At 37.9% G+C, this 144,179-nt stretch overlaps 3 protein-coding genes across 4 annotated transcripts in view; 1 reads left to right on the top strand and 2 right to left on the bottom strand.

Moving 5' to 3' along the window:
- The first annotated feature begins 22,680 nt into the window (after positions 1-22,680).
- Positions 22,681-97,562, top strand: LOC149278675 (exocyst complex component 2-like). Of its 2 annotated transcripts, none has more exons than XM_089501893.1 (27): positions 22,681-22,798; positions 26,489-26,665; positions 28,268-28,394; positions 37,665-37,778; positions 43,792-43,916; positions 49,491-49,571; positions 50,957-51,102; positions 51,970-52,051; positions 53,192-53,294; positions 54,260-54,410; positions 66,415-66,523; positions 66,982-67,106; positions 74,439-74,507; positions 75,051-75,208; positions 76,570-76,691; positions 77,321-77,382; positions 79,855-79,935; positions 80,969-81,028; positions 81,309-81,370; positions 81,853-81,919; positions 84,084-84,200; positions 85,763-85,904; positions 93,170-93,225; positions 93,453-93,575; positions 95,840-95,901; positions 96,886-96,945; positions 97,469-97,562. In XM_089501893.1, the coding sequence occupies exons 1-27, from the start codon at positions 22,681-22,683 to the stop codon at positions 97,560-97,562; spliced, it is 2,793 nt and encodes a 930-aa protein (XP_089358019.1). The 2 variants fall into 2 exon arrangements, with proteins under 2 accessions (XP_089358019.1, XP_089358020.1); XM_089501894.1 differs by having other exon boundaries at positions 54,260-54,378; positions 66,398-66,523.
- Positions 97,563-103,523: 5,961 nt separating this feature from the next.
- On the bottom strand, positions 103,524-111,602 carry LOC149278676 (interferon regulatory factor 4-like). The gene is made up of 8 exons (XM_089501896.1): positions 111,402-111,602; positions 109,549-109,735; positions 108,445-108,539; positions 107,539-107,680; positions 105,772-105,879; positions 104,893-105,246; positions 103,758-103,870; positions 103,524-103,667 (listed from the first exon to the last, which is right to left on the bottom strand). Exons 1-8 carry the CDS (start codon positions 111,600-111,602, stop codon positions 103,524-103,526), a joined length of 1,344 nt encoding a protein of 447 aa, XP_089358022.1.
- A 31,546-nt stretch (positions 111,603-143,148) lies between these two features.
- LOC149278677 (dual specificity protein phosphatase 22-like) overlaps positions 143,149-144,179 on the bottom strand; it is a 2,731-nt gene continuing 1,700 nt past the window's right edge. Inside the window, exon 2 of the mRNA XM_089501907.1 lies at positions 143,149-143,343. Coding sequence (XP_089358033.1) covers positions 143,149-143,343 — 195 coding nt within the window. The remainder of the gene's footprint in view (positions 143,344-144,179) is intronic.

Here is a 144,179-nt window from a genome sequence, read left to right on the forward strand (position 1 = left end):
CTATATGCATATTTCTTTCTGCATAATGTAAAAATCAAGAACTAACCTTGTAATATTGCAGCTGCAGAGCTGTTAAGGAATACCCCCCTCATGATTATTGCAATTCCCAACAGTTTTGTCTGCTGTGGAGGAAAGTGCGCTTATTCAAATGGGATCGTTAAATTAGTCTTATTTGACTCCCTGTAAACATACTAAATGTCTAGATAGTATTCTGAGGAATCCCTTTATTAATTTGGATTAAAAAACAATTGCCAGATACTATTCAGCTTTCATATGCACTAAAGTTTGAATAAATAATTTGTCACTTTAGAAAGTCCGGTGGCTATATTTGAGACTGCGCAGCCCCTCTTTCAGCCTCTCCCTGTCTATGGATGAATGCAATTACAAATGACCCAGGTAGGTTTATATACCTGTTGGCATAACCTATTCTATTTATAAATACCTCTTCTGGAAGCTTTGTTATTAGTAATAGTGTTAATGGTGAGGCATTCTCAAATGTACACATACAGACCACATTTTTTTTAACATTAAATTGAAACTCTTTTTTTCTATAAAAGGAATCAAAGCCAAAAAGCTGAAAGTTTGATTTAAACACTAGGGTTTATAAAATAGAATAAAATGTTTGGGTTTTTTACATTTCTGTAAACCAGTTATACATTATACTATATTACCCCACAGTAGTTACAGAAACTGCATTCTGCACAGTTCCCATGGAACATGTATGCCCAAGATGATCATGTATTTAACCCCTTAAGGACAATGGGCGGTCCTTAAACCCATTGAAAACAATGCATTTTGAGCGCGTACATGTACGGGATTTGTCATTAAGGGGTTAAATCAAACAGTAGAATGGTAGAATCCATCACCTAAACAGTGAGTGGAGGCACTACACATTAGGCAGATTAAGTGGTCGATAAGGGCCCTTAGTGGCTCAGTGAGTTAGAAAAATTTAAATTGACGGCAGATAAGTCTGCTTATTTTCCCTGACGTAAGGACTTTAATTAGTCCTTGGTTTAATCTTGGATTCAGGATCGCTTTATGTCTACCAAATGCCTATTTAAATTCCCTAACTTCCACTGGGAGGTTTTTACATTTATGTACCACCCTCTCAGTAAAGTAAAACTTTGAACTTGTATTTAAATGTTTCTATCACATGTAGCCCTCCTCTGAACTGTCTCCAAAATGTAAATATCCTCCTGTAGATGGGGTCTCCAGAACTATACACAGTACTCTAGGTGAGGTCTGACCAGAGATCTGCAAAGTGCGGCATGCTTGTGTGGCATGCATTTTTGTTAAACCTTTTTTTTAATTAGTGGATAATGAACACTTGCATTAACCAAAGTTTATGTTTGTTTTCTTGTGTGTGACTAAACTTTAAAATGAAGGAATATAAAGACACATTAAGCTAAGCTTTATTTAACAGTTCGATCAATATTTTAATCTAAGTGGAACAGAAACTTTAGTAGGATGACTTCTCTTGGGTACGGTGATTGTGGTCATGAAAGGTCCCCATGTGTTTTCCAGTTAATTACTGAAACACCAAACACTAAGGACTAATTCTGCATTCCTTTTTAGACCAATAAGTAATGTTAACTAGTTTTAGGTGGTCTTCAATGGATATTTGGATTATGCCATGGTTCAGAATAAACAACACAGCATGCTCAGATACAGGTACCATTATGCCATAAAGATTTCTTATTGTTTTACAAATTTATTATAACAATATAGCTCAGAAATATCATATGCATCTTTAAAGAACCAAAACCAATACATGTTTACAATCCATACATTTAGCATTTTCTTCTCTACAGTATGTTTGTGTGCCTCAGGGCTCCGTTCTGGGACCTCTGCATTGGCAACACATTAATCTTTTGTCTCCCTCTCTCATAATTTGACTTAAACTAGCTCTCTGAAGTTGCAGCCTGCGTGGCATCCCAGAACCTGAAGTTCAGCATCTCCAAAGACTATTCCCTCATCTTGACTAATTCCTGATATCTCCATCACAGTTAATGGAATCCACCCAACAGTCCAAATTTGCTGCCCTGGTGTTACACTTGACTCCACTCACAACTAAAATACAAATTAATTCCCTTGAGATATCTCCTCTGGACTATTTCAGCTCTCTACTAACTCAACTCCCTCTCTCCTGCCTTTCACCACTTCAGTTCATTCTTAATACCTCTGCAATACTAAATGTCTTTTCTCATCACACTTTATTATCCGCCTCACTGTATCAATCCCTGCACTGCACCCCATACCCTCTGGATTAAAAAAAAGATACAATTTTTCTACTTTATCTTCAGTTCCCATAAAACACTGCGTCGTCTATATACTGGCTATTATCTCCAAATATTCTCCTAATGGCCCGTTTACTCAGCCTGTGACCTGCTTTTCTCCTCAACGGTGATCAGTTCTCCCCACATGTACTGTATTGTATGGAATTCTCCACCTCATTGTGTCAGACTCTAATCTTCTTAATCTAACTTTAAGTATTCTGTGGTGTTCAGATAAGCATACCAACTAGCCTCTTAGTACCTACAATTTAAATTCTGAAAAAAAAAACTTTCTATCACTCCCCCATCTTTGGTATCTCTAGGCCACTAACATTCTCGCCCATGTAATTACTTATTTTCGGCCTAATTCCCTCTCGACCTCCTAAGCTACATGAGCTTCTGTACCAACATGTCTTACATGTTTGTATTATTGTTAATTTGAAATGTTGTCAATTTTAATGTTACGGTCAAGTTTGTATTCTCCCTACTCATAATAGCTCTACAGAATCCACTGGCATTTGCAAGGTTTTTAGATAAAATCGCTAAACAGTTGAACTGTACATATTAAACCTTAGTGTAATCTATCTATTTGCAAACAGTTTAGTAAGCTCAAAAACATGATGTTTTTGGAGGTGATGGCAAAAAATATGAGTATGTGTGATTTCGATTGACGTTCCTTAATTTCCATTTTTACCAATGTGATTTATGGGCGGCACATTTATTGTTAGGACAGTAAAAACAGACCGAGAATGAGCCGACATCAGAAACACCATAAGTGAAGCAAGAGCATTGTCGCAAATACAGATGCATTTTGCAATTTTTGGGACAATATGTGGCTTGCATAAATACTTCTAACTCCCATTTATATATCATTATAATGCATCATTTGTGACGCAATTGGTACAATATTACGATCTCTAAGGAGCTGTGAGAACTAGGTTTTGAAATAGCAGAGGACCATGGGTAGGTGAATACTCACTTGAAACATAGAAATAAATGATAAAGTTCAATATTCCTTACAACCATAAAGCATCAATGTATGGAGAGGGTTCCTCTTTAAGGACCTCATCATTTTGGTACGGTAGATGATATTGTGTTAAGCTTTCATATCAATAAAAATCTTACAGACATTTCCTTCTTATGTGCTCCGTCCTGAGGAATGACTTGTCAAATGGAATTCTGGTGGAGATTTCTAATACATTTGGGAGATACACCAACACTTTGAAAAGTAGAATCCACAGGTTCAGTAAGGGTTTAAAAAATAAAATATTTATTCTAAAAAAAAAAATGTTAAATGATCTGTTTAAAGTTTTAAGCAGAGAGATATCATTTTTATGTAATTTAATTTTTATTTAATGGTCCTTCATGCCGGTACATGAAATCACTGTTAAGCTTTAGGTCAGGAAGACATTAACTGTTGCATATCCCTTGTGCATTGAGAAAACTTCTCACGGGGACATATTAAAATACAAATGAGTTTCTCAAGCTTCAAGTTGTTGCTTATTCAGGTGGCTTCAAGAAATGTGCACAGTTTGTACTCTGAATGTTTAATAAGCTTAAAACACGAAATATCTAATGCGACTTGAACTTTCTGGTGTTATTTCATCACCAAAAAAGCAAAGTCTGAGAATCAGTCATTGCCTTAGTTTGGATGTGAATTCCAGTCTGTAATACCCAGGCTCGATGTTTCAGGAAATCAGTATTAACCTATTAGCATGCCGTTTTCCTTGGAGGAGAGCCATCTTCACACTGAGCCTGCTCCAAGTCTTCCTGTCACTGTTCCGTATCCTGGATCTAGCCTAAGGCAGCCTTTGACGGATCTCCAGCCATTTCCTGCATTCTCCACCAGCACTAATTGAATTTTTGGGTGGCCTTGATTATTTATTTTCATAAAACGCACCGGGTTATATTTTCATGGCACTTTCTCAGCAGTGCAGCATTTCATTCTCAAAATCCCTGTCAAAAAAGCAGAAGAATGAAAAAGGGACGATTGGAAAAGATACAATGGGAATACTTATCAGTCTTTTTGTAGTAAAAGGGGGGGCCAGTGCAGACCTTCTTTTGAATGATAGTAAACCATAGGCCATTCAAATTATTATGGTGAAAGGTGCTGAGAAAAATAATGCCAAAATTTTCCCAGCATTTTTTTAGGAGACAAATGTACTTTTCCAGCCAGTGTTAATTATCATGACTGGAAAATCTAAATTATGATTGGATGTGCTTCACTCAGTTTCGTTAACTTATCTATGCTCAAAACACTGCATGACACATTTTAAGGTGCTGTTCCACTAAAGCAAAACATTACTTGCATTCTCTAGTATGTTAAGGATGCTATTTTGCTTACCCATTGCAATCTCTTGCATGTCAAACGAATAAACTTTAGCAGACTTGTCATTATGCACTCTGAAGGTTTAAACATGTATAAAAACATAAAAAACTTTTTACGTGGGTTTTTTCAGTTTCTATGACAACACCCTATTGGCGCCGGCTTTTTATGTCACATGTCAATTAAGTGTTCCCAGCAAAATCATGTATGAGGCTAAATGTTACATGATTAATTAATTATTTCTCAGTCAGAGGTGCAAGTAAAGAGGTTTTTGAAGTTGCATTTAGTTATTAAAAACATGTACTCGCATCAGTGTAGAACTATGTTTCTAACTCTTGTTTGCTGTCTTGTTTGTTTTAATTAATAATTATGCAAATAATGATGTGTAGGTAAAATTACAGTACACTCTTTTAACATTAGAAGCAACTAAAAATAGTTAATGAAAAAAGTTGAGGTTTGTATTCAGGAATAGCTTAAAAATCAAACATAAATATATTGCATATATCAGCAAAAGTGTTTATCATGTGGACACATTTTTACGTTAATCTATTTAGAGTTAAATGATTTATTTGTAACATAGTTCTGAATGCAGTTATAAGAATTCATAGTTAAACATTGCTTAACATATGGAGATGCTATAGATAATATGTATTCATTAGCAGGGTGTAATTGTTATTTTTGCATTATTGCAATTATATAAATGCCAATTTGACAACATCTATTCTTTAAATTATTAAGGTTAAATTATTAGGTACCTTAAATTTATTTTTTTATTTTTTATTTTTTTGTATTTAATTTTAGCACTATAAAAGCCCTTAAAAAAACCATAATTTATAATAAGGATAAAAAAGAAACAAAAAAAATGTTTTCTTAATGTTTTAAGAATGCCAACCGGTTTTAGGGAAATGCAATGATAAATGTATCATGTAACATGTTTTTATTAGGAAAAAGTAACTTTAACTTTATACCAAGAAGTGCACAATGTAGTACTTTTTATGGTTAGAACTCTTTAACCATAAACTACTGGAGAAGTTATATATATATATATATATATATATATATATATATATATATATATATATATATATATAAAACCGTTATAAACAAAACGGTTTATATGAAGTGTGTATTAGATTTTCAATGACGTATTATTATCGAGTATTGAGATTGAAATTTAAATGTGTCTAATTGGAAAACAATATATAGTAATCAATTGTGGCATATTATATCATATGGTATTACTGATGAAAAGACCAATATTTGTACCATCATTCACATTTTAACAGTCACAAGAAACAGTTGTTGATTACATAATAGTGTCATTATAGTTAAAAGAAAAAAATTACAACCAAAATGTAGTAAATAAACTTAAATGTGTAAGATTTGTTGCAATACGCTTTCATTCCAACATATTTGCAGCACGTGATTTTATGATATAATTTACATTTTCTTTAACTTAATTTTTCCTGCCTCCCAAAGAAAAGCGTGCCTTTCACTAACCCCAAATACATTTTCAGGATTGCTTATTTTATGCAGAAGAACAACGAGAAAGTTTACAATAACAGATGTGTGGAGCTGCTAGTTAAATGTGATGATATACATTTACTGACATTCAAATGAATAACACCCTTTACAAATAGCATCTCTTTCCTTACTTTGGATCTACGAACAAAAAATACCCTTACAACCTTGAATGTGGGTTCTTAAATACGTTATTTAAATCAGAATTGTATTAAACTGTCGATGAATTGCAAACCATTATTTAGGCAACAAAATGAGAAAAAATTCTAGCGCTGGACCCCACATCTGTATATTCCTAATATACCGACATTCACAAAAAGTTTTCTAGTTAAACATTTTTATATAGTTTGCTTCACATACCAGCATCTCTGTTAGGATATCGTTACATAACTCTGAATCTATTTAAGAACGTTCATAAACAATCGTAATTACATATATTTCAAAATATATGATTCGTACTTTAGTGTAATGTTAAATTGTTAGGAACAATGGCAATAAATTATGCTATTGCATTTAAATTGTATAAGTGTTGTTGTTTTAGTCATAAAAGTGTTTTTTTAATATTTAATCTCTGTAAACATATCTTGATGGATATACTTTAGCAGTTGTTGGCAACATTTGGTAAAAATATGATAAATATATGGGGGGTTTTATTGCTTGAGCTACTTTCAATGAATGTTTTGAGACTAAGGTCTTCCTAATAAAGTTGCTAATTTAGAACTATCAAGAATTATTTTTTTTTACTAATCATGCATTTGCATAGTAATATTTTTTTTTTTAATTGCTTCTCAAAGCAGGTTAAAACACAATAAGGCGGTCACAGAATTATTTCCATATTTAGCACTGGTTTTGGTATGAGAATTATGCTGGTGTATTTTTAGAACTTAAATGGTGTATAATAACAGCATTACTAAGCAAGGGAAATTCACAAAATATGAATTGAATAAGTCAAAAAAAAAATCACACAACAAATATTAAAACATGAGTCTCACAAATTATTGTAGGCAGAAAAATGTAACGCCTAAATACAATACAGTTTAACTGCTCATATAAAAGTTAAACTTGTATATATTCATATTAAACATTATATATCTGGACAGTAGTCACTATTTAGTAGTCAGTTGAAGGACTCAATGATCAGTTGAAGGACTCAATGATTCTTGGATCAGATGTTTCAAAACAAAAAATAGTCTCCTGCCTACTTTTTTCATCACTTTTACCTTACCCTGAGTATACATATTCATTCCCTACAATGGCCTGCACAAAATTGGATATTAATTTAGGGGGGAAAAGCCTGAATATAAGACTACCCTAAAAGAAAACATTTTTACTAGTAAATATCAATTCACATGTAATCTATATTTTTCCTATTTAATAAAAACTATGATTAAGAAAAATGCATTTTTTGTTTTTATTTCATTTTATTTGCCAACCTGCCCTCAGTTATGTCCATCTGCCCCTGAGATATGCCTTATACCCACTTGTATGCCACACTCCCCCCGAAAAGCCTTATACCCCCCTATACACCATTCTGCTGCCAGATATGCCTTATACCCCTATATGCCACTCTGCCTCCCAGATATGCCTCTTGAACCCCTATTTGCTACTCTGCCTCCATGATATTGCTTTTAACCCCCTATATGCCACTCTGCCTCCCTGATATTCCTTTTAATTCCCTATATGCCACTCTGCCTCCCTGATATTCATTTAACCCCCTATATGCCACTCTTACCCTCCGCCGACTTACCAGTGCATCCCTAGACTTGTCTCCAGTGCTTCAGATTCCTTGGTGTCTAGTGGGGCAGCCAGAAGAGGTCTGCACAATGCGCGCAGACAACCTCCGCTGCTGCTGTCGGCACTTCCGCCGGGGTTTCTATGAATGAGCACCGAAAGGTCATGTGATGCAAGCACTCCGTCATAGAAGCCCCAGAGGAAGTGCCGGCAGCAGCACCGGCTGACAGAGAGCAGGATCCGGGTCCCCTGCAGCGCTGCGTGGGATCTGGATCTTAGTCTTATAGTCAGACCTCTATTTGCTCTTAAAAAAACCTTGTCTTATAATCGGGCAAATACGGTAGTTCATATGAGAGCTGGACATTTCATCTTCCTAGCAGGCATTTTAAAAAGCAAAACAAGCGTCTTATACAAGACTGAGCTGGTTCTTAATGATGCATAGTTAATGGGGAAATCTTGAGTAATCCCACCGATTTACTGTAACTATTTTTTTATTATAAAGGGCCCGTTCAGCCATTCTTGCATGAGAATCTTAGTTACTCATCAACCAAAAAAATACTAGATAATGCTGGACCCTGACCAGTGGTATTACTATTTGAGTGTCTAAATGGAATTTATATTTATTAGAAGTGTAATTGAAATAAAAAGCACAATTAGTCCCCCATGTTATAGGTCTTTAATATGATTAGTAAGGCTACAACATCTAATCAAAGTAGTATGATAGTTCAACTCTTGTCCTCTGTAGTAAGCTCTGGAGAAACACTGCGGTGGAAGTCATTCACTAGTGGGTAAATTACATTTGTTTGCTCAGTACTACTAAACTATTATTGAAACTATGTACTATTAGACATTCAGAAAAAAATATGAAATTCAGTTACCAATTAAAATTTGAAACATGCAGCGAATAAATTATGGAATGTACTTTTTCATCATCAAGATACCAAAATCAATGGGTCTACTCACTAAAGACGAACAGATAAAACTCAGTTTAATAAAAGCACTGATAGCACAGGGAGTGATTACATTCATGGGATGAACAGAGGAAATCTAATAAGCTGAAATAGAATATGAAGGCATGTTTGTAGTAAGTGTTATTTTATGCTCCCTGGATACTCTGAAGAAAGGCAGTTTGCTGGGGAGAACTGTCATTGTTCCCAACTCTTCCTGCACTGTTGACACAGTTGACTGAGTTGTAAGCTACAAAAATGGAATAACTGAATATTTTTAGTTGCAGAAAATAATGAATGTATTACTTTATTCCATGGAGAAAAAAAAGCAAAACAAAACAATGTCTCTGGGTCAGTAGTGCACAGACTTGCTGGATCTTCTTTTCCTAGCCAAGAAAGAGAGCAGTGAGAATTGTTGCAAGCTGAAGATTATTTAATAATACAAAACAATGAGTTTTGTTTTTGGTGCAGAGTACTGGACAGAATCTATTCAGGAAAAGAAATTTCACAAAAATGTGTGTCACATTGCTGGCTCTTATCCTGTGAAAGTATGGGAATGTACCACAATCTGGACAAATGATTTTATCAGTATTTTTTCAGTGTTCATATTGTGCTGTAAAGTTCTCTTAAAGGGATTGTAATTTTGCTTATAAATGAAAAAAATTGAATTGTTATTGGCCTGCATACACATATCTACCGATTAAAATATCCAATATATCAATGGAGCTAAACGACTCTTCCTGTCCAACTTTAACTAGATTATATCTTACAGCCCTGGTACAAAAAAATACCAAGGCAGATACTGTCATTTGCATGTACACCACCATCCACATTAACAATGAAGCCCCAGAAATGATTGTACCCCATAATTGGGTACTCTTTTATATTGGAGGATAGAGACCATGGATAGAGTTCAAAGAGCACATGCTCAAGAATAAAGGAAAACCCTACTTTCCATATGCCATGATTGATTAGTCTCTGGCCATCCAGGTGGGAGATGTATCATACCACTTCCGCACCGGTTTATCTGGTGGCCTGAATTAAAGAAGAATGCCAAAAATATGCCTGTAACAAGACATCTCAAGCCTTGCCTTGTTTGTTCATCAATCTTTCAATGTACTTTCTTGTGGATCTAGCCCCCTCTGGTCATAACACTACTACAATAATGTACTACAATAATGCTGGTAAATTACTATTCAAAACAGGCACATTTCATTCAGCTGCATAGACTACCTACTTGCAAGCAATTGAAATAGTGTCCGAGCAAGGCAGTCAGTTTATCTACAGATTTTGTAAAGCATCCAGTGCAGAAATGAGTAATACCCGGTTTTTCCATTGAGCATACCATCCACCAGGGGAGGCCTGGGGGCCAAGTCTAGTCAAGTGGCCCATTGTGTGTCCAAATCAGCCCACCGTCCATGCCCATCGTTTCCTGATTTTGTAACGGATATTTATGCGATGGGATTGGGAGTAATCAGTACATTAAAAAAAAAGTCATCATACATGGGACGCTTGAAGCCACAATTTAGTGCCACTAATCCTTTTTAATAAAATATGCAGATTGAAACAGAGTAAATAACAGAAATCCTTTACTTTTCCTCTCATTGATTTCTGGGCATAGAAAGTTTTATCCCTGGATAAGTAAAAACTACATAGTTCTATTTATTCCTTCAGTAAGTAAGGTACCAGGAAACAGATGACCAAATACACACCAGGACAGGTTCTGCCACACCGACACCCAAAAACACACACACCAGGACAGGCTCTGCCACACCGGCACCAAACACACACACACCAGGACAGGCTCTGCCACACCGGCACACCAAACACACACACACCAGGACAGGCGCTGCCACACTGGCACACCAAACACACACACCAGTACAGGCTCTGCCACACCGACACCCAAACACACACACCAGAATAGGCTCTGCCACACCGACACACCAAACACACACACCAGGACAGGCTCTGCCACATCAACACACCAAACACACACACTGCAGGACAGGCTCTGCCACACTGGCACATCACACACACACACCTGGACAGGCTCTGCCACACCGGGACACCAAACACACACACTGCAGGACAGGCTCTGCCACACCGGCACACCAAACACACACACCAGGACAGGCTTTGAGTTATCAAAGGCTCTGGCCTGGTGTGTTGGTCTGCCCAGACATCTGGACAGACAGACAGCAGCAGTGCTCCCATGACCGCCACAATTGTGGGGACGTTGCATTTTTTAGGCACGTCACAGAACCTATGAGCCAACTTTGGCATGACGTACGTCATTAGATTAATTTGGGTCAAGCTTCCGAACAGCATAGGGTCCATGCAGATGATAGAGCTGCTCCTACCTACACAGTGATAAAAGTATGATTGTTCCCTAGAAACACTTGAGAGTCCCCTCCATGAAGCCTGTTCTTTGGTCCCTTCTAGGTAGTCAGATGGGTGAGCCTAGTTGCAGATGGAAGATCTGTTGCTGGATGACACTTCGTTGTAATTTGGTTCATATTATCGATTATTTTCGCATGGCTTTGCTTTATTTCGCTAACTACATCGGTATGAAACAATCCTCTTATACGTTCCACCGTTAAAACATTTTGCATTCCCGTTCGGATGATTAAAATAAACAATTTAAACATATACATGACATCATTAAAGACAATGTATGAAGTTATAAAATACAGTTACATATAACCACAGCCGACTGTCAAATCCACACATACTAATGAGAGTACCGAATTCGATTACTTCAGTCTGCGGGAAGTCGTCTCTAGTCGCGGCTGTCAGCAGCCAGACATTACTGGTCGACTGGCCGAGAAACAGATGTCCAGGATCTCCGCCATCACCGGGAGGAGAAGACAGGATTACGTACAAAGTGCAAGAAAGGTACATTTAGAAAGATCTGGTGATTCGGTAAAGGCGTTGAGACAGCTTCCTGCTGCCAAATCATTGGTTATAGTGCAGAATTTATCATGATAAACGTGTGTACGAGTTGAACAGAAATAGCAAAACATACCGCAGCACAGTCATACAGTGTGTGTTTGTTTACATATGTATTGTGTCACAAGTTAATGTTATTGTAAATAAAACACAAATTACTAGGTGGTAAGTGGCCAAAAATAACCTGAGTGAAAATATTACCAGTTTGCTGTATGTATCACTTAATATTAATATTATTAATAACTTAATAACAAACACCAAAATGGGAATAGAACAGAGAATTCAAACCAAGGCATGTAGTGACTTTTAAAGTAGTTCTTTTAAATAAGATATATAGCTGCCAATTATTCCAGATTTCCTAGGACTATATTTCTCTTTTAGTTGCCATCTATTATGAATGTGTTTTATTTATACAGTGCCCCTAATCCTACAGCATTAATGATAACTGTAAGAATGACAATATACAAAATGAATAATAACGTGAACATATATTTTCCAACCTTACTGGCGCAGAGATTCAGGCCTCATTAGTGGGGTGTTTATGATCATCAGAAGCAAAGGGGCATTGGCCACAAACAAGCTTGAATGGAAATGGACACATGTAACTAAGTAAAACATTGGATATGTTGATAAAAACATGCATTGTATTTATATATATATATATATATATATATATATATATATATATATATATACACATACACACAAAAGTTTGGGGTTACTTAGATATTTCCTTGTTTTTGAAAGAAAACCAAAATGTGTCAATTAAAAGGTATGTATTAACTCCCTTTATCCCAACCGTTAGATCTGATCAGGTCCCTGGTCATTCTCTCTCTTATACCATCATTAACTCCCCCGGTCCCCTCAATAACCCCTTCCCAACCTCTGGTCTGCAAATTCAATGAATTCCCTTGCTCACACCCTTCTGTATGATCCGGTAGAGCCCTGTGCAGGACTGCTCCCACTGATTTTGTGACCCTTACCGCCCACCCCCGCAATTTGTGTGTTCCACTCCCGCAACATATGTGTCCAATCCCGCCCACCCCCGCAACATATGTGTCCAATCCCACCCGCTCCCACTACAGCGGAGTCAGGTGAAGTAACATAAATTCCCGTGACTCCACTGTGTTCCTGGGGGCGGAACAAGAGAAGAGACGCTGTAAGGGAGCAACGCAAAGGCAGCCTTGCGGGAGTGTGTGGGATTACTGGGACCCGCAGGTATATTGTCTGATCACCCGCAACACCAGAAAAACTGCCCGCGCCTGCAAGTTTTTTGGCATCCCAATGCAGTCCTCTATGATCCGGTCCCTAGTCTCTCTGTCATCCGCTCATCCTCTCATTAACCCCCTCCTATCCTCTGGTCTGCAAATATAATTAACTCCCTCCTTCCCTTCAGTCTGATCCAGTTCCCATTATTAACTTCCCTGTTCCCCTCAATAAACGCTTTAATAAATGATTATGAAAATAATTGTTAGTTGCAGTCCTAAAAACAGCTAAGTGACCCCAAACTTTTGAACAGCAGTGTATATCTTATAGCTCTGATATCGACCAAAGACAGGGAATTTCATCCAAAATGCCTTCTGTTTCCTCGGTGAAGAGTGTATTGAAGGCTTAATGAAAGCCCAAACAGGAAGTTAGGACACACTTCCTGTGTCTATTGTATGGTTTATGCAGACTGTGCATGAGCTAAATGTTTTGACAACCTCTTTTTTTACAATCTCTTAAGTGAACACAGCAGCAAGATGACATTTTTGCATACAGTGCAGCAGAAAATAACTGTGGTCATTTTTACACCGAGTAAAATGTGTATAGACATGATAATTATGATTTGCAATAATATGGAAAGTACCGTATTTGCTCGATTATAAGACGACCCCCCAAATCTGAATATTAATTTAGGGAAAAAAAAGAAAAAGCCTGAATATAAGACGACCCTATAGGAAAAAAGTTTTACCAGTAAATGTTAATTCATCTAAACAATTTTTTTTTAATAAAAGCTATGATTGAGAAAAATATTTTGGTTTTATTTCCTTCTATTTTCCAACCTGCCCCCCAGTTATGCACATCTGCCCCAGAAATGCCTTATACCCCCTATATGCCACTGTGCCCCATGATATGCTTTTAACCCTATATGCCACTGTGCCCCATGATATGCCTTTTGACCCCCTATGTGCCACTCTGCCTCCAGAAATGCCTTATACCCCTATATGCCACTCTGGCATTTAGAGGGTTAAAAGGCATATTATGGGGAAGAGTGGCATATAGGGAGGTTTAAGGCATTCAGGAGGCAGAGTGGCTTTAAGGGGGTTAAAAGGCATTTCACAGAGCACTCTGCCTCCAGAAATGATCTGAAAAATACCCCTCGTCTTATAATCGGGGTCGTCTTATAATCAGACCTCAAATAGGTCTGACTATGAGACGACTAAGATCCAGATCCTCCTGTCCCCCCCCCCACTTACCGGTACTTCTGAGTCCCCGGTGTGTAGCTGGGGCAACGTGTAGATGTCTACGCGATTCACGCAGACAACCCCCGCTGCTAGCCACGCCTCCTTCCTGCTGCAGAGGAAGTTGTCTACGTGAATCGCGTAGACATCTACACGCTGCCCCAGCTACACACCGGGGACTCAGAAGTACCGGTAAGTGGGGCGGGGGGACAGGAGGATCTGGATCTTAGTCGTCTCATAGTCAGACCTATTTGAGGTCTGATTATAAGACGACCCCGATTATAAGACGAGGGGTATTTTTCCGAGCATTTGCTCTGAAAAAAACCTCGTCTTTTAATCGAGCAAATACGGTAATAGGGGCGTGTAAACAATGTTCTATTTTCATTTTTTTTATTTTTAAAGGGTATTGCTTAAAAACGTCACTTGTGTGTACAGTACTGATGGAACTATATTCTAGGTTTCATGAAATTCTGTAGATGGGGTATATTGTTTTATGTGCTTAACAAATAAATAGATTAAAAAGTTTTTTTTTTTCTTGTATTAATCTTGTTTTTAATGCACGCATACACATTTTGTTGCCTCTGCCTTAGACAATGTTTGTGATGTTATACTGCTGTGACAGTGTATGTAGGAAGGAAGTGCTGACTAGTTTCCATGCTTCATTCCAAATGAATATCTGGTGCGCTATAAGAAAGCTGTAGAACATTTAAATATAGAGGCAATGCACATTTGCCCTATGGTGTATTACCTTATTTGGTTGCAGTATATATTTTTTGTTGCTGTATTTAAAACATTGTTTGTGAGAAGATCTTTGTATCCTTTTTACAGATGCATATACGATTAACCTAGAGTCTTTTTGAATCGTACAGTCGTGTGAAAAAGAAAGTACACCCTCTTTTAATTTTATGGTTAACAATCCTCTGTTCCTTAGCAGGTCTAAAAATTAGGTAAATGCAAGCTCAGATGAACAACAACACATGACATATTGCAATGTATCATGATTTATTCAACAAAAATAAAGCCAAAGTGGAGAAGCCATGTGTGAAAAACTAAGCACACCTTTACTACTTCCATAAGTAGTAAGAGTAGTAGACAGGTGATGCTAATCAAATGCGCATGATTAATTCATCATCAGCAAGTGTGACCACCTCTATAAAATCCAAAGTTTTAGCAGTTTGCTGGTTTGGAAGGCTTGCCAGGAGAAAGCCTCTTCTCTCCTAAAAGAACATTGCAGCATGTCTTAGGTTTGCAAAGTTACATCTGAACAAACCACTGGAACTTCTGGAACAATGTCCTTTGGACAATCGAGACCGAAATGGAGATGTTTGGTGACCGACCATGATCTCCTCTGTATGCCAAAGCATTCTACAGTTAAACGTGAAGCCGTCTCTCCGACAGCTAAAGCTTAGGGGAAATTGGGTCATGCGACAAGATCCCAAGCACACCAGCAAGAATCACTGAAAAAGAAGAGAATAAAGGTGTTGCAATGGCCAGGTTTAACCCAATTGAAATGCTGTGGCGAGATAAACAAATGCCCGCAAACCTCAATGATCTGAAGCAATGTTGTAATGAAGAGTGGGTCAAAATTCCTCCACAACGATGGGAGAGAACAGCTATTGAATCGTAATGTGTACTTAGTTTTTTGCACATTGCTTCTCCATTTTGGCTTTATTTTGTTGAATACATCATGACACAGTGTAATATGTCACATGTTGTTCATCTGAGGTTGTATTTACCGAATTTGTGGACCTGTTAAGGAACATTTGATTGATATCATGTCATGATATGTAAAACCATAAAATTCAAAGAGAGTATACACACGACTGTGTATTGCCTGTTGTGTTCTGTTTTCCTAGACCTGCATAAAAAAACGATCCTAGTATAATACCAAAGTTTTCATGGCAAATACTGCGCGTATTAAAATCCATGGATCGTCTACTTTATTATTTGTTACAGTGATTTTTTTTCCTGCACAAAGTATACATATTACAGTGCTTGAGAAATATTCTTTCACTTTTGGAGCAATAGATTCTTTGGTTTTATGCAGGTAGGAAGAAACCTGTAGTCTATACAGGCAAGAAAAATGTACCCATTACATCACGTAATCATGGTTAAGATCATGGAAATGACGTTGGAATTTCAAATGTAATATAACTGTGTGCAACGCCTCTTTCATGCATGTGGTAGCTGCCAATGGCAGTCTGTATATTTTACTAAAACCTTACTATGGACACTGTTTATGAAAAGCCACATTGATAAATACCATTCAAGTCTGCAACTGCCATCTAATATGATCACCCCACATTTAACTCTGCCTGCTCCCATGCACTTGCTGTATAGTGTGATTAGTAAGTATTATATATATAGTACAACTATTGAATAATACAGCCTTTACCTCTAACATAAAGTTTATTATGTGTAATAATTCTATTTAAGAAGGTAGAATGTGTTTTTTCTTTCCTTGTTTTTTTAATGGAGTTATTTCGTTTGTGGCATCTTCCTTAACTAATATTTCTGGTTAAATTGACTGACTGGCACTGTCAGACAGCTGCTATGGTTGATCTAAGTATAATTCATGAGGGGCATATTATAGCCCAACACTTAAAAGAACTGGTGGTGGGTTAGGTGGGATTCTCTGTGGAGGGACAGGAATGTGCTCAGGACTATGCTTGGGTCAAGCAGGTACAGGAGTGCTGATTACAGATGGTTGTTAGCTGCAGCCTGAGTCTACTTCTCTGGTACCATATACAGACACCGGACTGTGACAAGAACTGGCAGATGGCACGAGTCTAGGAACCGATAGACGTAAATGAGTTTAGGCTAGTTGAGGTCATAGACAATCAGGCCAAAATGCAGTACACGGGGATTAGGTAGAGGAATAAACTAAAAACAGTCCAAGGTCAATAAACATATAATAAAGGATCTGAACAAGGTGCCGAAAAAGTAAGACAAAAACGTAAACAGTGTCCGGAGCCAGAAGTTAAAAGCTAGAGTACAATCAGTATATTCAAACACCAGGAACTGAATCAGAGGCCAGAAAAACAATACTCCAGCAAAGGAAGCTGGGAGCAGCGCTGATTTATTAAGGCCCTTGATTACAGGATGAGCCACAGGTGTGTCAGAAATGGTTAAGGACGTCGGGTTCATAGGGAAGCAGAGGCTCCATCAACCTCATATACTTTAATGCAAATGATAGAGGAGTGGTTTTTTCAAATTTTTTTGTGGTCCGTGTTAGAAAATGCATTAGGTGGTTCTGTAGAAACCCCCATATGCATTTACCTCTCCTATCTACTTGCTGTACCGGAGATGTGTTCATCCTGTCGCGTCATACAGTATCGATGTGTATGGGTTTGCGGGGCAGTGCCTAATGGTTACCCCCTGGCTGAGCATGCACAGAAAGTGCACCCTTTGATTCGAATGGTAGTGCTTTCCTCCCACTGATTGGCTGCTTCAAGCAGCCATGCAATGGTGAATAATGCTGGACCATGAAGGTCCAGCATTATTCCATTAAGCTGCAGCTACTTCTAGAGGTAAGTTCTTTCATTTTTTTTTATTTTTATTTTTTAACATTTTTGAAGAACACTTATTAAAGTACTCAAAAAACACTTTATTAATCATTCTTGATTGCTGAGGCTCTCTGGGGCATTAGAATCTCCATTTTAATTGTTTGTTCACTTTTGGGTTGCTGAATAAATATGCCTCTTAAACAAGTTTGAAACAGTTGCAAAAAAAAGAAAAAAACGTGAACAATTTGGGATAATTTAATAACTGGCATGGGTATCAAAGAAGAAAAATTAACTTAAAGGCTTCTTTACAAATTCCATCAAAATCAGTGATAAAAAAAGAAGAAATGTTTTCAAAAATGCTGCCATAAAGTTAGATTTTTGGCTTATAATAAATGTATTGGACCTAAATATAAATAAAGTGCTCATATTAGACCCTTTCATTTTTAATTTTTGACATGTATAAAATCCCACCTTCTGCTGTTTTGACATGACCGATAAAAGGTTAATTTATGTTTTTAAAAGGGCACCCTCCAACCATTTATCAGCTATTAATTCATGTTGAATTGGACATGTGAGTCATTACAAGAAGGGGCCCGTGAAGAATGTGTTTTCTCTTCAATGTATATGTGTATCTTCATTTCCTCCCATTATGCTACGTCCTCCTGACCACAAGCCAGCTGCATTGATGTCTGTAGGAGGAGGAGGGCAGTTGTTCTGCCTGCACACACTCATCCTACCCTTCTGTGGAGTGACAGCTTCTGAGCTTTGCGTGCGAGTGTGTTCAGCTGGCTGATGTGTGGTCTGAGTGTGTGGTCCCCCAGCCTTTGGAGAGGCTGCTAACAGGGTAGACGAGTAAGAGCAACACTGTTTACATTGATTCCTTTTTGATTGCGGAACTGTGCCCAGTGCTACTCCTGAGCTTGAAGCCACACTTTCAATCCCTCACAGCTGCAGAGCGCTCAGATACATCAATTTCACCTCTGCTGGCGGTACACATGTATCACCAGAAGACTCACGTCTCATTTCTTAACTTTTTTCCCTTTCTGGGTAATATCGGCTCTTCAGCTCATATTGATACTCTGAAATTCTACTGCAATTCGGCTGAGATGGTTGTGTGTAATGGAGAGAAACTGTTGGGATGATGTTTAAGAAATCTAAACAGATGCCTCTTGTGATGCTATCTAAATAATGAGTTAGTAGGAGAGTTAAGACATAGCTAAATCAGTGAGGCTGGCTTTAATAATCCCTCTACAGTATCTATGCAATATGCATTTTTTTAAAATCAAGATGTAAGGATCTACCTCATAGCTCTCCTAACAGACCTAACCCAACTCAAAAGTAGTAAAAATAGGGTTTGTTCACTAAAGGGAGAGTTTAGTAAGAACTGTGTTTTTTTAACTCTCAGTTCATTATACATTACGTATGGCCAACTCTGGATCTTTTTTCCTGCAAGAAAAGCTTGTGTAAGGGGACTGAGGAAATGGCAATGATTAAACTCTACATTACGCAGGCCAGTAAAGCTCTTCTTGCCGCAGTAGAACATTGGGGTTGGCCATTTATAATTGATTATCACAATAAGTAATTATTACACAACAGCTGTTTTGGAATGTGCAAGTATTGTTGGGGCCATTTTTCTAGTATACCAAATTAGAAAACAAAATACATCTAGTATTTGGCTATAAATGCCGAGTATAGGTCTTTCTCATGGAAGGTAAATGAATATGTTTTAGGGGTTGACAATTAAGCACCCCTAACAGCTATAATACAGGATCAATGTATTGACCTGCAGATCAAGGTTGATCAACAGTTGGTTCAATTGCTCTAGTTCTATTAGACCAGTTGTGCTTCGTTAAATGAACTACCTGCTTGGCTAGTGGGTCTTCCCCATCAGCGTGGTTTTCCAGGATCCATGTAAATGACATGAATAAGGTGTCACTGAGTTCAGTGCTGAGTCAGCTTCCAAGAGGAAAAGCCATGCTTATACCTCTCTAGGTATTCCTCATGTGTATCGAAAAGTTGTCGATACATTTTAATCAAGGCAAATGCAACAAAGATGCATGTGATGCATTGCTAAAGCATGTGTGTATGTGCAACGGAGATCCCTTTAATACAAAAAAACTATTTGTTATTAATGCTTATATCACAGACGAGGCAGACATTTTGTTGCCTTCCAAAGAAGTACCAATTTTCACTTTATGAAATGATAGATATCTATATTTATGGTGGTCCAGCTTGAATTTGTTATTCTTTTGTAACAATAAAGATATGGCTTTGGTTCCAAATATGTTTTATTACAAGTGGCCCTGTAATATTGCAAAGATTTCATTTTTTTAACACCGTTTTTTTTTATCCAATCTGACAAGTTGACTTTTTATTGCTAGTAAAATAAACTTGTGACGGCTATAATATCGGTTGGAATTTCAGCATTGTTTAGCTTGTTCTCTTCTCAGTATTTTCTGGCAGAGATTGCAGGAGTAGGCTTGATGCTGTTGATGAGAAGTGTTGAAGACAATTTTGGACATTTTAATTCCCGAGGAAAGGTTAAGAGTTGTTAAAAAAATATATATATATATTATTAACCATTTGTGCAGTAAACATCCGCAGTGGCAACATCTTTGCATAGCGGCAACTATTTATTCTTTTACATGTCTGATTTTTACAATTTTACCAAAATTAAGGCTACAAATGTTGTCTAAAACACAAGCTATGCATGATACTGATGATATAAAAATGTGTATACATATTTATATAATAAATATGAAAACATAAAAAGGAGTCCAGATTAATTGGGACTATCATTTTTAAAATGACTTCATTTTGTGACAGCAATAGTTGTGTGTATGAATGCCTGACCCTGACGAGAGGAAACCAGTTTGAGAAGGTTTATTTACCTGTAGTGTGATCTAGAAATGATTGCATTCATTTTTAATATTGTTCTTTTTAGTAATGCATGTTACTCCAAAAAGATTCAATAACATCAAGTATTACAAGGATCATTGAATAAATGGAATTGTACGAAATATAAAGACTGAAGTATCGAAGATTGGGAAATGTCATTTTTATCGACACAAGGCTATAATAAAGTCTCAGTAGACTGTAAAGTATCCACCCAAAATGTTGTTTTTTTTTAATATTTCTACTAAGCCTGGAAGTCTTGTACTCATTGACAGAATTATGAACTTGGAATATATTCAAACTAGTGTATGTGCCCTTTTCCTCTCTTTCTTTCTCCTCCCTTTCCCCTCCATCTCCCTTGCACTTCTGTCTCCCTTGCGTTCTCTCTACCTTTTTCTTTCTTCACTTGTTCTATCCTTCCTTATTTCTGTCTCTCTCTATCCCCTATTTACTTCTCTCTTCCTACTCTCTGCACACAACATGATCTGGCAGCCTCTCTCCTACCTGCACACTGTAATAGCATGATCTGGCAGAGCCTTGGTGTAAATTCCCAGTTATGCTTTGTGGGGGAATACAGCAAAGGTCGAATCATAGTGCTCCTTTCTTTATGTCCAACTCAGCATAACGATCAAGCGTGTCAGCGTGACACCGCTTTTATATGTATAGATATGGAAATGAGGAAGAAATACCACTACACAGAAACATTGTATTTGATGGGAGATAAGATACACTTGGCATTGCAAGTTTGTTTGAGTAGGGACTTCTTCACCTGTCCAAATTGTTATCTAATGCGCTGTTATGTCCTGTTTACTAATTTTGCACAATAGGTTCACATATTAATCAATAAATAATATTATTCTAGTCCGCTCAATTGTGTTGTTACTGGAAACACTCCTGTGTGCCATGGCACATGTCATGAAATGTTAAGGATTTCACCCCAGGGCCTGAGCCCTGTTGAAATCGTATAGGTTATCATCAAAGCTAAATAGATTTATTTATGTGTTCATGAATGAATGCTGGGTCCCCTCCTCCCTCGATGTTAGCAAAGCCAGCACTAGTACTGAGTGGCAGTGAGTATATCACATGGAAAATAGCGCAGGGTGGGGAAATACATATGATGGGATACTGCAGAACTACAGATGAGGGGGCATGTTTACATAGCCAAAAAACACAAAATTTATATTTTATTATGACATACAAGGTATTGCGAGAAAACCAACTAATGCAAACTGCTGATGGTTTTATATTTTTAAGTTTCATTTGATCTATTTTCCAAGAAGTGTCCTCTTTGAGAGCTTATATATGTTCTAGAGTGACCTTATGATTATATTTTGTTAATTTTAAGAAACCCTCACTGTTGTAAAACAACGATGAAGTTAAAATGATGACATACTTTGATTTTTTTTTTCTTGTTACATTGGTGTTGGATAGCAGTTGGGGAGCACATATAATATTCTTCCGTTTTCTGGAAAGCCTGTGCCTTTTTCCATACTAAGCAGTGTATTGAACGCAGCATCTCGGGATAGGGCGTTAGTGTCTTACTTTTATGAATGAGCCAAGTGACCTCCTAGAGAAGCTGTCTCCATTCAGTATAAGTTTAAGCATATTTTTCATCATTTACCTAATCTGTCTGAATACACAAAACAAATTTTGAAAAAAGTACAACCTAATCTGGTTGTGTTATAGTTCACATCATATTCACTGTTGGGATCGATCACCATTGCAAACTACATAGATATTTTTTTTAAGCAACTTACAATAATAATGCGTGCTTTTCTACAAACATTCATCATAGATATTGCTAGCTAAACCCTATGATGACTAAATCATATACTTTGATTTTGTTAACTGTCATGTGTTTAATCTTTTTCTGAAAATAAAAATATATTTTTTAATTCTTGCTTAAGCAACCTGTAAACCTAGATTCTTGTATATAATTATATACATAAATATTCTTAGGCAAGTGTGAAAATGCTGTTCTATATTCTCTTCTAGTTGCATGAGCCTGAATAGTTTATGTTCAAGCATATACATATTCCAGAATTTTTTTCTGATCTGTTCTTTCTTTTAGATTGTGAAGATAACATGTCTCGGGCACGGCAGCCTCCGCTTGTTACTGGGATCTCACCTAAGGAAGGGACTTCTTGGACTAAGGTCACCATTAGAGGAGAAAACCTGGGTACCGGACCATCTGATCTTATAGGTAATATAAAGATAATATATTATTTTTATCATAGTAAGCAAAAGTTGTATTTATAATATTAATTGTACCTCTTTGGGGTGTATGACCAAAAAGGTTTATATTGCAGATGCACTGCTTTGTGCTTGATTGTAAAGTAGTATTATTATTGTGTATGGCAATCGCAGTACAGGGATTCAGAGTATATCTTCTGTTATGTAAAACCTCATTGTCTTAAATGTTTTTTTAATGGCAGCTATTGTTGTTTATATAACGCCAACAATTTACACAGCTCTTCTTACAGTACATAAATTAAAAGGGCATGACAAAACTACAATTGACAGACTAAGACAAATGATACATTCGGTAAAGATGGTCTTGCCCCCAAGCTTACAATCTAGATGTGCTTCCAGTGCATATACTACTTGTGGCCAATTTCAAGACTCTAGTGTCCACCTTTCCACCAGGTTAGAGTGGCAACTCTATGTAACTCTTATACAAAGCACTTGAAATATCAGGGATCTTAAATTATTTAGCTAATATACCATGTATTTTATCCTATAAATGTATTGTTATTTATTAAACATCAGTTTACACCGTATGAATAGGGGTATCGAGACTTGCACCCCTGGTTGATGTAACTCAATGAGTCATTGTGAAGGCCAAAGCAAGTGTATGAGGCTTGTGGTTTTTCTCCTTCAGAGGAGAATTTATTTATTTAAAATGTTTAAAATGGAAACTTGGTCCTAACTGGATTTCAGGGCTAGACGGTCCGGATATAGTCATGCAGTTGTGTTACAGGATAAGTCTCGTATACATGTGGCATTAGTGTGCTGACTGCATGTTGGGGGGGGTCACTCCACATGGACCACATGACATGTGATAGTCATATGTTTTCAAAAAATCTTCATAAAATGTGTTTAGCTTAATTTGCCATATGCCATTTATATATATATATATATATATATATTGAAATTGCCTAAATGTTTCTGATCTTACAAGATAAACGTACTTAGAAGCATTGCTGTCTCTGTAAATGATATCGTCCTACATCAGGCTCCTTACGTAGTTAGCTATGGCAATTAGATTTAAAATAGCGCATGTCGGTAATGGAAGCATAGAATCCCTGGCATCGTTTCAGTTATATAAAACAATAAATTTGTGTATCATTATCACCAGCTCCCAGAGTGATTTACACTTTTACACACACACATATATATATATATATGTGTATATTTTCTTCCAGTACAATCTTGGAATGTTTTCCGTCTTGCATTACACATGTGCTTTGTGCTCGTTGCAAATTCATTCAATAATCTCTCATCGGGCAGTGGAAAAGAGAAGTAATTTGACAACTATGGTGCTAACAAACCTTAAAGATTGAAACATTCATTTAATGACGGCATATAATGTCTGCTTATAGAGATGTGCTGAAAACTATATAGTAAAATGGGGACAGTGTAAAAGTGAAGCTGTCGTCTGAAAATAACTTTTAGTAATGCGATATGTATTTATTCTGTCTGTATGATGATTAAATGGAAGTTATTATTAAAAGTTGATATGTTTTCTTATGTAAATAACTGCACAGCACTCACACTGTTCAGTGCCCTTGGTTCAGAAAAGTTATTAGAAAGCTCTGGTTTCTGTTACTGTACCAGTATGCTAAACATCCATATTACGCCACATATTCACTCCACATTGCCCCCTGCTGATGAAGATTTGCTGCGAGTTAAGGTAGTTTTATATACCGTATTTGCTCGATTATAAGACGAGGTTTTTTTCAGAGCAAATGCTCTGAAAAATACCCCTCGTCTTATAATCGGGGTCGTCTTATAATCAGACCTCAAATAGGTCTGACTATGAGACGACTAAGATCCAGATCCCCTGCAGCTGCAGGGGACCTGGATCCTCCTGTCTCCCCCCCCCTCACCCGCCCCACTTACCGGCGCTTCTGAGTCCTCGGTGTGTAGCCGGGGCAGCTGCAGCTGGAAGGAGGTGTAGCGGGGGTTGTCTGCGTCCACCGCGCAGACCTTTCCGGCCGTCAGAGATCAGAGTGGGGAAGGTGGCAGGTGGGGAAGGTCTGCGCGATGGACGCAGACAACCCCCGCTACACCTCCTTCCGGCTGCAGCGTAAGTTCTACACGCTGCCCCGGCTACATGACAGGGGAGTCAGAAGCACCGGTAAGTTTGGAGGAGGGAGGGGAAGGGAGTGTTAAATGGGGGGCATAAGGCATTTCTGGAGGCAGAGTGCTCTGTGAAATGCCTTTTAACCCCCTTAATGCCACTCTGCCTCCAGAAATGCCTTTTTAACTCTCTATACGCCACTCTGCCTCCTGAAATGCCTTAAACCTCCCTATATGCCACTCTGCCCCATAATATGCCTTTTAACCCTCTAAGTGCCAGAGTGGCATATAGGGTTAAAAGGCATATCATGGGGCACAGTGGCATATAGGGTTAAAAGGCATATCATGGGGCACAGTGGCATTTAGAGGGTTAAAAGGCATATCATTGGGCACAGTGGCATATAGGGGGTATAAGGCATTTCTGGGGCAGATGTGCGTAACTGGGGGGCAGGTTGGAAAATAGAAGGAAATAAAACCAAAATATTTTTCTCAATCATAGCTTTTATTAAAAAATAGTTTACATGAATTAACTTTTACTGGTAAAACGTTTTTCCTATAGGGTCGTCTTATATTCAGGCTTTTTCTTTTTTTTTCTAAATTAATATTCAGATTTGGGGGGTCGTCTTATAATCGAGTAAATTGTTTAGATATTTTAATATTATTAATATTATCTTTTATTTATTTAGCGCCAACAATTTACGCAGCACTTCTTACAATACATATATTCAAGGGGTATGACAAGACTAGACAGACTAAGACAAACTGATACCTTAGGTGGGGAGAGCTTGGGGAGAGCCCGGGTCACAAGCTTGTTTTGTCTTATTGATTTATATAGCATCATCATAGGACTGTACAAACACGTACGCCATCAAGAGTTTTGTTGCTTCTTATTTACCCTTTGTCCACTGTAACTATTAACACTACTATGACACACTAAGTGACAATGAAGAAAGAGAGCAGGAGAAAAAAAAAAAGAAAAACAAGAACAAAAGTCACAGAGAAAGGGAGAAAGAAGAGGGATTTTGAGAAAAAGCATACTAGAGAAAATAATAGGGGTAAAGGAGGTAGAAAGTAAAGCAGAGAGAAAAGGGGGTGAGAGAACAAAGAGAGTGGGAGAGAGAGAGAAACAAAAGGGAGAGATGGAAAAAAGTACACATCATTTACTGAGAGGGTGGTAGGTAAGTGGAACAGCCTCCCAATGGTTCTTATCTGCTGTCAGAGTCTATGTTTTTATGATTCATTTTTAGGGTGGGGATATATTCCATATAAACAGCTCCAAAATCAAACCTAAGATACTCTACTTAGTTATTGCTATGTTTGTTTTGTCCTACATCTCATCTTGTTTTACTTGTGATCTCCTCAGTACATCACATACAAGCTTATATTGGCTTATAACATAGAATTAAAAATAGTTTTTTCCCCATTTCATCCATTGCTGTATAAATATAAAAATGTATAGTTTTGATGTGGTCCCGAGAACAAGTCCTAGATTCAAATATGGACGTGTCCAGGAATTGGCCCCTAAACATTCCACGTACCCTGGTCAAACCTACCCCCAACAGCTAATTTATACCCATTTTGTACTTCACAGGTTTAACCATTTGTGGACACAACTGCCTTCTAACAGCGGAGTGGATATCTGCCAGCAAAATCGTCTGCCGTGTTGGACAAGACAAAAACGACAAAGGGGATATTATAGTCACTACAAAATCTGGTGGGAAAGGAACCTCCACTGTTTTCTTCAAACTGCTTAAGCCAGAAAAAATTGGTAATTATTTTTTGTTTTTTTGTGTCTTATATGTCATAGTTTGCACAAGGTTATAGGCAGGAAATAGTGTAGAGCCCTTACATCATCTATTGGGAGCTAATGCCTGCTTCCTGGTGCACTGCAGGTGAGTGCAGGAGGATGAGTGATTATTCACAGGTATCCCGCTAATCGCATGATTACGGATGCAACCCTATCAAAAGTCATCCCCTCAGTGGCTCTTTGGACTGTTAACATAGACAAGCAGCTCACTGTGCGTTGCACACTTAAACAGAGAAAAGGGAGGCTTGGTTTGAATTGACTTGTTACAAGAACAAAAGTTGAAGTGACCGTTTCTTTAAGGAACGTAAGAGTTCCAGCTTTAATAAGGACTGGACTTTCATGCTGGGTTTGTCCTATCATACTCTTACAGGAGACCTAATTGTCATATATATATATATATGCAGAACGTTCTGGTGAACCATTCACATAAACAACTTTAAAACACATAGCGTATATTTGGTTAGTAGAAATAATATTTTGTGTTTAATATACATTAATATATTTTACAAAGGCAGTAAAGATGCATTTCTTTAGTAAATTAAGTTGTGTTTAGCCCCAATGATTTATGTTAACCTTATTTACAAAGATGAGCATGAGAATATTACAATTGTATATCTTTGCTATATTGCTGTTTTTCAAGATAATGTTTCTGGCACTGCAAGAAAACGAACATTCAATTGACAATTTGTTCAAGTCAAGCAACAGATTGAACGTAGCTACACAACCAAATTTCTTCTGGAGATTTATTCACAGAAAAACAAATGCTTCCAATTTTATCCACATGGAATTTTCAGAGATAATGCTGCTTTTTGAAAAAGCAGTTTTTGGTTTTCTGTACGGTTGCACTGAGCACACAAATAATTTATAGAGTTGCATATTCATTTCATGCAGAAACAGCCCACAAGTCAAGCCAACATTCCCTAGTCTTAAGGCTTGAGAAGCTGTGGATTTCAGCTTGTGCTTTGGAACGATGCTCTAGGTACATATTAGATGTTTTAGCGATGGAGCAAAAAAGATTAAACGTTCCGAATGTGTGTTGACCGAGAATCCCTTCGGGATTGTCATAGAAATGCACTGTCTCTCACAAATGTTTTATGCAGCATTTGGAAACGCATACTCTGCAGCGGTAATCTAAATATTTATCTCTCTACGGCAGTGGGTCAGTGTATCTTATACAGGACCGCACAGAAGTAAGCTGCGCTCCATTAACACTTTCAGGGCTGAGATAGAACTATACCTAAAACTTCATGTTCTTCATGTCCAGTAGTGCCATGTATATATATATATATATATATAGGTACGGAGACATTCAAATGGTTAGTAATATATTATATTTTTAGTTAGACAAAATGGGTGATGTAAGATTACAGAGCCATCTCTATCTCTTTGTTTCTATGTGTCGGACCTCGTAATGTAATAATTTCTTTTGCCCTCTTTCATACTGCATTCTTATTATTGAGGTGCTTTGCCCCCTATCACAGACTTACAGATGTTCTTTTCCAAAAATAATTTCATTTATTTGTAAGCTTCACGTTTTCACTGTATCGCTACTTGTTGCCATAGGTATCTTGGAACAATCTGCCGTGTGGGTGGATGAAATGAATTACTATGATATGCGAACAGATCGAAACAAAGGCTTATCCCCATTGTCTCAGCGGCCGGCCAATCCACTAGGTATCGATATAGACAGGTAAGAACTAGGCTGCATGTCGTATAGTCGTAAAAATGCAATGCCTAACCCAATAGTGTAGCGTATAAATGTTAGCACTGAGTAGGACCATCGTTTGGACATGTGCAGCTTATTACATGTTATTTGTTTTCTGAATGCATAAGCTGGTCCACAAGTGGAAGCCTTGAGACAAAGACTGATTGCTCACTCCAATGATCCATGTTGTGTTTACAATATTGGATAGTTGTAAACAATTTGAGTAAGTGTGATTTCTCTGCAACGCTGGTGGCATATGGGTTTTCACCGTAATAGAAAAGAAGCACTTTGTGTTACATGGCTTTGATGTCTAACAGAGACTACACTGTTGTAAATATGGCAGTTTATCTTAAGCAGTAAAAAGTATTTTTTTGTGTGTGTCCTTTTCCTTACGTGGCTAAACTAATTTCAAATGTTTGTTTGCTGTAAGACATATATGTAATTTCGGTTGTCAAGGTGCTTATGGTTAACAAAAAATTAAGGTTTAAGGTGCCGGCTTAACAATAACTGCTGGCCAATGAGTACTAATCTTTACCAATAGATTCTTGGAGAATATGCCAACACAATTTATATTACAGGATAATAGGAGTCCTTGCCACTAAAATAATTAGTTTTTGCATAGCATTCATACAGTAGGATCATAATAAAATATTTATTTAAAAGCTATACAGGTTGCTTAATACTTTGTTTAAAGAGTCTACGACGATATCGGTGTGTGATCCTTTTGTAGTTCTAACACACATTAAACGGCGTTGCAGTTGTGTATGTGATGGAGTTGTCATGAAGTATAGTACCAGGTCCCCAGCCATGTTGTCAAGATACTATATGTACAACATTATAAGACTTAAGGATCTCTTCAATACAGTGATTCCTCAGGAGATACCAAAGCGTGCGGAGGAGTGAACTCAAGAGCAGACAGTTGCTTTTGCTATGCGCTTACAATCTGTGTCTTCCCTTTCTACTATTTAGTGTGAAAAAATTATTTTTTAAATAAGTGTTTAAAATACTGAAATTTTTCCTTTTTTTTTTTTTTTGTATGCACATAATTATTATCGCTGATTTGAAGCCTGGCAAACTGATCACTAAAAGTTGTTTTTCCGAATGTTTATTATTATTTCATTTTTTTTCTTTATTCTTTGTGCCTCAGATTACCATAGCTTTAGACATGGCTTTTAACATGTCGTATGTGTAAAACAAATTCTTAATCCCTTTTTGATTTTGCTTACTCTGAACCAAATGGGAGAGCAGTCAGAAGGTCTATTTTCTCATTTCTTACTCCGAGACTGATGAATTGAAATAGTCTGAAAAGAAGTGTGGTTTCTCCCAATGACAGGGAGCATAATCAAATACACAGATATTCTTCTGATGAATGTCTTAAATGAAAGCCAAGGAAACGCCCTGCTGAAGGTAAAGAAGCATGTCTCAGTCATTTCAGGGGGGAATGTTTATATAAAGTGTCCCATAGCTGACTGATAGGAAATCCATTGGGAATTTAGGACAGTACATTTGCCTACTAACTGGGTGGCCCAAGTCTAGGGATCTCAAGTTTAACTCCTTCCAGAGCACTCCTCTGCTGAATGCTGTTCTAACAAATTACTCTTGCTGGCATGCTGCTCCTATTCCTCCATGGATATTTTTTACTTTTAACAAGTGCGAGCATATTCCCGTTAACACATTTATGCATTAGAGGTCTTTAAATAATAACACGTTTAATTTAAAAGCTGAAATATTATGTATTTGCCTAAAACAGACAGGCAGATACATACATCTATTTTTGACATTCCTTTGGCCATAATACGTTATGAAAATTAAGACACCATATTTTGTTCCAAATGCTAAAAGCCAAATGCTTCTTATCTAATTTCCAGTTTTTACTATTGACACAAACAATATTGCTTACTTTAAAGATATAAATGTATGTATAACTAAAATAAATAATAATAATTATGTTGTGTTATATAGCACCATCATATTCTACATGATATTTATAATGAAAAAAATACTCTGAAAAAAGTATAATAATTTATGTGAATAGCTCATAATGCGTCAGTTGCCTAGTGAGTTGTATAGTAATTATTTTTAAGCTTGAAGGTTGTGTTTCTACCGTGAATACACATGAAGGTCGTGTTCACACTTGCAGAAAAAGAATGGATGCTTGCAAGTCATAAATTGAAGTCTTCTAAAATATAATATCTATTAGTTAAGGTTCTGAGATCTCAGTGTGCTATTTTCCACCAAGCCCTTTATTTGCTTAGGGTTGGCAGTTATAGTATAATCATCCCACTGGAGACCATTAGCATGTATTAAATGTTATTAGGCGTAAATGGCATTAGTTATGTCCCATGTCGTCAACGGAAGATTTGTTTTGCTATTTCTTTCTACAGCTTCTAAAAAAATGTCAGGTCAGTAATTGGGCACTTCAAATTTATACATGCTTTCATTTTAAGTAAGAGGTACAAATTGATGCCAGTATCTGCTTTGTGGCAACGTAGATTAAATGAACACTAACTTTTTAAGTATTTTTTTTAAAGAAACAAGCTTTGGAGAGTAACTTCATATTAGCGAAACAATATTAAGTACCCAAGAATAGAGAATACATTTATATAATACATATTTCATAATTCCAGCAACTGATCTATATTAACTAATCTCTATTTTTAGTTAACATTGTTTTTTTTATTTAAATGTATTCATTTATATTTACACTTGGTATTGAGTACTTGTAACTTATGTTGTACTGTGTCCATTGTAACATAATGCTAATGCAGGCAGCTAATCACAACCACCCTAATCAATAAATATATTTTTTTAAACAGTAAAGTATTTGTGTGCATAATCATATTTATTAATCAATATATTATTTAGAAGGGACACAAGCAAAGTATTTTTGTGCTCTGCCTAGCAGTCTAAATGCCCGATTGAACTGTTGCGTTAATGAAACACAAATAGCAGTTTACTTTTTAATTTGTATATTTGAATTTTAAGAATAAACAATATCACCAAATGAAAATCACAATAATCATGAGTTAAAACAGAGTTAAAATAAAGAAATAAAATAACAATAGAGGAGCCATCAGGTAAAGCCTATGTTCCTTAGAGACACATACAAAACCGGCACAGAATTACTGCCAATTGGGGATACTAGGCTGTTCAGTTTACTGAATTGACTTTCATTGTAAATAACATTCATTTGTTAGTTTCTATTTTAAATGTATTCCCACAGTGCATGAATAAAAGTAAAACTGTTTGCTCAGGGGAACCCTTGCCTTTATGTTTTTGAGTTCCTGGGCATTTTACAACATAAATTTGTATATTGCCCAGCATGTCAAACACTTAATGAACAATTTATTCTTGATGCCATATTTTTGTCTTAAATATTTAATCTCACCGTTAGTTGTAGGAATGAGATCTTTAGTATATTTTCTTATAACCATTCATAAGAAATTCTTGCTATTCGATAAATAGGTTATTACTCAGTAATTCTGCTGGTTGTTAGTATTTCCACAGCTGATCCAAATATCTTAGTAGTTGTAAACTATTTATTTATGCAATGCTACATAACTTTTTTTTAACCTCTGTTTCTTATTCAACAAGGGGGGGTACAGAGTATTTCATGAATACATAACCTTAGAGAAACATTGGATTTCATTTTTTCTCTTTATTCCATGTATGTAAAAATGTGTGTTTCTGTGTTGTGTAATGCATGGAAACAGAATATAATGGGTTCTTTTTCGCTCTGTGATTAAACACTATCCTAATTTTCAGTGTTGCTTTGGAAAATACTTTGCGTTTTTTAAACAGCTGTGGAGTGTTGTTTGGAAAGTACACATTTTTTTTCCCTGCCAAATCAGGAAGATATAATCCCTAAGATCCAAAGCAACCCAACTACAACTCTCCCTTGCTGCACTGAGTGTGGTTAGACCTTCTTTCAAACCAAAGTTTGTTGTTTTGCATGCCGCAGTGGTTCATTACCAGAGATCAGTCGTTGAAATAAAAGCGAATACTGAAATATAAAACATGTTCCAAATCATTCAGCTGCAACCCACTTGGCTGCTTTTAGTAGGATCTTCCTATAGCCTGTTCGTTGCAATAGCCTGGAACGACACTGCCACCTGCTGGAGGCTTTTAAGTACTGCCTCTGAAGGAACAGATTTTATAAATATATAAAGACAGAGTACACGTAGAATTCTCTGTTAATAATTACATGTTTGATCATCAAATCTACTTATATTTCTAGTATTTTGCCTGTCTAAAACTGTTTATCTGCTTATATATTTTTTCGGGGATCATTTGAAAACATTCATCATATACAAAAAAAGATTCATTAATTAAAAAAAAAAATATATATATATATATATATATATATGGTCTGATGAATATTTGAGCTAGTTTTCATTTACAGAGATCAGTGTCCCAAAGAGGTCAGATTTACATGATAGCGCTGTATTTTAAAGTCTCACAGCACTTCTCAGCTGCTGAAATCATGATTTTTCTAGTGTTCTGTCAACAGTTCTTCTATTGCAGTCTACAAAACAGACCAGTCCATCATGGAAATGGCACACATGTAAATTGGAGTTAAAACTACCTTTCGTTGCATCTCCATGGCGAATGTACCTTTTTTTATTTCAACACCAAATTTAGTCATTAACTAAACATTATTCTACCATTTCTGTTTGTTTATGTATTCTATTGCGCCACAGGCATCAAAGCTATACTTAGCATACAAAAGCAACAATAATAAATAATGGATATTTTTTTTCGAGCCATTCACATTTGTAAGGTTTTGTCTCATGCATTTGTCAACCGGAAATGATGATGTGCAAGAAATCGTTGTTAGAAGCATTGTTATTCCCTTTGAAAAAGCATGCATCATTGAAATGAGGCTTAACTAGATGGGCGACAGTAGTCTATTCTGCAGAATCGCCACCGTTGCAACGGGAACACCATGTAAACTTAAAGGGACCTGTCAGCTATCATATGCATTAAACTATATATTACTTTAAGTTATTTAAGCTTCACATGTAAAGTTTCTTAAAACACTTTAACAGAGACACGTTAACCTTAAATAGACATCCTTCTGTAAGATTATACAACAGTGAACTTGATATATATATATATATATATATATATATATATATATATATATATATATATATAAGTGGGTAGTAGAAGCATTATGAAACACTCATCTACCGACACCAGACAAGCCAGAAATCTCATGGTGCTGCCACAACCACAAGGGATTCTGGGTAGGCACATGCAAATAAGGTCAACACTATTCACCTTTTGCCTCTATATCCACTTTATACATGGATCCTATATATATATATATATATATATATATATATATATATATATATATATATATATGTTCACTATGGTGGTACAGCTCTTCTTTTACTGACGTTCTGTTGGTTGCTTTACCTTTTCCCTGTTCTACTGAAAGATTTACAAGGCTTTGACAATTTAACTGCCTTGCTGTGATTTAAGTTTACAGAAAAAGCAAGAGCTGATTCACTCTGTGGATGATGTGTTGCTATGACACACTGTGTTCTATGACAGATCCCATGTATCTGCACAGTGGGTCACTTTAAATCTTTATACAAGTTGATAACTAGAAAGCTTTCATATTTTGACATTATTGCCTACAGATCAGATAAAACACGAGTGCTGTTTTTCCAAATACATTTGATTTACCTATATTTATATATTTGTATTTCTTAGTTTAACTGTTGAATGTAGGGGCTACGGAACATTTTTTTCTTATAGGAGACTTACAAGTTGCCTTCCTTTTTTAAATTGGTTAACCTTCTTGTTAATAACCTCGCCGACATATATATTAACTTTGTTCTAGCTGTGTATCGTTTCTAGAATAATATAGGCTACATATACATTATTTCTGAAAACAATAAGATTTCATCAAGATTATGCAAACACTGATGCATGCTTTATTTTCGTAATGTCTTCATTTTAAAAAATCCAGACCTTTACAAAGGAATAAAAAAACAAAACATTTTAATAAACATATAACTGCGTATTACACTAATGTATCAGAAAGAAATAAAAAGATTATTCTTGAAGGTAACAAAAGTTTAGTTAATCAAATTTGCTTAGATGGTTAGTAGAGGGCAAAATACTTCATGCCGTTTTATTTAATTCTTACTCATTCATAATTTTGCTCGGAACACCTAATGTGTAACACAAAAATAGTCACTGTTACATTACTACCACAGAAGCTGTCTAAATTCCCCGCATTGTTTTAATTGATTAAACCTTATGTGGTTGTTGACCATATTTTGGAAAGGCTTTCCTTAAATCTAGATATAGCTTGACTGCGGAGGCCTTACCTGTACGTAGTTGGGTGCATTCCTGGAGTTTATTCATAAAATACACTCTGCATACTTTAAAAGGGGCTGTGTCATCTACAAATACAGCACGTTCTGAGATTTTTTGGGAAAAAAGTCTTAGGGACTATATCATAAACATGCCTTCCTGTAAATGTTTAACCAACTATGTAGCCATTTCGGTTCTGTTTGTTTAGGCTAGTTTATAATGAGTGCGGTAATTAAAGTAATCTGGCAAAACGAGTTAAAAAAGGAAAAAAAGGCAAATGAGGTTTTAATCTGGGCGTAATTATGTCATTTAGGCTTCAGTTTGTTGTGCATTTGGTATGCAAATTTGGTCACACGACCATATATGGAAACCTCCACTAATTAGGCAGGCAGGTTTATGCTAGATCTTAAAGCTTATGCTGAAAATGTATCTTTAAGGATTCCCTATATACGGTAATATACACTATGGTCCATAAGGTCCATAAAGGCATGGCTGGATGAGTTTGGTGTGGAAAAACTTGACTGGCCCGCACAGAGCCCTGACCTCAACCTCATCGAACACCTTTGGGATGAACTGGAAAGGAGATTGTGAGCCAGGCCTTCTCACCAAGCAGTCATTGCTTGACCTCACAAAATGCTCTACTGGATAAATGGGAATAAAAATTCCCCCAGAAACACCAAAATCTTGTGGAAATCCTTCCCTGAAGAGTGGAAGCTGTTATAGCTGCAAAGGGGGACCAACTACAACTTAATGTCTATGTATTTAGAATGCAATTTCATCAAAGTCCATCTTAGTGTAATGGTCAGGTGTCCCAATTCTTTTGTCTATAAAGTGTATATTATAGTGAGGAATGGCTTTGTATCATAAAGAATGAAGTAACGGAAAAAAATATAAAATGTTGTAAGGTATTTAAGGATCATGCGTTACAAACATAAATATGAAACTTTTCTCTAGACTGTTACACAAGAATGTAAAGGAGTATCACTATGATAAATCCCTGCAGAATTGGTGATTCAAAAATAATAAAACCATACAAAGAACAATCCTGGCTTTGTATTTGCAATATCACTAAACTGGTTATCATTAGGGCAGACAATATATTCTTCTTTATCACAGGCAAAATGTTGGGAGGTATGAGAGCAGAAAAAAGGAGCACACGCTCATAGCATTCAACATTTCAGGTGATCAAATCAGGACACCTATGTTGGGGGTGATGGGGAGAAGCATATAGAGGTGGGCCAGAATCATGCAAGGGATGTGGCCATACCATGTCAAGACAAAACCACTAGTTTCTTTATCCCAACCTTTCTTTCAATTTTCCATAGCTGTCTCCTGGATTCTGTACAGATTGGTTGATATCAAATATATCCACCGGTGTGATCCATTCTCCATGTATTCCATAGTAGATGTTAAAAAATGTTTTGCTTATTAAACTGGATCTGCTATTTGTTTCAACTCCTACATTTTTCAGTTCTCTACATGTAAGTGTGCTTAGAGGAAAATAATATACATATATGCATTTAATAACAAAGGGAAATGGATCTTAATTTTATAAAAATCTACTTGATTATTCCTCGCCATTTTATTTCTGCTTTGTTTTGATTGGTTCATTCAGCCTTTGCAAGGATGGTTGAGGAGAATGGAGAGCACGTGAGAACGTGAAATTAATTATTGGGAAGCAGCCACAGGAAAAATAAAACATAACTTTTAGTTGAATTGCTTTTTAAAAAAAAACATACTAAAAATGGTGGGAAGCAATAGCCTGGATTGTAGCTGAAAACAGATTTTTTTGTATCGTAATATTTTATTACTCTTCTAAAGTAATGTCTCATTTTCCCCTAATGTTAAGATTGTTGCTTCCGTCAATTTAGTACATATTTTTTATTTCTAAGCAATTTAATTAAACATTAAGATTTTTTTTTCCTGTAGCTAATTCTGATCATTTTTGGAATCTATTTCCAACATCTATTTCCATCATCTTTTGGTACGTTCTGATTGGTGGCCTAATTTCTCAAACAATCTTGGTAGTGCCAAAACGATTGTAAAGATGGCAAATGGAAACGCACAAACTATTGGTAGTTTTAGTTAAATGGCTACTCCAGCCATAGTGTCACCTTAAACTTAAGTTTTTTGTTCTCCTGGTGGAGGTGCCTTGGGCTGAGCACTTCACCTGATTTCCAGTGCATATGCGCGGTATAATCACTCCAGCACTTGCTTGTACAAAAGTTCCAGGGGGTCCAACAAGACCACCCCAGGGTTTGCCTGCTAGAGATTGGCAAAAGGGGATGAAGCTCAGGCAGTGGAAGTCATTTTTTTCCCTTTGCAAGAAGTACAGAACTCATATTAAAATGCTTACTAGGTACATCTGTATACATTCTTCTTTGGTGGGGCTGTATGGGACATGTTACCTTCTTTTAAGCTGGAAGCTGTTGACAGGAACAGTTCCCATTTAAGCAAGTTGGTTCTGTAGTTCTCGGCAGAATTGCGCTCTACTGCCTTTCTTTTCTAAGTGTTACAGTTCTCAGAAAGGAATATGTCATCAGCAGGTAATGAAAACATGCATGTGTGGGGGGCCTGATCTCCTGCATATGTTGTCAGCCAGACAGATCTGGACTGTAATCCAGGTTACTTTCCTCCCGTTACAATTCCCCAGGCAAAATAAGAAATGGGAAAAGGTGGACATGTCTGTCTGTAACGCTTCAATCTCATTTCCTTCTTAAAGTAATACTGCAAAAACAGAAGGCCCTGTTCACAACATGCTAATGAAAATTCTGTAATAATATAAAATATGCTAATTATTATTATATGGTCCAAAGTTTATAACGAAAAAAAAAAATCCATTACCTATTTAAAACATACTTTTCTGAAACGCATACGTGCTGTATTTCTGTGCTATTTCTTATGTATTATTGTATTTTTCAGGGGGAAGGTTCCACATAAGAACATTGAGACCTTGTTTCCAGGGATGAGCTTTGATTTCAATAGTGAAAAGTTCTCTGCAACATGGTATCTCATTGAAAATCATTCCTCTGCAAGGTAAGGGGTCTGTCTTTTTTTCTGATTGTTTGGCAACCTAAGGTTCTTCTATGGTTAATTGATATAGTCTCTTTTTTTTTCATCACATGGTAGATGCAAAAGTATTTCCTGGCAAAAGCCATCAGATATCAAGATCCAATATAAATACTTGAAATGTTTGCCCCTAATGCCTCGCTAATACGCTCTGTTCAAGATGGCTCTTCTTCACTGCTTTTCGTAAGCTTATGGGGCCGCCTATGTTATTCTTCTTTTATGAATTGAAAATCTGCAAACCATATTCGTGTACCGGCTGTAACTAGTTTTATGGGGGGGTTTTATACCATAATATGGTAAAGTGTATTTGCTCTGTAGTAAGTATCATAATTTTATCATCTTCATTCACCCTGTTAGCACTTTATGTCTGAAAGCTTTATTAATCGACTGGAATGAAAATGATGTGAAACAAAGTGTTTCATTAGTTTTTCTAAGGGGTGTGTATATATATATATATATATATATATATATATATAGATAGATAGATAGATAGATAGATAGATAGATAGATAAGCACACAATCTTTTCAGTAGTGGCTCACCTGAGGAGCCATAAATGATATTGCACTTGTCGTCACTTGTGAATCTAACATGAAAGTGGAAAGAATACTGGTGGGTGGCCATGGCATGTATGCTGCCTGATGTGCAGAGAAAGGGGTGTATCAAGTATCACACCAATGTTGTAAATAGGCCTCTTGAAACCTGGAGCAGAGGCCCCCCACGTTAATGTCACATCAACCTCCGAAAGTGGAATGGAGAGCAGGTGCATTGACATCAGGAGGCACCTGTGGTACGTGCCCCTCTTGCCTCATGGAAGTTACGGCCCTGTATCATACACCTCTTCTCCAAGCATGTCAGTGGAGAACCAGAGAAACTGCACACAGATCTGGAGTCCTGGAGACATGGCGGAAAATATGGAGACTCTGGGTGGGTACAAATTTGGCATGTTCCCAGGCGTGTGTCTACCATAACTTGACAAAACCCAATTGCATACCTCAACCTGATTTAGTAAATTCAGAAAAAGAAAAAGACTTTGACAGACTAAAGTGTTTGTGTTTCATCTTGTATGCTATTGTTCTTTTCTGCAAACTATTCACTAGTATAAATCTATAAATAGAAAGTATAGCAACCTGATGTCTCCCAGTTATGAGGTATAGGCTTACCTAGACCCTTCTGGGTTCCAGCTACCCGGAGCCTACCCTTACGGGGCACAACCACGACTGCCCTCTGACGTCAGTAGGCGGCCCCGCTGTCATCGCAGGAAATACCCCCGCCAAACCGGGAGAGTATCCAGGTTTAACAGAGTTGTATATAAAAAAAATAAAATATGACTAAAGAATCTATAGTGTAATACTGTCTTCAATATATAATACCATTTGATTTAGTAATGCACTTATGTTTACCAAACAAACAAAAACCACTTCAGAATGTTATAGAGTGTTCTTCCCACCATACGACCCAGGGTAAACATAAATCATAGACATTATATATAAAAAGGAAGACAGGCATAATGTAATACTGTTTTCAATATATAATTATTTTAATTCAATAATGCACTTCCATTTGTAGGGTAAAAATAAAGATACAACAGAAAACTGTAGGATATTGTAGTCCACGGGTAGCTTCTGTATTCTCAAGAAATCTTTTGCAGTATCCCAAATAAACTCAACGAGTAATAAATAAATAAAAAAAATAATAATGAATAAAAAATAAAATAAACAAAAAATGGATCCAAAATAAAATATTAGCTCACACGCATAATTATTCAAATGGGCTTCTACCCGGCACTAAGGAAATTGTGTATTTTCTATGTATTAATGTTGTTTTCTGTTGGGTGGTTTCACTTATTGTCTTTAAGACAATTCAGCTTGTGTTTTCTGAATAATTTTCAGGTTGTTGAATTAGAGGATGTGTTTTTTCATCTCAATCTTTGCAATATAAGCATTCCTTTCTGGGGCCAGTTGAGTTAAATTTGGAAAGATTAAATATCCAGAATGCTAGGACACTAATAGTATAATGTTCAAGGGATTGTTTTGAAGCATTATTATTTTTAGTCCTCTCTTGTTTGCCTTTGTGCAAGTTAAAAATACATACATTCTTTTCTGTACTCAGCTCTTTTTCCTGAAAGTTAATTAGAAATTCAGCTAAAAAGGTTATTTTCAATGCTAGAAAAATATTACCGAGTTCAAGTAAATCATGCCAAACAGTCACAGGTGCTCCACACATGACCTTTTGGGAATGCAGAATATTTTGAAATTCATCCACTCAGGTTTTGGTGTCTCCAGTGGATTGGTAGGAATTTGAAAGCATGACTGCAGACAATATATGGTTCCCTGAGCCATCACTAAAATAGGACATGATCTAGTACTTAAAAATTGGAGTTATATTTGTTGTGTGCAGAGAAAGGTGCAGGAGTTGCGTCTCTGGGGATAAGGATGTACTTAGCAATATGTGCTACGTACATTATTCTGCCACAGTAGTGTGTGTTTTTTGGATTTTTTTCTCTCCCCATTTTCCTTTCCTTATATGGTACTGTTGTACTTTTTGATACAATTTAATGTACAAAAAAATAATAGGTATAAAGATTTTTTCCACATTAAGAACTAAGGATTTTTCTTACATTTGTGGATGATTCCTGCTTTCTAGGCAATACTGCTATGATCTTATGATTTGATTTTTTTTTTTCTGTTCAGCTGGATCAATGCAAGTAGAGACATCCTGAAATGGTTCAACTTGATTATCTTACTATAGAGTTGTGTTCATTTTGGCATTTTAAAAAGTGCTTGCATGTAACATATCCCCTTTCTGCCCTCTTATCCATTGTGTTTTATTGTTCTTGTTAGGTTAAGTATTTAATTATATCACCTAAACTTTATTGCTCTTGTGCACTTCGCTTAACCTAGGAAAGGGAAACCTGATGGTATTTTAAGTCCTTCTGTTTTGGTTAATATGAAATCTATTTTTTCCTTAAAGGAAACCTCTGGCTTCAAAATTTAAAGGCTACTTTCCTGACCCCAAAGTGATGTTGATTTTCTTATAGAAACAACTGATTTGCCTCTGCATCAGTTCTAGAGGTTGATGCAGCAGATACTTAACTCATAATTAACTCTTTGCCAACCATGTCCAAGCGTCCATCCATATTTTTTATATGTGGGCGCACTGTCCCTGTCCACAGGTTATTTAGGTAAAATGTATGCCAGGTAGAGTGTTGCCACCTAATTAGAAACACCAAGTAAACATTAGAAATAAAAGTAAATAATTTAATGGGTTTAAATGGGATCCTTTAGCCCCTTGATGACATGCTCATTACGAAAGTGCTAGAAATTTGTGACTATTGACGTGCTTGCCACGTCTTCGGTTTAAACAAGCTTAGAAAGTGATTTGCTCAGCAAGATGGCCACACCCAGTGAAAAGTAAAAGAGTGGACAGGTACTGCAATCAACCATGCAGTTCAATAGAGCCCATTTTGCTAATCTTTATGTGATTAGTAAAATATATATATTTATATACACACACGCACGCACTCACTCACCAGCCACTTTATTAGGTACACCTGTTCAATTGCTTGTTAACACAAATAGTTAATCAGCCAATCACATGGCAGCAACTCAATACATTTAGGCATGTGGATGTGGTCAAGACAACATGCTGAAATTCAAACCGAGCATCAGAATGGGGAAGAAAAGAGATTTAAGGGACTTTGAACATGGCATGGTTGTTGGTGCCAGACAGGCTGGTCTGAGTATTTCTGATCTATTGGGATTTTCCCGCACAACCATCTCTAGGGTTTACAGACAATGTTCCGAAAAAGAGAAAATATCCAGTGAACGGCAGTTGTGGACAAAAATGCCTTGTTGATGTCAGAGGTCAGAGAAGAATGGGCAGACTGGTTCGAGATGACAGAAAGGCAATAGTATCTCAACTAACCACTCATTACAACCAAGGTATGCAGAATACCATCTCTGAATGCACAACATGTTAAACCTTGAAGCAGATGGGCTACAGCAGCAGGAGACCATACCGGGTGCCACTCCTGTCAGCTAAGAACAGGAAACTGAGGCGACAATTCGCCCAGGCTCTCCAAAATTGGACAGTGGAAGAACGTTGCCTGGTCTGATGAGTCCCAATTCCAGCTGTGACATTCATCATGTCCATATGGACCAAAATCTCTGAGGAATGTCTCCAGCACCTTGTAGAAAGTACACCACGAAGATTGAAGGCAATTCTGAAGGGAAAGGGGGATCCAACCCGGTACTAGCAAGGTGTACCTAATAAAGTGGCCAATGAGTGTGTATATATTTAAAAATTAAAAAAGAAATAAAAATTTAGTAAGATTTAAAAATAATGCTCCAATGACGTCACTTTGACATTATACGCGAACCATTCAGTTCCAAGAAATCCAGGCACATAAAGTGTTAAAATACCAGCATTTCAATATATATGGTTTCATGGGATAAGTTGAATTGGCCGTCTTCAAAGATGTTGCAAATAGGGCATTGGCGCAGGATGACCAGATGTAAAAATTCTAATTTAAAAACTGGCCTTTTAGCTCCCAAACAACCCAACAAACCTATGCATAGGGGGTGTCACTGTACTTAGGAGATGTTGCTGAACACATATTGTGTCTGTTATCTTCATGTTAGGATTTGTTTTTAAAAAATGAGTATAAGGCTAGGTTTCCATTTGGGTTTTTTTTGCTAAAAACGCCTATAAAAACGCCAATAGCGCCACCTGGCGTTTTTTTTGTGAAAAACGGCTGCAGCCAGATGTTAGCTGTAATTCAATAGGAAATCGCAAAATGCCATTTCCACTTGGCGTTTTTCTGTTTGGCGTTTTTTCAGTCCTCTTTGGCGTTTTTCTGCTTTTTTGGGCTCTGTGGCAGTTTTTCAAAACTGCAGCATGTTCACACTCTGGCGTTTTTTGCAAGAAATCTTGGCTTTTTTTCTCCAATAGAAGTCTATGGGAGAGAAAAAACGCCATGAAAAAGCCATGTGGGTTTATTGCCTTGGCGTTTTTTATGGCGTTTTTTCCACAGTTACAATGCAGAGGATGGACCCAGTATCTGTGTGTCCTACGAGAAATAGGCTGAAAACAAACAGTTTCACACAAAACAAAGTCCTGGACTGGTTCATATTGAATTTTACACCATTTGGAACAAACATGCCATTACAAACAAACATACGCGACCGGATCCTGCGTGCCAAAAGCAACAGCAAACAATTTGCACCATCATTTGGGGCCAATCTTCCCAGAGGAGCAGACATTCGGAATAAAGCATGCCTTACAAACCACAGAAAAGTGACAAAAGGGTCTACCAAGTAAATGACATCAGGAGAGGGCAGATACTTGCCATTTATCCTAATCCCTTTTAGCTGGGTGAAACTTCTAACTTGTAAAGGCTGGAAAAACTGCCTAAGGTCAAAAAAAGCAATTTCCACAGAAAGGCTAAAACGCCAGAAAAAACTCCAGAAAAAAACGCCAAAACGCAGGAAAATGCAGTGGCAGTTTTCTTGGCGTTTTTCATCAAGAAAAAAAACGCCGGACAAAAACCCAAGTGGAAACCTAGCCTAACTGATGCTTTTGGAATAAGCATGTTTTCTGGTGTTTTGTACTCTGATAATGTACTTAGAAGGCCCAGTATGCACCAAAGTGATCATGTTTAAAGTACATGATAAAGTAAAGCATTCGTGCTCGTTTCTGTCAGGTGATATACTCTATATATAGTAGACACAAAATATGATACAAAAAACATCTATACACTACGCAACTACAGTTTCTGAACTATTTTCATAGTACTGATACAGAAATATCGAGTCTCCTTGAATTGTCTATTTCAGTAAAACTAAAGTGGACGCCCACAAATAGGAAAAGTACAAACATGTTGTCTGGACCACCAATATTTAATGTGTAGTATCATTGTCTGCACAATGAACCTCAAGAATCTCTGTAGTTGATTTTAAAGATTTTTTGCTCTTTTGCAGTTTCGAGCAGTTAAAAATAGCAGCCAACAACTTACGCAAACAGGCAAGCAAGAAGAATGAAGGAAACGTGGCTTACGTAAAGGGAGGACTTAGCACTTTCTTTGAGGCTCAGGACGCACTAGCAGGTAAAAGCTGTACTTGGCTGTGTTCGAATCATGACTCCAGAACACACTTATATGTATATTGTAAGGAGGAATATACAATAAATATATATTGAATATATTGATATTCAGTGTGTATCAAATTTATATGGAACCTAAACATTATTGAACATCTACTAAAGTGCTGTTTAGCTGTCAGAAGTATTCAGTGATTACCAAGGAGCTTTAAAGGACAAATTCACTTTACATTAGTAATCAGTTGTGCATATTTTTAATTGACTTATTGACAAAATATATTTAATATCTTTTGAGTAGTGTGGAAATTAGGGAAAGTCACGTGTGAACCATTGCTTAATGGATCCTTGAGGACTTAAAAAAAAAAAAAGGATTATTAGAAAATCTGATTAGAATAACAAATGGTAGAAATCATGAATTACAAATTTCATTTTTAGGTTAATAAAACAGATTACATTGAATGTCATGATATTGCAATTATATTCTTTTGGCTTCATTCTGTAATCTTTGGTATTTATTAGATATCTTAAAGCTCATGATGCTACTGTTAACCAAAACATGCCATTTAGAATGTTAATATTTAGTGTGGTAAAGTGTACTGATTATTTAAACTACCTATTTCTTCTCTCACTTGTGATATTTAATTTTTGTAAATAGGTTTTCTTAGATCTTTGGCCTTTAGGTATAATATGACTTAAATCCTGACAGTACAGAAAGCTCCTGTCCAGACTGGTGGCATATAAATTGGAGCATATAATTTGTATCATTTTAATGACGAGATTCTGACTAAATGTACAGAACCTCACTCCACTGTCCTACTAGTTTATACCCATGATTTTGTGTATTTAGCCAAGGTTTCATCATACCATCAATACAGTACAATGATTTTCTTTTTCCACTTAATGTGAGATGCCAAAACAAAGTAGTGTTTCAATTTTCTTTTTTTTAAAGAAGGCAGGGTTTGTGTTTTTACACGGGTCTTGTATGATAAGTGAGAGAGGACATAAGATGTGAATCCGGGTGGTGGTATCCTTGTATTAGGTTTTGCTGCTGCTTGACTCACCACCAAATCCTTTCCAGCATCACTGTTGAAGCAGGAACAAAATTTATTGAATCGCTGATCTTAGCGTGCTGTTTTGCTAGTTGTTTTATGCCTACATAAACGTATATTTCTACAGTTCTGATCTGTGAAAGACATATTAGGGTTTGTGTGCGATCATGTGATGTTGTGAAAAGCACTACTATCTCTCAGCTATATCATGCATTTGCAGGCTCTCTATTCAAACAAAAGCCAGTTGTTAAGGCTTTACCCATAGTGGTGTTTATATATCTTATATATCTAGAGAACTCCATACTCTAGGTCAGATTAAGGTTAAACTAGTCAGCTCTCAACCATCTTCCTGTAGAAAAAAATAATCACGTGAACAAGGTCGCTGTCAAACTGACAGGCAAGCTTACAAAGAGACAAGGTACATCTGATAAGACATTGATACTTGCCAGGAAATGAAACCAGCACTCTACATAACTGACCAACGTGACCTTTACATGTTCTGTAAACACTTCGAAGTTCCACAAGACAAATTACTTCTCTTGTACCAGCTAAGAGATTTACATCAGAATGATTGTAATCCGGATAAAATCACTGTTGGATAGTACTTTGTGTAGAATAGAGTATTGCTGCATGGTAGTATTAGAAACTGAAAAAGCGCAAGTAAATGCTTAGAATTGGATACAAGGAATACCAGAATTTGTAATCTTTTAAAGGAAAATTAACATTACTATGTACAAGAATACTCATTGGTTAGTGTAATGTTTTGTCATGGGAAAATATCTTTCGGTGGACTAAAGAAGTTAAGAAAGGCCCCTGATTTAGAACTAAAAAAAAGTTTCAGCCTACTTTCAGAAGAATACATTTTTATAGTGAGGACAGCAACCTTGTGAGGTGGATGCATTTACTGCAAAGGTACTTACATATATGCTTAAAGTTTATCACTTATAGATAACATTATATACATCAAGACTGATCCTTTCAGTCCTCTGATGGTTCAATCATTAAGATTTATCCATTGGACGGCGATTATTTCTTCATGTTTTGGTGTTTTACGTTCTACCTGAGGCTCTACGTCATAGTGTTTTTTTCTAAATTTACCAAAAAAAATCATGTCTTGGAAAGCTATAATATTACATTATAACCAGTAATTTCTTATTCCTTGGGAAGCCATTGTGGATGTTTTTGCCACAGTTTGTATATTTTGTATCTGGATCCAGGAGCCGCAATGACTGCCAATTTGTCTTGGAGAAATTATAACCCGCTGTGCCCTTAAAACATTCAATCAACAAAGTTTGCCATGGTAACAGTTGCTTTGGAATGTCTACATTCATAGAACACGTGAAATGCAAAATGTACATTAGCAGATGTGATTTGTTTTCCGCCCTTTTTGATGTGCCTGCTTTGTTTGAGATTGTATGTCATATTATTAATACAAAAATATATGCAATAATGTGACGAATAAGGAGAAAAGATGAAAAAGAACCCTTTGATTTAGTCTGTGGTGTATGTATTGTGAGGCTGCAGACCTGCCAAAATTCCCCTCTTTAATGCAAATAAACGAGGCACTGTTTCGACCAGTTTTTAATTTCATGTATATTTTATGATTTGAAGAATCAACAGTCCCCATCTATTATCGGTCTTCTCCTTTAACCAGTGTTAATTCCTTGCAGGAACGGTTTAATTAGATGCCACATTTGTGCCATATGCCGTATGAGATCTATTTATTTTAGTGGCAGTTCCTCCCAAATTAATTAAACTATGAACATCAGTAGGATTATATAATTGCATGTTTGACAGTCGAAATGTCGGATATAGCTGAAAGTTCTCAAGGGATTGGACAGGAACCTCTTAAATGGCAATTTAATGGTTTTATTATTAAAGTGGATCTGGATTTTCTCTTACCTCAAACTTCTGAAAAACACAACTAAAAGAAAACAAGTTTCCAGAATGGTTTCTTTCTTTCGTTTGGCAAGCTTTGGCAGGTAAACATGTTACAGTGAACTGATTGCAAATGGCTTTGTAAAGTATGTCAACGTGTGTGTTTTTTTACAAAATCTTTTTACAAAATAATAAAGGAATGGAGGTCTTGATGGCATGAAGCAGTTAAGCAATGTATTGCCGAAAAGCACCAGATATTTGAGGCAACAAAAGGAGGATCAGTGATTATAACTTTGTCGGTCATTGCTAACATGTAGCTACAATCAACATAAGGATAATAGGTTAAGCACACTATGTGATAAAAGGCAAACACTGACATGTTGCATTTAAGAGTGGTACCTGTTCATGTGCCAGGTCCCCAACTTTCTTATCATCCAAGAGGAGCAGGAGAAGTTAAATTGAAATGTCAGATTCTCTTTTTATTGGAATATCATTGGGTGAATTGAAGTGTGGTAGTGTAGGATGCCACCTTTGCAATAAGTCAGTTTGTGAAATGTCATCCCTACTAGATACTCCAGATAGGTCATCTGTAAGGGGTGTTATTGGAAAGCGAAAGCTTTTAGGAACAGCATGGACTCAGCCACTGCTGGGGTCACAGAGTGCTGACGCGCATAAAAGTTGCCAACTTCCACTAGCATTAACATCAGCACAAAAACACTGCAGCAGTAGCTTCATGGAATGGGTTTCCATGGCTGAGCAGCTGGGCGCAAGCCTTAACATCACCAAGTACAATGCCAAGCGTCGCATTAGTGGTGTAAAGCACGCCGTCACTGGACTCTGGAGTGAGGAATCACTGTGGAGTGAGGAATCACACTTCTCTGTTTGGCAGTCTGATGGGCGAGTCTGGGTTTGGTGGATTCAAGGAGAACGTTACCTGTCTGACTGTATTGTGCCGATGGTGGAGAAGGGATAATGGTACGAGGCTGTTTTTCAGCACACCAAGACATTTTGGACAATACCATGCTTCCAACTTTGTGGGAACAATTTGGAGAAGCACCTTTGGGATAAACTGGAATGGAGATTGCGAGCCAGGCCTTCTCATCCAACATCAGTGCCTGACCTCACAAATGCTCTACTTGATGCAAAAGTTTCCACATAAACACTCCAAAATCTTGTGGAAAGCTTTCCCCGAAGAGTGGAAGCTGTTATTGCGAAAGGGGGGACCAACTACATATTAATATCTATGTACTTAGAATGCAATGTCATAGAAGTCCCTATTGGAGTAATGGTCAGGTGTCCCAATATTTTTGTCCATATAGTTTGTGTGTGTGTGTATATGTGTGTGTATATATATATATATATATATATATATATATATATATAATCCAAGTGGAAGGGTATAATTTCACATTGATAGCATTGTTAGTTTACATTACTACATCTCTTGGTACAGATGAGGGCTAAGTAATTAGAATGTATTTGTTAATTAAAAGAGATCACTGCTGGAGTTCCTGTGTACTAGTGGGCAAAATGTCTTTTATGTATTAAACAAATGTTTGTTATTCTTTCTGTTGATAAGCAGTTTGTGCGGAGATGTTTGCCACTGATTGATGTATGTGATGATATTAAAAACCTGTTAAAAAAATTAATAAACGATATGCCAAAATATATTCCAACTTTGTAGAGTTCCTTACAATGTCAGTGTGCCCAGTCTCAGAAAGTTTCCACGCATAAATGTATAAGATTTGTTTCTATTATTCCATTTGGATATGTTCTTCTGTTACACGAAACAATAAACATATCGCTGTATACTCACAATGAAAAGTGCAGACGACAATTATTTTCGAGTGTGTTGCATGAATCAGGAACTGTAGCAGTGAAGCAACAAAGTTAATTGTAACCTTTTCTGGGACTTTGTTTTTTCCTTGATCTTTAACTTTGATCTTCAGTTGGAAGATAGATCTAAGTTATTGTTTACTACATAACTCAAATCAATTGCAAAAGTGGGAAAGTGCGGGTCACCTCAATGATGTCACAACATTTCATCATTTACCCAGAGCGGGATTTCATTAGAGGGAATATTTAAGGGAAAGTATTTTTACATTATGATTCATGCCAGATCTTTGTAGGCGAGCGGGCACAGAGTAGCTGCATACAGAAGCTTTAACTCCAAGTTAAAACAAGTCCGATATTGTATTCTCAATTAAAAGTTATGTTTTGTGACATAAGGTGCTCAGACGTTGTATTCAAATGTCTCTATTAAAATTGAGTCGGGCAATATTAAGTGTGTGGTGCCTTTCTGATTGAGAAGCAGATTATAAAGACAAGAAATACCTCTTAATGAGAGTTTTCCCTATCAATAAATCTCTTTACAGAGAATAAACACAGCACTCATACTTACTTTTAGCACTGGGCTACTTCTCTTAACCATACTTCTACATATTAAAACACAAATTCTGATATTTAGTTTTTAAAAAAAAATAATTAAAACAAACATGTAACCATGAGTAATCATTACATGCCGGTGAATGGTATTTTAGCTGGGTTGGAGGGGCATTACTCACCCTCCAGCTTTCCATGTAATGAAAATGCAGTGCAGAGAGTCTAAACTGTTAAACGCTGGTGTGCTCTTTCTAATGACATTTTCTTTCCAGCAATCCATCAAAAACTGGAGGTGGATGGAACGGAAAAAGTGGAAGGGTCAATGACGCAAAAATTGGAGAAGGTTCTAAAAAGTAAGTTTTAGATTCCTAAACAAAACATCTATTAACGGCTAAAATGCTTCCTTTCATCCCTGTCCCGCTAACATGATCAGACTTATTTCCTAAGACACATTAAATATACTGTTGGTCAATGCAAGTTTTGCACCCAAAGTCAAGGCTTTTGAGTATAAAGTGGAAAATAAAACATTTCATGTATTGCACATTAAAGTTTAATATTGCATGCAAACTAATGATTAATTAGCAACATAGGAAATTATATTTTACTGCAGTGTTACTGTACCCTATGATTCAGGTTAGGATGATCTTTCCCACGTTTATTGAAATAAGAGCCAGAGTGAAACATGCGTGTGGAAGCAAATCTCCTTTAAAATGATGCATATATATATATAAATCTTTTTTTCAAACAATACCTTTTTGCTAGAAGAATCATATCACAAAAACATGTTTTTTTTAATGAAAGTATATATATATTTGTTTTTTAATATGCCCTTACATTATATTTGCCTCTGATAATTTGTATAAATGTAAAAAAAAAATTGTTAAAATAGATATGTGTTGTCCTATCTTTTTTAGAGGTTGTGATCTACTTTGTGTTTTGGAAACATTAATGAAATTCACCCCCTTTCTCTGTAAATGTCCATAGTTTGTGCTGCAGATTGAAACAGCAGCTTTGCACAAGTTAAAGTCAGAACATCAGAACTGTAAAATGCCAGCAGTGTTTTCACATTATTTGTATTAAACAATTATTTTAGCTAGGCTGTGGGCCACCCACAGTGCTGACGAGAGAATATGGCATGCAAGCCACCCAGAGAGCCTGATGTAATTTCTTCATCTTTGCTTAAAGTATGGTCACTAGACCAGATAATGTAGAGACTTTCTGCTGGCAGTGATCAAAACGGCCCAAAACAGTTCCAGTTTTCCATCTTATTTTCTTTACATTTGAGTAAAGGAATAATTAAGATAATTCACGGGTAGAAAAATGTGAGCTATTTACAAGCTGCATAAATGGTCTCCTGTATAGTGTGATCACAATAGTACTTTTGTAACCTTAGATGCAGTCCGTGCTTTAGGAAATGTGCCTTGTGGGAGGTACAGATTCCTAGCAATCTATGTGGTGTAGGTACCGGTATAAGAAGATACTAAAGAACTAAGACTTAATTAATAAAAAGAGATCTTTTAGTTTGCGTTCCTCCTTTAAAGACACTCTGTATTTTCCAATGTATTTATAGACACTTCTAATATTATACTGATTATAGAATACTTTAAGGGAAAGACACGCAGGTGTAATACTTGTTTTTGTTTGTATGTATTTAGTACATTCCTTAATTTTGTTATATATGGTTTTTTTTTTTCTATATGTATGTTTTCATGTGTACATAATATCTGCATCCTGCCAGGTGCAAGCACTACAGCTGATACCTTATTCCAGGAAGTTCTGGGTCGAAAAGATAAAGCAGATTCTACGCGAAATGCCCTGAATGTCCTTCAGAGATTTAAATTCCTTTTTAACCTTCCACTCAACATTGAAAAAAATATTCAAAAGGTAAAAAAAAAAAAAGGTTCAACAACATGGTAGATGTAGTAATGGATGTAGTATTTTACGCGTAATTGATCTTGAGGGGATGACATTCCACCACTGTAATATCACCATGTCCATCATGGGGAGAAAATGTTATATGTCAAATGCTCCTGGAGAAATGCATCAAGCATTGACACGATTTAGTATAATAGCAATCCAGTCATACTCTGCAGACAGAAGTTACACCTCTGTTGAGTTTTGTTTTTTGCTGTTTTCAGTGCTAAACAGGACAGTGTTATCAGGACCCAACTCTTTCCTTAACCCCAACCAGGATTCCACAGCCTCACCCTTAACCTTTGCTGACAAACATAACATAACCCTAACCCTGTCTATCATCTCAACTTATCCTGTCAGTTTTGTCATGTGATGCACATACATTCATATACGCAAGACCGGGGGGGGGGGGGGGGGGGGGGGACGCTTATTCCTACAAGTCAGCAGAAAAAGTTACTAGCTTCTGCTATAAATTACCAGTTCTTACGTGTCTGGAAATTCAGACCATTTCTGCTCATCACTTAGATTATTTTACTGCTCACAGGCTAATGGGCTGTTGGCGCTTTCCAGTTCTGTATACAAATATGACAATTTTTATTTTAAAGAAAATAAACCAATTTGGCTGCATTTGGGAATTTTGGTAACAGTCCAATTATTGTAAACGAAGGTGGTCATGTGAGATTTCTGTTTTGACCTAACACATAAATTATGAAGGAATTATAAAACAAATAAATCTTTCTCTTATAAAGCACACTTCTTTGCTAATGCCAAAACAGTCTAATTAATGGGGATTACAATAATTAACTTGCGCTATTATTATTTTGTATTTATCTGAAGGGTGATTACGATGTGGTCATTAATGACTACGAAAAAGCGAAGTCCTTGTTTGGGAAGACTGAAGTCCAAGTGTTTAAGAAAGGTGAGTATTTATGTGCATGTGTGTGGTCTTACAGCTGTCTGTTAGAGCAAAATGTCATTTTTCTACCCTTTTTGGCTGAGGTCAGTGTACGCAAGAGAGCCCACGGGTGTGATAGGAATGAAACACCACTATGCAGGAGACTTAAGCAGGACAATTAATGTTATCAGATTAAACATATTGTAGTATTTGTGTAACGGAAAGGAGGTGTCCCTGCTAAATTTAACTTGCTATCGTAGCGCAACTGTTTCAAATCCCATAAATTTACCTAGTTTAATGCTAGAAAATATACATGTTTTCAGTTTAAACACGCACAAATAATATTTTTTTTACTGGTAAATGACTGGGATTTCCGATACGAATAGTTAATTTAAAAGACAGTGTTTTACACTTGAAATGATTATTAAATATAAGAATATTTCTGAACTGAAAACACATTTAGAAATGTATTGGTTCAAGAGGAGTGTAATTTAACAAATTTCAAAAGCAATAAAACGGGGTTATATATAAAATATATATATTATATTTAATATATTATACCGGTATATAAAATAACCCAATTTTTTGTCTATTTTTAGATATAGTTCTTAAATAATTCTGGATGGTGTTTTTTTTACTCCTTTTGTGTTTCTCATATTTTTTTTCCGCTTCACCCGTTTCACCCCAAACTGAGTTTAGGATATCATGTAGTTTTTTTTAAGTATCCCTTTTACTTCTCACAACATGATGTTATAATGATGAAATGACAATTTATGGGGCAAATGTCACTTTTTTTTAGTGCATTATGACATACAGTGATGACATTTGAATTTTTTTTTTATAACATATCTCAGGAGCTTTCCTGCGAACCTTTCACACAATTAGATATTCAAGTAGTCATAGAAAACAGCTTCTTTCTTTCTTTCTTTCTTTCTTTTCTTCATAATTGATAGTTGATGATGTTCCATATTATTAAAATTAATCTGATCCCACGAAGCAGCCCAGGCTCCTGGTGGTAATAGTAGGGATTTTCAGATCAGGTGCTGATCACCTTTCAGACTCCCTTTTTTTAAAAAATAATTCCATTTGCAGTTTCTTGGAATGGACATGATTTGTTTTGTAGGTGCTTTTTGTATACTTAAAACATGTGTTCTATTTCTTTAGTTTACTCTGAAGTGGAAACCCGAATTGAGGCTTTGAGGAAATTACTTTTGGACAAGTTACTAGAAACACCATCTACTTTGCATGACCAGAAACGCTACATCAGGTACCAATTACTACGCAAGTTTTCCTTTTGTTGACCTGCATCTGTGCAATATTTCCTTGCAATCATAATGCAACTAAATGTTGTAGAAGTCATAATGCATTTTTAATCTGGCGAGATCATCACATCCCAACTCGCTGTTTAGTGAATAAACCCAAATGCTGTGTAACATGAAGTTATTTGACCTAAATGAACTCTCTTTTGCTCATCGTGTGAACTTTGATGCAAAACATCTATTAACTGATTACTATTTCCGGTACGCTGTTTCGACATAGCCAGCTCCACCACTGAGATTTGAAGGGAGACCTAATGAGACAGTCCCCTCCCATATATGCACAGAAAGTTCTCCCTTTCAAATCAATGGGAGCGCTTTCCTGGCTCATCTAGCCTGCCCATCTTTTCTTTTCCCATTCAGCTTACTAAATAAACCTAATACCATTTATAGATTAAACTCAGATTTAAATGTATTAGAAATCAACCTTATGTTTTTATCATTAGAGCAGCCTTCTTAACAGACTGTTGTCTGGATCTGGACGAGCATTCCATCCTATTACCTTTTTGTCATGTTGTTAAAATCGACATTTTATGCCATGCCCCTATTTTGTCAATCTAAAGGCTGTCAGTGATAGCAGTGAATTTACAAAGGAGTTACTTTCTGTATGAATGTAATGTATGTTCGCTTCGGCACCTGTATAGTAGACCACATGTAATATCCCTCTCAGTATTACTGGCCTGCAGTCAAATCTTCAGTCTTGGGATTTGTCCATTCAGGACTGAATCTGGATTACTGTATTGCATTGTTTTCACATGAAATGTAAAAAAAATCAATCAACAATATAACCACAAATCACTGTAATACCCATTGAGACATTGAGAAGAAAGAAGCAAGCAGTGCTTTTGTGTCTTCTGCTCAGCTTTGTGGATGCAGCAAGAGGCTGACCTCTGTTCCTCTGTTGTTGTTTTTGCAGATATCTTTCCGATCTCCACGCTCCTGGTGACCCTGCTTGGCAATGTATTGGAGCACAGCACAAATGGATTGTTCAGCTTATGCACAGCTGCAAAGAGGACTATGTCAAAGAGCTTAAAGGCAAGGCCAGCTATATAAATATTTGTGTACATGTGCGTGCTTCTCTCACTCTCCGCTGCTACCTCCATGTTTTGTCTGCCCCATCGCTTTCTCCTTCTTTCTTCATTCTTTCTCTGTCCTCCCTAACGTCTCTCTTTCCCCTACCCTCTTTTTTTCTCTTTGCCCCTCTCTCTGTATTCCCCCCCGATCTATCTCTCTCTCGCTCCGTATCTCTCCCTCATTCAATTTCCTTCATTGTCTCTTTCTTCCTCCTCTCCTTCAATTCTCTTTCTCTCCCTACCTTTCCTCCTTCCACTTTCTCTCTCCCTTTCCTCCTTCCACTTTCTCTCTCCCTTCCTTGTCTCTTCCTCTACTCCTTCCATTTGCTCTTTCCCTCCCTTCTTTCCACTCTGCATTGTCTCTTCCTCACTTCTTTTCACTCTCTCTCCCTCCTCCATCTATCAATACCGCTCCTCCTTCTGTCTGGTCACTATCACCCAGCCACCATCTTCTCTTCAGATGTCACCACACACCTCAGGCTACAAAGCTCTTTGTCGTTCCTGAGGCTCTATGTGTTTGTGCCTGGGGAGCATAGCAATGTATACTGTCCAGGGAAGATATATATGGAAAAGCTGGGGGTCAACTTTTTAAACTGTGCTGTCTGTGTCAGTTGTCCCCAGGTAACACTGGCACACAAAGTCTCACACACACAATCTCACACTAACACAAACATACACACACTACTCTCGCACATACTCTCATTCTAACACACACTCTCGCTAACACGTGCTATCACTGATACACATATAGCCTCACACTAACATTCGCTCTTTCTAACAAACACACTTAAACACATACATTCATTCTAACATTCTAATTACATATACACACACTCATGCTAACGCAAACTCCCTATAACACACACTCATACCAACACACATACATACATACGTACTCTCTCCCTCCCTAAACCATTTACCCTCTTACTCCCTCATCGCCTCACCTTGTTCAGGGCCTATTTTTAATAGATGCTTTCACAGCTAGCAGGTGTGCTTTTACAGAATAAGGGTCTTTTACAGCAGGATAAGATTAAAGTTTTCTACATTTTATATGCATTGGGCAGAAATTGCCATTTTTTAAATGATTAATACTGTAGTAGACTGATTTTCTTTTTGCTTTACATGAGTCACGAGAGTATATGAAATTAAATAGGCCAATAGTTTTGAAAATCGAAAGGTCATGTAACAGGGCAGGGCAACTTAACCTGCTCTATTTCCCTAAATCCTCTCTGGCAGTTTGCCCTGGCAGACACAAACAGGCGCATGCACTGGATTATCAGTCCTAGTCCAGTCATGGGCATGTCATTTACACAAACATCTCTTATCTGTATCCTTCCAGTTTTATTGGACAGCCTAGTGATGGATTGCAGTGGCTAGAGGGGAGCAGTAATTCCAGACAGTGCTGAAATAGGCTTTATGAGATGCAAGGAGGGAGCTGTGACTTTAGTAGTGTGTGTGTCCATGGTCTGGGGGATACTCACCAAATTACAGAAAACCTGTGGTGGTCTGGGAAGGAGAACAAAGAAATGGAGAGTTTAGAAGTCAATCTGTTCAAACAAACAAAAGTACAATAAGGATGATGGTAGCAAGCTAGCGCTAAATGAGGAAAGAAACCACTTAGTGTGATTATTTAAAGGCGATTCTTTCAGCCATTGTATTAAATTTAAGAAATATATTGTACAACTTTGTTTTTCTGTAGCATTTTTTAGAATTTCACTCCTCTTCGAGAAAGAAGAAAGGGGACCATGTTCGAAATCAGAATGTTATTTTATTGAAGTGTCTGTTTCTAATTTAATACAAGGTTGCCAATCGCTACTATTATTATGCTATATTAATATTATTAGTATTACTTATTGATTTGCTTGTTCTGCAACACTTTGTAATGGGAAAACAAGACATAACAAGTAATGCATTGCATAACAATTTGTACTTGCATAAAGAAAAGCTTAGGAGGACCCTGCTCAATCGAGTTTAAAATCTAGAAAGAACGTAGACAAATAACATTTCTCCAGTTACGTGGCACTTCACCAGATAATATAGAATCTCTAAATATTAAATATAGAGACTTACAGATATCCTTACAGAGCTCACAAAGAACCCCCAGCTGAATACTATTAGGACCTAGTACCTTATTGATCTTTTCCCTGTTGTGTGTTGGCCTCCTGTTGGTATTATGACATTTTTTTCAGCTCCTTTTGCCAACAGGCATCGATGAGACTGGTGATATTTAACTAAGGTTGCTTTAATCAAAGATAAGTTACGTAATAATTGAAACATTTCCTTTTATGAAGTCCCCTCCACCTTAAAGGGCACTGCTTACAGAATATAGCTTGTTATATAAAATCCAGTATTTTACATAAATATTAAGACATGCTAAATATCAAGCTATGTATTTACAATGCATAATGTCTTACTAATCCCTTACACTACACAATTTAATACTAGTTATACAATCTTTGCTTTCTGATTCATAAGGCATTGTCCTAGCCGGTCTCTCCGCTCATCCAACGATCTCCTTCTGTCCTCTCCTCTGATTTCTAGCTCTCATGTCCGCTTACAAGATTTCTCAAGGGCTCCCCCGGTCTATCCGTCTCTCCCCCTGCCTTTATTCCTTCAAAAAATCCCTCAAGACCCACTTCTTTAAGGATGCTTATAACATTGCTACCCTTCCTACTCCCTCCCCTGCAATACTTTTACTAGCTTGGCTGGTCTATCCCCAACAGTGGCAATGGAGAAGGTGTTTTACTCCATCTCTGGAGCTGCAGCTTCTCCTAAGCATTTCTTTTTTTTTACCAATTACTTTAATAAGCATTGTTTGTGTGTGAGGCTAACTGGGTCACCAGACCGTCCCTTAAGTATGGTTCAACCTCTTCATGACGGAGGCATTTTTACAGTTGTGGATGACATCATTTTCAACATTTGCACAATGTCCTTGTTCAACTGTAATCTCCCTGTTTCTCATACCAACTATACAGTGTTTTGGGGGTTTTTTTCCAGGACAGCTAGGGCTTTCGTTTTAAGCCATGCTCATCTATATAATTCAGTATTTAGTATGAAAAACATATTTTTAAAAGGCCCCAAAACATTGTTTTACCGTGTTACCCATTATAAATTGTATATAGCTAGTACAAATGAGAAATTAAAACATATATTCATATACTGACCGTGGATATAAAGCAAACATGTAGGATTTTTATTTATTTTGGCAGTTATAGGGCAAATATTAAAAGATGCGCATATTTTTTCCAAATTGTAATATTTTAAAATTTGGTACTTCATTAGCGCTCACAAATCTCAAAACTGCCATACAAAATTTATGTGTCCATCAATCTCATTCAAAGATGGCGTCAAAGTCTGAAAGATTCTCCAAGAGAAGCACTTCTTCCCAGGTATACTGGGACTCTGTAGGTCATTCCATAGCATATGGGCAGCCCTTGAGAAATTTTGTATATTAGATTGAGAGGTGGACATTAGAGCAGAGGGCAGGCGAAGATCATCTGATGAGCAGAGTAGGTTTGTATTTAGAGGTACGTGAGAAGGAATATGCAGAGATGTGTAGGTGAGAGTCAGGGCTTTAAATTGATTCCTGAAATGTCCATGCAACCAGTGAAGAAACTGACAGAAGGGAGAGGTGTTAGTAGAACGATGTGTAAGAAAACAGAGCTATATGTTTGCCGTCATCTCTAAGCAATGAAAGTGAATTCATTTTACGCCGCAGGCAGCTAATGTTTTCTCACATGCACACATCTGTCTATCTGAGAGAGAATGAGATCTGTATTAAATATTTCATTTTGGCTTTTATTTCCACTTTCAGAAATATCTCCTAACATTCCTATGTCTTATGGTATAAACCTACCAATTGTTTTCCTTCTAGATTCTGGCATGCATTGTAGTCTGCTCCAGACATACAGTTCTCAAATATCCAGACCCCCCCACTACATTATGTTACATACATATTTATATATATATATATATATATATATATATATATATATATATATATATAGTAATTTATCAAATAACTTCCTGTTTCCTGTTCTGTTATCTCATACCTAAAAAAGCACACTTTTGTTTTGGGGGGATGCTAAGAGTGTGGCTAGGGGACAGAGCTTTACCTAGACATTTTTTGTTACCTTGATATATTTGAATATTTGATGCATTTATAAACAGAATATTGTGTTTTATTTACATAAATTACATGTCTGCTGTTCCTGTACACATATACACATTATTGCATACTTGTTAAGAAAATGTTCAAAAGAGGGGGAAGAAAAGTGCCCCCCCGCCCCCCAGCATTCAACTTTTAGACCATATCTAAAATTAGACCAAGGTCTCTGTTTCTTTCCTGCCAGGAAAAAGGTTCATGTTAACCCCTTACCAGCATCCGCCAGAAAGATTTCTTGTGAAAACTGTTCAGACTTCAACATTTCTAGAAATGTGAGATCACACTAAAAACAAAGAAACGATAAAACAGAAAATCATTTTACAGAAAATAAAATTACATTTTCTGGTTACATTGGTATACAGTAGCAGTCACATAAGCAGTCGGTAACACAGTAATTGCAGAAAATAAGTAAATAGTGCTATTTTGCGAACATAGCGGTAAAATTAAGTTGGCAATTCTAATTTATTGTTAATCCCCCTAAAAGGCCACATTTAGGCAAACATAGTAGTACATTATACCCAAATTGACAATTCTAATCTAATGTTAATCCGCCTAAAATAAATTAGTTGAAGCTCACCCAGAGCACCATCTATCTTTCTTATGTCGAATAAAGGTTGGTTCATTGAGGAGTATAATCAAGTGTCTGAATATGACCACGGAGCCCAAACTGTTTTCAGGTCTGCTGTAAACTTGAGTGTGTGTAACCATGTGTTTTACTAGTGGTTTTACTACGCATTCATTCAGAACCATAACATTACAACTTTATGCCCCATTATATTGGGGTTTGTTTTCTTTTCCTTTTTAAAATAAAAAATAAAATAAGAAATGTTATGTGAGTAGATTCATAAGACATGTTCGCATGCCTTTGAGTACCGGGTATTCTAGTGTTCATCACTACATGTAAATTTTATCTAGCGCTTATTCCACTCTTCACTTTTAAGGAGTTTTCATTAAAACAAGTAATTCTATAGGAAAACACTCTAAAACTACCTTTAGAAGTATTTTACTCTCCATTTATTTATAAAAACCTCCAAAAAAACTACTGAATATAGTTGGGATGGGTAGGATGTATAGGCAATTCTCTGTGTGCATATATCATACCTCTATATCCACATTTCCATGATTAGACCTGTATTTATAGCATAAGACGCAAACAGTTAAGCCGATGTCAAAGGGGCCTTTTCAACATGTTCTCCAAGCAGCTGATGCTCTTTCATGTGCCCTTACTTACTGTACATCTGGTAAAAGACTTCTTCCAGCTGGGAGCCATTTCATGTCTAAACCACATCCCCGGTGTTTAGTAAGCAATATTCTTCCGACATTGCTAGTTACTCTTACTTTTAATAGGTTGATACAAATGAAAATGTAATTGTGTAGAATACTAATGCTGCTGTGCGTATTACCAATGTGTATGCGACGTCATGGGTTTTCATTCTAAATTCTAATTGTGAGGGTTCTTATTGTTTTTGAAATACAGAGCTAGAAAACGGTACTTTTGTTTTAAACACATTGTTTCAGGCAGCATACAGGTTTTAGTGGAATGTGTACTTCTGTATTTGGAGACACGGGTAGACATGGATAAAATGAGGGTAACGACTGCTTCTTAATTTGACATTTGTTTTCTTTAACATTGATGGCTAAATATAAAAAAGTGATTATGTTACAACTGTTTGTTGCGGCAGCCTTATCAGCATAGTAGCAATAACATAGCTTGGCCATCGGCCAATAAATGAAATGTGTGGGGTCACCTGAAGGATACATTCTGCTACATGCATCACTCTTACACTTTTGCAGCATGTGGCTGCGTGCATCCTTTAGGTGACAGCTCACTGAATGGCATGATTAGCTGCACAAGAAGCAAGGGGGACACATGAAAGGTCTCACCGGGCAATGGTCCACCAGGTATTTGGTTGGATGGCCAGACTAGGCCTGTGTAGAACAGAATTGTCAAGTCTTAAGCACATTTTATGCAAATTTTTCTTAATTTCATTTCTTTGTTGTGCTAAAATAGATTTATATGCCACCCCTTTATTATTTACATTCATAGAGCAGGCAGTCTGTAGACAATTTGTAACATTAAGTCGAATATATTAACCACAAAAAAAGTGCTGGCAGCTGATCTATTGTGATTAGAAAATCTAATCCGTGCAAGTATACGTGATGTCATAAGTGCTAGCCTCTGTAAAACCCATCAAAAAATACATGTAAGATACTAGTGAGCAGAGCCCCCTCACCTGTTTATGTTAGTCAAATTCTTGTGTCATAAGTTACTTATGTCCTGTTTAGGGCTGCAACAACTAATCGATAAAATCGATAATAATCGATAATGAAAATCGTTGCCAACGAATTTCATTATCGATTAGTTGAATCGATTTTTATCGATTATAAAATGAGGGTTTTTTTCAGAGCAAACGCTCTGAAAAATACCCCTCATTATATAAACCGTTTCAGTGACTCACAGCAGCAGCTCCTACTTACCAGCCCCTCCCTGTAATCACTGTGACAACTGGCCCCGCCCCTTCCTTCTCCCAGAAGGCCAGAACCACATGGCTGTGACACTCATCTAACTGTAAGTATAAAATTAATATTTGGGCTGCTGAAAGTTAGGGGAGGTGGGGGTTAATTTAGGGGCAGTTATGGTTAATGGAGTGTTTAGGGTTAATTTAGGGGAAGTTATGGTTAATGGGGTGTTTAGGGCCAGCTATGGTTAATGGGGTGTTTAGGGGCAGCTATGGTTAATAGGGTGTTTAGGGTTAATTTAGGGGCAGTTATGGTTAATGGGGTGTTTAGGGTTAATATAGGAGCAGCTGTGGTTAATGGGGTGTTTGGGGTTAATTTGAGGCAGTTGTGGTTAATAGGGTGTTTAGGGTTAATTTAGGGACTGTTGTGGTTGATGGGGGTCTTTAGGGTTAATTTAGGGGATGCTGTGGTTAATGGGGTGTTTAGGGTTAATTTAGGGTAGTTGTGTTTGATGGGGTATTTAGAGTTAATTTAGGGGTAGTTATGGTTAATGGGGTGTTTAGTGTTAATTTAATGATGAGGACTGAGGGTTAATTTAATAAAGTTAACTTAAGGCGCAGTTAGAGGTAAAGGGGGGCAGACTAAGGGGAATCTAAATCCTGGGGGCAGTGAAGATTAACCCAGTACTTATTTATAAAAGTATGGTGTCAGTGTGCTGTGAACAGGTCTGTGACTCTGAGGGGACTATGAGATATCTGGGGGGTATAAGGCATATCTGGGGAGGATGGAGAGACATATCTGGGGGTATAAGGCATATACGGTATATAAGGCATATGTGGGGAGGGCAGCGTGGCATGTCTGGGAGGCAGTGTGGCATGTCTGGGGAGGATGGAGTGGTGTATCAGGGGGTATAAGGCGTATCGGGCACAGTGGCATATGTGGGGGTAGAGTGGAGTGGAATATGTGGGAGGCAGCGTGGCATATGTGGGAGGCAGCGTGGAGTGGCACATGTGGGAGGCAGCGTGGAGTGGCACATGTGGGAGGCAGTGTGGCATATGTGGGAGGCAGCGTGGTGTGGCATGTCTGGGAGGCAGCGTGGCATATGTGGGAGGCAGCGTGGAGTGGAATATGTGGGAGTCAGCGTGGCATATGTGGGAGGCAGCGTGGAGTGGTATATGTGGGAGGCAGCGTGGAGTGGTATATGTGGGAGGCAGCGTGGAGTGGCATATGTGGGAGGTGGAGTGGCATGTCTGGGAGGCAGCGTGGCATGTCTGGGAGGCAGTGTGGCAAGCCTGTGCTCAAATGTGCATAAATTGGGGGGGCTGGTTGGGAAATAAAGACAAGAAATGCATTTTATCAGTTTGGTTTTTTTTATTCTGCGTTTGTATTTAACATCATTTGTTTATTAAATTATTTTACATAAATGAAAAATGTACATTCATTTTTTTATCCGATTAATCGATTAATCGAAAAAATAATCGGCCAACTAATCGATTATGAAAATAATCGTTAGTTGCAGCCCTAGTCCTGTTTACAGCGCTGTGGAAGATGATGGGGCTATATAAAACAATAAATAATAATGATAGTAACATATAGTGTATTTTTGTGGACTATTTGGAATGTAACCCCTTCTTATGTGTAGCCCACTTTATATTCTGTACAGCTCCATGTGTGTGTTACTTTTACTTTTTATTTTGTTATATATGGGGGGATATTGTGAAAATTAATGTACTTTGCCTTAAAATACATATCAATGAATAGCTTAACGCAGGCATGTCCAAAGTCCGGCCCGAGGGCCAATAGCGGCCCGCGTTCCAGACTGATAAGGCCCCACAGATAAGTTGCCCAAATATAGATCTGTTTTTTTTATATCAAAGGCAGAGTGATTTAACACCTGTTTAGATTTGTCATCCAAGTCACAAAATGAAAAGTATGCCGTTTTCAATAAACTTTGCATAAAATAGTTAATTTGCATTTAATTTTAATGGTTCAAAGAATGTCAGGCAAAATGGTCGGCCCTCGCACATGTTCACTTCATCAAATCTGGCACTCTTCGAAAAAAGTTTGGACATGCCTGGCTTAACGTGTCCACAGAAAAAATACAGGTTTCTCTTGGTAAGGTATAAACTCTTTAAATGGTTGTCTCCTAAATAACTACAGGAAAACCACAAAAGGTGTCCTGGCTTCCCAAGGGGGGAAACTGTGTCCAAAACCCCGGACACTCAAAGTGTTAGCAATCAATAGGAGATAAACATCACATTGTATATGTCCACCATTACCAGCTTGCTGCTGTTAGTCTGCTTGACAGATGAAATACAAAGATGGGCGACTTTAATATTAAATACATGTTAAAATTGCCAAATGTGCCACAGGGGTAATGACTACTGATGTTTAGCGTATCACTGTAGATGGGGCACAAAGAATATTATTTGCTATTTGTTCTATTACAAACATGCATACATTTCAAGAATATGTATTATGACTACATAGTACTAGAGTAAAGTAAACTGCTCTTATACTCAAAACTGCAGATATGACATTGGATTAATAAAATAATCTTATCTATGGATTGTGAATTCATTTTGTAATGAAAAAATAAATATATTTGCAGTACCTTAGAAAATTAATTGTAGTTTTGTGTATTTGCAATGTGCTATTTATTGTAGTGATTGTAATAACAGTTGTCCTTTGGCCCCATTACCACCCAGTTCAGTAGTAGGCTAAATGTAGGCATTCACTAACGTTTCTTTGTGAAGGAATGAACATTTTTCACTCTACCAACAATTGTGACCTGATGTTTTAAACTAATTCTTTTAATGCTAAAGTCCTTTTTTGCATAGTCTGATAGGACCAGAGTTTCTACGCCCAAGGGAAAATGAAATAACATTTAGTCTGTTGACACAAGTTTAATTTTAGACAATTTTGCTATGCTGCCCGATTCTCTCATCTCGGAAGAGCAAAATGTGTTTGTGCAAATGATTCCTTCTATCAAAAAAAAAAAAAGAGGAATCCTATACCATGGCTTTATCCGCACATTTCCAAGTACTGTATGTTTGGTGAACAAGCATCAGTGGGTGGTCAAGCTGCAGCACAGGACAATGACATGCTGTGCACAGGAAAAAATGTTCAAAGGTGTTTAAGGGTGGTAAGGAAGTCAGACAGACCTTACAAAGTCCTGAGGCAAAGTATCACAATTCCCTCACACTACTGTGGGTTATGGGAAAGCACAGTATGACACACAGTTTCATTAAGAGAATACACATCTTCACCTGGTGTCACGTCTGTGAGCACACAGATACCGTAGCAAAGGGGTTGCATAATATTCCATAGTTAAAGTCCCCAACAATATACTGCTGGTTTGGTATCTTGCCTTAAGCATCTACACTTTTTTTTTGGACTAGTTAGGTCAATGGATATTGGGACAATTATTTCCATAAATAACCACCTCAAGTATTCCTTCAAAAAATAAATGGCCCAAAGCTTGGTTGTACAGAGAGTAAGTGGGAGCCATCATGAGATTCCTCTGGGATTATGTCTAATATGATATTTTGGGAGTAGATATTTTTTTTTATAGTAAATCAGTGCTCATTGCTTGTATTCTACCACCCTCTACTGGCCATTTGGAAAGTAACACTCTACCCAATGACATTAATTCATTCCACATGTTTGATGAGTCCTGGGGGGAATAAGTGATGTATCAGTTCCCTAATGCCCTGTTTGACTTACTCAAATCACTAGACAACCAATTAAGACATTAGTTCTAGTTAACCTCTCTTCCGGAAACCAATAAACCCCATAATGTAAAGGAGCTGTCTTCCAATTTCGTTTGACAACTGCAAACTTCCTAATGCAAAGTGTCTCCCAGTAGTCTGCTTTTTAGAACTAGGGTAATTTGTTTTGCACAAATTATTATGTGTGTAATACACAATAGCACTAAACTGTACATGTGATTCTGTATTAAAATACATTTTACTGGTATTAACTCAGTGTTTGCGGTATATTCCATTGTTACCGGTTGAATTTTTTTTTACTATATTTAAAAATGGCAAGGATATTCTTGTATAATGCAATCAATGCTGTGGCCTGGTTTTGTATAGGTAATATGGTAAATTAATTAGAAAAAATATTGCATTATGTTTTAGTAAGTTAAAGAACCAACTGTAAGTTTTTGGACAGAAGTCTGAAAAGTCCCAAATTTAAATAATAAACAAATGTTAAGATGAATGCAAAAAAAAAAAGTAAATGAAGATAAATGGTCACAGAACAGAGACCAGACCAGTCGTGCATGGAAGGAATAAGCTCAATGTCGGAGCGCTAAAAAAAAAAATCAGACTTATAGGACAGTAATGTTTTGTAACTGTGAAGAAACTTAATTGTGAAGTTTCCATTTAGTCTAATTTGGATGCAATACTAGTGTTGATACAATACCCATGGTAGTAGCAGGGCGTGATACAGTATGGCATTAGGGAATATGTTTACGGTATGCTGAAAAGTGTGTGTGGTAGTGTATGGTTAGTGTGTGTGAAAGGTGTGTTATTCTCATTGTAAGTGTTCATGTGTTATTTACAGTGGGGACAGGAGGGGTGACCACTAACCCTAGAATCACCCGAGATTAAAAATGTGTGTGTCATTTTGGAGCCAAAATGGGAATGAGATTAGGATCCACAAAAGACATACATGGAGGTTAAAGCTTGATTTTTGTATATATTCTGTGGTATGTGTATTAGTTGAGACTGGAATTAAACCATACAAGTCATTTCTAGAAGGCTATAGAAGGGCTTGATTGAGTCTGTTGGTTGTCACTTTGAGAATGTTACAGATAATGAAAGAAACATTGTGTAAAAGTATGGTGGATACCCCCAACATGTGTCACCAATGGGGTATTTAGGTTCAATACTGAGAAAATTAATTTAGTTATTAAAGCTTTATGCTAGATGTAAAGTGCGTAATAAATTCCAGCATTCCCGAGTCTCTTCAAAATAATATAATTATATTTATTTCTCCAATTTTGGAATACTTAGGGATGCGCCCTGGAGGCCATTAAATATTATTGTTATTATTCCACATCCTCTACCTATGATTTTAGAGCAGAGGTGTGCTGCACCAGCCCTCGGTGGCGCAAACAGATTAGGAATTCTTGGTACCATTGCTTAAAAACGTGGTTTAGTTTTTATTGAAATGCCTTCAAGTTGGGATATCCATAAATTGTGGTCTTCTTGTGCCCCTCGAGGGCTAGCTCTACACTCCTTTTTATTGTTTGTAGCATTTACTTTTTTTCTATTTATTCAAAAAGAAAATTATGCTTCTGGAATTAATATGATAATTTAAACATGAATGTACCTTTCTTTCCATAAAGGTAATCCAATGCTTCAGAGCCCGTTTCTTGACATGGATAACGATGGACGTCCATCACCAATTGGAAGACTTAGCCAGACGGCATCCCTACAGAGAGGAAGCAGCTTCCAGTCTGGGAGGAATGATTGTAAGAATCCATGTATCCACTCATGTTCAAACTACAGATTTTAAGGCAACGCATAATTAAAAAAAAAACAAAAAAAAAAAACCTTTTTAATTTGTTGTTTATATGCAATTACAATTTATTTTGCTTGGGAGATAGCCACTGCTTCCAATATTTAACGTCAATGTTTTGAAGTATCCTCTTGCAATCTGAAAGTTCATTTTAATCTATTATTGACCAATAGTAAATGTATTATTTACTCACAATCACATCAGCATTTAGATATCTGTTACAGTGGAATGAGAATGTGGAGCTGGGAAATGGTTAATTGAAAACAGAAGAGCGATGACCTAAGATCTGTAAAACCTGTGTAGTGGTTAATACCTACTATTCATTTTGATATATACACTGGCAGACATGCAAATATGCAGTCATTTAGATAGGAACCGTTACTTATCAGATATATCTTTCTTATTTTTCAGCATGGAGATCGAAATCTCCGCATCAAGTGGCGTTCGTTGAAAAGCTGACAAAAGTGGTGGTTGGCCAGCTCCCTAATTTCTGGAAGCTGTGGATTTCGTATGTGAATGGAAGCATTTTTAGCGAGGTATAGTTTGCCAATCTCACTTTACAGCATCCTTGTGCAACATGTTTGCTAGTGTGTTTCCCTGCTTGTTTTTGTTAAGGCAGGTAACACTGCAAAGTTCTACATCTATCTGAAAAAGAGAATGAAATCAATCATTTTGTTACACGTAGTTCATCATAAACCCGCAAAGCATTACGAGGAGGTATATATATGGCGCTTGGTACTTGAATCATTGGTAACATAAGGAAACCTGCTTTAGGATCGCGTCAGTGAAACCACTTTTTTATGTATACTGGAGCCCATACCAGGGACTGGAAGTCTTTACTGGTTGATTTTATTATGACAAGACTTACCTTGTCTATACACTCTTAAGATACACCGTTACAAAAATCACATTCTCTAGTAGCTGTTGATGAAAACCAGCCACCACACACACTGCATACAGTCATATCCAGTGATTTCATTCACATTTCATCTGTCGCTTTTCCAGTTCTTGCATTTTACAGCTCAGTATAATAAATATGCTATGGTGTTTATAGATGAAACACCCACCTTATGTGTTCTATGGACTTGCATGAGTAATGCATCACTTTTGTCAAGATGTTCCTTCCCCTTGTTGGAGACAAATTCAGGCCTTGGTAAGAGTAGATGAAGGGAATGCAAATTACTTCAGTATAGGAAACATGCTGGTTTTGCCCCCTTCTCGATGCATTTACCCCCTCCCCTTACTATTTCCAATGCAGGAGATATGTTCAGCTGAACACATCTCCTAGCATTGTGGCATGCTTATTGCCAGTCAGCTGCAGCGCTAACTTGGTGAACATAGGGAGAGGGGTCTAATGAGACCCCTGTTCACAAGCAAGGAAAACGCTCTCATCCATGGGAGTGCTTCCTACCACTGATTGGCTGCATGGTAGGACCACAGAGAAAACTGTGAGATGCAACTTTTCCCTAAGGTTATTTTATTTAATTTTAACCTTTTAAAGAGTGCATTTGAAAGTACCAATATCACAGAATAATTTAATATGCATTCTTTGATGAGGCTCTCTAGAGCAGTAAAGTCTCTTTAAATAAAATAGTCCTCTTAAATGATACTGTTCCAACTATTCTTCTGAATGTGACTCTTTTCACATTCTTTGTAATGCAGTATTAGAACCTACTGTTAAATAACCACACTCTTCCCAGAAGTTATTTTTCCATCAGACAAAATTCATAATTTTTTTTCCAGAAACACTCCTGACTTGTGGTCATGTGACCCAAAGCAGTCACTGATATGTTCTTACTATCATATCAAAAAAGCTTTTTTAAAAGTTCCTTTTATGTGAATAAACATTCAGGGGGAAAAAGTGAATAAAACTCAACTAAAACACCACTATCTAGATGTATATTATTGAAAAAATAATCTTCCCACATACAATCTTAACAGGTACCATTTTTAAGTTTTATTTAGTGTTTGGGTAAATCTGTTGTTTGGATAAAATGTGTATGGTCTTTATATTTCCTTATGTTCTTTTTTTCATGTTCCTGCAATGTAGTTGAATTGCTAGCCTCGTGAAAGGGCTTCTTTGTATAGTTCTAGGCAGCCAGACAGTGTCAACTTTCCTCTACATAGATGAGTCTTTTCCGTTCAACTTGTGCAGATGAGCCAGTGATCTACTCTCAGTGTGGGCTTATTCACATCTCGTTTTTTGCTACATTCATTATAAGTCTTTCTCTTATATTTGTTTACTTTTTCAAATGCGCTGCTTTTATGGTGGTTTTCCCTAGTATTGGGAAATTAGAGTGGCTATGATGGAAGAAGTGTATCAATAAATACACTTAAACCACTTTTTCTACTGATAATGGCTAATCTGGTGAGCAAAGCACTATATAATAAATAATCCTCTAGGAACCATCCAATCATTTTGAATTTGCTACGGAATACATATACACATATGTATGTATAACTAATTTTTTTCCTGTGCACAGACATTTCAAATCCAAATGTATGTAGCAGTGATTTCCGTGTGAAATATTTGAGTTAGCTTTAATTTCTAAAAAAATATCTGTATATTAGTGGATACCGTCCAAATCCAACCTCCATATAACTTGCAAATATAGGTAGTACTGTGTGTAACTTTGCCTTTTTTTTCTGAAAATGAGTCAGATTCTTTTAAATCATGAAGTCAAAAAGTAGATCAGTTGGCCTGATGACAAATAAGAGTGCTTTTGCATGTGAGAGAAACTTTCGCATTACTTGATGAATTTAGCCTTGATTCATAAAGTCTGTTGGCTTCCTAAAGCTTTAGAAACCAACCTTTAAAGCAGGTATTTACTCATCCGCCTATGCCTGGACAATTGAAATTAGTTATTGTTAAAGTGCTTACAGTTATAACCAGGTTTAACCCCATTAGAACCACAGCTTTTCTTTACGCTACAGGACTATTTTCATAGTTTTTACTATGTCTCATTTAGTGCACCTATGCAAATTATGTATTTTTTTTGCAGGACAAGTAGGTCTTTTTTTAAATCATATTCATATGATTTTTTTATGAATGAAACGGCTAGTATAAATCTAGATAAGTCTAAATAATAAATAAATTTAACCAGTCATGGATCAGCCAGCAACAGCGATGACTCTACAATTACTGGTCATGTAGGAACATCTTTTCATGAAGTACCTGGTACATCATTGGTCACAAAGGGGTTAAAGCTTAAACGGACGGTTAGATTTTCACACATTTAGCTGTTCCTTTAATAAATGAAGGACTTAATTATCAAAATTACTTGGCGTAGAATCTCAAGTATAATATGCACAATTTACTCCTTTTTCAAGGGTCCTAAAAAAAAGGGGGTACATACTTGATACTGGGGAAAAAAGCGTACCTCATTGATCATTAGAAAACTCTTTTGTATTATGTTAGCACAGCTAGACATTTACTTGTTTTCTATGAAAACAGCTCAGTGACCCCAAACATGGATCCTCCTGTCTCTCCCCCCCCCCCCCCACTTACCGGTGCTTCTGAGTCCCTGGTGTGTAGCCGGGGCAGCGTGTAGATGTCTACGCGATTCGCGTAGACAACTTACGCTGCAGCCGGAAGGAGGTGTGGCTAGCAGCGGGGGTTGTCTTCGTCCATCGCGCAGACCTTCCCCGGCTGTCAGAGAGAACAAAGCGGGGAACTCTGATCTCTGACAGCCGGGGAAGGTCTGCGCGATGGACGCAGACAACCCCCGCTGCTAGCCACACCTCCTTCCGGCTGCAGCGAATCGCGTAGACATCTACACATTGCGCTGCCCCGGCTGCATGACAGAGGAGTCAGAAGCACCGGTAAGTTGGGGGGAGCGGGGGAGTGTTAAATGGGGGGCATAAGGCATTTCTGGAGCCAGAGTGTTCTATGAAATGCCTTTTAACCCCCTTAATGCCACTCTGCCTCCAGAAATGCCTTTTTAACTCTGTATACGCCACTCTGCCTCTTGAAATGCCTTAAACCTCCCTATATGCCACTCTACCCCATAATATGCCTTTTAACCCCCTTAATGCCAGAGTGACATATAGGGGTATAAGGCATTTCTGGAGGCAGAGTGGCACATAGGGGGTCAAAAGGCATATCATGGGGCACAGTGGCATATAGGGTTAAAAGGCATATCATGGGGCACAGTGGCATATAGGGGGTATAAGGCATTTCTGGGGCAGATGTGCATAACTGGGGGAGCAGGTTGGAAAATAGAAGGAAATAAAACCAAAATATTTTTTTCAATCATAGCTTTTATTAAAAAAAATAGTTTACATGAATTAACATTTACTGGTAAAACTTTTTTCCTATAGGGTCGTCTTATATTCAGGCTTTTTCTTTTTTTCCTAAATTAATATTCAGATTTGGGGAGTCGTCTTATAATCAGGGTCGTCTTATAATCGAGCAAATGCAGTATTAAGGAGCAGTTAATGGGGGCTTTCAGCTTCCCAAGTAGCAATATCCAAGAAATGTACAATTCAATTTTAATAATGACCTTCCTTTTCTATGACAAACACATATTTTGTGCATAAGTTCCATTTGCTTTCATGCACTGGCACGTAGTCTATCTAGCTTTTTTCCATGGCAGTGACAATTCAAGGGTGGTTATTGGGAGCACAAATACCCAAAATCTGCTGCCTGACTGAGGCTTTTAAGACTGAAATCCATATTGCAGGAAAATTAAAATCAATAATTCATCTTAGACGTCCGTACTGAGGAACCGTTCATTACAATGTATTGGTTGGCTAACAGGAGTATGTAAAATTATAAAAAAATCTAACTTTTTTATTCTTTGTCCTACTAACAAGTACTGAAGAAAGCACAAATGCAAAGTATCCCTTCCTCCTCTCATGAATCTTAGTTTGGTACCATTGCAGTTTTTCTGGTTATCCTCTTTTATTCAGATAAAAATAGTTATAACATGCACAGGCTGTCCACAGGGTGTCAGTAAATACATAAAGTATATCTTCTGAATAGAGAATGGTACTTTTCTATGAAAATGGGAGATATTTAGGTTTTTATCACATCACCATTTTACTGTAATTTGACTACATGTAAAGAGCTGAAATAAAGTTAATATTTGATGTTGTACATATATGATGAGTTTAAAGTTTCCTGTATTTTTAGGGACATAGTACATAAACTGTTCCACCTTGACAAAGCATAAAACATATCCATAAATACACCGATCAGCCATAACCATAACGAATTTTAAAATGCCGCCCACCCTTATCTACCCTTCCTCTCCCTCCGTCCCTGCCGCCCCCCCCCCATTATGTACCCTTACCCCCCCCCCCCCCGTTGTACTTACCTTTCAGCAGTCCTGCGGCAAGTCTCCCTGTTCGGTCTCGATAATGAGGTAATCTTCCGGCACTCAGCATTACAAGCCGGCACCGAGACCGAACAGGGAGACTCGCCGCAGAGGAGAGAGAGAGGGGCGCCGAGCGGGTACTGACAGCTCGGTAAGCGAAAACCCTCTCTCTCTCGCTTTAAAAAAAAAAGCGGTTGCCCCACTCGGCTCCATTGTCGGGCCGGCCCTGCCTGTAAGTTGCGAGGTGGGGCCTCCATGAATCGGACTTGTTTGTTTAGCAAATCCCACAGATGATCGATTGGATTGAGATCTGGGGAATTTGGAGGCCAAGTCAATACCTTGAACTTGTGTTCATCAAACCATTCCTGAACCAGTTTTGCTTTGCGGCAGGGTGCATTATCCTGCTGAAAAAGGCCAATCTCACCAGGAAATACTGTGTCTACGAAAGGGTGTACATTGTGTGCAACAATGCTTAGTTAGATGGTACGTGTCAAAGTAGAATCTACATGAAAAGCAGGACCCAGGGTTTCCCAGCTGCCCTCGCCAGCTTGCCTTCTTCCCATAGTGGATCCTGGTGCCATGTGTTTTCCAGGTAAGCAACACACATGCACCCAGCCTTCCATGTGTTATAAAAGAAAACGTGATTCATCAGACTAGGCCACCTTCTTCCATTGCTCCGTGGTCCAGTTCTTATGCTCCTGTGCCCATTGTAGGCGCTTTCGGCAGTGGTCAGCAGTCCGCATAGGCATCCTGACTGGTCTGCAGCTACACAGCCCCATACACAACAAACTGCGATACACTGTGTGTTCTGACACCTTTCTATCAGAACCAGCATTAACTTTTTCCACATTGGCCAGCCTTCGCCCCCTTGTGCATCAATGAGCCTTGGCCATCCATGACCCTGTCGCTGGTTCACCGCTTTTTCTTCCTTGAAAAACTTGATAGGTACTGACCACTGCAAACCAGGAACACCGCACAAGAGCTGTAGTTTGGGAGATACTCTGACCCCATATGTGATGGAAATGCAAGAATCTTTTATGGGTCCAAGTGATTAATTTGTTAAATGCCTTGTTTTAACCTCCAGTGCAGCTTAATCCCAAAATGGCACTATTTCCTAATAATGTAAGATTTCATGCTCATACTCGGCATGCATATTTTAATTTCTGTTTAAACCTTAATTGCTAGAAATTGGAAACTTGCAGTGATTCCATCATTCCATCAACTGTTAGATTATATAACAGACACTGAGCCATACACATACGTTTGAGGATTTTAGATTTTTTTCCATTTTCCTGGTTTGATTAGTACCTGTGTTTTGTGTCCTGGATGGTAATTTGGAATATTGTAATTTTGGGGCTGAAATGTTTATTATGTGGACCTTTCTGTTCCTTCTCTAACTTATATGTAAGGAGAAAGCTCTCACAAGGATACCGTACATCTGGACTGGTGCGGAATATTGGTACCTCTGATTTTGTTCCTGACATTTACCTTTCTTTTTTATTTTGTACATTCTAAAGTTTTGATACATCAATGATACTGACCTTCAGAGACGGTTATGGTGCTTTTGTCACCCTAGTATATTTTAACATAAAAAAATGTCTCGTGACAATAACATTTTAAAAAAATGGCTGCTTGCCATAGCATGGCTATATAGCTAGACCAAACAAAGATCTATTATTGGGGTAAATAGGGTAAGTTATGCAGGTAACCACTATGTAATTTAGAAAATAATTTCTTCAGAGATAGTCTTTTTATTATCAAAAGCAGTGAACTATGTTAAACAATAGAATTAATAATTGAGTTTAAAGAATGTTGGAAAGCTCATAGCAGAAACCTAAACTGCATATATGCAATATGTGCTGTAACTATATTGCTTTAAGGTAGACTAACGCCAAGGCTGCTAACATGCTAAATATTTTTATATTGTGATGTTTTCTATTCCTAAGGATCTTAATGATATTCATAATATAAGGCTTATGCATAACTTCCCTGGAAAATGGTGTCAGAGAGCAAGAGGTCTGTCTGTAGAATTGTGAACTATCATCTTCACAGCTTTTAGTGTAATTGAATCAACTCCGACGTTTGTAGAGCATCATGTCACCATTTGTTATTAGGAATATGCTCTTCTAGATTGTAAGTTCTTCGAGCAGGACCCTCCTTACATTTTGTTTCTCTAAATCCAAATTGTTATGCTATGTAGTACTTGTTATGTCCTTTATTTCCCCCTTCATAGAGTACTATGGAGTGTAAAGTACTACAGCGCTATTTAAAATAATGAAATATTTGGTGTAAAATTTACAACCCAGTCGTCGTCGGGAACAGAGACTACCACAGTCAACCTTAAAACATGCATGTACAAATAAAAATGGGGCAGAATCAAGAGGCAAACAGGCCATGGTTTGGAATGGACAGGCTTACATTAATTGGCCGAAATATTTGCCATTGTATGGAATCGGATTGTAATGTATTCTACTGATTATTTGTAACTGGCTTGATTTTGAATATGAGCTGTTTACAACACACGCTGAATACTTTGCCTTTGTAATGTAGACTGCAGAAAAGTCCGGCCAAATGGAAAAATCCAAGAAAAATGCAAGACAACGACAGAATGACTTCAAGGTGAGCTGTGTTTGATCATTTTTGCCATAAAACGGAGGAGGGTTGCTCAAGCAGTCAATCAATGGCAGAAAAGTGCATATGATGGCTTGACTGTCCCTTTAACTTAGGTAAACATACCAGAAGATTTATCCAATATTGTGCTTTCTTTTAGAGGATGTTGCAAAATACCTTTTGTACAGCCTATTACAAAATTCATAATTTCTGTACCGGTTGGATAAACTTTCGTGCATTGCTCTTGACCACATCTTTACTTATGTATGCGTGTTAAATTGTGTGCCTTGGGCACTAACTTATTGTTTGTCGTGGCTATGCAATGCTCAATTTTTGTAAAAAATTTAACATTAACTGTCTAGGTTGCAATTTTTAGTAGCATCAGCGTTGCACCAACATTGCTTGTAATGTATTGTCATTTTGGGAGTATTGGCATTTATTTGCCATATCAGCGGATATATCCTTTGATTCAGAACTGCTAATGTGCCAGCTGGTTTATTGTATGGTGATATGATTATTGTTTAAAACTGTTGTTTGGTTTCTGTGTTGTAGAAAATGATACAAGAAGTGATGCAGACACTAGTAAAGCTCATCCGTGGGGCTTTGCTTCCGTCTAGCCTTGGGGAAGAAGAACGTAGATATTATGGAGGGTGGGACTTGAGGGGTGACCTATCTGGCTCCTGGATAACACAAGTTATCCAAACTGTTCGGTAAGTTGGGAGATCATCACTTTCAATGATGCACTATTTTTATAAATGCCAGTACATAACTAGTTTTTTTATTGTAGTATGTACTCCATAACAGTTTTATTTTTAGTGCAACAAGCCAGCTGTTAAGCATGTGGAGCTTCAGAATTCTCTTACCTTCTTCTGCCATGGGGAGCATTTAGCCTTGTGCTAAACAATAGAATTTCTAAACATTAAAGGGGAGCCACCACATTCAAAAAATCAATATTAATACATTTAATAATATTAAAACTACCTATAGTGTGTACATTTTCCTTTCTAGTCAGTGTAACTGTTTTTAAAAGTGAGGGACTGCATACCCTATCAAGAACTGTGTTAGATGTACGGTAATTTCCAATCCCATTGTTATAATGTCCTCCCTTTACCCTTAGGCAACAAAAACAAATCAGCTTCCACCAAAATGCAAGAACTTAATGGGGAGGTATAAGCATCCACATGTTTAGATGAATGCTACACATATACATTCTCTAGATTGTAAGCTATATGTTTGATATCCCATGATGCTGCAATATCACAAGCCTATAAGTAGATGTGACAGAGTGCTGAGGTTTCTGGTTCTGCAGGGTTTCTCTCTCATATCTTCAATCTCTGGTGTCTTCCGTTGTCTCCTTTTCTAGCAGTGCCTACAAGTTACTGGTTCCTTGACTCACAGAGTGAGTACAATGGGTCAGGAGAACTGAAAAAACAACATGTTGAGCTCCATCATTCATCCTGAGCTTTTCATGTGACACTATGATGAAGTGAAAGTCCTCTGTTCTCATGTTGGGGGGGAAGTTACCTACCCCTACCTATCCCAAAATCACAGGCATTTATTCATAAAATAAAGTATTTGAATAAATATGCAAAACACATAACACAATAATTAGACATAAATTAATTATAAATGAAATAATTAATAATATTTATTTTTTACCTGCCAATACTACCATGCAATAATATTTGTTTTTTATTATTATTAAGTATCATTACAATAACCCCACCATCAAAATCTACCAGTCGAGTATTAAGCTATTAAAAGGCGATAACAATATTTTTTCAGTTAATATTTTCGTTTGTAAAATGTTAACTGAATACATATAAGCTGTAGTTTTTTTATTTATTTATTGTATTCATATTTGTAGATACAGTTGTTAACAAGACCAGAGATGCATAACCACCATGTGATTATGAAGTTGTGATCTTAGCAGCAATGTTTGGTGTCATGTCCAGTTGTTTTATCTAATTTATTAAGGCAGTTTATGGGTTTTAAATGATTTTAATGAACTGATTATTCACATGCAATGTTGTGAAAGAATGAGGACTTTCATTCTCTCTTTGTTTCTCAGGCTTAGCTATGAGTCCTTGACTGCTCTTGAGATACCCAATGATTTGTTGCAAACCATACAGGACATGATTTTGGATTTAAGAGTACACTGTGTCATAGTCACTTTAAAGCAGACTACAGAAGGTAAGGTTTTCATGGGAAAGAAAAAATTTGGTATACAAACTGCTTAATCTTATGGTTACATGAATGCTGAGTGCAGGGTCCCTGTGTACAAGTATACAGAACCTTTTTTCGTTCAGTGAGCCTCTGACCTCCTTCTGGCAGCTGGGGGCTAAGTCTCTGTGTCCCTGGAAAATATGGGGCATCTCTGTAAAAGAAATCCAATTTATAAACGTGTTTGTGCCTATTGTGATACCTTGAAAAGTTTATAGAAATTCCTACATTTACATGACCCATCTTTTCCCTAAAGCATGCAATTTTAATAGGTTTTTGAGACTTTAGCGATAGTGGTTACTACCCACTCACTTCCTGTGGGTCACCACACATTTAGTGTGTGATAAGGAGTATGACTATTCTTTGGTTATCATCCCGCTAGTACAAATGATTTCCTCCCAGCCAGTCATTTGAAGTTAAAGGCCCAAATATTATATTTGCAAAAAAACAATTGGCATTATTTTGCATAACATAACATTTTGGACTTACAGATACAAAAGGCTCAAATAATCTTAATTTAAATGCCATTTTCCAATATATTTTCTTTGTTTAGTGTTGTGATCGTCATGAGTAATCTCACGTTAATTGATTTGTTTCAGAAGTTAAACGCTTAGCTGACAAGGAAGATTGGATTGTTGATAATGAAGGGTTAACTTCATTGGTAAGTACACTTAAATTATTACTATTAAAGGAATTAGAATCATTTATCCATGCCTAAATCGTGCCGAAACACTTCAGGAAAATTGAATTACCTTCAAATGTACACTTAACTGTAAAATTAAAAAAAGGAATGATAGAAATACACAAATATGTCAACAGATTAAATAACATATAGGAGGAAAGACTTTTAGTTATAATAAACACAGACAATTGTCAGAACTAGACAGCATGATTTCAATATAAATGATAGAAAAAAAATCCTACTTTACAAAATCTGTATTAAATACCTCAAATTGATCTCCTTTGGAATTAATATAGGCAAACACAATAAAATAATTCAAGAAACCATGGGGAGTACCCCAAAGCATCAATGCATAAAATGACCCTGGGGAATCTATTCAGTAAACCATGAGTTACTGACAGAACAGTGCCTCCAATAGTCTGCCTTGGGATTGTTATGTCCCAAGTACATTATTTTACATTTATCAACATTAAACTGCAGCTACCACACTCTCAACTATTCTTCTAATTTACGCATTTAATTTGCCATTTGGCTTGCCCCACCATTAAGGCCTTTCTTAATATCAATAATAAAATATTATGGGTCCCAGCACTAATCCCCGGGGTAACCCAATAATAACAAGACCTTCCTCTATATATATATATATATATACACTACAACCGTCTATCTCTTGTTACTCAACCACTGCCTTATCCATTCAGTTATTTTAACATCCAAAGCCAAACACTGCAATTTATTTATGAGGCTGAAATCTAGGTCGGCTATTAGATCTACTGCATCTCCCTGGTCTATTATTTTAGTTACCCAGGCAAAAAAAAATAAGTAGTGGAAATGGGAGGAGATTAGGGTGATACACCAGAACACCTATTTTATGTTGTGATTTAGGTACTTTTCATGTTTGGTAGGTTTTATGTGGTGTAGAGTGGGGTCTGTTCACTAAGGAGGGAGTTAGAAGGAGAGTTGAACATTTCATCTTTATGATATTACTATGCATAGTTGAAGGGAAAACACCATTGAACTTCTCCTGTAAGAAGGGGCCTGCATAAAATGGTCTTCTCTGATTTAGTTATACATTAAAACAGGGCCAGCTCATCCCATCTTTCAGGAGAAGGTCAATGGGGTTTGCTATTCATAAGATATAGTTACATTAGGGAGTTCAAATGTTCTACTCCCCTGCAAACTCCTTCTTTAGTGAATAGACTCCAAATGTATATGTTTTGACTCCAACAAATTAGAAAGAGAAAAAACGTAATAGAAAAGCGACCCGCCATTGTACACTGCAATCCACACATGTTCTTGAATGGTGTGATCAAAACACAGACTTCCACATTGAGCTGTTTTAACCACTTCCTTTATGGGGAAAACTAGTCAGTAAAAAAATAAAAAAAAAAAAAAAAATGAGTGTTTTAACATTATCTTGTTTTGAAGCTTATCATCTATGTCACTGTGATTTCTGTACTTCAAAACCTACAGACTGTTAGGGGAATTATGTTGATAATTATCAAGAGACAGTACATTGCCCGTTAATTAGAGTGTTTTATTTTATATATATATATATATATAGATATATATATATAGATATATATATGTCACATATACACACACACACTTCTATTTCTTAAACATTTCTCATAAATAGTATGTAAAATAACCACATTCAAATAAATCATCAAAGCCTTCTGGAAAACCATAGCAGTGACTAAACTGCCTATAAAAGGTGCATGCAATGTATTCCTTTTCAAGATTTTTGCTTTGAATGTGACTTTTTTGGCTTGTTTAAAGCAGCTCTTCTTATTGCAAGGAATACATCTATTACTATTATTATTATTATTATTAACAGTGCGTATAGTTTTTCTATGATCTCTAGTTAATATTACTTATTAAAGTTTACCTGTCATCGAAAAATGACAAGGTGTTACTTGGTAGAGGGAAACCTCTAACCTATACATTGTGTTAGCATATGCGTACGGGAAAAGTGATGTTTCGTTTAAAATCTCCTCCTGCACTAAGGCAGCATTGCGATAAAACTGGCAACTATGGCCGCAGGGTTGCCTGCGTGCGCACGCGCCCACAATCCTCATCATAATGTCACGTAATTAAACAGAAGAATGAGCATGCATGTAATATGGAAATCATCCAGTATTTAGTGAAGTATGACTCCATATGTACTAATGACTTCACTGTATGTATAATATATATGGTACTTTCCTGTAGTCGTCATCCACTGTTTAAGTAATTCTGTGTAGGTCTAGTTTACTGTATCTTTTGTAAGATACTTAGAACTGTCTTTATTTGATACAGTTTCCAGAGACTAGCCCACCGTACAAATCGCACAACAATCCACCAGCCTAACAGCCATTGTTTCTTGTAAATGATGTACTGCTTGAGTGCTGAAGTGCTCCATCTGAACCAAATCTGAATGCTTATCTTTTTATTATGTTTTTATTGCAGCCAACCCTATTTGAGCAGTGTGTTGTTCACTCCCTGCAATCCCTGAAGCCAGTCATTGAATGCAAGCCTGGGGAAGCAAGTGTAAGTGCAGTTTATGCCTTCACAGGTGGAATTAGGAATAATTATTTAAATTACTGTATTATTTAAACACAAACAAAGCAGATTGAGTATTTTAGGATCAGAGATTGATTCATGACAAAAATACCTGCATTATTATTATTATTATTATTATTATCTGTAACATATCTAAGGAAACACTCATTGACTATACCTTTAGTAATTTAAAAACCCAGTTTAGTAAAAGACAACTATTCCACATAAACAAAAGAAAAATGGTGGTTAAATGATTTAACCTGAAATTAAATAAATTGGTAGTTCCCTCTCAGATTTTAAGACTTTTTTTGAAAAAAAAGGCCTTTTTTGCTCTCCAAGAGGCAGGGAAAGAGTGCAGAGCCCCCAAGCAGTTTACAATGCTCTTAGAGTATTATGTCGTAACCCGTTTTACTAACTGGCCTGATATTATACTGTTTGTTATGGCATTTCTATATTTAGGGCCGTCCGCGCTCTCACCTGCATTCATAACCACTGCGTTGTAAATGAGCCTGTTGTGCTTTTGCCGAGAAGTCTGTAAAGTGGTATGAGAAAATGCTGAGCTCTTAGCATTTCTCACAGTGGTTTACATGACGTTGTTAGCTGTCAGCCCATAAAACGTGTGATGTCTAGTTTGACCCCATACGCATATCTTGGAGATTATATCTATGTTATGTGCTGTGACCTCCATGCCTGATCCCTATACATATCTGTACCCTTTAAAGCTATCCTGCTACTGTTGGTTTCACAATTGGCCACAATTCCTGAGAAATTAATGGCAAGGTTTGTTAATGTAAGGTGTTTAGATATCTAGGTGTGCATGCATGCTGCGTGATGCTTTGCATTCATGAACACTTGCATTGATGTAACATCTATTTTATCATAAACCGGTATTTTCCATTTTAGGCGATGGGGTAATTCCGATATAGTTATCATCACTTTACTACTGCAGTGGCAAACTCACTGTATATTTGTATAGTAACTGTAGTTTAAAAACATTATTTTTATGTTTTTATTAATACAGATTTTTCAGCAACAGAAAGTACAGGATGACATGTGCCAGTTGTGCATTCGTCTTATTCAGGTATTTCAAATTATCTTTAACAAAAGAACTAAATCAAAGACTGCAACACCAGCGGACTCTTTCCAAATGGTGCTGCCCCTGTAGCCGGGATCAGCCATTTACAAATGAATCTACTAGTGCACATGTCCTCTAAATGCTATATTCTGAATAAATGACTCAATAACTTAAATGCTAATACAAAATCACTTTTGTCACTTTTTCCCTATAGCAAAATTCCCCAAAAAGGCCCATCAATTATTGTTTAGTACCTATTTTTTCAATTTTTGTTTTACATTAATAGGTCTTTATAGCCAGCCTAGAAAACCTGAGCACAAAACCTGAGGGTAATATGGACACAATGCAGTAAGTATTACAAGCTGATCTGACATACCACATTTCCATGCAAATCGTTTTTTCCATATATTTTAGGTCAAATGATTTGCTTAAAAGTATCAGTATTCAGATGCAACAGTTTAGTACTGACAAACTATTACATTTATATTGAGAATTGTGCTATAGAAATAAATATAATTTATATAACTTTCATTAAACATTGATTTAAGAAAATTTAACTTGCAAGTTGTGAATAGCATCTTTTTTATAAATATAGTTCTGGAGAATCCCTAAATTTAAATATGTTGAATGCAAACATATGATCATTTTAGCAATTATTTGTTTTAGCAGTTAAAAATATAAATGAATTCAAATGCATACTGGACCAGTTTTAATACATTGGGCTGGATGCCAGGTATCATTCACACACCCAACCTCAAATTGAACAAATACAGATTTTTGGGCTTCCTAAATCCACAAATTATTAATTTATACATATTTTTTTCTTTAAGTATTTCACTTGATGTTTCCTCTCCTGATTTATTTGGGAGTATCCATGAAGACCTTACCATATCACCTGTAAGTATTTTTTTTTCATTTCTTCAGTGACTTGCATTTCAGCAGTGAAATTTGCAAAACACAGCATGAGTCTATAATTATAAAAAATAACACTGATGTATGACTTTAAAATCCCCAGCATTTGTATGTTTACACTATATTAAATATATTACCTTTATAACACTTTATTGAGCTGTTTTAACCATGGTATATTGACTGTTATATGGTCTCTCTTAGAATTGGATATTCCAGAGAATATTGGTGCATTAGTTTATAAGAATTTGCTATGAATCACACAGCACTTTCTTTCGTAGAATTGTTTACGGTTTCTTCTTTCTAATACAAAAGTCAATTGCTTGCCAGTCAGTAAAATTTACCTTTCATCCTATTAAATTAGCAAGAAAAACCTAAAATCGGTTATTTCTCATTCATAGAATTCCTATATTGGTTTTTAGACATTATAATGAACTGTATTAGCTAAAGTATTCATTCAACCGTATTACCAAAATAAAAAAAGTAAAGTTTTTTAGGTTTATGGGTGTACATTTGTTCATGTTAACTGTGTTTATTTTGATGGTTCATTTGTGGCAATATTCCATACCTGGCTGGTTATAATGATGTTTTCGTGTGGGTTTAAATAGAGCCACAATGAAACTAAGGACTTAATTTGCTTGTTATATATTTTTACCTCAGCAAATGTACTATATATTATACAATATTTGTTACGATATGTTGAATGCAATTTGGTCATAGCTTGGACTGTAAATGATCTCCCTTTCCCATACTCCCTCAGTGGTGGGAGGCGAAAACAATCGAGTTTAATCATTGAGCTTGAAGTGACGAGTCAGTTCTTTTCCAGAAACACGCACAACTCAACTTTCTACTGCAAAAAAGCTTCTGTACTTTTATTTGTAGTTTTCTGGCAGTGTAAATATCCAATGCATCCCCCGAAAAGAACACATTTTTACCCTGCGCATCTGTGGCTGTGTGGTATATATCACGGGAGGAGACAAAATGTATAGACATTTTATCTTAGTCTCTTAAAGATATCTTCCAATTATATCATAATGTATCATTTTAAACACTCTGATTTGTACAATGTCCATCACTTCTCAAGTGCCACAAACCTTAGACAGAATCATTTTAATTTGCCCTTGTGGGATTTGGAAAAGCTTTACATACAGAACTAAGTGAATCACCGTTCACCTGGTCTCATTTCCTATAACAGAGTGTAGTATGCGTCCCCTATCACCTCGTACTTTTAAGGACCTTTTAAGCATAAGTGTGTGGCAAACCTTAATTAAACATTTTAATGTTAATTTGATAGTAACACCTTGTAATAGTAGTCCCATGTTACATGTAACCTGGCTGCTGTCTGATCCATGGAAACCTAAAGGTCACAACCAGGTGCCCTCATTGGTCCGCTGACAGGGAGAAGGCTTCTCAGATCCTTTACTAGGCAACCAGGAATAGCAGCCTAAGGGCTCCATATCGCACAACCTGTACCCATGCTCAATTACAAAGTCTCAAAGTATTTAGAACACACGGCCTATGCATTCTATTTCTATCTTGGGTCATGTCATATGTAATTTTAAGTGAGGGTTTACATACCTCCAATTTTCGGGCACTGGGGCACCGAGCTGGCCCACTATGCTGCCCTTGCAGGCAGTAAGGATCATGACTGCTTATGGAAATCAGAGGAGCTGCAATGCATCAAAGCAATCCTGCGGCGAGTCTCCCTGCTCTGCCACGGTGCGCGCTGCTTTACTGCTGAGAGCCAGAAAATACGTCATATTCCGGCGCACAGCATTACAAGCCATCTAGGGCAATTGCCCCACTCTGCTCCTTACCACACGCTAAAGTTCTGCATAAGGGCTATGGTATCATATCCAGACATTCCACTTCGATATGTTGTGGGATGGAAACTTTAAGTGCATGGTCCAGTGTTGGCACCATCTTTAATCAAGCCCCTCCTTGTTACCACTCCCTGTTATTTGCACCTAAAATGTTTGGAGTGGTGCGGGTTTAGTAAGAGATTGCTTGAGATTGGGTCCCATAGCTTGATTGAGAAATCTACTGGTTTTAAAGTTGTAAGAATTTTTTTAATTAGTATTTACTGATTTATAAAGCATCCTGTTTTGCACACACTTATTTCTGAAGTCTGTAATACTTTTGATTTTATCAGGAAAAAAGGCTATTAATTGTTCTAAGCAACTGTCGCTATCTGGAGCGCCATACCTTACTAAACATCGCTGAGCATTTTGAGAAGCACGGCTTTCAAGGAATTGAGAAAATAACTAAGGTAAGAAATACACTGTCCATGTACATAATGCCATCACAATGTTTTTCCGGGTAGCAGCACAGATTTATATTGACCTATAAGGAATAGCGCTGATATAAAAAATGTCAATGCAGGCCAGTCTTTGTACCCTGATGAACACTTGTTTGGGTAGAAATATTGGGCTTATATCAATATTTTTGGCACCTTCACCTTCCATTTTAATAACTCTAGATTCAAATAGGAGCAGATATTACAGGTAAAGACACAAACATTTGCACTTTACGTCATCCTGCAGTCAAACCGCAGTTCAGTATAGAGATAGCCAGGTCGGAGAAAGCTTGAAAGTGCATCTCTTGAATATTGTTTCTCCCACATAGATGCCATTGTCCTATCTTGTAGGACATACTATTACATTGCATACAACCAGAGCTATGCGGGCCAATGCAATCAGATTTTTATGTGAGTTTCTGGAACAATGCCTTTCATTGTCAGCGTCTCACCGATGAGATGTTATCATTAACCAAAAAAAAAAAAACAGTCCATGTTACCTCCCTGTTTATCAGTTATATAACGTTTTTTGTGTGATTCAAAGAATAAAAAGAGTGGGCGACATTACTTTGTATTTTTTCTATTTATTTTTTTATTTGCTTCTTATTCGGAGGCAGATTTCGGCTGTGTAGCCATATTTGCTGTATTTCCAGAAATAGATAGTTTGCTTACAATTCAATCTAAATTTATTTTCAGAATGCAAATTCTGTGCTAAATACTGAAAAGTTCTAGTAATGCTTATCCATTTTCAGTCAACGTTTGTTTGTCATCAGCAAACTAAAATTTCCATTGCCGGTTCACTTTATTTTGGTTTTATCAGATTTTCTTTAATCATTTGTTGTTATTCTGTATGATCTATATTTCAATCGTTTTTACCTGATTCTTTTCATTAGAGCTATTTTTTTATTTTTTTTTGTGAGCCCAAGGTCATTAGCGCTAGTATTATATTTGTTTCATATTTCTGGGAACTCTCTGGGTTTGACCTGCAAAGCACTGCTTGCCTGTGTCTCTCTCTGGGTTACCCCTCTCTCTTTCTCCGAGTGGGGGAACGGTTTTTGGCCATGCCCTCTCCCCATCCACTTTAAATGAGTTCCCTTATTGAACACAATAAGAGTTGCTGTTTTTTTTCTTATCATGGCAACTTCTTTTGCACATAATAGAGAAAATATCAAGCATAAAGTGTCATCAGATTTTAGTGTGATAAATCTTTTGAAAAGTAGTTCTAAAATGTGTGAATAAAATGTTACATTTGATCACTTTTGTTTTGGGTTTTCTGTTACTTTTTCTCTGACACCCATAGAATCTGAGATTTGTAACAACTTTCTTGGTTTCTTTAATATTCTCCCATGTCTGTTAACCTCATTTTATTATTTCCTACTATTTCTGTGTCATTTGTTTTGAGTTGAAATATAGCTTTAATTCAATTTACGTTTTAAGAGCCATCATTTTTTGGTTCTCAAACACAACAAGCAAATATGTTTTCTGACATAGCATTTGCATTTTAAAAATGATGTTTCTTTTATTTATCATTCCAGGCTTCCACGGGTTCTTTGAGGGACCTGGACCAAAGGCTGTTCGAAACATTTATTGAGATTAAAACTGATCCTATCGTTGGCTCCTTGGAGCCAGGCATTTATGCTGGATATTTTGACTGGAGAGATTGCCAGACTCCCACAGGTAATCCACTGTCCTGCTGTAGAACGGATCAAACGCACCCAGCAAAAACATAGTAGATTATATCTTGATATGTTAAGATGATACTAGATTTTCAAGTCAGTAAATTGAAATTAGATATGCACCACACATGATAAGGATATGTACTTTTGCCTTTAAATGGCCTGAGTATCTTCAAATATGATTTTAAAACAATCCTAGCAATAATGCCCACGAACTATACCTTCTCTACAATAGTGTAAACCTAAGTGAATGTTTTGGTCTGCCTAAGGCACGTGTGTTTGCAAAACCATTCTCTTAAGACTTCTGGAAGTCCATTCTATGTATGACCTAGACTACTTTTTTAAATAAAAATGTTACTTATCAGACCCTTTCCGACCTTCAGCTTTTAAAGGGAGGGACCAGACTATGGCAACTTAAATTGGTGTCCTTGTATGTGTAACGTACATTTTAATTCCAGCGACGGGAACTTCAGACACTTTGGGGGGGAAAAAGTCACTTTTATACATATTATACTCTTATACATCAAGTCCATAATTGACTATTGCACCATTTTCATATACAAAGCGCAAACCTTACTACCATATTAAATAGTATATTCTTTGTCTAAGAGTAATGTGTTAACCTGTAATGAGTTGAGCACATATTGTTTGGCTTAGTTGCCAATGGTGGGATAAAAGCCTTTGTATTGTGCATGGAAACATCTGTATTTTTTGTTGTTGGTTTAGGCATTGACAGTAAAAGGCACAGTATTAGAGCTATTATTTTGGAACCGCTAGCCTTACTTTCATCGTGCTTGTTTGTATGAGAATGAGAAAAACACACACTTGGCTTTATTTAAATCATTGAGCTATACATACCTTCGCGAGCAAAAAGCATATCGAGCTTGGGGTTGTAAATGACAAAAGGCAGGCCTTTCTCCTGTTCATATGTGGCTAGTTGGTGACTAGTTGGCTAGTTGGATGTTTTTTGTTTTTTTTTAACTTGACTCAATGGTTTTGTATCAAGGAATATTCATGTTTCAGACAGACTGCAAGCCTGTAGCAGTAACACATCACTACTCTTCAGTTTTGCTCTCTAATGTGTCATATCCACTTTCACACATAATGGATAGAGATTATCAGATGCTCTGCAGTACTTTCCTAAGCAAGTAACAATCATTGTTTTGTTTTTTTCTGTTGTTTGTGCATTATGTGGACAGAACTCATTTCGTATCACTTTCTCCCCTCTTTTGAAATGTTGCATGCTTTACAATAAATTTACAACTGCTATACATGTGTGTTTTGGAAAAGGCACGAGCATCTTCCTTAACCCATCATCAGCGCTCTCAAAAAAGCACCTTTTTATTTATAACATTATGTGTGTCTATTTTTAGCTCTGAGCAATAGGAGATTTGAAAAGTTGAAAACAGGAAATTGTGGTTAAATAAGTAGGCATGTTCCAAAAGTGTTTCCAGCTTCTGGCTATTGAAAGATAATAACGTCAGTGAAAATAATGAATGAAGTTTACTGCCCAAGTAGTGTTTCATAATTTTGGTAAATATTTGCTAGCATTGTAGCACCCAGTTTACTTTGCAAGCTAAATGTGCCACGGCATTTGTAAATAAACCACTCTTTTAAAGTATGAGAGGTAAGAATTATAAACTTCATTAGCATTTCATGCCATGTGTGCACAATATGGTCTTCATTGCCCAGTTCTGTATTATTATTGTTATATTTTTACAGTTATTGTGCTTTACACAATATGGGTGCTAAGATACTTTACTCAGAAGCAGCCAGTCACGGGCAGAAAAGCTCTCCAACTAAGTGGCTGAACACATCTCAGGCATGGGCCAAGGGGCAAATACATATGGGAGGATCCTGCAGAATTGATCCATGCATTTGCAAATGGGACACCATTAAAATTTAAAGGGATCCCACAACTATAATAGTAACATAGTAACATAGTTCATAAGGTTGAAAAAAGACCAAAGTCCATCAAGTTCAACCTATATACATATTGTGTCCCTACTGTGTTGATCCAGAGGAAGGCAAAAAAAACCTTATGAAGCAGATGCCAATTGCCCCATACCAGGGGGAAAATTCCTTCCCGACTCCAAATATGGCAATCAGAATAAATCCCTGGATCAACGTTCTGTCCCTATTAATCTAATATCCATAACTTGTAATATTATTGCTTTCAAGAAACACGTCCAGGCTCCTTTTGAACTCTTTTATTGAGTTTGCCATAACCACTTCCTCTGGCAGAGAGTTCCATAATCTCACCGCTCTTACTGTAAAGAACCCCCGTCTGTGCTGGTGTAGAAACCTTCTTTCCTCCAACCGTAGAGGATGTCCCCTTGTTATAGATACAGTCCTGGGTATAAATAGGTCCTGGGAGTGATCTCTGTACTGTCCCCTTATATATTTATACATAGTTATTAAGTCCCCCCTAAGCCGTCTTTTTTCCAAACTAAATAACCCTAATTCTGATAATCTTTCTGGGTACTGTAGTCCTCCCATTCCCCTTATTACTCTGGTTGCCCGTCTTTGAACCCTCTCCAGCTCCACTATATCTTTCTTGTACACTGGTGCCCAGTACTGTACACAGTATTCCATGTGTGGTCTGACTAGTGATTTGTACAGTGGTAGAATTATTTCCTTGTCGTGGGCATCTATGCCCCTTTTGATGCACCCCATGATTTTATTTGCCTTAGCAGCAGCTGCCTGACACTGGTCGCTACAGGTAAATTTACTGTTAACTAAAACTCCTAAGTCCTTTTCCATGTCAGTCGTCCCCAGTGTTTTCCCATTTAATACATATTCCCAGCCTGGATTTTTCTTCCCCATGTGCATAACCTTACATTTATCTGTGTTGAACCTCATCTGCCACATCCCAGCCCAAGCCTCCAACCTATGCAGATCCATTTGTAATCGTGCACTGTCCTCTATTGTGTTAACCACATTATTGAAATCAAGGAGTTGAAACCACAGCTCTTAGTGAATAGACCCAAAAGATTACCCTGCTCACAAGCATGCAATGTAATTGAGATTCATTTGTGAATCCTTGTATCTTTTACAACTCACTCATTTGTTTAAAAAGCTCACGTTGGTATATAATAAAAAAAACCAAAGAGATAAAAAGAGTGCTTGATGTCAGACTTCCTAGCCACAGCCATTATGTTTCCTTTCTGGGTTTTAATGTGTTTTGGTTTTTTTGCTTCTTTTCAAGCAGTCTTGCAAACATTGAGCAGAAGGAAGGAAAGTTAGTGAGACTTTTTATTTGTTTGTTTTTTTGTCTTTACACTCTATAAGGCATACAAGCTTCCCTCTCTGCTTATTGTATAGGTGATTGATTAGGGTTTACTGGGAAAAAAAATCTGAATAATGAAGTTGTTCTTAACAGATAATAATTTTGCTGGCCTCCTGGGAAAATCCCAATAGTGTGTTGTACCTCTTACCTAGACAAGTAGGCGAGAGCTGTGGGTGGGGACAATTCTCACACATATGACATCATAGTCACCAGGTAGTTTAAATCAGCATCTTATAAATCCGACCAGCAGATGACCACACTATTTTTTAAAGGTCGGGGAATTATACGTATTTTGAATACCAACCAGATTAACAATTTATTGTGTAACACAGTTTGAGTTTATATTTGCCCAGCTCAGACATACATACATTTTTAATAACTGTGTAGCAATTAAGAACCCAACACATGAAAAACTATCCTATGTAATGGTAAACAGTGTTCACCATAACTAATGCTTAAATAATACAAAGAAAGAGAGTATTTAAAGGATCTGCTAAAAGTAGATGCCTGGGGGACATAGAAATCAAAGTGAAATATTCTAATAAGCAAGTATCAGTGGCGATTACTTGATCCTTGTATCTAGAAGCCATGAGTATTGGAACCCCATGCTGAGTGTGTTGGCTGTCGTTGTACAAATATATCTCATTACCCAGTACACCGGGCATCATTCAGACAGTCTCCAACCTAAAACATAGTGTGTTTACTCTTGGGAGAGTTATCAGGGAAGTTTGATGGAGAGTTGTGGCTTTAACTCATTGACTTTACAACACATATGAAGGGCCAACCACAAATAATGTCTGCTACAGGAAGAACTTAGCCGACCCTGTATAATGCAGTTATATCAATGATATTTCTTTAAAGTCTGTTTACATGATATATTATGCAGGGGAAGCTCAGCCCTTCTTGCTGAAGAAGCATGCCAGGACTGACCCTTCATAATTAATAGCAAAGTGAAGGACTTGAAACTGAACTCTTTTTAGTGAATAGTCCCCGGAATGTAGGTTAATTAATGTATGCATATGCAGTATATACCTTTAATAATTATGCTACACCAAATTATCTTTACACATATGTTAAAATAACTACTTATCCCCTTGTGGTTGGAGTTTTAGACATTAGCAAATAGCTTGCATTATATTTTTGCTATTCCAGTCATTAGTTTTATTAACAGCAAATTGTAGAGGCTTATATTCTGTGTAAAATGTTGGATCTCCTAACTGTATTTGGTAATACACATATTAGACTAGATGACCAGGCTGGTTAAGAATGAGTTTCTGTTAAAACAGTATTCCCTGTGTGCCTTTTTAGTACCACTTTAACCAGTCTTAACCATCTCCATCACAAACACTCAATCTTATTCTTAATCAGCAGCTCCATAGGTAACAATGTATGTTACACACCATGTTACTACATTACAGACATAACTTCTGGATGTTCTTATTTGAAAAAGAATTATTGAATACACCAATTCTAGAATTCATTTAAAAAAAGCATTTTGTTTAATAAGAAGACACTGTGAGTAATCTGTTTCACACCACTTGCCAGATGACAAATAAAAAAATTTATGTAACACATAGGTCATTACATTTAAGCAATTAATCTGTTATTATTCTTGGTTTATCAGTACTGGTGACGCATATATATTTAAGATGTACTTATGATTATATGGTTGATGACCTGTTAGATATTGTATTTTATGACACCCCAACCCAGCTTACTATATATAAATATTATATTTGTGTGGTGTTGTGAAACACAATGTTGCAGTATGATTTACGCTGTGTTTCTTTCTCTATGTGAAAGTTAACAAAATAATGGACTTACTGGGTATTTAAAACGAACCCGTATGCTTCCTCCTTCAACTTTATTTGAAGCTTATACATCTCACAAGTAGCCTCAGGCACACAGAAGTGATGGAATTAAAAAGACGGTGTCACGCCCCATTCAGGCTGCAGAGCTGCTTGTCTCTAGGTTCCCCTGTCTCACTACAGTTCCCCTGTCTTGCTACTGTTCCCCCTTTGCTGTAATCCATTCCTGGATTTCCTTATGCTCTGTCCTGTATTTCTGATTCTTTGATTCCAGTCCTGCTCTTAGCTTTAGCTCCTGTTTCCTTTATAAGGTGTGCCCCACCCGTTTGTTATGTTTGTCTCAGTCAGCAGTCTAAAGGTATGTCCTTCTCTGTTCTCTGCATAGATTTAATGTTTAGTTTCAGCCTATTAGTGATTCATTAGGCAGGGTTTAGCACTAGGACCCCCCGTGTATTGGAGTACTTTGGCGTAGGGGAGGGCTAAGCATACTATGGCCATAAGATGTGAGTAAATCTCCAATTGTTATCATATAGTCCTAGGCTAGTTCCTGTATTTATGTGTGTCTGTCTTTTATGTGCCTTTGCCCTCTTTTCCCTGAATCATCTGAGGATTTCGGTTCCGCTCTCCCCTCCCCCATGTCCCAGTTAAGATTTCCTATCCTTGCTTAAAGGAGAAGCATCTGAGGCTCCTCACTCCATCCCTTGTGTGCCTTGTTTCCCTGTCCTCTGTTGTGTCCTGTACCATGTATGTCTTGTCTGGCTATGTTTCTTGCTCGTCTCCCTGTTCCTTGTTTTGTCTCCCTTGCTTGCTATGTTTCTGCTGTTACTCTGCTTTGCTTCCTTACTCCCAGCCTGCAGCATCCTGCACATCCCTCTGTAGAGCTATGTCTCATGCGTGCTCCAGGGTGCCTGCAGGATATCACTTTGTTTTGTTCTGGACAACATCCCCTGCTATGTCCGGGCGCTGGTATGTGGCCGCACAACCCTAGGTGCTCAACACCCTGGAGAGTGCAGTCACCCTGCACCAGGCCCTGTCCAACTTCGCTTCTGCGCAATAACTCCTGAACACCATCTTTGGGCACTCTGGGTCATTACAGTTTTCTGTATGGACCCAGTCTCTGACAGACGGTCATTTTTTATTTTTAGGTTAGTCACCTGGTTGACTGCCTTTTACAACCTGTCCTTTAACAAGGGTGACTTTTGCAGACAATGAAGGAGCTTGGCTGGAATTTTTATTAATAAATGAAATCATATTAATCATAACATTAAAGAAATAAAATTAAACATAGATTTATGCGTCATTGCATATTATAAACTGTGCTACGGAGAGACTCATAATATATTGGCTCATTAGCTCATACAGTTTGTTATTATTGCTAATATATAAAATACCACTGAGATCAAGCTAAAAAAGTCCTGCCCTGGGCATTAACCTTAATCAAAGACGAGGCAGATTTCAAAGGCAATTCCTGCTTAATTTCATATGTGCTAGCAGAACATCTGCCTTCTTAATTCTATTAGACCTTATTCATTGCATATTCAACAGTAATACTTAATCTACATCATTTTTAAAAATATGTACCACAACAGTTCTAATTCAACCAACATTTGACTTTGAGGTCTATTTGCTGATGGGAGAGTTGTCTGGAGGGTTTGTCTTTCAGCTCTTTGACTTCACTATACAGTATAAAGGGGCAATGAGCATCTTCTGCTAGAAGAGCTTGACTGGTTCTTTTATAATGCATAGTCAAATCAGTGAGATTTCTTCGCCCCTTCATACATTAGACAGGGCCAGCTCCCCTTTTGCTACAGAAACCTGCCATTGCTAACACGTCATAATTAAAAGTGAATACGGAAGTTGAAACCACAGCTCTCTCTTTAGTGATTAAGCCCCTTTTGTCCTAGTCATGGCAGTGTTTTATGGTTTCACCTCGTTCAGTATAAAAAAATAAAAAAACAAAATTCACTATATAATTTTAGTTCCCTTATATTTCAACATGGCTCTCAAAGAGACTCATATATAAGTGTAGTTTGTAAGTTTCATAACTTGTTTTATGTCATGATAAAGATACATTTTCAGCCTAGAACATTTTGATGAAATGTGCGACATTAACTGAGAAAAATGTGAACTTACTAAATTGTCATATATATATTATTTTTTTGAATACAGGTGTGAGAAACTATTTGAAGGAGGCACTGGTAAACATAATTGCTGTGCATGCAGAGGTAAGCTATATGATTTCATGAATCGATAAAATAGCTTGTGACGACTTGAAGAATTGAATTGAAAAGATAAAGTTCATAGTGTTTGTGGCTTTTGCACGAAACATCTTTTTTCCAGTTTTTATGTTTTATTTTTTTTTTTATTTTAAAGTTTAATTCTGTGCAGCCACCTAGAAAGATAAAAATCAGCCTCTGTATAATCAGAAAACTCACTGGTTTGTTAATTCCAGGTATTTGCCATTTCAAAAGAACTGGTCCCCAGAGTAATGTCAAAGATCGTGGAATCTGTGGGTGAGGAACTTAGCCGACTCATGCAATGCGTGTCTTCCTTCAGCAGAAATGGGGCACTACAGGTCTGTCCTTTATTAAAAACTTTTGAATCAAGTAACAGAAATGCACAAGAAATGTATTTTGCAGAGCAAACCAAAAGCCACCTTACCCTAACACATCAGGTTGGATTAATAGATGAACTCTCTTTCTGATTCATTCACATTTATAAGACTATTTAAAAGGACAAGTTATTGTATTAGGCTATAAGGACCATACATTTGTTTGAATACTAATAGTTAAGTGTTGCACATGAGTGTACAAAATAGTTTTAACAATTCCCTCTAACATCTGAGGCTATTTTAAAATGAGCCACAGACTTGACAGCAACAAATTCAGTTGGTGAAACTGATTTAGATGGTTTAGTTACTTACTGGTGGGATATTTGTAAACGCATTAAAGGATCAATCTAATGTTCTTGGCACTTTTCTAACGAACAATTCATTTTAAAGTACTCTGTGAGTATTCTTCCAAAATGCAAAGTAAAAAAAAGCAATTACCTGAAGATGCAGCCCTGCTGCAGGAGCTGCCATCGTCCTTTGTGGTCTAAAATTTATTGTCACTGATTGGCTGTTTGAATTAACTCAACAGAAAATAGCTGAGGGGTGCAGGAAGAGACAAATGCATTGGAGAATTTCTGCAGAATTTTACATGCCCGTGCAAAATGAATATGGTGGTTGCAGTATCCCTTTAAATATCAAATGACCGGGAGAAAGTTACATTTCAAACCAAATCACAAACTTAAATGCATATCTGTGGTCATGGGCGTAGGAACCCCTAAAAATCTGGGGGGACAGCATTTTCCCCCATCAGATCCCCACTTTCTCCCCATCTCTCACACTATCTACCCCCTCTCACACTTTCTTAGTATCTACCCCCTCCCTACCCTCCCTTCTCACACTATCTACCCCCTCCCTTCTCACACTATCTACCCTCTCCCTACCCCCCTTCTTACTAGCTACCCTCTCCCTACCGCCCCCTTCACACTAGCTACACTCTCCCTACCCCCCCTTCTCACCAGCTACCCTCTTCCTACCCCCCCTTCTCACTAGCTACCCTCTCCCTACCCCCCCTTCTCACTGTCTACCCCAGGGGTGTCCAAGTTTTTTTCTGCAGTGGGCCACTTCATCAGAATTGTATACGTGCGCGGGCCGCACTCATTTTTCACTGTGAGAAAATATGGCCTTTAATAAAATATGCAGATTAAAATAAAGTAAATGACACAAAACCTTTACTTTTCCTCTCACTGATTTCTGGGCCTAGAAAGTTTTGTGACTACAAATTCAGGACTCAGGATAATTAAAAATGAAATTGTTCTATTTATTCTAGGGATACACCAAAATGAAAATTCTGGACCAAAACATTCACGGTTCACTTACCCAAAACCGAAAATGACCCCCCACCTTTAAAAATAATAATAAAAACTCACATTTTTAATAAAAGTAGGTAACACACCACAATTGGACAAAAAAAATTACCAATATGACTTGGCATGATAGGAGTGTGATTGCTAACAGCAATCACACTCCTATCATACCCAGGCAGCCAGTACATGCTGGTAAAGGGTGGCTGTAAGTGATGTGCAGACCCCATATTGCTGGCAGCATCAATACACAAGGGGGGGCAGCTAGCTAGGTTTCAGCATGTACTGGCTGACTTGGCATGATAGGAGTGTGATTGCTAACAGCAATCACAGTCCCATCATGCCTAGATTCCAGCACTTACACATCCATGCTATCACACACACACTCATTCATATACTCATTCATTCACAGATACTGATTCAAACACCCTCCCCACCCCCTTACCTGCACTGCAGCTCCTCGATGCCGCTCACAGACTTCAGAAGGCGCGGCCTCCCTCTGCGTTCTCTGGTACTGCACAGAGGAAGCAGGATGTGATGTGATGTCACGTGAACTCTGCTGGGTTCCGCTTCCTCTGTCCAGTACAGAATACCCTCCCACAGGTAAGTAGCAGGGCTCGAGGTGCGGACCGCGTAAGATCGGTTGCCCTGGCTGCCGATCTTACGCGGGCCGCACCTAGAGGTCTCGCGGGCCACATTTGCGGCGTTTCTATTGGGGGGGGTCCTACGGCCCTGGGGGGGATTTCTTCATTATCGGTCCCCCCGCATGAGTTACTGGGGGGGATCTGTCCCCCCCGGTTCCTACGCCCATGTCTGTGGTCTTCCAAACAAACCAGAAAAGTATATATCTGAAGTGTTTTTGAGCAGAAACGGGATTTAATTTCAGACATTTTTATTATTATTTTCGTTTTGTATTCTTTTTTCTAGGCAAGACTTGAAATTTGTGCTCTCAGGGATACAGTTGCAGTTTATCTGACTAATGACAGCAAGTAAGTTCGTTTCTGCGTTTCATTGAGTCATTCAGTTGTACTTGCTTATGCTCTGTCACTTTTAACCTTTTTATTGTAATAAAACTCTTAAATGATGATTGTTACCTTGCCTGTGATCTTATTGAGTATAGTCTAAAGTGATCCCTTTAATTCTTTGTCTATTTGCCCTCCACTGACATTTTCATATCACTAGATTAGAGGTTGTTTATTTAAGAACATCTTTGCTCTTAAAATATTTTCTTGGAGGATTTACATAAATACTGAATATGGTGGGTAGACATTAAAAGTAACCTAAATGTGTCATGCAGAAGAGTCTAAAACTATAAGATTAGATCCATGAACTACTGGAGATTATTCACAGACAATAACCATATATTAATATATTATCCAGTACTGTAAAATAAAAGCGCATAAAATGAAGATCATGTACATTAAGAGAAAGTTGCTTCAATTTGTCCATTTCTATCAGTTGTAGAAGTAGCATGTTGGTTCCAGTTTAAAACCAGGGAATGTAGATGATCATTACCAGAATACATAGAACAATTACGGAATGTAATCAAAGTCTTATTGTTCAGAAAGATGTGTAGTCTTTATGTTGAAATAACATTTGTTTGTCTTACCATTCTGCTATTTATAACAGTTTTGTTACAAGAGCTGTAAATTTGCATTTTTGTTTAAAAGGATGATTAAAACAATCATTGTCCACCACCGGTTTCTACTTAGAGTCAATATATAAACACTTATAACAGTATAAACGAATATCGAATTGTACAATTTCACATTTAGGGAAGCTGTTGATCCTCTTTAGATTGAAAAAAACACATACAGTATACAGTACAAATGCTTGTTAGTAAATTGTAATTGCTTTGTGTTCTAGTTAAAAAAATATAGCATCATAGTATCAAAATGTTATGCTAGGAACAATGATTTTCCAGCACAAATATGTACCAATGTTTAATCTGGATCCTCTCTGATGCAACATAGGTCCAGCTTCAAACAAGCTCTGGAAGCTCTACCGCAACTTCCAAGCGGGTCTGATAAAAAGTGAGTAATATTTATATTTATATTGCGCGTCCTACGTCACTGTGAGGTCTTAGATTGTTGAACTTGAGATACTGCACGTTCTGTGCATAAACAGTCTTACAAATCTGTTACCGCTATCCGTGAGAGACCGGAAAGCCACAAAGAAGGATTTGGTTGTCGCCGACTTTGGCATTAAAGTGAATTTGCTGCATTGAAATATACATTTGGAAGTATTGTTTAAAGCCCAACGCATGATCCAGGGCTCCTGGATGGACAGACTGGAGGTTAATAAACAACGGTTTCAAGGTTTGTTAATAGAAAAAGCAAATGTAAAATAATATCTCCGGTTATAAAGTTAAATAAGTGCAGCAAAAAAAATGCCTATAACTCTTTAAGAAGGGTTTAGACTTATTCAGGGTCTAAACTCTAACTCCCCTATGCTGTGCTCAGTCCCTAAATTGGTCATGGTTTGTCATATTTCCAGCTCTAGTTAGTATAATCACTGTTGTTGGCTATAGCTATAACAATGCTTTCCCCTCCACAGGTTACTGGAGGAGCTGCTGAATGAGTTTAAAAGTAGCATGCACCTGCAGCTGACCTGCTTCCAGCCTTCTTCCTCTGTCAGTATGAAGACTTGAGGAACTAAGAAAGCCATCCAACACCACAACGTTTAAATCCCACCTAAGAAAAATCGCTGCATGCCTGCGACAGTTACACTGTTACAAATATGATAAATGTATCAACTGATTCTTATACACATTATGATATTTGGGCTAATAAACAGCACATAAATAAAATATAGCACCATTCTGATTTTTGTTGGTTTAGAAAACCAAAGTACAGGGGTTGAAACATCCACACTGTACAGTCTTTACATAGTCTAGAGCTTGCAGCCTAAGTATCTGCGTGTGTGTATGTATATATATATATATATATATATATATATATATATACATGTGTATATCTTAGCATGAGGATCCAGTTCTGTGTTATGGATACTGCCAGACGTATGTATGCCATTGCACTCATACCTTCTCTGACACTAATTGCCCCTCCACACGCAAGTGGCAGGAAGTGAGCAACATGTCACCTATTTCTTAGATTAGTCCTTCATAAAAGGCAAGTTTCAGGTTCACATATTCAGGAGCTGTCTTTGTATTCCATTCTGATTAGATCAGACATTAAGTACTATTCTAGTGATCAGTACATTTACGAAAGAAGTAAAGGTTTATCCTCCGGTCAATACTGCCTATATAGAAAAGTGTGTATTTTATGTATATGTAGCTAGATATTTATAAATGTTCTGTAGTCTTTCACTAGTGAAAAGCTGGAGCTTTGTAGTTTAACCAAACAAGAGCTTTTCGTTGCACAATGAGAAACTCTAATCACGTTATTACTCATATGCCGTGTTAGCTTCATTTTCATTTTTTCAACAAGGTATTTCCCCAATGCTCTTGTTTTTTTTCATTCTTACAAGTGTCTTTTATGAACTCCACCCCCTTTTTGTCTTTTTAAGTAATTTCAATTCATTAAAGTGGTTGTAGGTCTATATAGATTTAAAATGGTGAAATATTATATTTCTAATAAAAAAAAAAAAAGTTTTTCCCATAGCCAAGTGGGGGGATGGTGCAACTTCATATTAATGCTTATGGCTTTGGAATGGGATGTCCAAAAAAGCCTATATCGAGGTGATGGTCAGTTGTCCACATATTACGCATGATGGCTATGGCTATAAGTTCAAGTTTAATCGTACTACTAATGACAAACATAAGCAAAAATAAAAGCAGGCTGATGCACGGAGAGTTAGAGCCTGGATGGAGAATACAGGATTTCGGATTATTTTTTTTTATACATTTTGTTAGTGTCGCTGTAGTATGGAAATTCAGAGCAGTATGTTATGTAGAAAGATAATGCTATAATGTAGACAATCCATACTTGTATCATTAAATATGTATATGTGTCCCAAAGAACCACACACATTGGGTTTGTATATTCAACTTTATTTATTGCAAATAGCTTGATGTTACATTGAAATATAAAATATTGTCAGTATATGTTAAAGTGGGAATTTATGTACAATTCTCGTCTGTTGTCATTAAACCTATATGTCTCTAACACTGAATGCAGTGAATGCAGAAATGCCAAGGAATGTCGAAGCAGAAACCTTTATTTGCCTACGCATTGGAGGTAACATAACGGAATAAACAAAAATGCAAAAGAAGACGTATGTGGGAGTGCAAACAACAAAGAGGAGATCCATTACCTGAGAAAATAAAAAACAAGCAAAAAAATAAGCCCAGAATGGAGGTGGGAATAGATATGGAGAGCATAACATTGATCCAAAATATGGTATGAAGGTTTTCACAGGCAAAGTATAGTCCATTTAAAAACCTGCCTGATATCCCTACTAGTGGACAATGGTCCGCAACACTTGCCTCTAATGTTGGAACATTTTAGGTGGTACTGTACTTCATATTGTTAACTATTTAAAAACATGTTAAATGAGTAAAGAGAGGCATGTATCATGCTTGGATACATCATCTTCTCAGTAGGCTAGATTTGGAATGTGTAAATGGTTTTATTACAAATATTGTTAAATGCAACAAATGGCATGCTACAAAAAAAATTTGTTTTTCTAATTAAATTAGTTTTGTTGTTTTTGTGTGACAGACCTACTTTAATACCCAAAAGTTGAGCAATCATCAATTCAAAAAAGAACCACACACATAAAGTAGTAGTATTAATAAGTGTAATACCAACAGATACAACAATTTAAAATAAAACACTTTGGGTGTTTGAAATAACTACATTGTTACAGATGTGCCACACAACTCCTACAGCTTATATCGGCTAAACAGGTCAATGGCACCCCTTCTTCATGAAACGAAAATAAGGAAAAAAAAATACACTGCACTCTAAGACAATCCCATGTACAAATAGTGATTATCAAAACACATCTGTAATATTTACATAATAGCTATATTTTAATATTAAAATGTTATACAAAATAAAACTATATAGGAAAAGGTTTAACATGTTGGGTTAATATTTAACCCTGAATTCTCTTCCAGTGTTTCTTACGATGTAACAAAACCACATCTCACTGTATTCCTGGTCGCACCACTGTCCATCGTAAGACAATCAATTCTGTAAAACACCTATCCAAGTTAGCTTAAACCTGATTAGTACAGGCAATTTTGCCTGCTTTGGCAAAGTGAATAAGCATTTTTGCATTAAAATACAGGGTAGGCAACTGGTATGGCATAGTGAATAAAACACAATGTGGCAATTTCTTAACCCCTGCAGGGTTTTTGGTACTTAAGTACTACAGCAATTTTGCCATTTGTCAGTTTAGCCATTATTCTATTTTCCTGCTAATAGTGCACCCATGTAAACTATATACTGTTTTTTTCAAGGAGAGATAGAGCTTTCTACCAAAGTTACATGATTATCTGAACATTTAGAATGAGTAATTTAGTAAAAACTAGCGAAAAATAGAAAAAAATCCTCTGAATCCTTACAAAATGAGTGAAGTTGACAGAAAATACCCTCATAATTTTATATTTCTGTAAAGCAGCCACCCAGACTATCTCATCTGGAGCATTTGGATAATTCTCATGCAACCATTTGGTCATCAGTCACTGCCAAATTTGCCTATAGGAATAATTTTTTGCAACACTTGGCACATGATTTTTGGCATAGGGTATGTATATGGAAGAGAAATCTGTCCAAAAATCTTCAGTCTCATCTCCAGATTGCAGAAATACCCCACATGCAAAGGGTTTTTTATTTGTTTTCTGGACATTACAGGGCAAGTGGATACATGCTTGTAACAGATTCATGAGAATTTCACATTTTGCTTTAACGTCCCTATGTTTCATGTGGGCCTGTTTAGCAACCCCACGTTCAAAACACCACATAAAAACATGTATTGCTGTAAAACAGACACCCAAGAGAATCTCATCAGGAGTGTTTGGCCACTCTATTCGACTTACAATCACTGGCAAACCTGTAGGAATAATTTTTATACACTTTTTGTTCAGCAACACACTTGTTGCTTAGAATATTATTTTTTTAATAATACCCCCCTTTTCCCTTGTGGCTCACCCTAACTCAGTGTAAAAAAAAGAAATAGATATAAAATAAATCTAATAGTTTACCCTGATATGGTAAATCATGGAGCACTTATCGATGTAGAGTCCTGGCAAAGAGGCATATGAAGGGCAGTGGGACTCATCAATTGCAATATTCTTCTCAGGTATATACTTAAGAGAATTTATTCAAAAAATAATAATAATGGGGTGTAATTTAAATAATTTGTCAAATTGGGGGTGATCTCGAGGGGGCAGTGGGAAAATGGAGGAATCAAGTAAATCAAAATACCCTGTCCTGGACAAGATATTGGTAAAAAAAAAAAGGGGTGGACAGAACTAGGTCTGTGCTCCAATATGAGCGTATGGTGGGCTTTTTTACCGTGCCCATCATAAGGTTCAATACTCAAAATGTATGGATCTCATGGGAGTCGACGGAATGCCATCCCTGGCTTAAGGGCCTTTTGTTGGCTGCCTGACACTGGGCTGCATAAATGTTTGCTTGTGCAAGGAGCTCAAAAAATTTAGGGATGAAAAAAAATATTGGCATCTGATGGCAGGAGTCTCAATGAAGGGGGGGATTTGTACGGTTATTTTTGAGGGGACCCACTTTTCCTCCAGCACTGGTATATCTGAGGGAACCTGGCCATCAGCATTATCTGACACATCAGATATTGACTCATTATCTGATACAGCACTAGACACGTCAGATATTGGGTCAGGATCTAATGCAGCCACATCGGTTTTGTCATCAGACAGAAGGAGTATGCGTTCCATTTAATATGAGAGCGCGCCACTGTATTTTGTACAGGACATACTGGTTAAGCCATTCGATGCCTTTTCTGGACGTAAGGGGACTGAAGGGGTTAAAGGAGCTTATTTACAGAACAACATTTTTGTGGATTTAACTTGAAAGGAGTCCAGGGTTCTGTACAAATTCACAATTTTCATTTTTATTGGGCCTTTAACATTCTATTACATATCTCCTGTAATTGGAGGTCAACTTTGGCACATTCTCTTAGCGCTATAAAGCGGGGTTGCCATAAGAGCTATTTCACATGTAGCTGACCAGGACATGTAAAGTACTGTGTGTGGTAGGTGGGATGTATAGAACAATTACTGCCTTTCTTCTGTGAGGTTACACATGCCAGCACTAAACATGTACCGGTCAGCAACGTGTGAAATGTATATGCGCACATCAAAAAGAAAACAAAATGCCCCATATGGCAAGTATAGCGAGTCCAGTGGCATGGGAAATAAATCAGAACTTGATGCAAATTCGCTGCTACTGAATCTGCTCCCAGATCACCAGTGTATCTTTGAAACTGGCAATTACATAATACAAAACTAAAACTCTCATCACATAAACTCAGCTAGCACATTTAAGAATTAAATGATTAAGCAAAAACACTTCCTCAAAAAAACAATGTGTGTCAAATGCAAGAGCAGTCTGAGAGCGGGATAGTATATCCCAAATATTGACATCTTCGAGATGCATACAACTAAGTCTGAAGCATGAATGCAATATTAAGTGTTTGTTAAAAAGACAAAGGCCTAGGAAGAACCTGAAAAAAAGCAGCCCAATCTTTGGTTAATCTATAATGTGTGCACAAGAAACAACGTATCAAAAGGAATAATTTTTAATCTAATTATGAATCGCAATCGAGAGAAACAAGTTCAACATGCCTTCCAACGGCACATACTAAGACATTTTGGACAATGCTATGCTTCCAACTTTGTGAGAACAGTTTGGCAAAGACCCTTTTCTATTCCAGCAAAGCAATGTCCTGGCTCCCACAGAGCCCTGACCTCAACTCCATCGAACACCTTTGGGATGAACTGGAACAGAGATTGCGAGCCAGGCCTTGTCGTCCAACATCAGTGTCTGACCTCACAAATGCTCTACTGGCTGAATGGGAAGAAATTCCCACAGAAACACTCAAAAGTCTTCACAGACGAGTGGAAGCTGTTATAGCTGCAAAGGGGGACCAACTACATATTAATGTCTATGTATTTAGAATGCAATTTCATCCAAGTCCCTGTTGGTGTAATGGTCAGGTGTTACAATACTTTTGTCCATATAGTGTATGAGAGGCCCTCATTAAAACAGTGAATGTTTGAAAGAAGAAGAAATATCTATATTATATGAATACATCTTGTCATCAAAGCCACTTGATAACATATTTGTTCACTGTAATTTTTGTATTTATAATGTGGCTCTCTTGCATTTACAGTTTACGTTTATTTTTAGACATTTTAAACAATAGCTTAGTAGCTCACAAATTCCTTCTTTGTGTACTGGAGAATACAATACAGATAATCATTAATGTATCTATAGAGCCACAATACTGCAAACAATCTGTAAATATCCAGTCTTTCTCAGTCTTCTCTCAGGTTACATGTAGGAACTACATGTTTGTCCCTTAAGATATTTTGTCAGTTCTCTTTGATTCTGTGATTAATGAAGTTCAGCAATGGGAAGATAATAAAAGTACCAGGTGATGCAGATCATTCCTGAAGTGAGGCATGGCGAATAGGTCTGTGGTATTCATCTGCATTGCTGATGTAATCTGATAAATCATATGCCCTCATAAAGTGTCCACCATTCTGCTCAGTAAATCCAATCAGCTGCCTTGCGAACAGGGGCTCAATCTATTATATTAAAGTATAAAACAAATAAGGTTTAAATTATTGTTTATCTTCCTCATTTTAATATACATGAAAATGTGCTGCAAGACTTACATGAGCTGTTATAAGCTTCCTCCCTCTCTGTGGGTCTGGAAATTCTTCTCCGAAACACAAGGTGATCTGGAACCTTGGCATTGGGCGTCCATGGTGAGCAAATGCCTGCAGTTCTGATATGAAAAAATAATTTAGGCAGTGATCTTAATATCTGTTGTACTACAAAAGATGTTTTTTTTTATTTCTCATACCATTATCTTAAAAAATTGCGGTCCTCTAGCTAGCTTCCCAATTGTTCCTCTCTAGTGCCTCCAGTTCTACCTGCTGCCAGCACACAACAAGGACAATTGCTTTGGGCTCCTAAAGCAAGCCAATTGCTCAGCAGCTGACCCCTTTCGCCCATGTCAAAGAGAGCCCTGATACCAAACCTTATTGGGATAGAAGTTAATTTTTTTAAAAGATATATAATTATTTTGTGTGCTGAAAATTAGTAGGCCATATAAATTTGACCAGTTCCACAAATTATCTGCATTATATTTCAACTGTTTTAGGCAAGAAAATGGTATCCACTTCTATATAAAAAAAAAATAGTTTTGTCTCACACAGAGAATTTAAAAGGATGCGAGAAACAATATACTTTTTGATATTGAAGTATGTACGAATTCTAAAACTCACCATCTACTGCTGCCTTCCATCTTGAAAAAAAAATAATTTTCATTCGGTACTAAAAAAGTACTGAAATGTAAGGCAAAGAAAACTACTAAACTGTTGGTGAATTGTCACCAGCAACAATTGATGTTACTTGCAGCAATGTAGTTGTAATAGAAACACATTTGTAGCTAAATGGCACTAGCACTAAAGACAACATTTCTACTACTGTTGAATGCCCAAAACATTCCTTAAAATAATTTTTACATTTCTCAAAATGTTGTCTCATTCAGAAATTTTGCCAGGAACACTTATTATGTGACATCTTTCCAGGTTAGTGCCAAAATGTCTAACTTATCTGATCTCAATTCTTGATTCTGTTACATATATGTGTAATAATAATTAGGCTTATTACCGTTGTCTATGAGCAAAAAAACTATGGTGAATATAATGAAAACATTGGGTTCAACAAAGATTATAATGAATATTATCAATTGTAGTTCCATTTCAGAGATCCAAGGAGGCACGCATCTACTTCTTAATGTACCTGTTAAAAACTGCTGAGTATCAAATAATTTGCAGGGCAAGTCCCGTTCCAGCTTATTTGGCCTGTCACTGTACATGGATAGGGGTCCATCCCAGTATATTCTGCTCTGGCACAGTCTTTTAGCGTATATCCCATCCTGAGTCATCCACACAATAACACCTCTATCCATGTGGTTCAGCATCTTCTCAATGTTTTTCCTCAGGTTGCTATCCTCAGGGTCTGGGAAGAAGACTTGATCCAAGCAACTGATTTCATAACTTTGTCCATGAGTAATCCTGCATCCTTCTGGGTTACTAGTTGTCCTCTCATTTACAAGAGTGTCACGGTAATATAAACTGATATGTAGTCTGCAGTCTACAAAAGAAAATTTCAATCATTCTTAAGCTCTGCGTAAATTGTTGGCGCTAACAGTCGGGTGTGTAAGATTTTTTCAAGCTCAGTATTATCATTCCAATTAACACATTTGCATAAAATAGATATTTTTTAGCAGGAACCTTAAGAAATAAGTTATGGGGTTCTTTTGAAAGGGTGATATACCTTTTCGTAGATGGCACAAATATCTGTCACATGGCTGACACTCCATGGTGGATAAGTCATATGAGTAACGATCTAGGAAAAATTTAAGAACATTTTGAGGAATAGTCAGGGTGGTTTTGTTTTTTTGGTAAAATTGGTTTTAAGCAAAGTCTAGGTGATAATCTGAAGAAAAATCTGGTTGTGGGGCCCACTACAGTTGACTAACAAAAAAACAAAAGAACAGATAACCTGATCCAAGTAGAGTACACACATGGGCTAAATTGTAAAAAATATAATTAAATAAGCAAATCTTCTGATGTAAAGCATGTTAATGTATCAAATAATGAACTACGAGAAGCTTACCTGTTAATGCAATGGACTCGCTAGACCTTATGCTTGGCTCTAACGGAATTCCAGGCGTCTGTGACTCTGATGGTGCACAGGCATAAAATGAACCAGTTACTTGGTAGCCTGGATAAAATTGATAAATTTAACACGTGAAAATATGTAAACCTGTCTACTAAAGTAAAAGTAGTATTGGATCTGATTACATTGCATAACAATGAATGTGGTTCAGCTGGCCCATAACTGTAAATAAAGATACAATAGACAAACCTGTAGAATACCACTTGCTCCTATCTGGCATCGCAAAAAAGTTCCACAGTTCAGCAGAATGTAGAGCACATTCATAGATGGACCTCTGAGTCTACTAGTTACTATTGTTAGAGAAGCATACCATATGGGTAATTGTACATACGGGTGTACCATTCCTAAGGAACTGACAGGCTGTGACACTTAGGTATTACTGTATATGATTTGGCAGACCTAATTTAAAGCTCTTTTAGTTTTCATACGACAGTGAGACTACCGTATTGGAAAGCAATTATTCATTACACATGCTACAGGTTATACAGAACTAGGAATTAATTGTGTTAAGCTCAAGAAGAGAGGAGGAGTGTGAGCTGATTTGGCATAAACTCCTCCTCTCGCTCGGGATTTTGGTCCTTTTCTTCTGTTGTGGATGGCTTGGCTCCTGTGTAGCATCTGGGCCTGGGTTTGAGTACTGCTAGGACTCAGCTTGTGCAACCAGCTACTTCAGCAACCACTGATGTGTAGATGATTACAAAAAAGTATAACTTAAAGGGATTTTAAAATGTTGTACTACTGCATACCCAAAAGCAGCTGCAGAGAGTAATTGTAAAGAAAACCCCTAAAGGGGGAGTTTTGAGCGACTTTGCATGGCTTAATGTGCATTTTACCTGTGGGAAGAGGTGGCTATCCTTGGGCAAGTGTCCCTGGTGGTCTACCTTTAGACCACATACATTGTGACCACCTGTAACCCCAGATTATGGCATCGTGACCAAATATGACATCATTACAATGATCCCCTGGGACTCATGCAATGGTCCTAGCTGTACCTCCACTATTGTTGCTGAAAAAACATTGTGAGGCATGTGAATGTTATAAAGCGATAACACTCTCTGCTGAGCTGCATCCCCTACAGCCATTATTAATTATTATACCACTAGGAAAGATCAAAGAATATACTTTATACTCATTATAGCCATTTAGTGTATTTTAGTGAATAACCAACATATGCCCAGTTAATCAGCATCTACCTCTGCTAGTGAGATGTGCCAATGAAGTAACAAGGTGGGACTTCAGCACACCTACCTATCACCCCACCTTCAAATAATGCCCACTCCAGCATTGTTTAATTGGAAAAGGTATGTAAGGTTAAGTTTAAGCGAATGAGATTTGGTTTCAGGATTTGGCATGCAAGTAGAAAGTTTTACTTATTGGAAATTGCTTAGTTTGCCTACAAATCACTCATGCAATTTATATAAAAATAGATACTACTAAACACACTAAGCATCCCAGGAAATTGCCTAAATCAGGGTTAATTGATATTAGTAAACCAGCAAAGAATAGCGTACACCCACTTAGTGAATTTTTCATATGTTCCAAGTTGCAGGGACGCTAAGGTATGCATCCATAAGTTATGGATGAATACCTTAGCTTCCCTGCAACTTGGAACATATGGACCATAACATGAACATCTTGCTAGGTGGGTCTCTGTCTGTATGCCTGCTCTGAACACAGAGGTAGGAAAAAACAAAATCTACTTACTGCTGTCACAGGAAGTGTTTTGCCAAAGGTGACTGCGTGCTGTAAAGGGGACAGTTGCACACTGGTAAGGAAGTTCAGGATGTGGTTGCTCTGGTGTATAGTCTCTCCAATTACGTTCATGAGGCATCATATAATTTGACAACTGTCATAGGGGAGGAAGCACACATCATAAATCAACATTATGCCAGGTAAAATATTGAATTCAGATCATATAACCAAACTCTCATTTTTTTATTCTATTGATATACTTGATTTCAGCTTTAATGTGGAGGAGAAGTGCAGTTATATTATATTATACATATTAAGGGATAATAAGTGTAGAACTTGATCTCTCCAGAGTATGAGTGTATTGCTTATTATCTCAAAGGCCAAACGCTAAACCAGTATGGTACATTTACCAACATTCATAGGTCCCAGTCCAGGACATAGGTGTGCACCTCTGTCTACATTACCTGGACGGGACTGTGATTTTGCTGGTCCTTCTGTTCCAAGCGAGACAGTGCCTGTAGTCCCAATAAGGAGGTGTTGACCGGTACAATTAACAGCGGGGGGACCAACCCTGGCTGTTGAGACTATCCTACCATTTTTTGGCATGTACGAAGTGGCTGGAATATGTCTCTTGTCTAGCATGAACTAATAAATATATCAACATTCACTAGCCAATCCCATAAATGTGTTTGTTATGGATGCCATATCAGCTGTTTGAAGGGAGGGAAGTTCTTGGGAAGTCCAGTGCAACATTATGCAGAATTAACCCACTGGCTCTAATTAACTTGTGTGAATTTTACATAGTGCTGGGTAGCCCTTGCCAAAGGTCGATCTGTAGTATGTTGAATCCATACATGTTCAACTCCACGCTCATGCTTCCATGGTTAATAGTTACTATACATTTTAGGCTGAACTTGCCTGTGTTGGGGTCTGGAGAGAACTGTATGCTGGAGGCACAGGGAAAGGATGGTTCACAATGAGCTGTGTATCTTCTGTTCCATGCTGTCTTAATCCTATGCACATTAATAATGAAAACATTAATACATTAATAATGATAAATACATATAAAAATGACTGATAATAACCATAGATCCTAAATGTTGTAACAACTAAAGAAATAGCTCAAAGCTGTAGAAATGTGGGGTGTATTTACTAATCTAGAGATAAACTCCAGCATTCCCTCTCTGCAAACACAGCATTTTGTGTCTGTAAATGTGGAAAATGCTCAGTGAATTCACCATTGCCTGCAAGTCTTGTCCACTTCACTCATCACTGATTTCAATAAAAAACTGATCTCTCAAGTGGAATTGCATTGACATTTGCACAACTTGCAGAACTTGGTGTTTTTCAATGGGATTTAGGAAGGATTATTAAAAGTATTATTACTGTTGCAAGAAGGGGTAAATTAGTTATTCTGACATTTTACTGAGTGATTTTCAAGTGGTGTCACGTATGGGCCAGGAACAGGCATTATTGAAAACTTGTTAAAACCTGCTGATCCAATTTACTAGTTAAAGATGAATTGAGAAAGGATGAGAGAGCGCTCCTTCTTTTGCATTAGACATGCAAAATACTGCGACACATGTAGAAAGGGGCCCTGCTCCCTAGAGCTTACAATCTATTAGAATTTTGCATTGGCTTTGTGCTCCATAAAGAGACAGCCTACAGCATCATACAGACCCACCAATGAAGAATGCATATTGATCTAAAAGTCCTCTCCTGGAAGCCAAATAAATGTGTCAGGGAAAGAGAAAAATCCATAGGAGGGGAGTAAGATGCAAAAATTGAAGGGGATAGTCAGCTATCATATGTATTAAAGTGCATATGATGGCTGGAGTTTCCTTTTAACCCATTACAAAAACAGCAACCTATTCCTTGTTTCTTTCATTTGGTGACCTGTAAGACAGGGAAGTTGTTGAGGGCTCGGAGCAGACATGCTTGCGGTCATTGTGTTCCTATAGTAAGTTACGAAAGAGGAACATTTCAGGGGAAGGAAGATGATTTTAAATGTATGTGGCTTACCTTTCTTTGAACCCTCAGGGACAATCTTGTACACCTTATAAGGGTCTGAGATATCCAGCTGACTTCTTTCTACAAGCTCTTCAAAGTCATTACTCTTATTTAAAGCACACCGTAATCTTGTCTTCCAGGTTGGAGGATCTGGTTTGTCGACCCCCTCTCTGAATTTGCCTTTAAAAAGAGCCCAGGCCTGCATAACAATTGGAATAATACTATTTAATAAACTTATTTCACACAACACACCAACATTGCTCACTACAGAGGCTCCATTAGCTATCAGCGTCTAGTGCCTAAGATCAGCAAAGTCTAAATGAAAAAACGCATTTGCCCCTTTCCCTGCCACCCGGTTATTTGCCATGCAGGAGATGTGCTGGACAGTTTACATAGAAGGGAATCAGTTACTCAGTAATACATACCACATTCACTATGTGAAATATATATATATATATATATATATATATATATATATATATATATATATATAGTATAAATATACAGTATATATATATATTTTTTTATATCTTTCAATCTTTTATATCTGGTCAATCAATGATACAATCTAATTTCAGTCTCTATGAAACTTCCCAACGCCACAACACTTAAATGGGGTTAATGAGCTGGCAGCTTATTAATGTGGATTCAGTAAAGCTGATGTAGAGCTGAATGAAAGGAAAATATTATATGTTTCTCATATATATATATATATATATATATATATCCAGGAGAGATTTATTTTTTAAAATAGGAGACTGATGTGTTTGAAAATAAATAAAAAGAGAGAAAGCTGCATATCTGATAAGCATGCCACATATTCCAATGTAAAGCCTCATGCCTTACAGTACTTAGAAAAGCAGACGGCCCTCTGCTGGTAAATGACTCGGATAAGCTGCTAAATGAGCAGAAATGTGTGGGAGGTGGAAAGCCTAGCAAAAAGGTTATCTTACAATAAAGCCATGTTAGATGTTTGGGGGGAATTTCAACATCATCTGTTTCTTAAAGCATGATATAAGGCGGTATTATCACACAACACGAGGGGAAAGGTCGGGCTGGAACATTTTAACAAGGTGAACAAACAATTTCAGAGAGGAATTCTTCTCGAATAGGTGGTAGCTAACAGGTATCTCTCCAGATCACGTAGAGCTATAATTCCTATTATCTAACTGTCCAGGGGCTTACAGTAATGTAGGAGTGAGGAAATTAACTGTAAAATCAATTTTCTACAGTTTTGTTTTCTTATTTCGCACTTGTCTATATTGTGCAGGAGATAAGTGAGAGGGTAATGGACAGTTGTTGCCACTTGTTGAGATTTCCTGATCTGTTACTTACAGGTATTAAAAGGTTATTGAGAAATCTCTCATTTATCTCAGGAGGAATTGCCTCCTATATTTAGGAACCCAGGAAATAGTAGGAGCCTCCATGTGTAACTAATTTCCCTGGGTTGTTGTCTGTACCTCTGCAGTACTGCAAACTCTAGGTTTGGCAAGAGCATAAGGGTGCATAAGTAAAGACTCTTCTGTCAGTGGATCAAATGATGTGTTTTTCTTCAATACAACTTCCAAAGTGACAGATTTAGCTGTAGGGACACTGACGTCGACGGGCGGTCCTCCTAATGTCGGTGGGAGGTCCCGCTGACGTTAGTGGGAGTTCCACGCTGACAGCCCCATTTAAAGGGGTGCGGGGCGTGTCAAGACCCTGCTCCCATGACCTGGAGGATTCGGGTCTTGACCCGGAGAACCAGAAAAGTGGTGCTTCACCCGGAGATCTCCCCTTAAGGACAATGGGCGGTTCCTAAACCCATTGAAAACAATGCATTTTGAGCCCATACATGTGTCATCCTATAGTCATGAAGGGGATACCTTGAAGAGGGCTGCATCTTCATCTCTGTTGTAATCCTGTTTTCCAGCATGCTTCCAGGGTATGCGGAAAATGGTTCTCTCCTCATTTTCCCACACTAGGCCAGGATATTTTCCACTGTCGATCTGGTCAATTAGCCACTGCCTCAATTTTCCGTTTCCACAATTCAGTGATGTCATTCCACACTCAGTGTCTTGGTTCATACCGTGCAAAACGCACACTAGTTATCTGGACTTGAATGAATAAGAAGCAAGAGTAAAACAGGGGACAATTATAAACATTATAATTCTACATAAACCAAGAGGCAAAAGAAATGATAAGTTCTAAAAAAATAAAAGTTCCCAAATAGTTCAATAAGATAAATTTGTTTGACTGCCAATGTAGTGGGCACAGTTATTAATTCTACTTTCCACAACACTCTCAACAAGTTAATAGCATATAAATCTAAATGACAAATGTGTCTGTATTATAAGAGCCAGAGTAAAGAAAGAGATATGAAATAGTGTAAAAAGTTTATCTTGCCATTAATGATGGCACACAATATAACCCGCTGGTGTCAGGCTGGTGGGAATCCCTAGAAAAAACTATGAAAGCCTCATGCACAACATTGATCTAATCTAGTTCTTTTCCTTGATATATATATCATCAATATATCACAAAAAATACCACTCAATTTGGCAATAATTGTTTATGACCATTGAATGATTTTATTCAAATAAAACATATCTTGAACAGATGGCAATACTATGTATAGTAAATATACAGCCGCATGCAGATGGTAAGCAACGTTAAAGTTTCCTCTAGAGAAAATAAACTTCATCTGTACAGAAATGCTTCACAGTCCACTGGTGTTACAAAGGGATCAATGGTGCATTTAAACCTTCTGTGAGCAAAATGTCAATTTAGCTCTACAGTTCTTTGTATGAAAGATGCTTCCTGCAGATATCCAAGCTGTAAATCTACTTATTAACCTATAAGCAAATCATATGATACATTTTGCACTTGCCGACGTTGATTTTAAAAATCTCAATACAGAATATTAATAAGTTGCTTAGAAGACAACGAAAGGGAGGATAGTGGTACTTTCATTTGGCTTTCACTCCAGCTTCTTGCAGCAATAGGATATGCAATCATTCTGTGATTGTTATAGACAGGAATTGAGTTATATTTGATTTTTTTCCCTGCCTAAATAAATGTAAATTAGAGGGGATTTGAAAAACAGGTTCTTCTGAAAAGCAATCAAAAAAGAATTTAATTAAACAAAAAACCCATCCAATGTGATTATGGCTTTAAGGTCTGTCAGTGTAAGTTTTTTTTTCCAGATCTTTTATTAGAACATCTGAAAAAAAGTTAGTACATTTTAAAATGATACCCAAGTAAACTACCATTATATATAAGACAAAGATCTCAGGGCATGGAAAGTAGACATGATGATGAATAAAGATTGCCAAACAACACATAGTTGGACTTTCTGAGTCTTTATAATTCTCTGATAAAGCTCTAGTATAGATGATGACAAGCTTAGTTATATAATATACATAAAAAGACATAAAAGAAACAATAGAAACTTATTTTGATGGGCAGTGGCGGGCAACATCTGCTACTCCTAGCTGATGTGGAAAGATTTGAATTAGCAAAAAATGGAACTAAATATTGATGAAAACAACACTATTACTATACTATTATACAACACTGTATTGGCACTATATGAACTAAAACATAAGGAAAGAAATAGCTAGTTTCTTGTTAGCAGCATGGCTATAACTGTATGTAATACTTCTTAATATTTACAGGTATATTTTTATTTTTTTGGTCTGATCCGGCTTTGTTATTTTCCTAAATTAATTAAAGTAGATTGATCTTATGCTAGTTTGTTATAGTGAATCAAATAATCATTGCATCCCTGAGATTAAATTATACGGTTATGTCAGTTCCACAAATTGTTGCGTGTTTAACCGGTAAACCAATTCTTAGGCTGTTCCCACTACCTAAACACTGTGGAAACGTTTCTTTGCCACCTTACCCTCATTACTTTCACACTAGACACAACCACATGTCAACGGTCAACAACAGACCACAAATATAATTTATACCGCGTGGATAAATCGTCCCACCTAACTGTTTTGTAAAAGCTATTGTGACTGCCTGTGTTATTCAATGACACGATACGTTTGATACATAAAAATACATATAACTACCAAACTGACTTTTTCCGCTAAAACACCCCTCTAATTCTGTCCACATTTTAGAAAATTTTAGGTAGAAAGTACGAGCAAGAGAGAAAAGCTAGTATTTTTTATAAGCCTTAAAGTAAGAAACCCTCAAAGGTATCACACAGTATAGTATAGTATAGCTGTTCATTCATTATTCTAACTGCAATTAACATTCCCCGGATATAATCACAATATTCACAACAGACACTTAACCAGTTAACCAGTAAGAACCTTCTACACACCGAATGCAAAATGTTGTATCAAATGTAAAGTGTACCCTCCCTCATTAAAAACAGTATCCTAGGTAAAAAAAAAAATACCCAGAACGTGAATATTTAACTAAAACTTCTTAGTAATAATGGCAAATTCCAAAAATATAATTGGAAAAAAATATTTTAATAAACATTTACTAATACTATGAAGTGGCAACTAATCATAGTTAACACATCACACTTATTATTACCTAATAGTTAGTGTTATAACTATTATTAGTGAGGATATGGAAATATGTGTTGGTTCAGCAGTTTAACGGTATTTTTGGCATTTTAAATTTTGCCTATAAGGGAAAATTGTAATGAAAAAATAGTAATATATCAATAGGCGCTTTAGTCAGAAATATGTTCATTAGCTGCTATGAAAAAAAAGGCTAAGTGAAGGCAACTGAATTAAAAAGTGAGTGTGATGTAAGGAGGGAGAGCAGAGTCTTATTAGCTGGATCTTACCTCTCCTCTGAGTAAGCTGAGAGTGAGTGTGCTCTATGCAGAAAGCTAAGATTTAGACAAAGCTGGGTTAAAAAAGGGGAACCTATCTTTCCTGTACGATGCAGATGCTGGTAGGCGGGGATTGAATAAACGTGTAGAAGTCATATATGTGTGTGGCTACACACTTCTAGCGGCTGGGGACTTCAGAACACTAACTAGCGTATGTTGCGGGGAATCCCATGCTCTTTGCTACAATGAAGTATTGCTACTTACTGTAAAACATGGTTCACCGACATCGACCAGGAGTCTGGTTCACTGACACCCACTTCTGCTAAATAAATAATAAAAAAAGAATTTCTAAAAATGCATTGTATTATTAAAGCAATGCAAGGCATGTTCACAATACATACGGTATTCACTCTCTACTTCATATCTACTGAAATTCTAAGTAAAATTCAAATTTCTACATTGTTGTCGCAAGAAGTCTGCGAGACAGAATAGCAACAATTTTCAGAAACACTGGCAAAGGCAAGCGACAAAGGGAAATTATTAGGGTATTGCCAGTTCGAGTAGGCATAATGATGTGTATAAATGGAATGATCAGCATATCTCTTCAGCATTTTGTAATTATACTACCTCTTTGGATGTGGTAGTTAGTTTGCCAGTGTCTATTAATCTGACACATATTTATACAGAAAATGTGCCACTACGTTTGGCGTAACTGTGCATTTTTTCATTCACAGATTTTACTTTTTGGCAGATTACATTTTTTTATTGTATTCCAGAAAATTTTCGCTGCAAAACTGATTGTACATTACCGTAATCTAAAACTATACTGTATATGTTTAATACATTACCAGAGAAATGATTAGCTTTGGATGAGCGGGTCTGCTGCCTTAACATCAGACACAAGGCTAAACAATCACTTTACATGTAGATTGAGGTGAGGGAGGAAAGATCAGAAACTTTCCCTATGGTATATCATCTGCTTATTCTACTGTATATAGATTTATATTAGCCTTTATACCTGATGTTTAATACTTCAGGTGCCTAAACGGCGAGCAAGGCATTCCATGACCAATAGCCAGTAATTTCGACTAATGAATTAATCCCTTTAGTGTCAGGGGAGTACCACTAAATTTAATTTCTTTTTCATATTAACACTTTATGAATTTGGTGCAGAAATTCATCGTTTTCATATCAAAACTATTCTTTTTACTGGATTGTTTCTTCAAGGTATAATTTAAATCTTAGCATTTAGTCATGTGTTTCTAGAATAAGCATGAGTAATCCATTTTCTTCAAGGGACTTGGGAGTGTTTAAAAGTGAAATTCAACCTCGTTAGCTGTATTTAGGGCATTAAATATCAAGGCTGTGTATGTAATGCAATACATTAGTTCCACCATGTGGTGATGCTGTAGATCAGTACGATGTAAAACAAGAAAGCAGTTGTCCCCTATGGTGTTGTCCTGTCTCATGTCCTAAACTGAATGCATCTAAGGAGATAACAAAAGACTTTGCCCATTAAGGCAGCTTTGAAGTATTATTTTTTTTTGCCACCATTTGCCAAAAGTAGCACAGTCATTTCATGGTTATTAACTTAGTTTCAGACAGTATGATTAACCTGAAAAAAATGTGCTGAGGGTAATGGTGTTCTGATGAAGTTTCTCATTGTCGCATCAACAGGGATTTTTCATAAAATAATTAGTTTTAGGTGAGTAAAGGTAAGTTTCAACTCAAGTCATTAACCGTGAATTATGCTGGGCAAGGTTGTTATATATAAGGATCTTCACTTGTAGATTTAAGCATCACTTTATACAGATAAATAAAAGATACTGATATTAATAATAATAATAATAATAAAGACCACAACAGCATTTACAGTGTTGTGTGAAAAAGAAAGCACACCCTCTTTGAATTCTATGGTTTTACCTATCAGGAGATAATAAAAAAGCATCTGTTCCTTAGCAGGGCTAAAAAATAAGTAAATACAAACTCAGATGAACAACAGCACATGACAAATTACACAGCGTCATGATTTATTTAACAAAAATAAACCTAAAATGGAGAAGCCGTGTGTAAAAAAATAAGTACACAAGTACACCCTTTACAGCTTCCATAGAAATTAAGCTAAGTAGCAGACATGTCCTGCTAATCAAATGCCCTTGGTTAATGGATCATCAGCAAGTGTGTCCTCTTCTGTAAAAGCTGAAGTTTTAGCAGTTTACTGGTCTGGAGGTGTGTGTTAACACAATGCCAAGAAAAGACATCAGCAATGATCTCAGAGAAGCAATTGTTGCTGCCCATTAATCAGGGAAGGGTTATAAGGCCATTTCCAAACAATTTGAAGTCTATCATTCTACAGAGAGAATGATTATTCGAAAGTAGAAAACATTCAAGACAGTTGCCAATCTTCCCAGGAGTGGACGTCCCAGCAAATTCACCTCAAAGTCAGACCATGCAATGCTCAGAGAAATTGCAAAAAAACAAATCTCAGACTCTACAGGTCTCAGTTAGCATGTTAAATGTTAAAGTTCATGACAGTACAATTAGAAAAAGACAAACAAGTGTGGTTTGTTTGGAAGGATTGCCAGGGGGAAGCCTCATCTCTTTTAGCGTGGCAGCACTGCTTAGGTTTACAAAGTTGCATCTGAACAAATGTTTTCCAGGACACATATAATTTTTACATATTGTTGACCAGCCCTGATAACATGCTGTCCTGTAATATGGAGGATGCATTAATGACTAATTGGTTCCCTATACATCCCACGTAATGCAGGGCAGCATTTTATCCGAGCTGGTCAGCAATATATAAAAGATATATGTTTCCTGGAAAACATGGGCAATGTGGTCACTCTTAATGCATAACACCACATTTGGCGAAAACCAGCATATCAGCACAAACACCATGTGTCATACCAATCACGATGGTGGAGGGGTGATGATTTGGGCTTGTTTTGCAGCCACAGGCCCTTGCAGTCATTAAGTTGACCAAAGAATCCTCTGTATACCAAAGTATTCTACAGTCAAATGTGAGGCCATCTGTTGACTGAAATTGGGTCATGCAACAGGATAATGATCCCAAGCAAATCTACAACAGAATGGCTGAAAAAAGAAAAGAATCAAGGTGTTGCAATGACCCAGTTAAAGTCAGACCTCAACCCCACTGAAATGCTGTGGCAGGACCTTAAAAGAGCTGTACATAAACAAATGGCTGCAAACCTCTATGATCTAAAGCCACATTGTAAAGAGTAGTGGGTAAAAATTCCTACACAACAATATGAGAGACTGAAAATGGTTACTTGAAGTTATTGCTGCTAATGGTGATTCTACAAGCTGTTGAATCATAAGGTGTACTTTGTTTTTCACACATAGCTTCTCCATTTTGGCTTTATTTTTGTTGATTAAGTCATGACGCGTTGTAATATATCATGTGTTGTTGTTCATCTGAGGTTGTATTTACCTAAATTTTAGACATACTAGGGAACAGGTGATAGTTATTATGTCCTGATATGTAAAACAATAGAATTCAAAGAGGGTGTACTTTATTTTCACAGGACTGTATGTGAGTGTATGAGGAGAAAGGAAGAAGACAGAAGAGGCAAGAGAAGAAGTGGAACTGTGAGAAAGTAGACAGGGACACTGAAGCATTTGGCAAGAAGTTAGGAAGACGTTAAGTGAGTGAGAGCGTGATAGTATGAGTGTTGTTTTGGTGTTTGTGGCGGCAGCATTTCATGCTTGGACCCAGGCAGCACAATGTCTTGGGCCCACCCTGTCCAGAAGTCACTGCTGAGTGCCTCTCGGTGCTTAGCATTACAAACAGTCACACGTGCAAGAGAGCAATAAAATGGAACACCTGGCTATGACTAAACTAAAGTATGACTGTGGGGTACTTTAGCCTCCGAGCCTCCATTCAGAGCTATGTGCTGGTTGGGGAGCCAGGAGCAGCCTCATGTGTATCCATGGGGTCATGTAACCCTAAAGTTACCTAACAGTTAAACGTTGGGCTTTTTGCAAAGTGTGGCCAACCAAGAAGATCTGCAGACTGCTGCTGAGCAAAAGGCTTAGTAAGGAAGGAGGGAGAGGTTAAGAGGGGAAGGGGGGGAAGATTATATATGTTTGTGTGCATACATGTATGTGCTTTGTGTGTGAGTGTGTATGTGTAACTGTGTGTGAGTATATGTGTGTAAGTATGTGTAAGCATGTATGTGTAAGTGTGTGAGCATGCATGTGTATGTGTAAGCATGCTTCCTGGACACATCAGTTATAGATCCTCCATACTACAAGGCAGCACTTTATCTGGGTTGGTCTGCAATATGAAAGCATTATGCGTGTCCTGGAAAATATAGCTGGTGTGGTCACCCTACAGGCAAATCTTATGAGTGCAATCTGGGTGCCAGAACTGGCCTCTGGGTTGTGCAGCCTGTGATGTATGCCTGCAGTTTACGAATTCCCATACATTATGTATGTGATCTATAACTTCAGTGCTGATTTTTTCAGTTGATCTATACCTATACCTATACCTGAACTACATGCAGGGGAAGAGAGGTCTAGCACAGTGAAGAAAAGGACAAAGGGTGCCGTCTTTGCCGGAAGTCATGTGTATGATGTGCTCACGTGACTCTGCCCCCAACTGCAGGTTACAAAGGGGTGGGACCAAGGGGGCGGCAAAACAAGGTTTTCTCCTCCCAACACTTCAACATCCATGCTAACACACACTTATACATCCATTCACTCATTTTCTCAGTCATTCACCCTGCCTCTCTTCTTTACCTCAGCTGCATCTGTCTCTGGTTCGGGAGCCAGCACTGAGACCGCACTGGTTAGTGATAACTGGTAGGCAAGGCCGGCACTGGTTAGTGATATGTAGCTTGACACAGCCTGACACACCTAGACACACACTTGAAAAGCACAGTTAAACACTTATTTTTATAAATATTATTATTTATATTATTTTTCAGACTCATCAGGAAAGAACTACTACAGAGATTCCAGTGAGGTCTGTACAGATCTGCATGTTATATTGTAGGATGCTTCCAGCACTGACACTACAAGAATGGAATATTCCCTTTAAATCCCTTTCGGTGTAAGAAATCTCCTGTGTGCAATCACAGATAGCACTATACTATGATGAACAGATTTTTAACAGTAGGTTCCTTTTTTTATACCTTTGTCCATGGTTAACCATTCACCTTTGTTAATGAATGGACCAGCGACAACATTAACACATGGAACAACATTGGCAGCAATTTGAAAGAAAAGTTACCATTTATCTCGAATGCTTGGGAGACTGAGTCACTTCTGTGATTATGCTATAGTCATCCTTAGGTGACAGTACTTTACCTAGGGAAATCTATTTTTTTCAGGACAAGCTAAGTTATTCGTAAATACATAGTTATTAAAAAACAATAATGATAAAAATATTGTTCACCATTTTTCTTCCACATATTCCAAACAAATTAGAAGTGTTCAAAAGACATAACTTCCTTAAAAGTCCTGACCCTATTAGTAATTTTATCCACACATCTACACACATATAGCTTGCATATGAAGCCCACATACTTGACATATTACAGGGGAGTAATATTCCATATATATTTTATAGAGAGTGTCGATTCATGTGTACAAACCACTTTTGCCATTTTTTGCATCCATGATATGTTATCAGAACAGTGCACCACAGCTAGAAAATAATCTGGAGAGCGCTATATGTAATAGCCTTTCGTACGAACTCTATTTTTAATGAAAATTACAAATCTCGGATAAAGAGGAAGGTCGCTGACGACACAACCAAAAGCGAACGTCAAAACCTCTGAAATTTCGGTAAGATTGGTCCATTACTTTTCCAGTTTAGCCGCCAATCAATTCTCCTTTATTCTTATATTGGGGAGGAGACTCACTCATGTGTCTGGGTATATCTATCTGCCAGTGTCTGCCCTATGCCCTGCCTCTGCACATCAATGCCCTTCCTTACTCTGAGGGACCAGTTCTTCTTTTTTCTAATATGAGGAGGAGAATCAGGCTTGTAGCTGGGTGTCTTTGTCTGCCAGTGCCTGCCTTGTACCCTGCCCCGCATCTGCACCTCAGTATCCTTCTTTACACTTGATCCACTCTTCTTTTATTTTAATATTGGGGTGAGGCTTCACTCATGTAGCTAGATGTGCCTGTCTGCCTGTGCCCTTTCTTATTCTCGGGGAGTCATTTTTTTTTTCTAATATGGAGGAGGGGATTCAGTCTTGTGGCTGGGTGCATCTGCCTACCAGCGCCTGCCCTGTGCCCTGCTCTTCCCTGCGCCTTATTGTCTTTCCTTGCTCTGGAGAATCAATTCTTGTTCTTTTTTCTAATATGGGGGAGGGGACTCAGTATTTCTACCAGTCCCCGTCATGTGACCTGCCCTGCTACTGCTGCTGTGGCTCAATCTCCGTCCTTACTATGAGAGATCAATTCTTTCAATATTTTTCTAATTTGGAAAAAATTTGGTGTCCTGTACCGTGGGGCTGGATATGTCCTAGCGTCTACCCACTCCCAGTGCTCTGCTACTACTGCTACTGCCATATCACCTTCCTTACTCCAAGGGATCCAGTAATCAAAATGGTCTGATTTTTGAAGAGATTATTATTATTATTTATTGTTTTATATACCACCATTAAATTCCGTAGCGCTGTACAATGGGATATAGATACAGTCCTTTAGCATGCTGCTGGATATGTGCATATGTGTTGTAGGTAAAAATTGTCAGAGACCTTTGTGAAATCCCCTCGAACGTTGTTTCTAAATAAAAAAAAGGCCACTGAATTTTGTCCAAAATGGATGGTCGGAAAACCTAATTTGTTGCCCCCCCCAAAAAAAACATTTAATCTAAATCCATTTAGCTTGCCATAGACATGTCTTATATATAATATTAGGATTATACAAGTTTATGCTGATTTTGATGGGGTGGGTTTTTATAGTGGGGGCACCTGTGAAGTCACAGTTGCTGAACCCGTGTTTCTCCTGCATGCTGGCCAGCCAATCAGAAAAAAGATAATCTGGTTTTTAACTGGTACCATGTTAGACTACCTATTATGTTCATGGATCCTTGCCTAAAGACAGGGATCAGATTTGATGGTTGTTTGGTCATTTCTATTCCCCAGATGGATACAAATATGGTTTTGCATAAACACTTGGCATTCTAGTTTCTAGTTGTTTATTGGGTACAATAAACCTTTTACAAAATCAGGGAAAATGTAATTCTAAGCCTTAGAGTTGTAACTCATTAAATTTTCATGTAAAAATCTAGTTTGTTATCTAGTTGTTGTGATTGTTTTACACAAAATAACTAAGCAGCATGTGCATTTTCAGAATGATGAAGTATGACTCCCAGGATTAGTTTTTTATCTATTTAATAAACTGATTTAACATATGTAAATGTTGGATTAACTATTTTATTGTATACTGTATAGGTTTTCATTAGCAGCGTCTTTGGACTGACCTTGAGACGTCAGTGAACCAGCGGAGCATGGTGCACATTTTCTCATGAAACTCTTAGGCATTGTGAAACTGCCCACCAACTGAACATTTTTAATAGCTTGGATCTAGGTCTGCATGAGCTACAATATAACAGCTATAGTAATGAAATAGTTAAATACGATTGTAATGCTATTTCAGTGTTAGGATACAATGTATTGAAAAAAGGTTATGCTTTGTTTATTCATGGATGGTAATTTTGTTGCTCCTGAAGGTTCAGTGGATGAAGCTGTTCCATTCACTTGATTAGCACAATCTCATTAAAAGAATTGATTTACCAATATGTTATAAAGATCAAGATAACTGTACGTTTAATAAAAAGAAGTACTAGAAGAAGGACATCATTTTCATTGAAAAGGAGAAAGACTGAGGGACATAAAACTTTTCTAGTGAAGTAGAGAGTTTTCTTTCATGCATCCAATATGTACAAAGGACTTCAAGAACAGAATGTAAAATAATTCAAAATCGATATTAGCCAATCAAACAATGCAAGGTGCGTCCACACTCATTCTTTTCATCATAACAAGCTTTGAGGGTCTTTAAAAGAAAAAGTAAGGAACCCACAGAATCACTAGACACATTTAAAGTGTCGTCCAAAAATAGTGTAGCGGTAAATATAATACATTATGTATACATTGTGCTATCAAAATCACAAGCAAATGTATATATGAAAAGTATCTGTAAAGTTTCTCGTAGCCGGGGCATTGAGATAATGGGGGAGTTAACATTTGAACCTATACGTTTCCTAGACAACTTTCTTGCATTATGTTTAGGTGAAAAGTAAACTTCTTCAAAGTGTCATTTTTTAGTGACAGGTGGACCATAAGAAAGGTTTTAAGGAATGACACTAGAGAGATATGGGATCTACAGAGTGTAGTGTGGACAGAACGTGACACAAAGTGTGATATATATATATATGTATATATATATATATATATATATAAGCAAGACTTCAACACATACCATATATTTATTTAGTTATGTATTTATAAATTAATTCTTATCACGTGTATATGTGTGTGTGTGTGTATGTGAATATATAAATATATTTATATATATTCTTGTGCGGCACTGTATGTATTCCCCCACTTTGGTTACTGGGGTATTGGGTATCCTGCTCCCTTATTAGGGCAATGAGTAGTAACATGCTAAATGCATGTATTTTCAGTTATTTCCTGCTGCTTGTCTCTGACTAGTGAGTCATGTCATGTATTTTCCTAGTGAAGCAATATGTAAATTATCAATGCGACACAACCAGAGTTGGTTATGGGAGCAACCAAGTGTGTAAAGCTACTTCCTCTACATTTCAGTGTTAAATACTATGGGGTTCTAGAATAAACCAAACTAACACCAAAATAAATCAATGGAGTTTTGTCTTTTTAAGAACCTTTAAGTTGATGTGTGTCTATTTAAACATCCAGTACATTTTTATGGAGATATAGCACTAGTACTCTAAATTAAAGGGGCGACAATATCCATAATCTATATCTGGAATAAGTCACACAATTTAGGACGCCCGTTTCAGGGAAATCCCAGCATTGTTTCATTAACATCTGTCAATCAGTGGATAGCATGTCCAGGCATTAAGAGCACACAATAACACTCTCTTAATTCATTTGTCAAACCATAGCCACAATAGAATTGGTGTTATGCCTAAATGAGCCAAGATGAGGTGCATTGTAACGTAATATTTATCTAAAAAGTTACATATGCATTAAATGTATGAATGTGTTAAGAAATGTTTAAGTGTTCAAATTTAATCATATTGCATGTGGGTAAATGGGCAAGGTTGTAAAAAATAATCAAATGTTATCATTAACACATTACCACTAAGTAATGCTTCTTCCTAGCAACAGGTGTTCTACGAGGAAGGAAGCAAAAAACATACATTTTGGGGGTACTTGACACATTTTGAACAACACCACCGATACCTTTACTATAAAAATTCCCTTGTTTTCTTTCGTTATTCACACTAACAGAAAACGAGTGATGTAAGGTGTGATTAAGTTAAACTAAATAAGGTTTATTTTTATGTATTATTTATATTTTAGTACACAACCATTATGGAGACATTTAATGTGAAATTAAAACCCCCAACGGTATTATGTCAACAGTAGATTTATTAGCTTAATTAGTTTTGTTGTCAAATTATGCTGTAACTACTCAAAGCATAGTAAAAATAAAAAACATATGAATAATACTTGTGGAATGATACGCTCTGCTCCATTCTACCCTTTATGCATGCAAGAAGAAGACACACCTTCCAGGAAAGTCCTTTTACCACCCGAGTATCAGATGCCAGCCTACAGATGTGGCACTACATTATACAGGGCTGCTGCAAGCATGTGCAAAACCAGGTAAGAAATCATTTTTCTTAATAATTAATACAAATAAATCAATAAACAAAATAATTAATTTAAGTGATATATATTTATGTATTAATGTATTTTCATTCATTACTATAATTATTATTTAAGATAAATTGAGAATTTGATATAATGGTACAAAATGGCAGAAAGAATGATAATCAAGGCATATATTTTCCCAATTATTCCACCTCAAATGCCACCGCTTTTGTCATTTTTTCATAGGAGCTCTGGCACTTTTTTTTATTTAAAGTGAGTGTGGGGACCTGTAACAACACAATGTCTAATCTCTGCTTGTATAATGAGAAGCTGGGCTAACGCTAAGAAGTTGGCTGTAGGTAACCAGACATTTGTATTTTTTGTTAACACATATTAAAGCTGGGGTGGGGAACGTTCCGCCCATGGGGCATATAAGGCCCCCAAAATCATTTGGACTGTGACTGGCCCCACCACTCTTGGTGGCCCAAGCGACCACTTCAGAACACTCTACCACCAAAGGGGATGCTGGAACCCAGCAGAATCACTTCACGTAAAAGAAAAGTTGTTTGCACAGAGGGAAGCAGCGAGGGAAGCAGCGGCCCCTGTGGACGTCTGTGAGCAGCACCAAGAGATCTGCAGTTCAGGTCAGGAAGTGGGGTAGGGTTATGAATGAGTATGTGTGTCACAAACCCATCTCTAGCAGGTACCTGGCCATGTTCACTGCCTCTGCTATATCACCACTCTGTTTGCCCACATCTAAACATGCGTGTGCGCTATCCCAGTCACAGTTATTGCATCCCCGGTGGCTTAAATGGGCGTGGCTTGGTGGACGGCGCATTTAAAAGCCAGCATTGAGCCTTTGCTCATTGCTCAGTTGTTTTGATTCTTTAGAGCTGCTGTGCTACCTTGTGTTCCCTGCTGCTGACTCCGGATTGTCTGATCTTCCTGCTGGTATCCTGACCCTGGCTTTGGACCTCGACTTTGCTGTTTGCTGGTATCCTGATTTTGGCTCCTCTACTCGCTGACCTGTCTTTCGTAACCCTGACCTTGACCTCCATTTTGACCACTCTCTATCCTGCATCCCGGACTCCTCACCAGTAACTATCCTAACAATGTGTGATTGAGTGAATGCATGAGTATCTGAATAAGGGAATATTTGTGAATGAGTATATGTGTATGAGTACCTGAATGAGGGAATTAATGAGTATCTGTGAATGAGTAAATGAATAAGTGCATGTGAATGAGTGAATGAATGAGTATATGTAAATGAGTGAAATACTATTTGTGAATGAATGAATATGTGCGTGATAGCATGGAAGTGTAAGTGAGAGGAAGCATGGCACAAGGAGGCTGTTTGAGGCAAGGATGGCACAGGGAGGCTGTATGGGGGCAAATACGTCACAGGGAGGCTGTTTGTGGGCAAAGATGGCAAGTCCTATGCTTCCAGTCTAGGTGCTAGGCAGGTCTTGTGGGGTGAAATCTGAGTGCCAGGGCTGACATAATATATAATGGTTCCCCTCCTCTGTATTATAGTAACTACCAGCTACAATAAGTTGCCAGATCAATACTTAAAGGCAGTAGCGTACCTAGCGGGGGGCGGGGGGGGGGGGCGGTCCGCACCAGGTGCCGCTCATCAGGGGGGTGCCAACTTGCCGGCACCCCTCCAGAGACGGACAGTAATGTCCGCCACTGGAGGAGCAGGCTCGCAAGGGAGCGGTATCGGAGGTCTTTAGCAGACCTCCGGCTCCCTTGAGTGATTTTAAGCCGGGTTCAACCCTTGAACCCGGCTTAAAATCACTCAAGGGAGCCGGAGGTCTGTTAAAGACCTCCGATATCGCTCCCTTGCGATCCGCGCGGCAACAGCTGCTGTGCGCCGGGATTTGTTGTCACAACACTGAAGCCGCGCCCACTGTCGTCCGTGCCCTCTGACCCGGAAGAAGACAGAAGAACTGAAGAAGAGGAGCGAAGAGGAGGAAAAGAAGCTGTAAGGAGAAAAGAGGAAAGGTAGGAAAGCATTCAGTGAGTGAGAGTGGATTGGTATATGTGTGGATTGGTATGTGTGGATTGGTATGTGTGGATTAGTATATGTGTGGATTGGTATGTGTGGATTGGTATATGTGTGGATTGGTATATGTGTGGATTGGTATATGTGGATTGGTATGTGTGGATTAGTATATGTCTGGATTGGTGTATGTGTGGATTGGTATGTGTGTGGATTGGTATGTGTGTGGGTTGGTATGTGTGTGGATTGGTATATGTGTGGATTGGTATATGTGTGGATTGGTGTGTGTGTGGATTGGTATGTGTGTGGATTGGTATTTGTGTGGATTGGTAAGTGTGTGAGAGTGATGGGTGTTATGCTGTACCATTTCCAATGTATTTTTCATTATATAATTATGCTCTAGTACATCATAACTCCCATCACTCTATACTGTTCCATACAGTGGCAGAGCTGGGAGACAGAGGCCTTGCACCCCCACCGCAGGACTCCTGAAAGGTAAGTGAACTTCAAAGTGGGAGAGGGTAGATAGTTAGGAGGGGGTAGATAGGGAGAAGAGAGTGAGACGGGGGGATAGGGGGTAGATAGGGAGAAGGGAGTGAGAAGGGGTAGGTAGGACAAAAGGGAGTGAGAAGGGGTAGATAGCGCAATCATACTCCTATCATGCCAAGTCTGCGAGCACATCCTGGAATCTGGGTATGCCTGGGCATGATAAAAATGTGATTGCTGTTAACAATCATATATATATATATATATATATATTAATATTATTTAATTGTTTTGTCCTATTTTGGTGTGTTACTTACTTGAAATAAAAGTGTTAGATTTTTTTTTATGGTGGGGGGGTCATATTCGGTTTCAGCCAGGTAAATGCTGCATTTTCGGTTTCAGTCCAGAATTCGTTTCGGTGCATCCCTACTACTAATGAAGTGGTAGGCCTACACCACATCAATGTTTGGCTTAGTATATAGTGATAGGAGTTATGCTGCACTATTGTCAATGTCTGGCTCAATGTATAGTGATAGGGATTACGCTGTACCACCGTCAATGTGTGCCTCAGTATATAGTGATAGGTGTTATGTTGTACCACCGTCATTGTCTGCCTCAGTATATAGTGGTAGGTGTTATGCTGTACAACCGTCAATGTCTGCCTCAGTATATAGTGATAGGTGTTATGCTGTACCACCGTCAATGTCTGCCTCAGTATATAATGATAACAGTAAGTGTTATGCTGTACCACCTTCAGTGTCTGCGCCGGTAGAAGCTATGCAGTTTTAAAGTGTGTGTGTGGGGGGGGGGTGCCACATACAGGATCCGCCCCAGGTGCCAAATACTCTAGGTACGCCCCTGATAGTACCCTATAGGATAGTATTTTAAATATTTATGGCTTAAGGTTTGGGGGTAGTGAACGGGGGTGGGAGGGTTATACTTTTTACATGCAAAGCTTGTGTTTTTTATTATTATTTTTTTATGTATTTATTTTTGCACTGTTCTCAGTGCAATATAGATAGATATCCCTTTAGGATCCCCACTCCCTGACCATTTCCACATTTAAACAACATCAGCGAGAATGCCCACGATGATAGTGGGACCACCCATCAACGTGGCTTCAATGTGACTTTCTGCCCACAAGGGAGAGGTCCAGATAGTCTGTGCCATAAAGTTCCCCAGTATGATATATCTGGAACGTTTTAAAAACAAATTGGTCAAAGGCTGTTTGTGTTGTTTATTAGAGATATCACTGAAGTGCACAATATCACTATTTACTTTCTTTTTATTATATTTACTAGTTGTGTGACTGAGGAAAACACACAGATATTCAGTGCTGCTGGTGTAGGCACTGGGTAATGCACAACAAATTGACTCTTTTTTGCTCACTGTTTTGTTTATTAATTTCATTTTTTTCATTTTTATTTAGTTTTCATGAAAAAAACATTGTTCTCACTCCAGTCTCCCCAAGTGCTGATCGTAATGGGTGTTATTGGCCAGCAGGGGGGGTGGTGGAAATTGGATAATTCCTTGTAGGGATATTCTGTCCTCCTCTGACATTCCAGTTGAAGTCAGCAGTGACATCTACTAGAAGGGAATGCCAGATCACGTGATTGGTAATGAGACCGGTTTTGGCTTCTGCTGACAAGGGGGAATCCAGGCTATAAAAAGACAACCTGATCTACCATGTAGTAGATGCTCTTCCGCTGCAAGAAATGCAAGGGTTAAACATGCCATTGTTTGCATAACCTTACATCAGGGCTGACCCGAGAGTTGCTGACACCTGGGTGTAAGCTTTTTTTGCGTCCCCAGGTTGGTGTGGCTATATTGCTAACTCTTCTTCTTAACAAACATAACACTTCTAACCACACTCATTTTCTATAGCAATGACTCCACCTCTTTGGGCCTCCCAACTTCATCAACATCATCGTAACATGTCACCCACTTCCCACAGTGCCATCTTTCTCCCCAAATAGCTTGTCAGTGTCATTTTTGCCTCCAAATAGCTTTTTAGTGCCATGTTTGTGCCCACACAGCTTGTCAGCACCATCATTGTGCCCAAATAGGTTGTTAATGACAAACAGCATTACACTAAATGTGTCTGTGACATCCATTCCTCCAACTTTAAAGAAGTCACCAAGTGTGAGAGGGCGGAGCATGAAGTCTGTGCTTATTCAGCCGGCGCCGATTTCAGTCCCCCCTGCTATTTAACTCGCCCAGGCTCGGCTCTACCTTAACATTTCTTCATAATTTGTTGGGGCTATATAAATCATTATAAAAGTATTAAGAGTATTGCTTAGTATGAGCACATAAATATGAATACATTAAATATGTTTTAATGCAATACAAGAGAGAGAGAGAGAGGTTAAACTGGCCATCTTTTAATTCTTGTAGTAATCAGTGTGTGAAATAAATACATAAATAAATGTAAGTATACAGCGCGAAAATACCACAAATTTCCCTTCTCTGAGCAGACTATTAAACATGGTGCTATCAGCTACCAGTAAACACAAATGAGAGTAATTGTCCATTGTAAGATATTATGGTAAATGTACACCATAATTGTTTGAGTAAAAATATGTAGTTGTTCAAGTGGCCTAAATCAGTCTTTTTTCCCCTGTGTGTGGGTGGGCCCTCGTGGTGTCTGACAGTCTAGAAATAACAAAGTGGGTCATAAGTGGGACATGAGGACTGGAGAGGAAGTTTAAAATACGGCCGAATGTGTAGGTAATTTCTACATAAATTTCCATCAACAGAAGGGAATTTTATTACAGCAATTACATCTGTTACCAGCCATATTTATTTACAATTAATTTTCAAGCAAATAAAAAAGTTAGAAAAAAAGAGTTAACAGGTGCTAAAAAGACTAAATATTTAATGGTAATTTCTCCTACTAACCTTACCACTGGCGCAACTACAGAGGTTCTTCCTCTCTCCTCATACCAGTTCAAAATTGTTTAGAAAAGGCCCTTCCAACCTGGACCGCGGAAGTGCCGGCACCGAAAGTTGAATACGCGTACTGCATATCTCGGGGGGGGGCACATCTTGGGGGCAGAGTGGCAGCATATCTCAGGGGGGATAGAGTGGCAGCATTTCTCGGGGGGGCACATCTTGGGGACAAAGTGGCAGCATATCTGGGGGGCAGAGTGGCAGCATATCTCGGGGGGCAGAGTGGCAGCATATCTCTTCCACTAAGTGTTTTTTTTACTTAGAAACATTTTTCTTTTAAAAAAGCACCTAACTTTTAGGGTGCGGCCTATATTCGGGTCAGTGGCGTCTCCAGGTTTCATATTTAGGGGGGGCACATGGGGGGCCAGGGACCAAAGTAGGGGGGCCAATTATAAAACGGTACATATACACTATATATATATATATATATATATATATATATATATATATATACACACACACACACACACACACACACACACGTTAGATGTGCATTTTTAACTACATAATATGCACTTATCTCTTTGAAGTAAAGACTGTGATTAAAATATGATTTCAAAATAACAGCTAAAGTGACAGTTATTTTTCATTCTTTAATATTAGCCCCTGCTGACAATATATATAAATATTAGACCCTGCTGCAGATATATAGAAATATTACACCCTGCTTCCGATATATATTAATATTAACCCCTGCTGCGGATATATATTAATATTAGCCCCTGCTGCGGATACATACTTATATTATACCCTGCTGCCGATATACATACAAATTATACCCTGCTGCCAACATATATTAATATTAGCCCCTACTGCCGATATATAGTATTAGTCCCTGCAGCCAATATATATAAATATTAGCCCCTGCAGCCAATATTTATTGATAATAGGCTCTGCAGCCGATATATATAAACATTAGTCCCAGCTTCCGATATATATTAATATTAGCCCCTGCAGCCAATATATATTAATATTAGCCCCTGCAGCCAATATATATTAATATTAGACCCTGCTGCCAATATATTTGCCACACTGACTGCAGATCAGGGGGAGACAGTGAGAGTCAGTGCAGTGTTCCCTCCTTCTGACTGCACCGTGACATTGAGAGGTCCTCTCCCCTGTAATCATCTCCAGAGTCCCTTTGTCCCCTCATTCACTAAACCATAGCGCTCTTTTACTTACACCCTGTAGTTCAGGTATAGATCAAATAAACAACACATGGAAACAGCACATGCAACTGAATGAGATTAAAAAAAAACTTGTATTTGCAGGTATACATAAATAATGTATGGAAACATAGCATTGCAGGTATAAACCAACAGAACACACAAACCCAGCATTGCAGGTATATATCAACTGGAAATCACATGTACACTCAGCACTGAAGGTTTAGATCAAATAATCAACACATGGAAACAGCACTCCAGGTATTGATCAACTGAATAAGACATGCAAATCCTATATTTGCAGGTAAACATTAATAATGTATGGAAATATAGCCGATACAGATGAACAGAATGACACAAAACCCAGCTTTGCAGATATAAATCAATTGGAAATTACATATAAACTCTGCATTAAAGGTATAGATAAAACCCCCTAAATTACAGGCATAGATCACTGGTCACACACCCCAAAGACAACCCTGGTGTCCACACTGCCCACATAGAACCTGACCAGCACCTAAGTTACACATTATGTCAACTTTGTCCCCAAACAGCTGAACGTACGCCGTTTTTGTCCCATAAAGACCTCTCCCTCCCAATCTATCCTATCTACACCCTCTCCCTCCCTATCTACCACATCTGCCTCCCAATCTATCCTATGTACCCCCCTCTCCCTCCCAATCTATCCTATGTACCCCCCTCTCCCTCCCAATCTATCCTATCTATCCCCTCTCCCTCCCAATGTATCCCATCCACCCCCATCTCCCTCCCAATCTACCCCCTCTCCCTCCCAATCTATCCCATCTACCCCCCTCTCCCTCCCAATCTATCCCATCTACCCCCCTCTCCCTCCCAATCTATCCCATCTACCCCCCTCTCCCTCCCAATCTATCCTTATCTACCCCTTCTCACTTCCTACCTCTTCTGACTCTCTAACCCCCTCCTAACTTTCTAACCCCCCCTTTGAAGTTCACTTACCTTGGGCTTGTCCAGCGGTGAGATCGCGAGGTCTCTGTATCCCTGGTTTTGCCGGCTTCACTGCTGGGCGCCGGATATGACGACATATACCGGCGCTCGGCTTGAAATGCCGGCACTGCGAACCAGGAAGAGGCTTCGCGGTCGCGGAGAAGAGTGAGAGGCGCCGAACGGTTGCTGAGAACTTATTCCTCAGCAACCGCTCGGCGCCTCTCACTCTCTCCTCCGGGTCTATTAAAAAAAAAAAAAGCCGGCGTTTCAATTGGGGGGGCACACCGGGGGGCACAGCATGATGTAGGGGGGGCCATGGCCCCCTCTGGCCCCCCCCTGCCGACGCCACTGATTCGGGTGCGGCCTATAATTGTGAATCAATCAGCAAATCAACCAGGAATCAGCAAATAGGGCAGGCGAGAATAAGCCGAAGTCAGGAACGAAGCCGTGGCCAGGTAAATAGCGAGCTGCGAGGTCGAAATCCAAAGCCAGAGTCAGGAAACCAAAAATATCAGGAACGCCATTAAGTAGCTGTCACGTTCTACCCAGGCTGCGGAGCTGCATATCTATCTTGCTTCAGTTTTTCTGTTTTGCTTTAATCCATTCCTGGATTTCTGTATGCTCAGTTCTGATCTTTCATTCCTGGCGTGTGTCCCACCCATTTGTTCTGTTTGTCTCAGTCTTCAGTCTAAAGGTATGTCTCAGTGCTATGTGTTTGGTTTACATGTTTGGTGTGTTTCGTACCACTGTCAGCAGGGATTAGCGTTAGGACCCACCGTCATTGGAGTACTTTGGCGTAGTGGTGGGCTAAGCATAATATGGCCATATGATGTGACGGAATCTCCAATTGTTATCAAATAGTCTTAGGCTAGTTTCTGTATTCATGTTTGTTTGTCTCTTATGTACCTTTGCCCTTCTCCCTTGTATCATCTGAGGATTCTGGTTCCTCTCGCCTCTCCCTTTATCCTAGTTAATATGGCCTATCCTTGCTTAAAGGAGAAGCGTCCGAGGATTCCGGCTCCTCACTCCTTCCCCTGTGTTCCTTGCCTTCTTCCCTGTCCTTTGTTGTGCCCTGTATCATGTATATCTTGTCTAGTAATGTTTATTCCCTGTCTGGTTCACTGTAGTGCCCTGTAATATGTATGTCTTGTCTGGTTATGTTTCGTGCCTGGTCTCCCTGTCCCTTGCTTGTTATGTTTCTGCTATACCCTTTGCTTGGCTTCCATACTCCCAGCCTGCAGCATCCTGCACGTGATTCTTGTGTGATGTCTCATGCCTGTTCCAGGGTGCCTGCAGGATATCACTTTACTTCATTCTGGACTACATCCGCTGCCAAATCAGGGTGCTGGTGTTTGGCTGCACTACCCAAGGTGCTCAACACCTGGGTGAGTGTGGTCACCCTGCAACCAGGCCCTGTCCAAACTCCACTACTGCACTGTGACTCCTGCATACAATCATCGGGCGCGCTGGGTCCTTTCAGTCATCTGTTTGGACCCAGTCCGTGACAGTAGCCAAGGGTCGGGATATAGAGAGCAGCAGAGTTGAGGGCAAGCCAGGGTCGGTACACAGAAATCGTTAGGATAAAGCATAAATGCACTAGAGCTCAATCGGAAGAACAATCACTGTGCTCAGTTTTTAAACTTGCCGCCTGGGGGAAGCCTCACCCCCAGCCGTGACGTCATCACGTCACCCCGGCGTCTCCATTCGGGGACGCATAAAGTTTGTTGAGGGTGCGCGCGCGCCTAGCAACAGACATGCTGGCAGAGGAGGAGGAAGCTGGAGACGTGCCGTGGGATTCAATACCCGCGGGCATCGGGTATTCGGGTGAGTTGCTTCAGCGGACCCGGAGTTGCGGGCCCTGACAGATCCTCCTCCCGACGAGAGGTCTCCGGACTCTCTCAGGACCTGGACGATCAGGGTGTTGATTGTGAAAAGACGTGAGAAGCTCTGGAGCATGTACGATGTCAGCAGGCTCCCAAGAATCTTCGTCCGGGGCATAACCCCTCCAGCGGATAAGGTATTGTAATTTTCTATGATAGTACCTAAAGTCCAGTATCTTCTCGACCTCGTATTCAGGGATATTGTCTACTAGAACCGGAGGAGGTGGGTTAGGAAGACGGCCTGGGCACGGATTAATTCTCCACGGTTTGAGCAACGATACATGGAACACGGGATGGATGGACATGGAGTCGGGCAGCTTCAATTCTACTGCTGTTGAGGATATGAGACGGCTGATAATAAAAGGTCCAATGTACTTGGGACCCAGCTTCCTAGTAGGACATGATAGTTTGAGGTGCCTAGTAGAGAGCCAAACCTTGTCACCAGTTGGATAGAGTGGCGTAATGCTGCGATGACGATCTGCAAAATTCTTGTAACGACGTTGAGCCGTCACTAGGGTTTCGTGAAGAAGGGAAAAAGTTTTGGTCAGTCTATTAGTGTGTTCAGAAACCGAGGGGACAACACTGGGTATAGGTAGCATTGTAGGATGATATCCATAATTGGCAAAGAATGGTGACATATTGATGGAGTGATGAATATGATTATTATACGCGAACTCCGCTAATGGTAAGAAAAGAGAACAATCGTCCTGTAAGTAGGCTGTGTAACACCAAAGATATTGTTCGAGCGTCTGATTGGTATGCTCCGTCTGACCGTTGCTCTGAGGATGGAAGGCAGAGGAGAGAAAACGCTGAATATGGAGTTGTTGGCAGAACGCTCTCCAAAAACGTGAGGTAAACTGCGAGCCCCGATCAGATGTGATGTCATCAGGTAGGCCATGTAAGCGAAATATATTTTGAACAAAAAGCGTAGCCGTCTCGGAGGCGGATGGAAGATGTCCATAGGGAATAAAATGTGCCATTTTTGTAAAGCGATCAACAACCACGAGAAGCGTAGTGAAGTGATTGGATGGTGGAAGGTCGGTGATGAAATCCATCGATATAGTCTTTTAATACGGTAAGTTCAGGTTCAGATAGTGGGTATATGCGACCGAAAGGGATGGCAGATCCTGGCTATAGTTCAATTGGACAATCATAAGATCGATTAGGAGGAAGTTTGTCTGCCCCCTTCTTCTCAAAAACATCTTTGTAGTGGGCATAAGGAGGAGGTATGTCTTGGGATGATTGGGACAGGAGAGAGACACAGACCGACGTTTTCTTGAGACAACCTTGGGTACAGTGGTTGGATGCAAAACGGAAGGTTCCCGTCTCCCAGTTAATAGAGGGATTATGAGTTCTCAGCCATGGGAGACCCAGGATCACCGGAGAGATGGGGGAGTTCATGTGTCAAATCGAATGTTCTCTGAATGTCCAACCCCGATTTTAAGTAGTAGAGTAGTGGTCTCTCGAATGATGTGCCCAGTTTTCAGAGGGCTGCCGTCCACCAGTTGTATAGCCATAGGGGTCTTCTTATGACGAGTGGGGATGGAGAGCGAGCGTGCCAAATCAAAGTCCAGAAAGTTGCCACTGGCTCCTGAATCCACCATGGCAGAGAGGTTGACGGAACCGCTACTCCACTGTAAGGATACGGGGAGAGAAAGGTGAGCTGCAAAACTAGGCATTTGTCCAGTAGATATTTGATGATGATGGATAAATTCCTTACCCTTACGGAAACGGGCGCGTGTTCTGTAGTCCTGGAAGGAATGGCCAGCTCTGCCACAATATAAGCAGAGTCCTAACGATCTTCGACGTTCCCTTTCCGTGGACCAGGAGACAGTGGTCCACGGACAATACCTATTTGCATAGGGTCCTCGGGTGGAAGCGAGGTATTGGAAACAGGAGGAGAGGCAGGCGACCAAGCAGAGGGTGAGGATTGACGCTCGAGTCTTCTCTCACGGAGCCTACCCTGCTTGAGGGTTCTCAAAGAGGTGGTAGCCGAGGGAGTTCTGAAAGGATCGTCGTACATAGAATCCATAGCCTGACGGAACGAGGCCCATGAATCCAGTAACGGACTGCTGCTGTGGAGGAGATGATGAGCCCGTTGTTGAGATTCGTCCGAGAGGAGAGAAATGACGCTATGGACCCGGACATAGTCGGAGATGTAGGTTCTGGGCTTTAGATTAAACAGTATTTGGCAGGATGTAATGAAAGTTCGGTACTTCTTACGGTCACCCGTGAATCGTTCCGGGAGAGGAACTTGAGGTTGTTGAGAGGTAGAGGGGCCACGGCTGGGTCTGCAGGAGCGGCATGGGGAACTTGGAGCAGTTGCACCTGCTGCCTAAGCTGGTTTTGACTTGCCTGGAGTTCTTGCAAAGACTGGTTCATAGAAGCCATTTGTTGGCTTAAGGTAGCGAACATGTCAGGTCGTCCTGCGGGCTCCATAAGGCTCAGTGATTATGTGAGGCTGCGAGGCAGGTACAATGGTAGAGTCCGGTATGCAGGTACGTAACCCCAGGAATCAGCAAATAGGGCAGGCGAGAATAAGCCGAAGTCAGGAACGAACCAGTGGTCAGGGAAATAGTGAGCTGCGAGGTCGAAATCCAAAGCCAGAGTCAGGAAACCAAAAATATCAGGAACGCCGTTAAGTAGCCAAGGGTCGGGATATAGAGCGCAGCAGAGTCGAGGGCAAGCCAGGGTCGGTACACAGAAATCGTTAGGATAAAGCATAAATGCACTAGAGCTCAATAGGAAGAACAATCACTGAGCACTGAGCTAATCTCAGTGCTCAGTTTTTAAACTTGCCGTCTGGTGGAAGCCTCGCCCCCAGCCGTGACGTCATCCGTGCGCGTACCCCGGCGTCTCTATTCGGGGACGCATAAAGTTTGTTGAGGGCGCGCCTAGCGGCAGACATGCTGGCAGAGGAGGAGGAAGCTGGAGACGCGCCGCGGGATTCGGTACCCGCGAGCATCGGGGATTCGGGTGAGTTGGTTCGGCGGACCCGGAGTTGTGGACCCTGACAATAATCGAGCCAATACGGTACTTTGAAGATACTTGTGAAGACTTTATACATAGATCCACACAGTGGTACGTATGCACATATAAGTCAAGTGAAAATGCTTAATACGTTTTGGACCTTAGTGCTTAGTCATGAAAGTGTGTGTTTGTGTATGTTAGTATGTAAACATGTGCATTTGAGTGTGTAAGTGTGTGTCTGGGTATGTTGCCATGTTGATATGTTAGTCAAAATGCTTGTGTCTGGCTATTTTAGGATGTGTGTGTTTGAGTATGTTAATGTGTGAACATGTGTCTTTGGGTATGTTTCTGTGCGTATAGTTATGTTAGTTTGATTGTGTGTGTTAGTGTTGAGTGTCTTGGTGTGCGTTAGTGTTGAATGTTTAGTTTTGTTAGTGTGTCTGTGTCACAAGGTGTAAACCCTGGAATACATACCACAGGAGTTATTCTCCCTGATAACCTACTCAAGGGTTGAGCCTGGACACAGGAGACCAAGGACTTTGATGATCCCAATAGTGTGGAAGTTTAGTTAGAGGCTAATACAAATATTGAAGGATAGCCAAGCCAGGGTTTGGGACGAGATACCCGTAGATAGGGGATGACACAGATACAGAACAGGTAACCCAGCATGCCAGGTCATGTACATCAAGTAGTCAGTCAGTTCCGGGTATGGTACGCTGAGTATTCACATCGAGCAAGGTTCAGTAGACAGAGCAGGTAGTCAGGTATAATCAGGTTGGGCACACAGATCAGGTCAGAGAGATACAAAATCGCTAGGCAGAAAGTAAACGTGTTGCAGGTAAGAGGCTTGAGTAATGAACCATTAAAGACTGCAGGTATACGAAGGGTTGTGGGAAGTAGTAATGTATATGAAACAGGATTGATAAGACAAATTACTTGGAAGGGACCTAACTGCCTTTATCTTTAGTAAAGATAAAGGCAGATAGGGCAGATTTTGTAATGCCCCTGGAAATGCTTCACAGATATGACTGATGTAGCAATTTATGTAAAGTAGCATAGTAGCATGGAATTGTGACGATGATAGGGTAGAAATATGTTGAAATTAAGAAAAAAACATTTTGCTGTGATTCTCATAAGGAAGCTGACCACCCCTGGGCTGGTCCAAAATTGTTCACAAAGGGCTGGTACGATGAGTAAGAGTGTAATAGAGGGAGTGTGTATGTTAGGGTGAGAGTGTATGTATGTGTTTGTTTTAGCATGAATGTGTGTGAGCATGAATGTGTTTGTGTAAGTGAGTGTGAGAGGAAATATGTGTTAGCATGACGGTGTGTGTGCTAGTGAGTATGCATAAACGTGAGTGTGTATGTGTGTTAGTGTGAGTATGTAAATATGTGTGCCAGGGCATATGTAAGTTACTAGGATTTTAGGGGGGGCAAGGGGGTCATTAGACCGACCCTTTCTGAACAATTTTGGACTGGCCCAGGGTGGCAGGAGTCCAGTGGGGTAAAAGCAGGCGCGAGCAACCAGAGCATATTCTGCGGGTGAAGTAAGGATGTGAGGGAAGTAGGGAGTGAGTAAATGAGAGCATGTATGTATGTATGTATGTATGTATGTTAGCATGATAGTCTATATATAAGGGTGTTTGTTAGCATGAATGTGTAAGTGTGTGTGAGAAGGAGTATGTGTTAGCATGAGGGTGGACGTGTGTTAGTGAGTATGTGTAAACATGAGTGTATATGTGTGTAAGTGTGTAAGTTTGTATAATTGTGAGCATGTGTATGAGTATGTGCATTACTGGGAATGTGCTGATGGGGCCACTTGGCTTTACCTGCCACCTGGGCCAGAAGCTAATAGTCCCCCCCGGGAGCCTATAAAGTAAGGCTGCAGATAGCTTTATTATAAAGGCTGGTGTTAAAGTAGTATTTAACTGGTTAATCCCAAAGTGTGAGGATATATCCTGAGAAGCATAGTGCATGTCTAGGTAAGGTGCAAATCTCTGTGGAAACAAGCAAAGACTGGGAAAGTTTAACCCCCATTAGATTTTGGCTGAAACCAATTTATGGAGACTACCCTTCTAAATGAATTTGAAAAACATTTCGTTCAGGTTCACAAAGTCATATGGCTACAGTAGAAGCAGGGCCGGATTGGGAATAAAAACTAGCCCTGGAAATAACTGAATACCAGCCCCGTGTTCGGAATAGGTAAACACCATACATTTATAAATTATATTTAAGAACAAATTAGTCATAAAGAAGATACATATGAAAACACAGTTGCTAATATCACTGTGGCCCATGACATCATGTAATTGGTTGGGAGCATATGAACTGGACCACGGAGTTGGTGGCCTGGTATGATAAATCACGTTTTATTTTACATTATGTAGATAGCCGGATCCAGGTATGTTGCTTACCTGGAGAACACATGGCACCAGGATTCATGCATGGAGGCCCCACCTCACATCTTACAGGATTTATAGGATCTACTGCTAACGTGCCAGATACCAGGGCAAAATGTTATGACCAGTGGGTGTATAGTCTGCTTTCCAAAGTGATATAGGCCTTTTGGATGCTTGGCTGGTCTCTGCTCTCCTCGTTAAGCACCATAATCTAGTTGGTAAGATAGATAATGTTGAATGCCTGTAAAAGTTGTTCCTTAATTCTCTCCTTTTAAATTTTACAGAACTCAGAAGGAAGGTCATCTGGGCCAGGCACCTTTCACAAGTTTGGCAAAGGTCACTGTAATTTCCAGTTAGCACAACTACAAAGGAGAGTTATCTGGGTTATAGAGGAGTCTATATCCTAAGAAGCCACCTTGTCATCAGCGTACAAGACCCTCGTGTATTTAAATTCTTTTATCACATTTTATGTCTCTCCTGAAAGCTAGATTGATTGAGATCCCTTAGTCTTTCCTGATAATTTTCATCCTGCAAACCATTCACCATTTTAGTAGCTCTATGCTGAATTCTCTCCAGAATATCCTTCTAAAAGTAGGTCTCCGGAACTGTACACAGTGCTCTAGATGACGTCTGACCAGAGATCTCTAAAGTGGCATAACCGCCTAACACTTTAATTTTGAGGTAGGGCTGATCATGTGAATCACCAAATAATGATGACGTATATTCATTGGGAAATTTGCTGTTTCATGTCCAGTACGTTGTCAGTGCTATTATTTGCATATGTATATGACAGATATAGCTCCAGATGTTCTGCTGTGTAAAGATGTGATTATCATGTTAATATAGTCCAAGGATATAAATATACCGAATGTTACAATGTTCTTTCAAAGGTTGCTTGTCGTCTTACTGGATATGGAAATAAAAAATGCTTGTGGGACTTTTGGTTAAGTTAACCCTCTGAAAGCCAAAGTGGTCGATTAATTAAGGGTTTAAATTATATGTATTTGATAGGTATAGAAGTGACATAATAATAATGTTTGGTTTTTTTTACATTTAACCCTTGATGTGCTAGGGCAGCAACACACCAGTGTGAAACAGAACTGGATAAGGTTTAGGGAAGGAGTGTAAGATGTGTCTCACTTATGTCACATTTAAACAGTTAACCGCAAACGTACTCCTCGTTATCTACCTGTTGTATACAAACCTCCCAGTTGGTACTTTTGCTCCCCGGTATGTTATGGTTGATATCACTGATTGAATGTCAGGTACCCATTTAAGTATATCTTTAAATAATGGGGAAAAAAACACTTAAATGAGCTTAAATGATGCAATATCAACAGTATTTTCTAACTGAGGAATTAGGTAATATGAGTACATATACCCTGTTTCTCTCTAACTGAGATTAGTAACATTTATTCTGCTAATCATCTATAATACATTATTGTTCCTACTGGGAACTCATCGAAACCCCTGATTGTATTGTTTTCTGCATTAGTTAGAAAGCATGCGGCAAAGATATAAAAAGTTAGGATATTAGCAGTCACGAAGAGGGGGAGCATTGCACGGTGGGAAATATAACCCGCTCATGAAGACAAAAAGTCTGTTAAACCATTTCAACCTATTAACCCATTCATCATTTTTGTTATCTATTAAGTCAATATTAGTTTTGACTGTATTCTGTCAGTCAAGCATGAGAAAATCTATTATGTTATTACATTCAGAAGGTCATTTTTGTTATCAAGCGTCCTTAATCTCCAGTGAGTGGCTTTGTTAATAAAATTGTTATATTCTTGACCTTTTCTGGAGTTATAGTGCATATTATCTGATAAAGATGCTTATTTTTCCTTTGGGCATATTACTGTGAGTTATGTCCATACTGGTCCGCAGCCTATTTTAAAATCCGAGACTTTGGGCTAAATTTATTACAACAATGAGCCAGAAAGCTGCTGTCCAACATTGTAGCCATAGAAGCAAAACTGGTGCACCAGCCACAACTCCAAAGATATTAACGGTACTTGGTGTTTACTCACTAAAGCACGTGTCACCTGCAAACTCCAGGCCTAATGAATAAATCCATTGTCTATTGTGGTAACACAACTCTATGTCACTGGAAAGATGTGCTCGTTTGTAATTAACAACATATTGTGACAGCCTCCATTTGATGTAATATAACCGTAGTGTCCAGGTTTTCTGATTTATGCATACAAAACAAACACAGACCAATGTTAGACTTCTTATCGAGTCACTTTTCTCCACTTTAATAACATTATATATTAAGATATTTTCCATGCAAATCCACTATTCAAATTAGTCACGTGTGTTATTCAAATGTGTAAGGAATGTACACACCACCCCTTTAAGATGTATTTTTCACTTTCTAGACCCACACAAGACAGTTTCACCACAGAGACATTGTACCAATATTTACAAGAAAAAAATATTTCTTACATTGTATTTTTGTAATGGCATTTTATACAGATGACTTTACATGTTCTGCTTACAACTTCACTAGTTAAACTGTGGAAAAAGTCATTTAGTTTCTGAGACAAATCTGCATAAGAGGACAAGCGATTAGCTGGTTTACAAACCAAAGTGCAATTGTACTGTATGTATAACTTTTTACACAATGAAGTTTTAAACTCATTTTATAGATCACCAACTTGTGAACTTTCACCAACTTCTCCTATAGGTGTTAATCCAGTGGAGGGCTCGGTTGTCTCTTGACGCTTGTGAATATGGCTTATTCTACATACAGTGTATTATCCATTGTTATAAAGTATTTTAAAACAGAGTAAACATATCCTAATGTCTATTTTATTGACTCATTCTATTTTGTTCCTTGTGTTTACTCTTTCCGAACCGATTGGAGAAAAAAAAAAAAAAGTGTGAAGAATATTTTATTAGCAAATGATGCAACTGATATTAAAGATTGCATTAACAATATAACATGTATATATCTTTTCTTGCACTAAAAGTTCAGACAAACACAAATGTTAGTGTGCAAACTGCATAAGGCACAGACAGTAATTTAGTTTCTATAACTACATGATGCAGAATCCAAAATGTTCTCTTAATCGTAATAACCACATACCTGCACAACAATATATTGGTGTCCCTGCTTTGTCATATATTCTACATTGTGGGGTACAGCCATTGCCCATGATGTGAATCACTTCTTGATGTGGACTAGGTGAAAAGTGACCCACACATAGACATTCAAGTAAAACTAGGCAACGTTAAACCTGGAACCTGGCGGTTATCTCTGTCCTTTTATTCTTCAGAAAGGAACTATCCAGTAAAACTGGAGCCAAGCCATTGTTCTCATACACTTGCATGTTTTCCTGTCTGCTTGAATTAAAATGTACATAGTTTCTTCAGTGCACAGATTCTAGACTGTAATATGTGAAAAAAGTTAAGGGTTCTATTCATACTTTCTTTACATTGCACAATACTGACATTTTCCAAATAAATGATAATTGTACTATTAGTCAAATGTTTAATGATGAAATTGTAGCAGTATGTACAGCAGAAATAATCAGCAGTTAGGATGTGATCTTGGATATTCTTTTAGACGCTTATTATATGTTCTACAGATATTTTTAGGCTATGGAATTCTTGAATATTTACCTGAGTGTGATATGGCACCATGGCAAATGTTATCTTGGTCTCAACCGATGGAATTGTTAGATTTTACAGTGTTCTGTGTAGTATAGTATACTACTGAGGAAGTCCCACAGCGATACAAATCAAGTCAATGTCTTTAATGCAACAGATGGGCAGTGGTCATTACTGAAATAATGGTGTGTTGAGGTAGAAAGCGTTAAACCATACATTAAAAAACTGAAACACGGTAAAAACCTGAAAAACAGTGCTTAACCACAAACAAAGCTTTCAAAAGACTCCTGTTTAAAAAAAGCACACCATATTTTAATGTGCCAGGATTCCTAGAAAACAAGATAGTAGTAGAAATGTCCCTCTTCCCTTCATACACCAGTCTGAAAACATTCTGCAAAATATCTGCTGTCATTAGCAGTAAATGGGAAATCGAGTGTTATTTTAAAATGGCAAATTCTGTGTGATCTTAAGACCTATCTAGTGCCAATCACCAACTTTGACCGGTGATCTTTGTAGAGTGTCAGACAGAAGATATAAACAAGAGGCATACATTTATGTCTCAGTGGTGTAGTTGCTGTAAGACATGGAAGAGAGTGGGGTTAGGTGGCTGCTCCATTGTCTTCCAGAACTCCCAGCACGCTGAGACTCCTCTTCCTCATGTTTCTTATATTTGGCAAGAAGTTGTTTGGCTTCTTCTTCATCAAGGAACGGGCTCTCACCGTAAGTCTCCTTAAGCCATTTCCGCAACTACAATTAAAAAAGAAAAAAAATAGTAAATTGCTTCAATTATGACAACTATGACAATACTTTCTTTTACCGACATTCTTCTTTAATTCTAATCAGGACCTGGGCAGATCCTGTTGTTGGACATTTGTGATCACATAAAACCTTGCTTTATAAGGCAACTTGCCTTAAGACATCTGAAGTCATCCTAAGCAGACACTAAATATTTAATATGAATATTTAAAAATAGGCATTCAACTTACTGAACTTACTTTCATGCCTTCCCATAGAAAAAAATAAAAGCTAGATGTTATATTACATGTTAGCTTATTATTTACAGTGACCTTCCTAAAAAGAATAAGTATTACCGTAACACCCAAGATGAGCTCAAAAAAAGTATCCTGTCCTCACTCGATTTCATTTGTATAAAAAGGGGCATCCAACAAAGCAGGCAGTAGTTAGTGGAATAAATGACAAGGATGTCAATGAATCATTATGGAGGACTGGAAAAACTAAACAGCTGGTCAGTCAGGAGTACAGTCTCCTTACCGGGACTGTCTTTGGCAACTGGTAGAGAGAGGAGCCAACATGGGAGGAGGTTGTGCTGGATTAGTATTTACAAATGGGGACTTGTTTTTAGATGCAACCTCTCCCTGCAGGAGAGTGTTTTGCTTCTAGCGATCATCAATCAATGTGGTTTAATATAAAAGGACATAGGTGGAGATATGTATGTTTGTTTGTTTGTGAGCATGAATGTCTGTGTATAAGTGTATCTGGGCATGGATGTCTATGTATAAGTGTATGTAAATATGAATGCCTATCTATGAAGTATGTGTGAGCATGAATGTCCAGCTATAAGT

Source organism: Sceloporus occidentalis, unplaced genomic scaffold (assembly GCF_023333645.1).
Source record: "Sceloporus occidentalis isolate IW3139 unplaced genomic scaffold, rSceOcc1.0.p SCAF_186, whole genome shotgun sequence".
NCBI lineage: Eukaryota > Metazoa > Chordata > Lepidosauria > Squamata > Phrynosomatidae > Sceloporus > Sceloporus occidentalis.

Excerpts from the sequence above, each read along its gene's own strand:
- LOC149278676 (XM_089501896.1), bottom strand. The coding sequence starts at position 111,602 with ATGAACCAAGACACTGAGTGTGGAATGACATCACTGAATTGTGGAAAC. Across the intron at positions 105,247-105,771 it reads CGAGTCCATTGCATTAACAG|ACTGCAGACTACATATCAGT; the intron begins GTAAGCTTCTCG and ends TTTCTTTTGTAG. Across the intron at positions 103,871-104,892 it reads TACTCAGCAGTTTTTAACAG|AACTGCAGGCATTTGCTCAC; the intron begins GTACATTAAGAA and ends TTTTCATATCAG.
- LOC149278675 (XM_089501893.1), top strand. The coding sequence starts at position 22,681 with ATGTCTCGGGCACGGCAGCCTCCGCTTGTTACTGGGATCTCACCTAAG. Across the intron at positions 28,395-37,664 it reads CTAGGTATCGATATAGACAG|GGGGAAGGTTCCACATAAGA; the intron begins GTAAGAACTAGG and ends TGTATTTTTCAG. Across the intron at positions 53,295-54,259 it reads GACCAGAAACGCTACATCAG|ATATCTTTCCGATCTCCACG; the intron begins GTACCAATTACT and ends TTGTTTTTGCAG.